General features: G+C 36.7%; 1 protein-coding gene across 2 annotated transcripts; it reads left to right on the top strand.

Annotated features, from left to right (window-relative positions):
• The first annotated feature begins 44957 nt into the window (after window positions 1-44957).
• Window positions 44958-143883, top strand: LOC128862489 (G-box-binding factor). 2 transcript variants are annotated; one of them, XM_054101144.1, is made up of 4 exons: window positions 44958-47407; window positions 140800-140888; window positions 140955-141645; window positions 141732-143883. In XM_054101144.1, exons 1-4 carry the CDS (start codon window positions 47315-47317, stop codon window positions 142725-142727), a joined length of 1869 nt encoding a protein of 622 aa, XP_053957119.1. In that variant the 5' UTR covers window positions 44958-47314; the 3' UTR covers window positions 142728-143883. The 2 variants fall into 2 exon arrangements, with proteins under 2 accessions (XP_053957119.1, XP_053957120.1); XM_054101145.1 differs by lacking the exon at window positions 44958-47407 and adding an exon at window positions 115756-115940.
• The last annotated feature ends 296 nt before the right edge of the window (window positions 143884-144179 follow it).

The following is a 144179-nucleotide window of genomic DNA, read 5'->3' as shown; positions in this document are numbered from 1 at the left end:
AAATGGGAACCTAAACTGATCCAACGAATACGCGACTACCTCGAAATGCGAATTTCTTAAAAGCTTCCCAAAATTCGTTCGCAAATCTGTTACGAATCCACGGGATTTTTAAAAATATTTTAACTTCATAATTTACACAGAAATGTATACACCCCTTTACCACAAACTGTAGCTTTATATATACATAAGTGGGTATATAGGTGTGTGCAATCGTCCACGTTCACGTCTGACCCGCATATCACACGGTCGCGCGAGTTTCGCTGTTTGTCCGCCTGCTGGCTGCATGTCTGCATAGCATGTCGTCTCCGTCCGTCTGTCTGTCTGTTAACGTCGCCGTGCCCGCCGTTGGCCGTTGACTGGCCTTTGCTGTTTATATTGTATTAAACTTTTTGTATTGCAATTTTGCTGCATTCTCTGCTGGATTGCTGGTCACTTATTCCATTTTTTTATACTATTCTTGCTTTCTGTATGATATTATACTTACCCATATATATGTCTGTGTGTGTATATGCTTGTGGGTAACTACATTACAACTTCGCTATTAAAGCATACTAATAAGTTGCCAGCCAGTTTGACACTTGCAAGGGCGTTACAGTTTTATAAAGTATAGTAAATTCAAAGGCACGCACACGCTCACAATTGTTCAGCAGACTGGACCCAGTGAAATTTAGCGACTTTAACAATAATACCAAAAAAACACACAAAAGTTATATTACAATTATTTGTATGTCTGCCAGGCCTGATGTCTCCTCTTCACTTTATCCACGAAAATTATGAAACCATGCCGGAATGTATTTAATCGAATTTAGTTCACTATACACTCATCTTTCAGACGATTGGAATTAAATTCACTACGCATTGGCTTCAACTAATCAACCAAAATGGCATTTCTGAATGACAAAAGTTGATTTTCTCATTTCTTTTTCATTTGTGTTTGTGCACAGATTCCTGCCTGTCTGCTCTATTTGGTTTGCAAAACGTGCCTGATATGAATTATTATTGATTATAATCAGCCTTTTCTATGTTCGTGTTACAGGATATCATCAGCCTTCAACCACTTATCGACTATTTGACACTCTATCATTTCAATGCGTTTATGTTCTTATCAATAATTTATGTATTTTAATAATTCTGAAGTATGAACATTATGGCATATGGCGTAAATACCATACTCAAGATAATTTCTGCTTTTATGTACGGATATTTTATATTATTAATATAAGGTCGTTTATTGGACATACTGCCAGTTAGGCGTAGGCATTTCAGAATCTTAAGAACCAAAACGAAAAGTAAAAACACTAAATGCCCCTCATCACAAGTTATGCGCCTCAGGTGCGTCAAGAGGCTGATTTTTTGAAAAGGATAATTTTATTTATTAAAGAAAACATTTTAGCAAAACTAATACAAATCATAAAGTAAAGTTACTTCTTATATTCTTACCCATTTTACGGCATAGAAAATTTCGGTTAATGCGTAATGGTCACTGCAATAACCCCGAAAAGCAAAAAACAGAAATACGATGTTGTGTTTGCTCTGAAAATTCAGTATGCTCTTGAAAAATGTATTTGCTTTTGCCTAAAAATGTCAATGGATTTGGCTTAAAGCAAGTTTTTACGTTACCTACATATTTACTTTTTCTAAACAATTCACTTCACTTAACCCTTTAAGGAATTAGCTATAACAAATAGACTGCATAGTGCCATATAAATACATAGAGATCAATTATAAAGCCAGTATGGATGTATATATAGCTTTATAGACATCAGACAAAGAGTACAATCCCAGATATTACGTTGGAGAAAAATAAGTTCATTATTTTTTACTATAAATTTGGGCGCAAATGATTTAAAACTTTTTTTGTGGTCGATCTTTAGCGCCTGGGCTATGCTATGACTACTAACATGCCGCTCAACTAATCATGCCAAACTAATATAATATATGCCAATATATACCATATACAGTTTCAAGCCGACTCCGAACGGCAGATATTTTTATGAGGAATTTCTTCATGGCATAAATACAGTCGAAGGCTTTGCTGAGGCAACCGCTATTAGAAAATACTTTTTCTATCATTTTCATTTCTTTCATGTAGGCACTCCCGAATGGTAATCACGCTCCAATCCATTCGGCTGCAGCGACCGCTACTTAGACAAATATCAGCAGCGTCATGGTATCACAAAAACACGATAAATAAAAAAAAGTAAAATCTGAAAGAATCTAAATTTGCATTTGTTATATTTTGAAATAACATCCAGGCTCGTCTGTTTAAATACCTTTTATAACCAGGTATGTAATGTAAAAGAAATATGATTTTTAGAAATATTTCGACTTCAGCACTACCCCCTAATAGATATGTAGTACGTATTTATCATCTGAATATGAGTCAAATCAAATTGGATAGGCGTTTTTCAGAAATATCAGGACTAAAGAGCTGAGAACGATGATTACATGTTTTTTCATATATTCATAAGATGGGGTACATCTTCAGTCTGTTCCCTAAGACAAAGTACCTTCACCTTCTTGCTAAACTACTTTAAATGAATACAACTGTAGTAGGACTAGTTATGGGTTCTTCACCAAGACAGACTCATTCCATTGCTTCTCCAGAGTTTTCTAGCCACATAATAGCATCGCAATGCCGAGTTTTCATCTGCATTGTATAATATAAAAAAAGGCTTGGGATCGTTGAATATAAGAACAGAAAAGGAAGAAGACTTCCATTATTTTTTCGAACAATGGAATATTCACATAGAGCGTTTATTGTTATATTGAGTATATAGTAAAGCTTTCGTACCACTGCCAAGTGCATAAACTTGAGCTCTTCAGATCGAACATCCGTCAATTCAATTCAAAGTTTGTCTTTCGTGCATCACAATAGACTCAATATGGAGCTTCATTCAGCAGGCGACGCCTTGCGGAACGAGGTCAATCAGTGTTCGATGTCATACCACATATGCCATATGCCCTTGCTAACCGAGCAAAAGGCCCTTTTCTTCAGACTAATGTTGCCAGGTTTCATCGTAATTGTTTCCTCTAATCCCGAGTCCCCGCATCCTGTTTGAAAGTGGCGAAGAAGAGAGATATAAGCTTAAATGTGATTCATAACATCATTTATCATCGATATGGCCTATGAAATAAGATAAACCATTTTTACCATGAAATTATCACGAATGCAACCGATAGGCACCAAAGAATGTAATTGCGGCAATTATTTAGAAAGGGAAAATCCTTTGATATGAATTCTTTTCGGGCTATGCTATTTTCGACACTTCGCTTCTTCATTCTTCACACCATTCAGTCTAGCGTCAACAGCTGCTAAGCGGTTGCAGGCATACCGTTGTCAATGCACTGTGGGCCTGAAGGCTCAAGCGAGTGGCAAAAGTCTATACTCTTAGGAAAAGATCACAAACTCGATTAAAATCCCATTTCTAATAGTTTTGTGAGCCCCTGATTAAGAATCTGAACTCAGCATTTAAAACCAAAAAGGCGGACACAAGTTCACAAAAAACAGAATTTTTGCTTTAAATTCAGATTTTAACCACAAAAAACATACGAATATAAAGTCATCTATTAGAAATTAAAAGTGGTGAACATAAAGGGAAAACACTAATGTTGAAAAAGAATCTTTTTTAGATGTTATAAGAAATTTTTTTAATAATTTGTTACTAGGTTAACAAAAGTGATTTCGTCACAAAAATCGATTCTGTGTCGGCAACTTTTTAAACTTTACTGAAGTATAGTTAATGATGCTTTCCATTTCAATTCATTGAACCCAGAATAATTAAAATCGGTTCACTTTTGACTATGTTATGAGCATTTAAAAAAAAATTCTTATATAATGAAAAAAAATCGTATTGGAGCCGAAAAAAAAGTGCCGATAAATCTTGAAAATAATTTTTTTCGGATGAACAAAAAATACGTGTCTCATTATTTTGACCAGAGAGCAACATATTTGAGTTACATCGAAATCGAAGAACATGTCCCGAATAGCCCTGTTGAATTGAAATGGAAAGAATCTAATGCGAAAATGTGGAATTTTATTCTTATGCGAATAAATTTTATAATCATTAAACATTTTTTTAAATATGTCAGTTTTAGTAAAAAAAAAACAAAATAAAACATTTTCTAGAGCCTTTTCTTACATAATTCGAAAATTTTCATATTTAAAAAAAAAAAAAGAAATATTTCTCTGAACTTTGTAAGTATCTTGAAAACATTTAATTGTGATGAAAATTGAAGTATACGCGAAAGGTAGAAAATTTAATTACCTTTAGTTTGATATATTATCGGTATTGATCTATTGACGAGTTCAGCAGATATTACAAATTTTATTGATTCAATGATTAAGAGAAAGATTTCAAAGGTGAGCTCTTTAACAGAATCAGCTAATGGGTTGATGTCACTTGAAAACGGGTTTACAAAAACACTGAAATTGTGTTGGTGAAATACGAAAATTATCAAACAATGACACTTCTTTGCCGCCTGAACAACGACTGATTGGATGAGTGTGATATGTGAAATGATCGTGCAGAATCGGCTGGGAGCCAAAGTTCCCCTCATAATTTTCTTTCTCACCAAAGCTGAATAGCAAGCCTGGTAATCTATTATCCGTACATCTAGCAGTTCATGAACGCTATCAGACAGTCATTCGACTTGTATTTCATCGTCCAATTACTATCCGCCGATAATTTAATCGAAATTTGTGTTATTATTTTAGTATTTCAGATTGCTTTAACTCTACACTGGGGATTTTAAAATTGCTAAAAAAAGGCAAAGGGACTCATATTAAACATTTTTAGTACTCTTTTAAGAACCATTTAATGTTATAATTTAACTCACTTGGAAGGGGAACTCGTGTATAGAATGTGTTCAACCTTAGTCACGTATGAGTGAAAAACAGATTTTCTTTATTACACTAAAAAAACCTGATCCATTTTTACCAAATCTAAGTAATTTATTTACTTTGTAACAGAGAAATCTCGTGTACCTTTGTGTGGAATTTGAGGCAAATGGAAGGTGAGATAGATAAAGACAGAGGATGGTCGTTGATAGGTTTTTCCCATTTTTAATACTAAACCAACTTGGACAAAAAGTAATATTTGTACCAAAATTTCCTCAAGGTGTCGATCGTACTGGCGGACAGCTGGGTATACATGGCTAAATCGGCTGGCCTCCTCATTCTGAGCACTTTGATATGCATATGTCTATATCTATACTGTTTCCTTGATGCTGTTGCATATAACCGTTGTGAGAACAAAACTGTAATACCCTTGTGCACAAGTGCGCGCGTACACCTGTTCTGCGTGTTTAGTCGAGCTTCTCCTCCTATTTTTGGCGTGCGTCTTGATGTTGTTCTACAAATGGAGGGACCTACAGTTTCAAGCCGACTCTGAAGCTTGAGGAGCTTTTTCTGGCAGAAATACACTCGGAGGTTTGCCATTGCCTGCCGAGAGGCGACCGCTATTAGAAAAAAACTTTTTCTTAATTTTGGTGTTTCACCGAGATTTGAACCAACGTTCTCTCTGAATTCCGAATGGTAGACACGTACTAAACCATTCGGCTACGGTGGCCGGCTGATTCATCTTCATAATTTGTAGCAGAAAAATATATTGCAGAAAAAAGGTGATGATAATGTCATGCATTTACTACGAAAATTATTTATGAAATTTCTCATTTCGAGCACTCACTCACGTCTCCTTACCCACGGTGCAATGGCAGAAACTTAAGAGTCAGACATCGAAAACTGAACGCTTAAATACGAGTACTCCCCACTACATTACTACAGTGCTAAGTACGCCTGCTAAAGCAACAGCAATAACAATACAAAGAAACGCATCCTTAAAATATCAGTCTGCCTTGGCAATAACTTTGTTTTACCGCTGCTGCTGCTGCGTCGGCGTATAATTTATTTACATACATACAATAGATGTGTATGTTTTGCATGCACGCCCGCCTTCTATGTCTGCATGTGGTTAATCTACCCCCAACATATGTTTGCTGGCCACATGAAACGCATTGGCATTGAAACGCTACACCAACAAGTATGTATGTATGTATGTATATGTTTGTACGTTTGTATGTATAAAATGTTGAAGGCCTGTGAATTTTACTGCAGCCACCATTTCAGTCGCTTTCATTTCATTAAATGCTCTTGCAACTTTGTTGTTTTTGTATTGACTATGGAACACATACGAGTATGTAGGGGAGTGTGTGCGTCTGTGTATGTATTACTTTAAGCAAAATACCGAAATTCCAGGCATGACCTTGAAAAATATTCCAATCCTTCGTGCAATGATGACGAGACAAGCAACAACATTTGTACAACAGCAATAACAACACAGCACTTAGTTAATAGTGGTTGGTTGGCTTGAGATGTCTGGTTTCTGCGTTGCCCTTGTACATACACTTAGATTGTTGTTTTTGTTGCTTACGCTGACATTGCTTTTATTGCTACTGTCTGCATTTTTGCCACTTTTGGGCTACATCTCGTTTACGTAGTAAATTTTTTGTTTGTTGCCTTATTGGTTTTAGATTTTTAGTTTGATTTTTTTTTGCACCATACAAATACACTCAAAAGAGCAGTTTACACAGATTAATGCGTCCCTGCAGAGAAATAGAGGAGTTCTAATTGCTTAGTGTGTTGTAAATTGGTATCCAATCGTCTGGACTCTATTCAGCAATTTGCGATTTTTAATCAGCAATGGAACATCAGTTGACTTTGAATCTTAAAGGATTATTTTTCAGTAAAATATGTTATTTTCCTTCAACTACATAACCGTAGTGAACAAAAGAGAGGCTAAACAACAAACCGCGGTGAAAGCTGCTAACATCATTGAGTAACTTTACTGCTTTTGAAACTTTACTACTTCCCGTAGGTTGCCTACTAGGCATAAATTTTGTGGTTCGATAAGAAAAACATAATTGTATGGTTTGAAATACACTTTATAATTCAGCATAGTCTCCTTGAACATCAATGCACTTGTTCCAATCAGATTCCAATTTGAGATCTCCATCCCGGAAATGAGAATCTTAAAGGAGAGCAAAATACGCTTCCACAGCTGTTACGACCTCATCATTTGATGAAAAACGTTTTCCACTTCAACAATTCGATTTTAAATTCAAAGATTTTAGCCATTGTCAAAATGCTCTAGAGACACGTTGAATTGTCCTAATGAAAAATAATTTTTTTTCTTATCTTGTTTTGATATATATTAGCATCATGGTCATAGACCCAAGTCTCTTCCATTGTGATGAATCGCTCGCAAAATCCACTTTTTCCTTTCGAAGACACTCTCAATATTGCTGAGAAAGTCGAAAGTCGCATTCGAATTAGTTTTGTTCCGTTGTTAGCGGCACCCGTTCTGCACACAGTTTTCTGAAACTTAATACTTCAAGCAAAATATTGCTTACTCTGCCCATGAGATGTCTAAGGCTTCTACTAAATCTTTTTTAATTACTCGACAATTTTCCAATACGATATCCTGTCGTGTTGCTCAGATTTCTGGTGTTGCTGCTGTTTTTGGACGTCCTCGCCGTGGATCGTCTTCACGACTGGTACGACCACGTTTAATTTCAGCAACCCATTTTTCTAGTGTGCCATTTCTATTTGTGGAACAACATCAAGACACACGCCACAAATAGGAAGAGGAGCTCGGCCAAACACCCAAAAAGGTGTACGCGCCAATTATATGTTATATACAGGGTGGGCCAAATAAAATCTACTAATGGCTAAAGACTGCCTAGCAGTATGCGCAGTTGCTCCATCTTGTTGAAACCACAATTAGGATACTGCTCCGCCATTGGCCGCAAAAAGTTTTCAATCAATTTTCTGTAAGAAGCTCCTGAAATCGATTCAGGCGTTTCATCCTCATTTTGGAAGATATATGGTCCGATAACTCTAGTGGCCATAACACCGCACCAAACAGTACATTTAGATGGGTGCAACTGATGTTGGCGTGTTGGCCTCGGATTTTCAGAGCCCCACAATCTACAGTTTTGTTTGTTGACATAACCATTTAAATGGAAATGCGCCTCATCCGACATCAAAACATTATATAAAAAATCAATTTGTGTGGCTAATTGTGTTAGAATAGAAAAACTCCATAATTTTAACGCGTTGTGTTTTACTGTATAGTTCCATAATAAATTTCCAACAATTCAATTATAACCTACAAAAAGAGAAAAATAAATATGTCAAAAAAAAAGTTATTTGTACTTAACATTAGTAGGTCTTATTTGGCCCACCCTGTATGTACAAATGATAGCAAAAAACCCTTATACACTTTAAACATTCTTAAATAAATTTCATTTGCATTTAAATCTTCCGATACTTGATTTTCTCCATTGTAGAAAATACTGTGACACGTCGGTACAAAATGGTTTGTAAACAAAGAATGAATTGGCAGACTGAAATGAAACTTCACATACGTTCATATGAAGAGTATACCAACTTAATAAAAAAAAATAGGCTGGTAGCAATGCCCTCTCTCATCGAACCTGAAAACTTATGGAAGAACCTAGAACCAAGTATGATATTCCTCAATAAAACCTTCGGGTAACGACCTTTGTTTTCTAGAGCGAGTTAAAACTACTTATGCTTCTCATGCTCCTATATTGGGAGCTTTAAGTGAAGCTAATTAATTCTCAAATACTTTGGCTTTCGATTTTTCAATTTTCAAATTCTGTAGTTCTAAATTCATAATCTGTAAGAAACGCTGTGTATTTTCGGATTATTATTTCATTAAACAATAATAAATAAGTTTGTCTCTTTTATAATATGAGTATATGATACCTACGTTTATGTTATGGAGTTCATTATATAGAGATACTAAACGTAAATAAATGTGGGAAAGCTCCAAGCCTAAATAATAAAGCGCCTTCAAAAGGCGAACCTAGATGTTGTTTCAAAATGAAAAAATTTATTAAAATTACAGCTTATAACGATTTTATATATAATATGTGGAAAATGGCACCATTTAAACAGCCTCCATGAGCACGTCTACAGGATAGTAAAAGTTCTAAAGTACCCGTTCGCACAAAATTGCATTGAGTTCTGCAATCTCCATTCGAATGTTATGTTTGAGCTCTGGGATCGTTTTTGGCTTATTCACATAAACTATACTTTTCAAAAAACCGCATAAAAAGAAGTCTAGAGGAGTTAGATCGCACGAAGTAGGTGGCCAGTTTATGTCACCATTACGTGAAATTAATCGAGCGGGAAACTTAGATGGCAGTAACGGTATGTTTTCCCATGTTGTGTGACTTGTGGTTCCATCCTGTTGAAAATAAAGGGCGTGGCCTTCAAGCTCAGGCCACAAAAAATCTTCCATCAGTTGTCTATAGCCGTGCCCATTGACAGCAACAATTCTTTCATTTTCATCTTCGAAGAAAAACGGGTGAATTATTGCATCAGCGCCTCTTGGTTGTTGTCGGAATCTTCCAGGTAGAACTTGAACCGTATAAAGATTTAGTAGTTATTATTCAATTTTGCGACTTGCGAAAAATACGTGTAGTAAGTCTAGGCATTAGGAAAGCTCGCGTACTTCTTTATTTTACTAGAGCTCAATAGGTTTATGGGGAGGAATCCTCCCCAGAGTCTTAATCACTTGATATACTTATTGATGGCATATTTAGCTTACCTCTGGGTACCTAAACCCTTTGACCTTCGAGAAAGACATAATAAAGACGACGATAAGTTTATCGTTTCTTCAGGCGAATAAATGTATTGTCTGGAACAGCAACCCAGAAAAGTACATACATACATATGAAAGTAAGTATGTACATGCATGCATGTCAGCAGGGTTTCATTGTCTGAAGTGCATCCTGCCAGCAGCTTTTGCATTATATTTATGTTGTGGTAGTCACTTTACGGATTTGCGAAAGCTGCGCTTTGCAACTTGCATCGAAAATCGATGGCAGTAAAGGGTTGTTTCCAGACGATGCCAAGGTGCAGTGCGCCTGTAAGCAGTTACAGACATATTTATGTCTAAATGTGTGTACAAAAAATTGAACCGTCTGAATTTTCAAGTATATGCATATGTGTATGTGTATGTATATATGGTGACATGTAAAGCGTCTGCTTCCTGCTCCGCCTTTTTTGTTTTTTTGTTCTTTTTTTCCTAGCTGTTTGTCTGGCGAACTGTCTGACTGAGTGGTTGTTTCTTTGGTGTTTTAATACTTTATTTTATATTTGTTTTTGCTTTATCATTATTGTAATTTTTTATTTTATTTTATTCACCGACGTAAGTTATTTGGCCTTTGGCTCTGTCGGTGGTTGCTTTGCCTGATTTCAAAAAAGTAAATAAACACAACTACATACACACATACAAAACTTCGTAGAAATGTAAGCATATTTTGTATGTCAGCGGTACTATCGAAACAACCGTTAGAGACCAGACTTTTTTGCCACATCAGCAAGCAGATTATATACAGTTGGTGAGGGTGATGCCGAACCAAAGTACAAATAGATGCAAATCAAACTACAGAGGGCTGTGGAGGAAACAGCCAGACGCTTTTTTGCACTCAAACAACAACAAAATAAGACAAGCAACCACCTTTGTCACCCAAGTAAAGCACAATCAGCCCGGAATCGGTGAGTCTTGGCAAGAATATGGTGACGCCGTCGCCAATAAAAACAACAACCACTAACTCAATCAAACTAGAGCTTCGGAGAATATATACTTCCTAAGTGAAGCCAAGTGCAGCACCGGCAGCGGGGGAAAAAACAACAACGACCGCCTAAACTACGTATGTATGTATGTAAGTACGTACATGCATTGAAGTGCAGACAATAAAAAATCGCAGACGTCAACAACGTCTGGTTGCATTTTTCACAATTCGCATTTCGTTCTATTTTTTTATTTCCTTTTTTTTCTGGAAATTTTTTGTTTGCTTGCTACTTTACACAGTTTTTGTTGTTATTGTTGCTACCGTGCTGATAATCGTTTCTGTTCATATTATTCCTATGGTTTTTGTTGTTATTTTAATGTGCAATCGCAATGTTGACGTGACGAAGGCCGTCTGGAGTTGAGATTTTATTTATTTTATTTTTTGTTTTTGTGGATTTATTTGCACATCCCCCCGCTTTATTTCACAATCGCAGCTTCGCGTGTTTGCCATTACGTCGGGGTGATTGTCGTCGTTGTCGCCGCCGCCGTTTTGTTTGTTGCTATGCATACTTATTTCCTTTATTGCTTTATTACAATATATTTATATACACATATAAGCATGCAAAGGTGCTCACATGTATGTATGTGAATGGGCATATGTGTTTCTGCACGTACTGGCTTCTCATGTACCGGATAGTAGCAATCGAACCGAAGTTCAGATTCATAATTTTTCTCGTTTGAAATAAATCAAACTTTGGACGGATAGCAAATATAGTGGGATACATATAACACATATGTACCTACTTATCATAAATTTGCACTGATTTTTGGGAATACGTACATATGTATGCTAGGTTAGGTTGTAGCGATTGCCCATTATGGGACCCACTTTGGTTCATAACTCTTTGAGATGTCTCATGGGGGGCTCGCCCAAACTAATGTCAACTGTTCAGAAACTTTAGAAGACCCTTGATTTCCACTGAGATCTTCCAGTTCATTCGAAAATTGTCTAACTGAAAAGGTAAACCCGTGTCTCTATAGAGCAGGACAGTTGCATGAAAGGTTTAACACTAAACCTACCATGGACGGGTCAAATGACCCATTTTAAACTTTTTGTCAGAAGTTCTGAGAAATTACATTATTAAATCGTCGTTTGCCTTCACGACTTTTATTAAGAAATACATCGGATGTATTTTTCAAGATTTACTCTTCTCTTGCTAATTGTTTTACCGAGAAATATATGTGATCTTAATAATGTACATATATAATATTTTTAAGACGGGCCATTTGACCCACTTTGGTAGGAATAGGAATACATAAAATATCGGTAGCTTTAGAGTTAAAATCGTCTCTTCCTCTGGGTGTGTTCGCCTATTAGGCAGTTCCGCGTTATAACACTACCTTGGGGATCACTACCCCTACCTACTTACCCTCGAGCTTTGCACTCGACCTGTCTTACAACACCCCGTCCATACTTATCTTTAAAGGTATGAGAATCGTGAACCTTGTGTTGACAGTTGTAGGGGGAAGTACATAGTTTAACGGCCTGGAATGCTTCAAATACCGGTTAGGATCTTACCGTTATCGGTGCGTGTATTGCGCGTATTGCCGCACTGCTAGCGATATATTGTATTTTGCCTGTAGATCTACTGAAAGAAGATCTAGTATCGCTCATAATGTTTCCGATCATTCCACCGGTTATGAGAACAGAGTCCTTGAACCTTCTCAGTCATTTTATTGTTCACATCCCCCACCAAACTGCAGTTTCATTGAAAAGAGTTTGCCTGACTACTGCTTTATACAGTCAATGTATTATTCTGGGTTCCATTCCCCATTTTCCCCCAATTCTTATGCATCCTCTATCTGCAACTGCGAGCTCCAGTATAGCTTCCAATTCGGAAGATAATTCAATCCATGCCAATGAAGCATTTTATGCAATATTCTGTTATAAAATCAATTGGGGGACTTCCATTTTAATTGTCTTTTTTTTCGCCTTTACGAAGGCAACCCGGAAAATGTGTCTGCATTGGTAATTCTAGTGTTTCTTCAATGTTACTTATGCAATTGCTAACCTCTTTCGTGAGATAGCTTTGGTTTTTAGGACTCATTCATACTAATTTCCGAGGTATAGTTCCATTATTTTAATTTAACGTGCTTTCATTCTTTTGACCGAAGTCTCTGTAAGACTATGTTTCAGCTCCACTCATGTCATGATTAAATATGCATTGCAGTCCCAAAAAGTTGGACCTCTTCCCTCCTTTTTAGTTTTGTATACCCTTGCCAAGTTTGTTATATCAGTGTACCACCATGGAGGTTTCGGTTTTCCTTTTTCACTCAATCACTTTCAATGATATTAGTACATGTTTTTCATCAGTAACATTTCAGCTTTATGTGAATAACCTACTCACTGATTAGCAACTTGCATGATTTTTGTTAGCAATTGATGTATCAAGAATCACCTTTCATTGAATATAACCATATACCATAACCATACCATATAAGACGAGGCAACCTATCTTTCAACAAAGCTCCACTGCTATATAGGCTAAATTATATCAATAAGTACACGGTCAGCGCAGTTGAATGGGTTGGGGCATCTACCATTCAGGAGTGCTTGGTTCAAATCTCCAGGCATGAAACGCCAATTGATTCAAACATATAATAATAGCGGTCGCCACTCGCAAATAACAAACCTCCGAGAGTATTTCTGTGATGAAAAAGCTGCTCATAACTAACCATCTGTCGTTCGGAGGCGACGTAAAATGGTGGGCTTCCCATTTGCGGTAAAACACTAGGGCGCATACCACAAATTGGAGGAGGAGCTCGGCCAAAAACCAAATAAAGGGTGTGCTTATGCATAATATACACAACTAGGGCTCCCAAGGCAGTCGGCTCTACGTTACCGGAACGACCCGGATTTATAATTGGTCAAAGAGTGCCACTCCACCAGCAGCCCCTATCTAAATTCCAACACACAGGGTTTCGCTTTAACGGCGACATATACCAGTTTAAATTCCTTGTTGCTCAAGTCACAAATCCGATATTTGATGATCCATGGTTCTTGAGTGATATTCTCTAAGGAGACGCGTGATAGATTACCATGAAAATAAATACCAAGGAATATCGGCGGCATGGTGTTCTCCGCATGTTTAATTTAATGGGCACCAATTCAGACGTTCCACGGATCGGTAGACAGCCAATCTCCATATTGAAACAAATGAAAAATTACTCATCCATTGGAGTATTACTCTTTTTCCGATAAAGTTTTGGAATTTTTAGTATCACTCACATTCATAAAATTGTTCAATTATTCCCTTGGAATTTTCAAATTTTTTAAGAAAAAGTTTAACTTTTTGATAAAATCGCTGCTTGATGTATAATCACTGAGCTCCACATTTTAATAAGTGGCAATAAGCAGGCAAAGCAAAGACGAAAACTGCCTGTTTTTTTTTAATTTCGGGGCCTTGAACTTGACTTTAGTAGAATTGTTCAAGTAGACTTGTTGTCTTATAATTCTATGTGAAATCTGAATCTTTTATGGTCAATGTCGAAAGGAGTATTTACAGGGTACGTACACATATCAAGTGCGCCATATATCAGACAAAGATATCCCTCCAAGATCTACTTTGCGGCTTGCTGTTTCTGTGCATCAACTTTCAACTTTTATTACAAGGTCAAAATAAGACTTAGCTGCACTTTGCACTTCAAATATATTAAAACAAGTTTTTCCAGTGTATTCACTAAACTTCTCAAACCTCAATTTCATTTGGTAGCCTTATGCAAATTCAGCATTCATTGTCTGGCCTCATCTCCTTGCGATATTCTTCGTACCAAACATGATGCCAATTGGGATGCACACTCACCACCAGCGTCTCGTAGCTGTCTGACTTCTGTGACTTCTTGCCACAAAATATAGCACAGCATAGCATGAGGTGACGTAAAGCGTCTGGTAAACAAAAGCGAATGCCAAAAAGCCCGTCTCCATTGTGTGCGTTGTTTCACATTCGTTGGATATTCATATTTGAAATTCTTGTATACCTAATGAACGAATATGTGTATTACATTATCGTAATGTTTACCCGAAGAGGTCAACTTTAATCACTCCACTTTGATCTAGTAAATGGGAATTTTGTAAGAACTTTAGGTACCTTTTCATCTTTAAGCTGAAAAAAGGTCATGTTCGGTATATTTTTCTAAACAATAGTCGGGTGAGTAACAAATAAAATAATTCTACTTCTACCATTAAATACCGCTTACATACAAATGTATGCATAAGTAGATTTAAGAAAAAGAGCTGGTAGAAAGTAACAGCCAAAATGCCTGAACTTTATCCCTGCTTACAAATCATATTCTTTCCCGATCGCTCTTAGCACACTCGGGCTCATCTGCCCATGAGTAGACTCCAATCACCGGGAAACACGAAAAGGGTTGCTGTTCATAGAAACTACCATGATCAGTGTATTAGCCTTGGAAGAGCGGGGATCAGTTGTTTATGATTTCTTTGCTTAGAAAAAGAAAGATTATCTCACGACAAGCTGGGAAAATATTTGTGTTAAAAGATGTTCCTTAAAAAATTAGGCAAGTGAACGTGCTGTTCAATCGTGTAACTTGCCATGATGATTTGGCATAAACAACTGAATAATAAACAAAAGATTTGACAGATGTCACCAAAACAAAATGGCTGCCACAGGGCGCCAAAATCGACCAGCCCCAATTGAAAACCCCTTTAATATACATTAAAGAATTCCCAATACTTTCTGTCTGCTTTCCAAATAAGTATGTATCCCTATGGCGATTCCGCCAGTGAAACTCCAACCGAAATACTTAAGCTTTACCTAAATATTTTTCAAAACTCACTGTCATGCACTTCTACAATTTTATTCTTACTTCTAAATTTCAAATTTTCCCTCTTGACAACAGCAGCTATTACTGGTAAATTAAATTGACTACCTGATGATGATGTACGAACATCCATTTTCACATATATATAAATGCGACTGCCAAAGCACATTGCAACCCTTTATCAACTTTTATATGTGTATTTTTGCCCACATCCCTTCCTCAAGCGATTTCAGCCGATAATGAATTGAACGTCTCGCCACAATAAAATCGAAATTGAATACCAAATGCAAATACAAATATGTAGACTATACGCAAGTATACGCACGTACATGCCTGGGACGTATGGTGGTGGCGAATTCAGATGTCCCACAACCCACCCAAAAGTAACAAAAAGCTACCATTAAACGGTAACAAACCGTCTGCGGTGCAGGCATCGCCAAGTGTTAGCAGTTCTGTATAAAATCTCTGGGAAATGGTCTACATTTTATCGCAAGGCGATAAGGCGGCAACAAAGTCCTGATGTAGTAAAAGTTTTCCAAGCAAAGTACACAATGAAATACATAACTTTGAATCTAAGTACCTAATCTTTTTTAAAGCGTTGAGCCGTCTGACCGCCTTGATCAAAAAGTTTCCGGAGGAACCGCCAGGTGATGCTCTAAGTCTACTGATGTGAGTCCTGTTTTTTTGTAAATTTAATTTTTTTTTCTTTTAATTCATCGCAATTCCTTGACATGTGTGAAAGCTGCGTCGTCTTGGGGGAATCTAACTCTTGCACTGTTTTCAATTTTTTACAGGTTTTAATAATGGATTTGAATTTCCTACAACGAGTTTAGATAAAGTTTTGCATACAAACGTATTCAATGGTACGAAAATCTAAACATGTTGGGAAGCTGTTTCGGTAATGATATTCTAGAGAACGGTGAACGCTTCAGATTATGAACGTAGTGGCAGGTCGTCGACATCGAAATCCGTTGAAAACATTAATAAAGTAAAATTAAAGTTTCTCAATAACTGCAAATTAACCATCAGTGAGCTGATAGCGAACTTAAACATTGCTTATGAATCCGTTCAGGACATTGAAGTTGCACAGTTGGTCTCAAAGGACCTGAATTTATTACAAACAAGGACCACGACGTTGATATCGCCAAGGATATGATTGCCAAAGCTGAATCCGAGTCAAGATTCATCAAACGCATCATTACCCGAGACGAGTAGTGGATACATGGATTTATGAGTACGATACGCTATCCAGACATCAGACGAGTGCGTAGAGAGCACGGAATGAACCATGACCAAACAAACCACGTTCTTTTCAGTAAAAAAAGTGATGCTCGCGGTTTTTATGGATTTCAACGATTTTTCACACCACGATTTTTTGCCAGAAGGTCAGACAGTTAATAAGAGAACAAACAGTTATTTGGGCGTTATGAGACGTTTACGTGAAGCAATTCACCAAGAAAAAAAGGATTTGTGGGAAAACAACTAGTGGATTTTGCACGATGATAACGCACCGTCGCACAGTGGCATCTTTATCCTTATTTATGACCAAGAACGAAACGAATAGCATTCAGCAGCCATAGAATTCACCCTGCGAAATTTTTTCTGGTTGATTGAGTCAAAAAATCAAAAAGGGGAACGCATTTTAACGACTCTCATGGCCATGCCGAAAAAAAAGTTCAGGAAATGTTTCGAGAACTGGATCAAACACAAGCATAAGTGCGTTGCAGTTGATGGCGTGCACTTTGATGGCGATCATATCACTTTTGTGGAATAGACTTGCATTTTGAATTTTCTGAATGCATTCCCGGAACTTTTTGTTCAAGGTAGCAGTTTTTAAAAGTTTATTGTATAAGTCTAAGACCAAAATAAAATAAGTAAGGAAGACTAAATTTGGTTCGCATGAAATTCATATACCCGCCGGGCCTATTTTAGTAAAATTTAATTTGGGCTGGCTGCTATTTCGGAGTCAACCAAACTAATAGACAATTAGAAGTAGTCACAAGATACACGTGAATACCCAAACGAGGGCGCCGAATCAGCCATTTTTATCAATTTGGTTTGCGTAATATTTATTTTTTTTATATCCATTATCAGTACAAAATTTGAATTGATTTGCTGTGCTTGCTTCATTCGACGGGGAATCGGATGGATTGACGTGGCTAAATCGACTCCTCTCATCAGTCAGGGTATTTTGGTATGTATGTACATATATATCTATACGAGGTGTGTTCAAAAATAATCGTGAATTTTGTGTTTTTTTTTTTCAAAAATTATTTGTTTATTCATTAATATCTATTTTGTATCCTTCAACTAATCCCCATGAGATATTATGCACCTGTACCAACGTTTTTTCCAATTTTCGAAGCACTTCAAAAAATCATTTTTTTTTATCTGGTTCAGCTCCTCCTTCGACGCCGTCCTTATCTCGTCAATCGTAGCGTAGCGACGTCCTTTCAATGGCCTCTTCAGTTTCGGGAACAGGAAAAAGTCACAGGGGCACAGATCTAGGGAATACGGTGGCTGTGGCATCATTAGTGTGTTGTTTTTGGCCAAAAAGTCGCGCACAAGCAACGATGTGTGAGCAGGGGCGTTATCGTGAGGCAAGAGCCAATTTTGCTTCTTCCACAAATCCGGACGTTTCGTGCGGATTGCTTCGCGCAAATTACGCGTAACTTACAGATATGCCTTGTATTACCCTGATTGACCGTTTTACCCTGTGGCAAGAACTCATGATGCAGAACGCCCCTGCAATCGAAGAAAACGGTAAGCAAAACTTTTACATTCGACCGAACTTGGCGTGCTTTTTTCGGTCTTGGTTCGTGCGGCAGCTTCCATTCAGATGATTGAGCTTTACTTTCCACGCCATAACCATAAACCCACGATTCGTTACCACGGACAAAGTCCAACATTTCATTAGCAATGTTCATGCGATGCTGCTTTTGGTCGAAATTGAGCAGTTTTGGTACGAATTTTGGTGCGACCCGTGTCATGCCCAAAAGACTGGCACGGGCCAATCGATATGTCTAGGTCCTCAGCAACTTCTCTAATGGTGATTCGACGATTGGCCAATACCATTTTCTTCACTTCATCAATTTTTTCGTCTGAAGTGTCTGAAGACATATTGTACCACCGATAAACGTTGCTTTGTTCCAAAGTAGCTTCTCCGTATGACACAGTCAACATTCGGAATGCATGCGCGCACTTAATTTCGGTTCTTTGATCCATCTTTTTCAATCGGTAAAAATCGAAGACGATCCGAAACACGTGCAAGCAAAGCAGCTGTCAACAATTAACTGAACATTCAAAATGGCCGAACTCATCAACATATCGCCATAAAAAAATTTAAATTCGAATATTCGTAACCTTCGAAAATTCAAAATTTGCGATACTTTTTGAAACACCTCGTATATTTCTCGAGCCATTATACCGTTACATACAACCATTATGTGAGCAAAATTATGCAAGATGGAGCTTATACAGAAGGTAAGGTTAACATCAGATCGTTAACCAGTTCTCAGCAATTTTGAAGGAATCAGCAGATTTGCCGATATAACAGGGGATGTGACACCGGTTTTTTTACAACAGAGGTCGGCAAAAACTCAGATTGTGTTGATCATTGTCGTCTGAATAACGATTGATTGAAAGACTAATGGTTATCAACTAACCTCACTTGACACATATTGTTTTCATTTCATTCGCCTCCCTCCCTGTCAAATCCCATATACCATAACAGCCAAAGTTACTCTCACAATTTTGCTTCAGATTGCCAAACCTTGTAATGTATCATCTTTAAAAATTATAGTACCCTTGTGAAAAAGAACTCGTAGATATAATACTGCTTCTTTAAGGCTTACAAAGTTGTATGCCCACTTTTCGACCAACTGGGTACTCATCGGTCTGGTGCGTTCAGACGATAATAAGTCCAAACAATCATCATTCACTGAGTGAGTCTGCAGTTGACGACAACAGCTTTGGTGTGCTCACCTCAGCTCATATACTTATACGAGTATATAAATGTAAGATGATTTACCGATGCAAAAAGAGCGCATAGTAATGACGTCGCCAAGTAAAGATGATTTTTTGCGCACCCAAGAAAGGGGGTGGTAGTTCGATAGCAAGCGGAAGCAACTCTCTCAATGGGCTACTTCAAAGCCCGACGACTCGGCGTATATTTCTTTGTTACGCACACATAAGTGCGCTTTAGTATATACTACGAGTAAATAAGTGTGGATGTGTGTATTCACTTAGTTATAAAAGTCAGACGGCTGAAAGTAGGTGCTCCTATCGCACTTGTGGAACAAATATTTGCCATACAATGCAAATGACACATATGGGAACTAACGTAGCAGCAGCTGCTCAACAACAACAATATCAATAGCAACGTAAGCAGGCAAAGAGGCGATAAAAAAACCAACCTACTTACGACATCGACAGCAGTTCCAATTGAGTTGGAGTAACCACGTGAATTGAGCGGCGGCAGCCAATATTCGCATAAGAAAATTGCCGGCAACAACACAATTGCTCCCCAGTTTGCAGTTGGCTTACAGTAATTGCTATTGTTCTACTGTTATTGTTATTGTAGTTGGTGTTGTCAGACGACTTGAACTCGACAACAATTAAGGTCTCAGACATAAAGCAACTTGAGCGAGTACCACAACTTTGCCGACAATATATGTATAAAGGAGAGAGTGAATAATGGGGGGGAGGCTGGAGGACACTTTGATTAGAAATGCCTGCAAAAGAGAGCATGGCTATAATTATACACTATTATTTTGATCATAATAGAGCTAGATTTCATTAAACTGGCAAATAAAGTTAACATTTGTATTCAACTTTTTTGAAAGTAAACTTTCTTTTATAAAATATTTCATAAACAGGGGCTAGACGCTCTACTTAGATTTAATGTGCATTTATTATATGTGTTATTATTATTAAAACCCTAAATCTAATCTGAATTAGTGCTACCATCTCAACTTAAGCAATATTTTACACACTGAAGTGCTAAAGCGAAATATTTCAAAATGGGCTTAAAACCAGAAGCATTCAAAAGTTCATTAATTGAAAGACCATTTGAACAGAAAGAGAATTTGAAAGACAATTTCACTCCTAGGGTGAATCAAAAATTAGGTTTCTCATATCTGTAAAAATATATTTTAATACAGTAAAATATAATTCCTCTTTTGACATTGGGCTTCTTTATTTTTTTAGATTTCCTTTCAAAATGGATCTGTTTTCTCTCCGGGCGCCTCCATCACAGAATTGTCCAAAAATCTTTGTCTCTTAGCACCTTTTTTTTAATTCGAAACGGGACATGTCACTGCGAGACATGTCAAAATGGGTAGAACGGGTGGTTGACTTCTGTTCCGAATTTCTTAAGGCCTCCCTCGCAATACGAGCTTTCGGGACGGGTGTATTGCCTTGCAAATTGCGCGTCTCTTCTGTACGATTGTCTCAAGCCAGGGTTGCCTTATACATATTTATTTATAAAACAATAATGAAAATGGCTTTATTGTTTTTAAAACATTCTCCATTAAAATCTATACATTTCTGCATTCGTTTCAATCAATTTTCAAGGACTTTTTCAACTCAGAAGTCGATGCCTCGAAACCGAACTGTTTAAAGGCGTCAACTGCTTCTTCAGGCGTCGCAAAACGTTGACCTCTCATTTTATTTTCGATTTTCGGAAACAGAAAAGAACATGAGGTGCAAAATAAGAGCTGTAAGGCGGATGACCTATTAATTCGATATTTCTAATAAATAAATGGTTTTGCACCACTCAGAATTGACTACTTAAAGTTCCTCTAGTGGTTCAGTTGCGTTATAGCCTAAGTTTTCGGGAAAAAACAGGCGACCATAACCTTTGAGGTGCTTCTCCGGCGAACAGCTTTTGTGGGATTTAGCTCGTCTTGGAACATCCATACTGTCGATTGCTGCTTTATTTCCAGCTCATATGCATAGATTCAAGATTAATAGTCTGTTACGGCTTCTTCTTCTTTACACCAAACGACACAAGTGCTTTTTTTGGCAATTGTCAAATTATGCGATACCCAACGAGAAAAAATCTTCTTGACGACCTAATTATGACGTCGGAACTTGTTGTGCTAGTATTCTAAGTGTTCTTCCACGCCAAAAGTCGAAGTACTATTAGTCCATCAATGCACTCATTCTCGAGTTAATTCCATCTTTTGGGCGAGAGGATTTTTTCAACTCTCTGAAATAATAACAAAAAAACTATGCTAAGAAATACCAAACTTTTCGATAAAAATACCGAGTTAACGCTCATCATACGTAGTGTTGCAAAAGTGGCAAATATAAAAGGCAGTCGACGTGTGTCTGATTGGGAAAATTTGCGTAGCATTCATAGTTTCCCCTTTAATATTTATTTGGGCAGCTTTTTATCCACACTGCATCAACTCTTACTTTGACTGAGGATAATACTGGTGAGTCCAGATTTCATTAAAAGTCAAAATGCGGAGGCAGGATCGAACTCATTCCGACGTAACTATAAAAAATGCTTTTCGAGCAGTGTGAGTATTCACGCACCCGGTAGCACTAATTTGTTTATGTGCAAATGTACCCAATTCATTCTTTGCTAATCTGTAGCTCCTTAGCTATACACCAAATTAAATTCTTCTATCAGCTGACCGATGATCCAATGATGCCCATAATATTCTTCTGACTCACGAAAATGTACTATGTAGTCTACTCATTCTTAGCTGAAACCGACAATACAGTCTGTGTCAGAAAAAAGAAACCGTGATTATTCATGCGGTATAAAAGATATATATTTAAAATCTTTTTACTTGAAAGAAAGCCGTGTAGTTTTCATGGTTGTCGAGTATAGCCTGTCATCTTCTCGGCATGTTTTGATGCTTTTCTGCGTAGCTCGTCGGCAAAGAGGGCCAGATTTTGCGAACTTGATGCACGAGTTGCTTTAAATCATGGACTGGCCTTCCGGCAAGATGCGTTTTCATAGTTCCCCACACATTTTCAATGGGGTTCGCGTCTGAGGAGGCCAGTCCATTACTATGACGCGATTTTCTTGTTTTGTTGTTTCTCAATGTGTTTTTCTGAGAGCAGTGGTTTTAATGATGTGCGACGGTAGGATATGTTCGCCTCCTTCAGTCGACGTTCGATGGTTTTGATACTTACATATATTCCCTTTTTAGCAAGAACTGATCGTGCTTGGCGTAGTCACAAAGAAGGGTCCCGCTTTAAAAGTTGGACGATCACCTTATCCTGCTTTTTTGTCGTTACTCACTTCAAGCCGCGCCAAGGAAAAGTAATCAACATTTTTGTACACCTTATACCGCTGATTCCACAACACAACAATTTTTTTTTATTATTTAATTACTTTTGCAGCCGCGGCGTAAGATAATTTCGGCCCTTTCGGCTTCGCGTATTTCTGACTCATTTTGTGTGGTTGCGTTTACGGAAAAGTTTCGAACGATACTAACCTGAGTTGGCACTGGCGTCGTAGTACCTGAGTGGGAATATTATGCAGCAAAAAGCAGAACGAAATATATCTTGAAGTTACAAGAAAAAATCCGTTGTTTTTCTAGTGACACAGACTGCATATCCATTTCGTAAGAAAGAGTAAAATGGGCCATGAAAAATGTTAGCGGTCTGGATGCCCCGTTACCTATATTACGGAAGCTGGGTGCAATGAGTTCCGTAAAACAAATCAAATTTAAATGCAAGCATAAAACATTAGATACACTCAATAAACAGTCACTTGGCTAAATTTTTCACCGTAAGTGGGTGTAATTTTATGGCAAACACATGTTTGGCTGAGTGATGTTGCATGCAGGGCAAGTGCAATGTCTGTTGGCCACGTGGCAATTGCAATTATGTGGAGAACAATGGCGTTAGTTGGCGCCATTTAATAAAGTTGTTGGTGCTGCGCTATTGCCACCGCTAATGCTGGCAATGCATATAAGCAGTGTTGACAGTGATGCGCATAGACACTGTGCTATTAAACACGACAGCCAGCTGCAAAGCGATAATTTTTATTACACAAAAACGAAATGTGAAAAGTGTTAAATGTGACAAAAAAGAAAAGGAATAAATAGAAAATATCTGTCGGTGATTGACCGAGAGCTCATGCGAGACGTCTGCTTTTCAAGTGTATTTTTTGTTTTTATTTTCATTAGATTTTTATATTTTCTTTGACATGTTAAGTTTCGTTGATCGGGTTCATTACTGTTTGAATAGCTATAATTGAGCAGCTTTCGGCACTTAAACACCGCTGTATGCCAATTATTGCTTGGCGTACGCTGTTGAACTTGCTTTTGAACTTGAACTCGGGTGAACTTAACAGAGGCGTTAAATGCTTCATTTGTTCATAGGTGGCAGTGATTATAAAGGGTGTTTCATTAGTGACGCCGAGATGTCAGTAGTGAATAATTCCTAGACGGTACCTTTTTTTATGTCATCTTTGACATTTATCAAGTGAACAGGTGTACAATTTTACAGACCGAACTACGCGTTAAAATTATTTAACACTCTTATGTAAAGTGTCGATATTTAAGAACAACATAACGCAAAATTCGTGATTTGTGTTTATGGAAATAATCATCCGAATGAGTCGACAATTCAAAGGTTGGTGAACAAATTCCAAGAAACTGATTCTGTCAACAATAGAAAAAGTGATTGGTCTACCAAAAAATGGACGTTATGTTGGGAATATTCTGCTGTAACGGAAAGTGTTGCTGATCAACTTACAACTCGATAACTTGACGTTCTCAACAATTAGACATTGTAATTGTTTGGCGGACATTTTCTGTAGTTGTGCTCATAGTGGCAATTTAAATGATGTCATTTTTCACACATAAATGTTCCGAGCCGTATTTTGAATAAAGATAGTAAAACATACAAAAATATAAATTTTTACATGCCTTATTAAAAAAAATATATTTGGGCGTGCCTTTTGAAAGACCCTTTACAAATAATAGGACTATGAATAAGTTCGTGCGGTTTTACAACAGATGGCGTAACTTGATTATTATTCCATCGATCCACATTTCCAAACATTCATTGGAGAGCTACTGTCGTAAGGCACAAACGTCAGTATAAGTTTTTTATTTGAAGCGTAAACAACAATATTTTTACCACACTTGAAAATGTCGAATTTCGTGCCAAATAATGTGTTTTTGCGGGGAATTCTTCTTCATTATTTTAATATGAAGAAAAAAGCAGCCGAAAGTCATCGTATCTTGGTGGAAGTTTATGGTGAGCATGCTCTATCTGAGCGAACGTGCCAGAAGTGGTTTGCACGCTTTAAAAGTGGTGATTTTGGCTTGGAAGACGAAGAACGCGAGGGTGCGCCGCCAAAGTTCATGGATACCGAATTGGAGGAATTGCTCGATCAAGATCCGGCTCAAACGCAAGAAGAGGTTGCAAAAACTTTGGGAGTTGATCAATCAACCATTTCCAAACGTTTAAAAGCCATGGGAATGATCCGAAAGGTAGGCCATTGGGTGCCGTATGAATTGAAGCCAAGAGACGTTGAACGCCGTTTTATGGCATGCGAACAACTGCTTCAACGGCACAAAAGAAAGGGTTTTTTGCATCGAATTGTGACTGGCGATGAAAAGTGGGTCCATTACGACAATCCAAAACGTCGGGCAACGTATGGATACCCTGGCCATGCTTCAACATCGACGTCGGCGCAGAATATTCATGGCCTGAAGGTTATGCTGTGTATCTGGTGGGACCAGCTGGGTGTTGTGTATTATGAGCTACTGAAACCGAATGAAACGATTACGGGGGATGTCTACCGACGACAATTGATGCGTTTGAGCAGAGCACTGCGAGAAAAACGGCCGCAATACGCCGATAGACACGACAAAGTTATTTTGCAACATGACAATGCTCGGCCACATGTTGCACAAGTGGTCAAAACATACTTAGAAACGCTCAAATGGGATGTCCTACCCCACCCGCCGTATAGTCCAGACCTTGCGCCATCCGATTACTATCTCTTCCGATCGATGCAACATGGCCTGGCTGACCAGCACTTCCGTAATTACGATGAAGTCAAAAAATGGATCGATTCGTGGATTGCGGCAAAACCGACCGAATTTTTCACAAAGGGAATCCGTGAATTGCCAGAAAGATGGGAAAAAGTAGTAGTAAGCGATGGACAATATTTTGAATATTAAATTTGTAACCATTTTACGTCAATAAAGTTTCCAATTTCGAAAAAACCCGCACGAACTTATTCATATTCCATATAGAAACAGTTACTTGCCTAGAATGTCAGCTCTATTAGGCAAGAAGTGGAACATTTTGCTTGACATTGTAGTTGGGTGGGTACTAAAAATCGTGAATGTTAGATCTATACAAAGAAGTGACATTAAAGTTCGCTAAAAATTATGTAAAATAATATATTGTACAATACATTTCTAAGGTATTAAATATAATGTTGGTATGTTTGTTTAAATAATTTTTTTCTGAAGCAAAAAGACGTAACTAAACTACTGCATTAAATAAGACGAATTATTTAAAATTCAATACTGCATTATTCAATACATTTCGAAATCTAATGCGAAGTTGGCCGCCATAACCGAACACCATTTGGAAGTGTATAGGTTCAGAACCACGGGCACGAAAAGCCAATTGCTAGAAAGAGTTTTTTTTGTAATAGCGGGCGCCCCTAGGCTCCTACGGAAGACTCCTAGGGTATTTCTCTCCGACCTCCGAAAAAATCTGAGTATTTTTTTTGTGGTCCCAAGGAGCCAAGATGTTTCTAACACATCAGTGCCAAAGACCTCAAGCCCGATTCGAGCAAAGGCTGAGCAGACGCACAGAAAGTAGTTCGCCGTCTCATGCTCCTCTCCACATGCCGGGCAGAATGCACTGTCTGAGATGTTTACCTTTTCCATATGATTCGCCTATAGAAAGTGACCCGTTTGCTTACTGACACGAGGATCTGCGACATTCAGTCGGACACGACAGGTAACATTAGTTTTGTCCATCTGCAGCCTCTCTTAGCCTGCCTAGCTCGCTTGCGGGTTAACCCGTTTACTAATAATGGCTGCAGAACACAGTGGCAAAACAGGCTGTGGACCAAAAAAGTTGGTCTCAGAGCCAGCCCTAACTAAAGAGTCGGAGGACTCGTGGGTCGTGTCCCGGGTCCCGGGTCCCATGTTGGCATCCAGATATTATGTCTGCCAATGTCAACCTGGATTTACAGGACTAAACTACGCTTGAAATGCAACGCAACGCAACGCAGCTTTGCTGTCAGTGCAGACACATACAAATCTGCCTCTCCATCTGTTTTCCACAACGAAGTTCATTGCTTATTAATGACCATAATTTTAGCTAGCACCCTTCATCCATCATGTGGGTCCAGTGGGAAGGGGATGTTTAAGAATACACGTGAATAGGTGGTTAATGCCATGCGGAGTACCTTCACATACCGGACATATGCTGAGCATATCGGGAACGGTTCTGGATAGGTAGGAGTTTAAACTTATTGTAACTGAACGCAGTTGAAGAAGGATCAACAATATTTCCTACAAATTACCAATTAATTTTTTGTCAGCCCAAATGTGTTAAATAACTTCCTTTTAGTTGGTACAAACTTATTTATGTTATGCATTGAAGCGTTTTCTAGAAACCAACTAGACATTCTTCACACACTGTTTAAGCCTAGGCAGTTAGAGCTCTACATCAGAAAGATAGAGAAGATTACGTAATGCTTTGGAAAATTATCACATTAACAGTTTTTTGCCCAAATATTGAAATTTCTTCAACGTATTTAGTACAAATCTTATTTATGTTAAGCATTCAAGCGCTTTCGTAGACCAACGAGGCACTATTCATTTATAATTCACATAAATACACTAAATGACCCAAATGAAAACTGTTGTCTCATGCGAATATCAGACTCATTGGCAGCCAGCCAAAGGAACGTGCTTCGACTTTTAATTATCAAAGTGCAAGCCTTTAATTTATGGTAGAAAATAAGTAGTTGCTAGTGAAAGAGAAATATTCAAGCTGGTGAAGTCTCGCTCACCCTTTAATGACACGCACATGTCTGAGGCTTGCCGCCATGCTTGACTGAAATTGATTGATGACGATTTCAGGTCGGGAGTAAAAATTACAAATGCATTCAACGGTATCCCACTGGCATTGTCCAGCGGTAAAGTGACATCGAGATCTGCGGAATTGTAAACCCGTACTGAAGATATGCTCATAATTTTGCATTGAGCAAATTGAATTAACACCAACAGTGGAAATTCCAAGAAAGAACTAGTCAAAAGCGCACTACACAACATTACTTACAACACCAAGTATATGCATATTTCCAATAGTAAGAGTGGCATAATGGATGTGGCAACTTAGGTGTACGAGTACGAGTATTGATGCTTGACGGCATTGAATGCAAGAATCGCTGAATGACTGAAATGGCCTAGACGATTGGTAACTAACTATTCATGCGATTAAGCGTCAGATAAGCCTGGCACTAACCAACAATGTGTGTATTTGTATAGGGTATGCATTAACAACAATGTTGCAATGTGCAAAGCGAGGAAATGCGGCAGGCGATAATTTGTTGATGTAAAGCTACTGCATTGCGTGATATTTCTATTTTATGTAGTTGCATTGCAAGCAGCTGGACGTGTCGCAGTCAACAAGTAGCGAGCCATCAATCTTTAGTAAATCCACAAGTACTGCTGTAATACTAAAACATATGTGTCTAGGATTGTGTAAATATAAAATATACAGATGTTTGTTTGTGCGAAAAGAGTGATGCTTCATTGCAGAATAAAAATAAAATAAATTAGGACCTTAGTAGAAACGAAGCTTGAATTGTCATTAAAGGTATTCTTAGTAGTGTTACTGCCACAATTTAGAGAGACAGTAAATCCATTCATTTGTAAGAAATGGCAGGCGCTAAAGTGACAAAAAAGGCCTGATGTAGTAAAAATGGGCTCGCTAAATAGTTTTAATCCAGATGTGCATAAGGTTTCACTAGGAGCGATGTGAAAAATACATTAAAAAAATTCACTTTTGAAAAATTCTCTACCAAAACGCTGGAAACTGCTATTCAAAACTTGCGCTAAATTTAATTTGTTCGACCTTAAGCGGTATTTTCCTTTTTTAGCTGTAATTTGCTTTAACTGCTGTTAAAACTTCTGTATGTCTTTTGGCAGTAAACTACAACATTTTGGCGATGTAAACTAAAAGAATTTCAATTAGCTAGATTGGGTTAACCAAAGAGATTTTACTTAGATGCCCGTTTTGCTAGAAAGGGGGAGGGAGCAATAGAAAAACGGAATAGAGACGATCGAATAACCAAAAATTACTAGTTTAGGCTATGGTAACCGCTTCACTCTGATGACAAAATTCGGCAGCAGTCTAATATCTAAAATTGTTTCATTGCATACGACGGGGCGATCACTATTAGAAAAGCCTTTCCTATCATTTAATGTTTCATGCCCACAGTAAATTCGAGCCTGAGCTCTACCGCACAAGCCCATTCGACTAGGTTAGCCAAGTGATTAAGTGGCTATCCGTTCCAAAGAGGGGTGTTAGGTGAGAGTGGCAGTCTGCTAAAAATTGACTTAGTAGATTTTGAGTCATACACTTCCTAAGAAGCTTTTTGCCTTTCTATATACGGCGTCGTATTATACGTATTTTTAGAAACTTTGGGCTCATCCCTTTGATCGATCATTATACACCCTCACTAAGTCCAAGCGAAGCATTCTCGGCTCACATCCCATCAAGGGAGGACTAGGTAAGGTTCAGCATTTGGAGGCTTGGCCTGGCGATGGAAGGGTTGGCGGAGAAGTATCCTGCAAGCAGTTTCCCATAAAACACATATTCAGGTTAGCGGGCCTTTCAGAGGTAAGCGCAATCAAAGAATTAGCTGATGGACTGCTCACTTATGTAATAATTGACACGAAAGCAAAAATTTACTCCCTCCTGATCTCGATGACGGTGCACTCGAAATTGGCTTCACTTTCGATCGGCTCTGAATTCTTTGGTACAAGGCCCATCTGGGTATCTGGTCAGAGCGATATTGCGGGAAACTGCGACATTGTTGGTTAGACAAGGGATATGTGAGGTAATTTCCCCGCGCGAGGAGAGAATTGGGATCTTCTTGACCTCCTGCAGTGTGCACTTAGAAGGATATTCTTCGCATCAGCTCAGCGAGCCCTGGGCAAGTACTCAAACTTATAAGGTCGCGAAATCTGGATCGGTGGTGTTCCGGGGATCTTCTAAGGTACACAAAAGTCAGCTGTTGAATTCGAAACAGCATCAGCTGTATGGAGGAAGAGGCGGAAACAGCTCAGTACGTTCTCTCTACCCTTTTCTAGTGGGGCTAAGATTTAGGCATCTTGGTTCTCAAGTTTTTGCAACATCTGCTGATATAACAGGCTTTGATACTAACAACCTGATGAATTTCATGAAGTGGTTAATACAATAGTGCTGCCTCGGTAGTCTAACGTAAGTGCACTAGACTGCCATCCCAGAGGTTGTGTGTTCGAATCCCACGTAAAGCACGGTCCTCGCACTTTTCCAAATAAACCTAATTCACCTGTTTCTAAAAAAAATTTCATTTCTCAACCCCAAAAACTTATCTTTTCCCTCTTTACTCCCGAACAATAGTCAGCGCATTATTTGCATTGTGGCTGCTAAAAACCAGAAAAACAAAAAAAAAATACAAAGTTACACATGGCATCAGTGCGTCGTGGGCAGCCGCGGTAATAGCGCAGACAGACGAAATTTAGTGAAGTTCTCAACCATCCATGTGATCCTTCTGGTAGAAAAACGGCAGGTGGCATTCCCACTATTTAGAACTGGTAGAGGTAGGTTAATCACCTACCCTGTCAGAAATCAGAATAGATTAACGAAACCAACACAAGACTGAGTCTTGTCGAGGCCCTATGCTCCCGAGAGGAGTGGAACAAGGGAAAAAAATACAACTGTAACTCAGTCATCGTTTGTAATCCACAAATACCCAACTCACAAACACAGACAACCTCACCTATACATATTTACGCTTTTGTATATAGAAACATCCGCCCACTACGTCTGTTATATTTGGAATGCTTTATGGTTTTTTTTTTTTAGTTTACCGGATTAAAGGTATGCAATATGTGAGTAGGCAAGTGCTGCCAAGTTTATAGGTAAATAGTGTCTTAATCTGTAACTTATAAGTGTTTTAATTTACTTATAGTCACATACGTGTTCATATAAAGTTTCGACAAAACCTACACCCCCCTTCCTTGCATGTTAATGTCTACTATTCACATTTGCAAATCTAATAGAATTAATGCGCGCTGTCACTTATGACCAAATAGTGAAACCCCAAGTTGCTGGTAATGAAATTACTAACACATAACTGTTATTAACGTCATCGAAAATGTGTGAAAATTGACTAATGGCGGCAGAGCGACCGCCGGCTATAATCTCATCTTGGTAAACATCTGCAGCTAGGGTTGCGGTGGTTATTAAATTTTAATCTACTGTCTGCTGCAGTTATGCGCTAGCAATAAGATGTTAATTAATCGTGCCTGATTGAAGTTGGAATTTAGTTATTTAGAAACCCAACACAAATAGAAACATAATCGTGCTGAATACGCACCAGTCAACAGCTGCTGCTGCCAGTCAATAATATCGCCGCTTAGTAAGTCAACCAATTAGATTCGATAATTTAGATGCACGCAAATTCGTTTATTAATTTGCTCACGCGTTTTTGATTTCCACTTAACCGTTGCCTGTCTAGGCGACTTTTTCACATAGTTGTTTTTTTGCACTACTTTAGTGAGCGACTCGATCCGATTGAACTCTCCAACACCAATTACGTGTTTCGTATGAGTTTTATTAGATTACAGTCAATACCTCAGGTTTCACATGGCGTATGAGTAATATTGCAACAGGAAATTGATGACGTTTACATGGCTTATAGTGAGATTTTTTTCGCGTGAAAGTAATCGATACATGCCAGCGCTGACTACGGTGTATGTTTACATAACTTACGATGCTTAATAGCCAAAAATCACGATTTTGTACTTTTATTTATTTTTTGCTGAAAAATTGTGCAGAAAAATGACTATCAACTCAGTCATGCGAGCAGCAATATGAAAGAAATCAATCTTCGCTAGTTGAAGTTGTCCAGATGACTCAACAATGTATAAAATATGAATGGCAGAATATTAGAAATATAATAGAAATTCAGCAAATTAGACTCAATAACGTTAAATGTTGAATGAAAATGGTAGAACAGGGGCAGGAATCAATGGGCCCAAATTCAAAAAATCGATTCCGATGGGATCCTACCCAACAATATTCCAGGCAGAAATACATGCCATTGAAATATGTGTGAGAGAATGCCTTAGAAGGAAAATGAGAGGTACTCACATCTACATACTTTCAGATAGCCAAGCGGCTTTAAAAGCCCTTCTATCAACAACCATCACCTCTAAATTGGTAAACGATTGCCTAAACCTCCTAAACACGTTAGGAAACCTCAACACAGTAACACTATGTTGGATTCCGGGACATGAAGGACATGAGGGAAATGAAATGGCTGACGACCTTGCAAAACAAGGAGCAAATATGCAACTTACTGGTCCTGAGCCTTTCTGTGGACTGACAAAAGGCCACATTAATGAATTCCTTAGGAAATGGGAGGAAAGAAAACTTGCCGCACATTGGCTAAACTGTGCCGGTCAGCGTCAAGCCAAACTATTCCTAAGTCCCAACAAAGGAATATCTGACAAATTTCTCTCACTAAACAGAGTAGATCTGCGTCTTTTAACCGGATACCTTACAGGTCACTGCAGCCTGAGGTACCATCTAAACAATATTGGTCTATCCGAGACCAATGTCTGCCGCTTTTGCGAAATGGACATAGAAAGCTCAGAACATTTGCTTTGTGAATGTCCTGCGTTGGGCAGACAAAGACTTCACCACCTTGGTGGTATCGTAGTATCTCCATGCAATCTTTGGAACAACAAACCCAAAACTGTGCTAAAATTTCTAAAAAGCCTAAAACTCTAGGGTTACAAAATAGGCCTTTCACAATAGATCAGCTCTGGTCGCAGTGCGTAATGGCCTTCTAATAATAATAATAATAATAAATGTTATAAATGAAGGGGATAACTGTCATAGAAATATGTCAATATTTCATTAATTTTCAGTTAAATTTTTTTCGATTTTATGCCCATAACTCATTAATCTAATTTATATTCGCTTTTTGTTGCACTTTTTCCAGTATTGTTTAAGAGGTGAGGAAAAGTGGGCAATTTTTTTTTTTTGTAGTAAGGAGGCACAATGCAGTGGGAGTCATTCTTGCTCATATTTTTATTTCCATTTGCAGGCATCCGGCAACACCATACCGTTATCAATTCCAACGAATCCCCATTCGTGTTTGAAATTGGAAAGTGATAATATAGGTAAATGCATTAGCATTTAATTTCTACTGAAATAATTCGAATACAACTATAGGTAGGTAGGTAGGTTAGATGGCAAGATTACCCCAGGTACACTACAAGTAGCACTTACGTGCCGTTTTGATACCATAATGTGGGCCACTACCTGCGAAAAGAAAAAAAAAATAGAGAAGAGGAAACCGTCTACAGCCATCCAGTGCTGCTGATGTAGGGGAGGAGAGAAAAGGGATCAAGCGCCTAGCCGACAGAGCCGGACATTTGCAGAGAAAGTGTTCAACAGTCTCTTTTTCTTCAAGATCCCCACATCTTTTGCAATAGTAGTTGTAGGGAATTTCAAGCTTCTCCGCATGAGTACCGATCATCCATTAGATTAGAGATAGGAAAGATAAAAAGTGGATGATAAGATAAATTAGTTTATGGAAGAGTGACCTTCCACGAATCTCTTGGATTCATTGATGCATTTTAAGAGATCTGGAAGAGGAAGAGTATGAACTTTATCTATATTCAGTATATCGCAACCCTATATCCTGAGTCTGATTTTGGAAAATGCAGGACAGCTACAGAGAAATTGCTCTGCAGTGTCGTCATTCTCAAGACCCCCATGGTAGCCATATGATGAGCACAGACGTTGTGCCGTGTGATTACACCCACCAGTACTCTCAGGTCCTTTCGTATGAGTTTTAGGCGAAAGGTCGCTGTTTTCCTGTTGCGTTCTTTTCCAAAGCACTTAGCTACTCTGCACGAGTTCAACTCAGACCAACGACCTCTTTGGGTAGACCTCATGACGTCGTCAATCCATAGTTGAATCGATGCGGAATTGACACCTAGAAAGGGTTCAGGGCCTAGTGGCATACTTGCAGAGCTAACTCGTTCCCTGTAGTACCACAATGTCCATGCACCCAAATAAGACTAACTTTGTTGTGTTTTGCAACACTGTTCAGTTTTGTCTTCCATGCACCGATTAAATTCGAAAAGGAGCTTGGGTTAGCAAGGGCTTTCAGTGCAGCTTGACTGTCACTACAAATTCCAATACTGTTACCCCGCCACTTTTTCTCAATTAGCCAGTACGCCACATTCAAGATGGCATAGACTTCCGTAAGGAATACCGTGGCCATCTGTCCTGTGGGATAGGAGTACTTAGTGTCTTCATCTAAGTACCATCCAGATCCGCTTCCATCACTGGGTTTGGATCCATCCGTGTAGAAAGTGTGCTGATATCCCTTAATAGGTTCTCTGGACTTAACCATTGATCTCTATTTGGGATCAAAACATCATACTCCCTACCGAAGCTAACGACAGGCACCCAATTGTCCACCGGCATCGAGAACAGTGTGCACCGCTCCTACAACTGGTGGGATATCTGACAGTGGTCAGTGCTTTCTTCATTTCCCCAGACTCCGTATAACTTGAGTCTGTACGCCGCCTTCATTGCTTCCTTTCGAATTTGAAGATCTAGAGGTTGCAAGCTCAGAATGGCATTAAGGGCATCACCAGATGTCGTACCCATGGCAGCTGTGATACCCAAGCACACACTTCTCTGTAGCCTGTTTAGGGGTTCTACTCTGGACACTTCTGGGCAGTGCTTCAACATTACGTAAAAACAAAACTAATCCTAAAACGAATAAATTTTAAATATGTAAATTAATCAGTACACAACAAATTACAAGCAGTTTTGGAGAATTCATTGTGTTTGAGACAGCTAGATAAGAATTCGGACAGAGCTTTATCATCACTACCATTCAAAATCATGTTTACCAGGACAGGTACCAATGACGAGCTGAATATTTTCTGGGACATCCAAGTTACAAACTGGACAAGCGGCAAAAGTTATTTTTTAAAAGGCCTTGCATTTAGATTATGAAGCCCTCCCCTTGCACAAAAGATCAAACTTATAGCACAAACAGACAAGTCGTCACTGAAGTAGTTGATGTTTGTAAGGATAGACCACAAGTGTGACGTCACACACATAGCATTTCTGTCAAGTTCACTCTGAGCGGAATAGCGGTACGAGATGGGCGCCACATTTATATTCTGCACATCGTGGATCAGAACTATATAGTATGTCAAACCTCGATGGAAGTTCTATGTACCACGGCACATTAAGCAGGTATCAGCAGTTGGGTTGCAATTTTGTTTTTTTTTCGTCTCATTACGCCTTTTACATTTGAATATTTATTTGATTATGCCTTATTTCATTCTATTTAAACTCATTTTTTTTTACTATTTAAACCTCATAGCCTAGACTATAGCCCAGAGTTATGGCTACTAAGGCCTCAATCTGGTATTTATTTTTGTTTTTTAGGTTCATTTTTTATTTATTTTATTCCACCCATTTTTTTGTTTGTTTTTATTTACTTATTTAATTTTTGTTTTTCATATTTATTTTATTTTTGTTTTTCATATTTATTTTATTTTTTCCCTTGCAAAAAACCTAAAAGACAACCACATTTTTTTTATCAACTTTTAACAAGTTCGTTTGCTGTTTTATTTTTTTTAGTCTTTGATGAAGCTGCACTTCATTGTTTGTATATGTAAGTAAAGAATTATACTCATATACAATAATTTTGCTCTTTCCCCTATAAAAGAATTGCATTTCTTTGTTAATCGAAAGCGTTTCGATCTGTTGCTGCAAGGTTTTCCCATTGTTGTCTTAATTGCTGTTGTTATTTTTCATCTTGTTGCTCTTGATAGCAAATCGTGAGATTTGGTCTTTTTGGCTGAGTTAAAAAAAAAACCGAGAATTCTTTGACATTTACTCAAGAAGGAAGCGGAAGAAAAAAAATTGACAGGCTCCATATTCAAAGTTTCCGTTAAAACTTTCAATTTTTTAACCAGTACCTTAACCACCGCCTTGGTGTAGCGTCTCTTTAGCAAGGATACGCGCAAGTCTGTAATTTGGCAAAGAAAAACAGCATAAGACATAATACATATGAGCTCTAAGAGTATGCAAATATTGCGGAAGCAGATTAATTTCCATGTGAATGTTAAATGATTCATGAACACGTGGCGCGTTCGCAGACAAAAATATCGGTTTTTTAATAAAGAAGCGAAAAAGTCTCTCTACTGGATCATATTTTTTTATACCGCAGACCTGAGCACAATGAGACTCAATCGATTGTGAGTACGCATCAAAGGGTACGCATCATATCTATATCTATGTCGATTCCTTTATATTGAACTGGTACATGTAATCGTTACGTGAAAATAAATTCTAATAGATTGGGGTACAAGTGCGAGCTGGTATGCAAATGGATCCGCTCCAGCTCCATCTACAATATATTCTGAAAAACTATATTTGCAGTCCAATTTTATTCCAATTCAGAATATATGTAACAGTTGGCGTAAAATTAATTCAATTTTGTTTTTAAATGATACATCATGATTTAATACTAAATTTGAAATATGGCACTTGGAGCATTTTTTCTACCAATTGATACAGCAAACATTTTATTTATATCAATTGATTTAATTTTTTTGTTTGCCAAAATCACGCCACTGGCCAACCACACATTATCGCAGCAGATGTGCAAAACTCAGCTGACAAGAAAAAGCCAAAAAAAATACCAAAGGAATGTGTAAAGAACGCGAACAGTAGCCAGCGAAGCGTAGCATCTCAGTAGCAGGTTGTACGAGTGCAAATAATTCGCTGCTCAGTATCGCTAAATGGCGGAAATGACCGGTACAACAACCAACAAACATATTTGTTTTTAATATTTTTCCACAATTCAAAAGACGAATTGCTAATATCATATCGTGATTGACTGGAAATTGCATGCTATATTGCCCATACGTCTTGTTGACATCTGTCAAGCCACTGCGTTTTAATAACACAACAAAACCGCAACTGGCATAACTTCCGGATTGATTTGTAGACATTTGGGGAGCATTAGATGGTTATATGAAAAGTTCAAAGAAAATATTCATTGCATGTAAAGAAATGCATTTTTAGCGAGAGAAAAATTGGAGAACTGTAATATTGCTTGAGGAGTCTATAAAGTATACATATATAAAGAGAGAGGATGAAAGGAGCAAATACCTGCAAACAGTCAAAGCAGGCACGAGTGGTCTTCCGCGAGAGAGGCATGCACATAGCAGGCATGAAAATTGCATTTCGCTGTAAATGTATTTGTGTTTACCCTGAAGAGTTGTTTGGTTTACTTTTTAAGTGAGTTCTGCTCTCGAATTGCAACTTTTCCAATTGGCAACGTTTAGTCAAGTTATTGTGACTGTGTAGTATTGGGGCAAATGATAAAGAGTGAGAAATAGCCAAATAGTGTGGGCATACAAATTTATTTCTCTTCTATTATACATTCGAGTTGCATACAGTTTTGGACAAAGAAAATGCAATTTGACTGGATGCAAAAATATTTTTTTTCTGAAACTACAGATTCTCGTGTACCTAAATGCATTACAACAACGACATGGAACAAAAAAGGTGGTGCCCAAAGTCCACAGAAGTCTCCAATATATAGTATAAATAGATTTTATTACATAAGTTTTAATTTCATGTAAACGCTACACGAGATTGTGCAAATAATTGAAAGCTAATTACAAGTGCTGCCGAATGTTCGCAAACTTCACAAACCCAACTTGCCACCAAATTTAGAGAACGGGTCCACCTTACTGGTTGCTGCATAAGTTAAGCGGTGTTGTGGTGCAGTGTTGCTTCAAGCCTAATTTTTTTTTTTTGTTTTTTGTTATATTGCTACACTTGTCATATGAACGTATGTGAAGTTTCATTTCAATCTGACAATTCATTCTTTGTTTATAAGCCATTTTGTGTCGACGTGTTACAGCATTTTCTACAATGTAAGAAATCAAGAATCGTGCAGTGATTGAACTTCTATTCTTCGAAGGTTTCAAAGCAAAGGAAATTTATTAACGAATGTTGAAAGTATATAAGGACTTTTCACCATAAATTAGTGCAGTAGAAAGAGTGGTTGCTGAATTTAAACGTGGTCGTATAAGCCTTGAAGACGATCTACGTCAAGGACGTCTAAAAACAGCAACAACACCAGAAATTGTACAAAAATATAGAACAGCAAAAGATTTAGCAAGCACTACTTTGACTGAAGTATTGGGTTTCAGAAAGCACAAAGTGCCGCATTCGCTAACAACGGAACAAAAACACATTAGAATGCGATTTTCGACTTTCTCAGCAATATTGAGAGCGCCTTCGAAAGGATAAAGTGGATTTTGTGCGTCGATTTATCACAATGGATAAAACTTAAGTCTATCACCATGATCCTAAATCAAAACAGCAGACTAATGAGTGGTATGAACCTGGCTCTTCGGCTCCAAAACGATTTCGTGTCCAGAAATCAGCCACGGGTATGTGAGCATCAGTTTTTTGGGATGCAAGAGAAATTTTGTGTGCGCATTACTTGCAAACTGGTAAAACAAGAAAAAAATCTGAATATAATTGCAACCTTTTAGGCCATCTGAAGGGAAAAACTCGAGAAAAAATACCCAGTTTGCAAAAGGAAAAATTCTTTTTCAATAGGACAATTTACCGGGGACAAGAGTATTTTCACAATGCTAAAATCCATGAATTAAAATTGGAATTGTTGGAACATCTGTTTTCAGATCTAAAAACATTCATGCGTGGTAAGCGTTTTTCATCATAACAACTGTGGAAGCGTATTGTGCAGCCCTTCTCACTTTAGGGATTGAATTCATAAATTGGAATCGTTAGAAAAATATTTTCTTGATCGATTTGGAGGAGCAGACCTTCCCCTTCCTCTGCTACCACCAGCTGATGAGCACCCCAAATAAATGCCCCCAAATTGAAATCTGAAGTTGAAAATGAGACTGAAAAACAATTTAGCACCCAAACTATTCACCGGGTTTCACATAGTGCTGGTTATCATGGGCGTAATGTTAGGAATAAGCCCTTCATGAGTATTGTCAATCGGAGTGAACGGATTTCATTCGCAAAAGATCATGAAAAATGTGACCAAACGTTTTTTAACCAAGTCATATTTTCTGATGAGTGTAAGTTCAGTATCTGTGGATCTGATGGCCGTGAAAAGGTTTAGAGAAAAGTTAACTTGGAATTGGATCCAAACAATATGACCGGCACTGTGAAGCATGGAGGGGGCTCTGTGATGGTTTGGGGATGTATGGCTGCGAACGGGGTTGGAAACTTGGTACTTATCGAAAATATTATGGACCGATATGGTTACTTAAATATTTTGAAAAATATTTTAAAAGAAAGCGCTACGAAATTGGGCCTTGGAGGAGCGTTTATCTTCCAGCAGGATAATGACCCCAAGCACACATCCAACATTGTACGAGAGTGGCTGTTATAGAATGTGCGAAAACAGCTGAAAACACCGCCACAGTCCCCGGATACCAACCCATTCGAACATTAATGGGAACATTTAGAGCGGCAAATAAGTAAACATCCGATTAGAAATAAGGAACAAACGAAAAGCGTCCTTCAAGATGAATGGAGTAAAATACCACCAACTGAAAACTTGGTGAAATCAATGCCATTACGACTTAAAGCGATTGTAAAGTCTAATGGTTATCCTACCAAATACCAGGATTTGATTTTAATTATGTTTTTGATTTCACAAATTAGATAATAATATGATGAACTGTATACTTACATTTCTTATAAAGTTTAATAAATATAAAAAGCTATAATTTTGTTCTTTTTTAAAATTTTGTGATTATTTGGATCAAATATGACTTTTGTATTTCATTCATGTAAATAAAACACAATTTTGTTATAACTTAGGTTGTTTGAAGGAATCGATTGGGGGAAAATTGAAAACGGGTCCGGTGTATACTTACTGCTGTTACTAACTGTAGCTAGCATACAATAGAAAACAGCTGAATTTTCAGCGTTTTGTACGACATTTCAATCCAGCTCGTTTCGCGCAGGCTCTTTCCGGCGGGCCTATCAACTTGGTATGATGAACGGTTACAGGAATTTCCCTGCAGTGAATCAAAATTGAATCCTGCCTAATGCCAATAAATTCTTAAATACCTAACTATACATTACCATTTCCGACTGGGGATCCTTCCGCTCACTCAAACTGGCTCACTCACTGGCAAAAGGTATGCAGCCATCCTCTCTTATTCCGTCACACAGTGTAACTCTTTAAGATACACTCTCGTTTAGTGTGTTAAATATGCGGCGAATTCATCTTCAACGCAATAATATAAAATTTAGCACAGCAAATGAAGAGAGCAAATTTTCGCTCTACATTCACAATTATGAAAAGAGAATATCATAAGTATTTCTTAGATACTTTAAATTAGCCACTTATCGATTGCTGTCATGGTTTTTAATTTAACAAAAATATTGCGCACATTCCTCGGACATTCACCGACTACATACATATGTCACACGTATATCTGTGACCACCATGTCTTGCGATATGCAGTGGCAACACCCTCCATCTTATTTCTGCCATCCGCAAACGACAAACACCTCGTGTAATATCTACCATACCTACTATCGCGTCGCTCATCAGCTGCTCCTACATGCAATTTGCTTCTGATGTTTTCCTTTTTTTCTTGAAATCGATGACGGTGGTGATGATGATGGTGGCGAATTGAAATGTCTGCAACGTCGAACAATGCAACTCAGTTGCTCCATAGAGAGCAAAGCATAAGCTTAATTTTATTCGAACGGTGAGTGCCAGATAACAAATTCCGCACCTTGTACTATTGAAATAAAAAGAAAATAGGCAAGGCGCATACACAAAACAAAAGCAATGTACAATGACGAACATCAATTGAAAGCGCATATTAATAAAATACCTATAAACAAATACATACATACTTATATATCGATGTAACCGTATATATGTGCATAACTTATGCAGCAAAAGTTTGGCTTTAAAGAAATGAACGCGAAGAACTAAGAACTAAAATCAGAAAACAAAAAAAAAAAACAAAAACGAAACAAGAAAAATAAGGCGTTCAACTCAGCGAGTACTAAGCTGTGTATGCCGGTCCGAAAGTTAAACAGAAAAAATTCGCAGACGCGATTATAGTGAAAAAGCGAAACAGAAGCGGAAAAGAAAAACCACACTTAAGCGAGAATATTGCCAAGCTGCAGTATACATTACCTAAGTAATGGTTGTAATGTTACAAAAAAGTGAACATATAATATTTATATGAAGAAGATAAATGTTAGTGGAAAAGTTAACAAAGTGAATAAAAATTCGCAAATTATAGAAAAATTGTGTAAGCTCAAATAAAAAAATAGTAAATAGTAAATACCGAATTGGAATACCACGGAGTGAAATTCGCCTGAATCAATATATTTCTTGAAAGAATGCAAATCTAACCAATGGCGGCAAAAAAATAATTTGTATTTTTTCTATTAAATGAGGGCTATTACTTGTTTATCTCGGGCCATAAAAAGGTTTTTCATAAATGTGTCGCTCCCAGAATTCTTTCTTGTAATGTTGTGTGTTCCCATGGCAAAGAGCAATTCAGGCCCTCTTGATGTTATTGCTGCAACTCGTCTACCCAAGGCTTCTGTTTCCTCTTTATTATAGGTTGTAAATCTGGGAAAATCTCTATACATTTTATGGAAGCTCATAGTATGGTTGCATATACTGAAGCACTCTTGGTCACAGCATTTTTCTCTGATAGTACAAGCGGTTTATGTGAAACCTAGGTATAGCCTGACCTTGACACGACAAATGCGATAGCAAGAAAAATTTTTTGTTTCCTTGTTCACTCCACTCTGGAGCATAGGGCCTCAACAAGACTCAGTCTTGCGTTCGTTTTGTTAATCTATTTTGATTTCTGTCAGGGTAGGTGATTAGCCTGCCGCTACCAGTCCTAAGTAGTGGGAATGCCCACCTGTCGTTGCTTAGGAACAACGCTTTCTTACTGTTTGAAGCGCATCTGTGAGTAAAAGTTTTCTGGCAGAAGGATCACACAGATGGTTGAGGACTTCGCTAAATTTGGTGTGTCTGCGCTATTACCATGATTGCCGCTTCCTCTTGCTGCCGCCACTGATGCAATGTGTAACTGTACCTTTTTCTTTATTTTTTTTACTTGTTTTAGCAGCCACAATACAAGTAATGCGTGACTTTTTGTGCGGGAGTAAGGATAGGAAGGATAAGGTTGTTGGGGTTGAGCAATTAATTTTTTTTTTATAGAAATTGGAAAGTAGGTACGTTTGGAAAAGTGCGAGGACCGTGCTTTACGTGGGATTCGAACCCACAACCTCTGGGATGGCAGGCTAGTGCACTTACGCTAGACTACCTAGGCCGCAGCAACCAAATAAAGCAACTAAATTTAGAGACTTATCAGATTGCGGCATTCTGACTCGAAATGGAGTCTTGTTATTAGAAGGCAAGTGCTTGCGAGTATTTTAGATGTATGTATCATTTGGAAATTTAAATCTAAATCGGTTCATTCCCTCATTCTAGCCAAAATTTGCATAAACTTTTGTGGGCTGTTAATAAGGCCAAGAAAGTTTTGATGTCGAAATGCTAAAATTGCAGACTCTCAGTTCATCCGCACACTAAGTTACAAACGCGAAGTCCAAACATAGCGAAATCTAAGGGTTTTCTAATAACAGGTGTTCTCTATCGCTATCGAGGGATGATTAACGGTTTTTTATGGCCGGAATCTGGACAACGTTTATTTTCAACATGACGGCGCTCATGCTACACAAGCAACGAAACCATTGATCTTTTACGGGAAAAGTTTCCGGACCATATTATCCCTCGAAGAGGAATGTTCGTGAGGCTATCGAGGACATAAGGCAGCCACTTTGCAATTCGGTTATGGAAAATTTCATGAAAAGGATATTGTCCTTTAAGCATGGTCGTGGTGGTCATATGTCTGATGTTATTTTCCACTATTAACGGCATACCTTCCTCTTTATAATGAAATAAATATCCGATCATTTATATTAAAGAATAGCGTGTTTCTTATTGGAACTCCCTTTACTTCACCTTACCTACCTAGTGACCAAATTAAAACCAAGCTAATACAATAACTATCCAAAAATATTTTGGAGTACTTAAAAATGTTGCAATATTAAGTGTTATGAACTGAAATCGTTAATTATTCGCAATGGTTCGGTGCGTTTTTACTTGCACACATACAAATCTCTTCCGAACTTGCCTCTGGATATCTAATTTAGAGCATTTGGATATTACTGGCCCAACTAATATAAAATAAGAAATAATTCGTTCAGTCTAAAAATATATAATTCTTAAGGAAACTGAAAGGTATTTCTAACCCTACGAAAATAGTCTTAGAAAATAAAAGACTTCAAAACAAACTGGCAATTTTTCTTTCAGTCCAAATCCAATAACAGCAGCAACGAAAATTTTCCAAAACCAAACATCAGTTAATTACGTCATGGCGTAAAGTCCACTTCGTCACAATTTGTATGTAAAGTGTGTATGTGTGACGTAACGAACAGTAACACAAAAAATAACAGAAAAAATTGGTTTTAAAAACACGTATTCACCAATGAAAAACTAGAGGAAACGAAAATGCTGTCGACCATCATCAGTGAACAGCCGAAAAGATGTGTATGAAGCAGTACACTAAAAGATACCTACATATGTAAGTATATATGTACATGTATGTATATGTACAATTGTAGGTATATATCTTATATTATCTTAGTGTATATACTGGTATGCAAGTTTAATCAGCTTTTGTGAGAGGCTTGTAATCTTATCCTGTGCTTGGCGTCATGCAATCTTCTAAGAAAATTCTTGCTCTTGATCTTTTCTATGTAGCCTAATAATGGCAGATTATTCTTATGAGAATCGTTTATATGATGACAATGCGCGCGGGAGCTCCTTTCCGTTTAGGGAGGGACTATGTTTGGGATCATCCAAGGTTTATTTGATTCCTTCATTGGTTGTGGTTGTGTGCGGTGGATTCCAAACTTAGGCCTGGAAATCTTAGAGAGAGGTTTTGGGCTAGAGGAATGATTTCAGATATTGTATACGAATTAGTGTAAGCGAGAGGACGGCAATACGAAGGTGGCACATTAGGTTCCAAATTTCAGCAAAGAGTACTAACGGGTGCATACCCAATTAAATGAAAACCTTTGCTATTGAAGTTCAAGCTTCCGAATAATTTTATAGACTTTTTACTTTATACAACTATGAATAGCCATGGTTGTAAATATCTGAAAAATTCTGCTGAATTAAAAGGTTATTAATTGTAGTGTTTTCCCTCTCTTAAAGCTTTTGATGACGATGCTCGACGATTGTCTGCTCCATGTGATGTGGATCAAAACTATGTTTTCTTTTTCCAGAGTCTTTATACCAAACTTTAAATATGCACATTGTAGAACTACTAAGAGTTTGTCGTAATGCCCAGGGAAAAGGCAAATCTCGTGCAAGGACATCTGAATATCTTTAAAAGCCTAAGTTCAATTTTTCTTTTTCTTTAATAAGATCAACAAGGTGCGAGTATGAGACAATGGTAAAATATTAGAAAAAGTAAAGTAAAAGGCCAAGAACCTACAGTTTCCGGCCCGTTCTGCAAAAAAAAAACTCGGCCACGAAATTTCCGCACACAAAAACAAATTCCTTCAAAATTTATTATAATTACTAACAATTGATTTTTCTATAATGAAATTCCCTGCTGAGTTCTGCCAGAACAACGAACCGGAACTGCAGCTCTTTATCTTTATGCGTTCTCTGATCAGGTAAGAATTTCTCCATACAAAAACTAATTAGTTCCAAATAGAATATATTAATTTAGTTCCAAATCGCCTATATGTCGGGTATTTCCTAGTTGAGTTTTGCGGGGGCAAGTAATCACGAACTTACCTTTTTTCTTCTTAAAGTGCTGGTCAATGCACGCTTTCTTTCCATGCTTTGCTTCGACGAGTGTGAAAACAAAATATTAATGTACTGTAATGTGTGAAAGTTGGCCAAATAGCAGTGTTGCTTTACTCAGTTGAAGTTAAAGTTTCGAAAGTTCCATTTGACATCGCTTCTTTGGTCCTTTCGTATTTGAATTTCACTCGTCACTTCGTTTTTTCCTAAATATTCTGAAAGCGTTCAAAGCTACCATTTGGCCATAGAAGTTTCCAAAGCAAAAAGGTAACGCATTGCACCAGCTCCTTTAGACGTATTTTGAGAGCAATACTTCATGATAACAATGATATAAATAATAACAATAATATTTATGGATTTTAAGCCTGGAATTTCGATGAATATAAGACGAAAACGAGTACTCCCATAGGTTTACTAGAGGGTATTTACATGCATAAGCACATATAAATGCATGTATGAGTACATATATATGTTGTACATACATATGTGTCGAATTCGAAACAAAAACCACCCCAGGTCAACTGTAGTGTAGGCGATAACAAAAAAAGTACTGCGAAAGAAGAGTGGGGTGAAAAAAATTGGTAGGAAATGTGTGAAAAAACATAAATAGGCGCAAACGGAAATTGCGAAATTGTGAGGGAAGCGAAAAAAGTGGAAATTACAGAACGCTAGGCAAAGCAGAATAGTGGAAATGTAAAATAAGTTAGAAGAAGTGAAGAGGTGAGTGAGTATTTATTATGAAAATAAAAGTAGAGAAGAGAGTCTGAGAATGAGTACTTAAAGAGCAGCAGGAAACAAAACTTGAACGGAAATAATGAAATGAATGTGTTAAAAATGCCAACAACCATATTCAATAGATGAGGAAATGCGAAACTAAACACAAAAACAAAACACGAACCGCGAATCAACAAAAAGTGCAATAGAAACAAATTACGCTCACGCACGAGAGCTAGTGGGACTCAGATATGAGCTTGAATGCAAAAAACAAAAAAAACAACAAACGGTAACGAAAAAATTGTCAACGAATCAAACGAACGAATAACAGCCGACAGAAGCGACGAAGACAATCAACCACCGACAACCACCACCAATGCACCATTAACAACACCAACAGAAAGAGCATCAATCCCCATAACAATACAGCAAACACCAATCAAACAACAGCAACAACCACATCAAGAGGTAATATCTGCTGTACTCAGCAGCGTATCAACAGAGAAACGGAGCAACGGAGCGGTGGAGCATCAACGAACAGGCTAGCTACTTAGTTCGGTTTTAGTAGCTTGACCGTTTCCCAGAAGTGGTTTGTTGGCTCAGTCGCTGTATGCACATCAGGCGCGTCGGTTGTTAATTTGTTTTTGTGTGCCATTGTGGACGCAATATTTCAACGAAAGACGTGAACAGGAGCAATAGTTATTACTGTTACTTATACAAGCAAAGCGTTCCAAGTGTATGATAAGATTAAGGCAACACAAGCACAAATTGCGATATAAAACAAATAAATGAATAAATTCGTCAAATTTTGTGGCTGCTAGTGTCTCGTCTACGTCTACAAACGTCTGGTGTGCGTACACTTGGGCTATTTTCGTTCGCTTAAAATACTTGCCAACGAACGAGTAGTTTGTGCGATTATTTAAATTTTTTGTGTGAAGAGTATTTTTTTTCTGCGTAGACGACACGAACAGCAACTCAGCAACAAAAAGTTTAGATAAAAATATGAGTGGCATGAAATAAATATAAAAAAATCTTTTGTGAGCTTTTTTTTTTGGGAGTGTGTGTTTTTACATAATAACGACGCGGCCAGACATACAAGGCGGAAAACAACACGATTAAGATGCAGAAAAAAATTAAAAGATAATTACATGTAAAGCCACTAACAATTATGCTAAAAAAAGGAAAATTGTAAAAACTGTAATGAACTAATAAAAATAACTAAAACAAAGTAGTAGAGTTGAAAAATGTAACAAAATTATCCAAAATAAATTTATTTGGATGTATAGTAAAACACTCTGCGTTCCTGTTAATCAATCATTCCTAAGCTACAATAACAACAAAATAAAATAAAACAACAACCAGATACACATACACTCTTGTGTACACATATGCATCCATACGTATATATGTATGTATAAACGCTAACGCGACAAACTAGAAAAGCAACAAGTCTATTTAAAAAAAAAGCTTCTAAAAATAAATGGGGACAAAAAAATAAAAAAAAAATTTACAGCATTTTGGAGACACATAAAATTATTACTAATGAGCAAATGAAATAAATGTTTCTCTAGAAATATTAAGCCAATAAAATATTTATAGTTCGCATAGCAGCCACAACATCATTCAGCGCATACCAAAGCAGGCAGCGTCCCAACAATAACAACAACAATGCAACATGCCCTGTAACATTAAAAAGAATTAGTTTTCAAGGCAAATAGTTAAACAAAAGAATAACTAAAACCAATATTAAAGTCTAAATGCTTACTAGACTAAATAAATATACCTAATTAATATTTATTTAACAAAAAATGGTGAACAATAAAAAATAAAGCTGTTAAGTCTTGGCAGGAAGTGAGCATTGCAGTTGAGCAAGCACGCGTTAAGTGGAAAATTTCAAAAGTATTTTTTTTTGTTACATACATACATATATGTAACAAGTTTAAGTATGTTCGTGTCAAGCATTGCTCTAAAAGTTATTAGAATTATCAGTATAAAATTAAAACAAGCAGTAGCAGCCAGCAAAAATAATCAACAAGCAGTAAGTTATTTATACTAATTATATTATAATTTTAACAGGAATATTTTGTGTTGATATAAAAGAGAATTTTTTATTTTCAAAAGCGGAACTGCAGAAGGGGTTTTGAGGGCTCAACTTCAACGTGCCGGTTTTTTTTTATTTTTCTTAACACTTGTCATTGCATAACAAGTCTAGTGATCATTTTCGTTATAAAAATTTTCAAACGTGAATTGATTACTCAAAACTTTGGATCACAATTTAAGAACTTACAATTTTTTTTTTAATTAATTCGTTACCCTAAAGCAGGGACACGTTGGACTTAATGAAATACGACGAATTTTGAAATACTTATTCGACATAAAAATGTCTGATACTGAAGGGTTTTCCAACAAGAGGTGTTATTCCCGTAAAAGATCAATGGTTTCGTTGCTTGTGTGGCACGTAGCCTCGTCTTGTTGAAAATTAACGTTGTCCAGATCAATACCATCCAGTTCCGGGCGTAAAAAATCGTTAATCATCTCTCAATAGCGCAATTCATTCACCGTAACTGTTACTTCAGCTTCATTTTCGAAAAAGTAAGGACCATTGACTCCTCCGGATCATAAACCGCACCAAACAGTCACACGTTGAGGATAGTGAGGCTTTTCAACAATACCTCTTGGATATTCTGAGCCGCATATCTGACAATTTTGCTTGTTGACGAGACCACCGAGGTGGAAATGGGCGTTGTTGTTGTTGTTTTAACAGCATAGTTAGCCCTGTCAGTGTGGGTATATCATCTGTCGTCTTCGTCTAGCTCATCTAGGGGTAGGCCCAGGAAACATGCTGTTTCGACGGGTTGGGTCCAGAGGGAGAGGGGGGTTAGATGAGTCTGATTAAGGGGGCATGTGAAGAGGTGGTTAGTGTCGTGCGGGGTACCTTCACATGCCGGACATGTGTTTGGTATGTCGGGGTCAATTCTGGATAAGTAGGAGTTTAACCTGCTACAATATCCAGAACGTAATTGTGCCAATGTTACACGAGTCTCACGGGGAAGCTGGAGCTCTTCTTCTGCAATGGGTGGTGGTTGGACTCCGATTACGGCATTCACGGGACGGGAGTTCATGAAGGTGGTAACGGACTCCCGGTGAATGTCGTTTATTGACTGTCTGAATACTGTCCGGTCCAGTAGGTCTCGGTCAGTTTTGTCCTGGAGTTCGTCAGCGTAGTCGAGGAGGTGTCTCCTGACGTGCCTGGGAGGCGGCTCAGGCTCAAGCAGGTGTCTGCAGGGGTGAAACCTGCGGTAACACCCCAGCAGGAACTGCTTGCTGAGCAGTTTGTTGTGCTCCGCGACTGGGAGCATTTGTGCCTCGTTGTGCAGGTGTTGTATGGGTGACATCAGGAGGCACCCGGTCGCTGTCCGAATGGCGGTATTCTGACATGTCTGAAGCTTTATCCACTGCGAATCACTAGTGCCAGGCGACCAGACAGGCGCAGCATAGTTTAGAACCGGCCGGCCAATTGCCTTAAATGTCGAAAGCAACAGTTCTTTGTCCTTGCCCCAAGTGCTGCCGGCCAGCGATTTGAGGACCTTGTTGCGATTTTGGACTTTAGTGGCAATTGCGGTTGTGTGCGCAGAGAAGGAGAGCAAGCTGTCAAAGGTTACACCCAAAATTTTGGGGTTATTCACAGTCGGAATTGGTGTGTCGTCGACTTTTACCTTAAGGGACAGCTTGACCTCCTTTGTCCAGGTGGTGAAAAGGGTCGCCGTGGACTTAGTGGGGGAGAGTTGGAGATTCCTCGCAGTGAAAAAGCGAGAAAGGTCGGTGAGGTAGTTGTTCACTTTGGAACACAGGCCATCGATGTCATTGCCCGACGCCATTATCGTGCAGTCGTCAGCGTATGAGATCAGGGAAACTCCCGCTGGTGGTTGGGGGAGCTTCGAGATGTAGAAGTTAAAAAGCAAGGGTGAAAGGACACCACCCTGCGGTACGCCTTGCTTAATCTTCCTCTGCTTTGACATTTGATCTCGAAAAATCACTGACGAGTGCCGACCGCTCAGGTAGTTCGCGGACCACCTCTTCAGCCCTGGCGGGAGTGTCGACTGATAAATATCATCTAGTAGCGTGGAATGGCTGACTGTATCGAAAGCCTTCTTTAGGTCCAACGCTACTAGGACAGTCCTCTCGCAGGGGCGGTTTTGGTTAAGCCCGCGATTTATCTGGGCGTTTATGGCGGTGAGTGCCGTGGTGGTGCTGTGCACTCGTCGGAATCCGTGCTGATGTGGGGCTGGGGCCAGGTGGGTCGTGAAGAGTGGGAGTAGGAGGGCTTCAAGTGTCTTCACTACTGGGGAAAGGAGAGTTATCGGCCGATAAGACTCCCCTTGGTTGGCGGGTTTCCCAGGTTTCAATAGAGGGACCACTCTCCCTGCTTTCCACTTGTCAGGGATGATGAGAGTGGCCAGAGACAAATTGAAGACCCTTGTGAGGTATCCTACTCCCAGGGGTCCCAGATGCTTCAGCATCAGCGCGTTAAGTCCGTCAGGGCCAATGGCTTTCGAAGATTTCGACTTGTTGATGGCCCCCTGAACCTCATCACCGGAGAAAGTAAGTGGCGCACTGTCGTTCGTCAGTTTGTGCAGCCTTCTGGTAACACGACGTTTGGTTCTGTCGCCCGGAGGATGCAGTGTAAACAGCCGGCTAAAATAGCTCGCGCATCTCTTAGGGTCCGACGAAGTACAACCGTTGAAGGTGATAGCCACCTTGTCGTTGTGTTTCGTCGGGTTCGACAAGGACCTAACGGTGGACCAGAGCTTACTCACTCCGGAGGTGAGGTTACAAGTCTTCAGGTGCTCAACCCATTTAGTCCGCTTGTGTTGATTTACCAGTTGCCGGATCTCCAAATTGAGATCCCTTATGCGGGGATCCCCGGGATCGGCCTGGCGTAGGTGGTCACGCTCGTTTGCTAAACTGGCTGCTTCTGCTGGGAAGTGGGGACGGATGTCCTTATAACATCCAGCTGGGATGAAGCGAGCCGCAGCAGCTGTGAGCACCTTGCGGAATGCGCGTTCGCCGACGCGCACATCAGTGGGGATGGGAAGAGCGGCGAAGGTGTCCTCGGTGAATTCCGTGAAGCCGGCCCAATTAGCTTTTATAAAGATAAAATAGGACCGGTGATTCGCGGAAACGAAATCGGCAGGTCTCTCGATCGAGACGATAATGGGCAAGTGGTCTGATGCAAGCGATAGCATAGGTCGCCACGTTATGCTATTTATCAGACCCGCGCTAGCTATTGTTAGGTCAGGCGAGCTGCTACAATTGCCCACTACCCTGGTGGGGGCGTCGTCGTTCACTGTGCTGAATGTCGAGTCGTCTATCTGCTCTGCCAATTGCTGTCCCCTACGATCATTTGGCAGGCTTGAATGCCAAAGATCGTGATGCGCATTGAAGTCACCTACAACCAATCGGTTTTCACCTTTGATGAGCGCACCTATATCAGGGTGATATCCTGCCGGGCAGCAGGTGACAGGGGGTATGTATATATTAAAAATTTTTCGCTCGGAATCGCCTGACCGGACAGCTATGCCTTGACATTCTAAGGTGCTGTCCCTGGGGTCGATTCCTTCATCGATAAGACGATACTGCACAGTGTGGTGGACTATAAACGCTAGGCCACCACCGTTGTCTCGCTCGCGATCGTGTCTGTGCACGTTATAGCCATCCCTGGTGATCAGAGATGACCTAGCGTGCAACTTTGTTTCTTGGACCGCAGCTATCTTGATACTGTGCCGGTTCATAAAGTCGACTATCTCGTCGACCTTACTCGTAAGTCCGTTGCAGTTAAACTGGAGAAGCTTGAAGCTTCTCGGTGAGGTCAGTGTAATCCGGGGGGTGAGGGACGCGTGGGGTTGTCTACGTTGGACCTGCTGTGCAATCCACTGTGGTTGTTGCGGCCTGATGGTGGTGGGCGGCCGCTCCTCCGGGGGAGGTAGTGGGTGCAGAGCTCTGCAGCAGGGGGCAACGTAGGCAGTTGTCCACTCACGGGTGGTGCGCAGGCCGGAACATCTCCGAAAATGGCACCAGCCATTGCAGGAATTGCACTGGACTGATACCAGATTCCGAGGTATTACGGTCTGACACACGGAACAGACTGTACGGGGGACCAGGAGCTGCTGGTTTGTCCCCGCACTGGGGTTGGAGCAGGAAGGGATAGGAGGGGTTAAAGGGGAGTTGTGTTGCTCCGATAGGCTCCTCACCGTGGAGGTGTGGGTTGTGGTGGCGGTTGGTAGTGCCGGCCTATCAGGGGGTGTAGTAGCCGTGGAGGCATCAGACGCCTGTTGGCGGGAGCAACACGTGGCCACATACCGTGTGGACCACTCCCTGTGCGACTTAAGGCCTGAGCAGGTCTTAAGGTGGCTCCACCCGTTGCACTTATTGCACCTAACCGAGGTGGAGTTCGGGTGGAGCCGTTGGTGGCAGACGCAGCAGTAGAATACCTCTGGCCCAGGGTTGGATTCGACACCAGCCCTGAGGAGAAGTATTTGGAGCAGGTTAGCTGCGGGAGTTTGCTCCTGTGACGTAAGGGGTGGGGTGATATACGATACACTAGACAGGGCTAGTGTACTGGGGCGGCAGCCCTTGGTCGGGAATAAAAACCCGAGTCATTCCGGTAACGTAGAACCGGCTGCCATGGGAATGAAATGGAAATGGGCGTCATCACTCAAGATGATTTTTCGATGGAACTCCGGATCATTTTCATGCATTTCAACGACCCAATCAGCAAAGACACGACGTTGTTGATGATCGGCCGGCTTGAGTTCTGGACTTTATAAGCCTTAAGACCCAAACCTTTATGCAAAATGGAGTGTAATGACGTTTGTGGAATGACTAATTCCAAAGAACGACGAGTAATGGACTATCCTGGGTTTTCTTCAACACTTTCGGCAACAACAGCAATATTTTCGGCTGTTCTTGAGCAACGTGCACGGGTTTTATTCTTCACATCACGAACTTGTCTTAACAGCTCGAATTTTTTCACCAATTTTTGTATTGCGGTCCGACAAGGTACTTCACGATGTCCCAAAAATGTTTGAGTTTTACGAACCGCCTCTGCCTAGTTTTCACCATTTTTATCACCATTTATAGTTTCTACTTGTCAAATATCAAAAAATCGCAGCTTCAAAAGTGACATCTACCGAAATATCGGGCTATTCAAAATAACACATGTTATTGGAAAACCCTTTACAAGTTTCCTCATTGTCAAAATTAACAGTCAGCACAAATTAAATTTTACTAAAATCATAAGAAGTGGATAATATAATAAAATAAAAAAAAAAAAAATATATAATGAAATTTAATTAGAGGAATAGAATAAATTTCAATATTAATTAAAATTAAATTAAATTATATGCAAATCACATAAAATATATTATATTAAAATATTTTCTTCTTTTGGTTATGAGGGGGCTTAAAATACCTCGCGCATCATCAAGGTTGGTGTTACAGTAATGACTTGTTCAGCTTGAATGGACGAGAAACCGTCTTCAAATAGTTAAAAATTAAAATGTGAGAAATAGCAAATTATCCAACGAACTTCCATTTACAAAATGTAAACCTTTTCCTTTGCTCGTACATACATATTTATCGTTGTTGTTCCTCACTACGAAGTTCACATCAAGCAATTATGTATGTATAAGGCAAATAAATCTACAACACATTCCTACTACTACTTCCAACAACACCTAACAGTGAACAGTTCTTTTGTATTACAAGTCAGCAAGCTATATTCCATTGCAGCAAAAACAACCATGAGAACAACTGAGAAAAAAGTGCAATATATTAAAACTAGTAAGGAACTACCAAATTCGGTTCGCCTCGAACTTTATATACGCGCGAAAATTTTTGTTAATTTTGGGATCAAACAAATAATTTTAGAATCATCACAGGAACTCCAACAAGGGGTAGTAGATTGAATCAACATCTTATCATCCTGGGAAAATACTTCAATAGAACTTGCAGGCACTGTAGGGAGGAAGATGAAACCGCCAAACATGTTATGTAATCGTGCCCAGCAGTAATGCATTAGCGGCACAAACACCTGAATAAACATATTTTACCAAAGGAGGAAATCAGGGATGGTTCCATGTGTAGAAGTCCACGCAAGTGGGGAAAGTTACTGATCGCCATTCACTTGGGAGTGGTCAGGACGATTCTTCTACATATGGTTCAAGCAGCTCACAACGTCCGGGATTAGCCCACGTATCCTCTGGTTAGCTTCCGAACACCCGTTCGGGAGTGAGCTAACGTGAGAAGGCGAAGCATCCCAGCATAGCTGGTTGTGCGCTGGGTGTGGGACCCGCCACTTAAAAAGCCCCCCCAATGAAAACAGCAACAAAGCCTCGGATGAGAACTTCCAACACTGATTACGACCCCTGCAAACGAAATAAGGAATACGATTTGAGGGCATGCACCTGGAATGTCCGGTCCCTTAATGGGGAAGGTGCCTCTGCCCGGCTGGTTGATGTCCTCGTGAGAGTAAAGGCTAACATCACTGCCATCCAAGAGATGCGATGGACGGGGCAAGGTAAGAAAAACATAGGACCTTGCGACGTCTACTACAGCTGCCATGTAAAGGAGCGCAAATTCGGTGTCGGATTTGTTGTGGGAGAGAGACTTCGTCGCCAAGTACGGTCGTTCACTCCGGTGCACGAGCGTCTCGCAATAATCCGCATCAAAGCGCGATTTTTTAACATCTCGCTAATTTGCGCCCACGCCCCGACGGAAGAGAAGGACGATGCGACCAAAGATTCTTTCTATGAGCGCTTGGAACGTTGCTATGAGCGCTGCCCTCGCCACGACATAAAAATCGTGCTTGGCGACTTCAACGCCAGGGTGGGCAAGGAGGGAATTTTTGGTCCCACAGTCGGAAAATTCAGCCTGCACAACGAAACATCCGGTAACGGACAGAGGCTGATCGACTTCGCCGGGGCCCGAAACATGGTAGTCTGCAGCACCAGATTCCAGCATAAAAAGATACACCAAGCTACCTGGCTGTCCCCTGATCGAAAAACACGAAACCAGATCGATCATGTTGTGATAGATGGACACGCTTTTAGTGTATTAGATGTACGTACGATCCGAGGAGCCAACATCGACTCGGATCATTACCTTGTTGCAGCCAAATTGCGCACACGCCTCTGTGCAGCAAAAAACGTACATCTACCTACGCAAAGAATGTTCGACATCGAAAAGCTGCAAGCACAACAGACAGCCAGAAGATTCGCCACTCGACTCTCACTCCTGCTCTCGGAGAGCACTGCCCAACACACCGGCATGCGCGAGCAATGGAGCAACATTTCTCGTTCCCTACGTACCGGCGCCGAAGAAGAAATCGGATTCCGGCGAGCCCGAAAAAACAATTGGTACGACGAGGAATGTCATGCTGCCGCCGAAAGAAAAGATGCCGCCTATAGAGCCACGCTGCGATCGGGCGCAACGCGAGCCATGTGGGATCGCTACAGAGAGCTGAAAAAGGAAGAGAGACGTATTATCCGACAGAAGAAACGAGAGGCCGAAATACGTGAGTGCGAGGAGCTTGAGATGCTGGCCAATAGGAACAACGCCCGAAAATTCTACCAGAAAGTTCGGCGGCTTACAGAAGGTTTTAAGACCGGGGCGTTTTCCTGTAAGAACAAAGACGGTGATCTGGTGACTGACGTACAGAACAATCCTAAATTATGGAGGGAACACTTCTCGAACCTGTTAAACAGTGACAGCTGCGCATGTCATAGAGAAAGTGAAGATCCCGATACCCCAATCGTTGACGACGGAATTATCGTTCCGTTACCCGACCATGACGAGGTGAGAATAGCGATAACGCGGCTAAAGAACAACAAAGCCGCGGGCGCCGACGGACTGCCGGCTGAGCTATTCAAACATGGCGGCGAGGAGCTGGTAAGGTGCATGCATCAGCTCCTATGCAAAATATGGTCGGATGAAAGCATGCCTGCCGATTGGAATTTAAGTGTGCTCTGCCCAATCCATAAGAAGGGCGATCCTGCAATTTGTGCCAATTACCGCGGGATTAGTCTTCTAAATATCGCCTATAAGATTCTAGCGAGCGTATTGTGTGAAAGGCTGAAGCCCACCGTCAACCAACTAATTGGACCTTATCAGTGTGGCTTCAAACCTGGAAAGTCTACCATCGACCAAATCTTGGAAAAGACCCATGAAAGGAGAATCGACACACACCATCTTTTCGTCGACTTCAAAGCTTCATTCGACAGTACGGAAAGGAGTTACCTGTATGCCGCTATGTCTGAATTTGGTATCGCCGCAAAACTAATACGGCTATGTAAGATGACGTTGTTCAACACCAGCAGCGCCGTCAGAATTGGGAAGGACCTCTCCGAGCCGTTTGATACCAAACGAGGTTTCAGACAGGGTGACTCGCTGTCGTGTGACTTCTTTAACCTGATGTTGGAGAGCATCGTACGAGCCGCAGAACTTAATCGCTCAGGCACAATATTTTATAAGAGCGTGTTAATTCTGCCTTCTCCAAACTGGATAAAGAGGCAAAGCGAATGGGTTTGGTGGTGAACGAGGACAAAACGAAGTACCTCCTGTCTTCAAACAAACAGTCGGCGCACTCGCGTATCGGCACTCACGTCACTGTAGACAGTTATAATTTCGAGGTTGTAAAAGACTTCGTTTATTTAGGAACCAGCATTAACACCGATAACAATGTCACCCTTGAAATCCAACGTAGAATCTCTCTTGCCAACAAGTGCTACTTTGGACTAAGTAGGCAACTGAGCAGTAAAGTCCTCTCTCGACGAACAAAACTAACACTCTACAAGACTCTCATCATGCCCGTCCTAACGTATGGCGCAGAAGCTTGGACGATGACAACATCCGATGAAGCGACGCTTGGAGTGTTCGAGAGAAAGATTCTGCGTAAGATTTTTGGACCTTTGCACGTTGGCAACGGCGAATATCGCAGGCGATGGAACGATGAGCTGTATGAGCTTTACGGCGACATAGACATAGCGCAGCGAATAAAGATCCAGCGGCTTCGTTGGCTGGGTCATGTCGTCCGAATGGATACAAACGCTCCGGCTTTGAAAGTATTCGATTCGGTACCAGCTGGTGGTAGCAGAGGAAGAGGAAGGCCTCCTCTGCGTTGGAAAGATCAGGTGGAGAGGGACTTGGCTTCACTTGGTGTGTCCAATTGGCGCCGGTTAGCACGAGAAAGAAACGACTGGCGCGCTTTGTTAAGCTCGGCCAAAATCGCGTAAGCGGTTATCGCGCCAATTAAGAAGAAGAAGAAGGAAATCAAAATCAGTAAAATAGGACAAACACCAAAATTTGTTGGAAAATTGGGCTGGTAGAAATTCTGTGAGGCACAATAGATCTTTCAGGTCGTAGAGCTATAATAAATCTTCTCATAATAAGTACAATAATAATAATAACATTAGACGAACGGACGGAGATTAGGTATTCACTTATAAAAAATGGGCATGTGAGTTTTATTAAGTCCGAGATACACGTACCAAAAAGTGGGAGGGGTGCACCTAATTTTTCAAAACTTTACTTGTGCCGCATTTCCTTCTCTGACTAATAGGAAGGCGAGGCTAACTGGACTACTCTAATTACATACATACATAAATATTTATATATCCACATCAATTTCGATTCCTTTATGCTATTGCATACATACATATAACCATTATGAGAACATAATCAAGTGCGCGCGGGTATAAAAATTCCAACAAATAGTTATGAACGTAAATGAATAAAAAGTTGCATGCACTGAATAGGCATGGCCATTACGTCAGTGGCAAGTTTCGAGTATAAGAATTTGCGCACACTTGCAAGCACCTAACAGGCGGAGAGGCAAAATAATTCATGTTCGGCTTTGTTTGTTGCAAGTTGGCAAAGTAAACAATCGTCACTTGCCAAATGTTGTGAATAAAAAATAAGAAGAAAACAGAGAAAAATTTAACATAATTTTTTTTTATCCGGTAATGCTGTTACATACACATAATTAAGTCACTTTATCGTTTTACAATATTTGCACTATTTTTCATGCTAAAATTTTTTCGTAAATTTTTTTTTTTTTGTTTTTCATTCTAAAACTTTTCGTAAATTTTTTTTTTCGTTGCAAATTTCAAAAAAATGTCAACAAAATGTTCAGCATTGTAATCAGAATCTTAGCAAAACTTCTGGGTATGTAATTTCATAGCGCATTAAATTTTAGTAAGATTGAGTTTAAGGCGCTCAAAAACCATGTTGATTTTTGAAAATTTTTTTGGCATACGATGTTCAGAATTTATTTCCATATTAAGCACACGTTCGAGTGTGTGGCTGTGCATATTAAGAATACACTAATTTTAAAAATGTTGACGAATCATGAAACAAAAATTTGTCAACTTTTCAGAATTATTTTTTTAACTCTTTCATGCCGAAGACTTAAAAGTAAGCTCGCTGTTACAATAGTTATCTTAATTTACTGCGCGCCAAGCACTGTTTTGTTGTGCCATGGAAACTTGAACAACAAACGACATAAATAACTGCTGCGCAAGTAGCAAAGAAGTTGGTGAAGAGCTACCAAGAAGAACATAGTGGGAATAGAAAAGCAAACAAAGCGTGTACTCTATTACGCATGAGTTCATTGAACGTAAAAAATTTGCTTATATGCATATATGGCAGGTACAAAACTATGTAAGCTGAAAGCGTAAAAAGTGCAAAAACACCTATAAACAATAGAAGCAAAAAAGAAAATTTCATATATTTTTTAAGAGTAGTAAACGTAGAAAAGGCAATGCCTATAGCATGTGACAGCAAATACATACATATCTAAGTAAAAGGGTATATAAAAAAATATACATATGTACATACATGCATGCATTCCTACGTAGATATGTATATATGAATGGACATGAGTGCGTAACCGAATAGTCAATTGCATGCAGAAATGTAAGTTGAAGTGAATGTATGTATGTACATAAGTACGTAAACCTGGCTCCTCCAATGGATTCTCTTGCATACAAATACAAACATACATATTTTTATGCATATGAATGTGCGTGCCTACATAGTTTACTACGACAAAAGGCTTTTATATACATACATATGCGGCAACTACAGAATAGTTTTTTTTTTCTAAAAACCCTCAAAGCCATTTATGCATGTGGATCTACACATACGCAGTTATATATTAAATGTGTGTAGATGCATGGTACTTTGCATGCTTTTGGCGAACTTTGTACTTATGTTTGTATGTTTGTATGCACATATTCGAACGGATGTGCCTTACAGGACGCAAGTTCTGGACACTTAGATGCTATACAAATATAGAACAGTTTTTTATGAACATATATACATACTTACTACGTACTATATATGTCCATATGGTTTTGTATGTATACGCGATACGTGCTCATGTGAATTATACTTGAAGTTTTTTATTCGTTTAGTTTATTTTTTTTTTATTTTCGCTTTCTTTCTTATGGTCAACCTGCATTTGAGAACCTTTTTTGCATTTCAAATACAAAAACAAATTATTCACATACTCGTGCAATACAAACATACTTGTAGAAAGATTTGCTGGAAATTTTTTTATATGATTTCTGTAATATTCAACTAAAAAATTACATAGTTTATTGTTGCTATGTAAATTAAAAAAAAGAACTATAGCAAGCGATTCATGTGAGTTGCTGCAAAAATTTAATAACAGCAAGCATGGAAGTATTTAACACGGGCCGGTCCGGACTTACCATTCGTATACCCGCACACAATTTAGTAAAATATGATGTAAAATTAGCTGCAAATTTTTAGGATCAAACAAACTCATAGACAATCAGAATTACTGCTTATAACGTCATAGGGACGGAGCGAAATTTAATCTGAATACATATGTAGAAAGTGGGCATGGTTTTGGCCCGATTTCAATGTATAAATGTCGCATTTAAATAAGGGGCAGGGCGCCCATATGTGTGCTAGGCTTGGACGAATTTTATTAATTTGTTATCGAGTTTTGTGCATTTACAGCCACCCATTTGGTAAAACTTCTCTTGCAGTTCTGTTTTTGGATTTAACACTTTTGCACAGTTGGTCATTTTATTTCGATATTTTTGTTTTCAAATTTTATATAAAATTTGTAAAAATTAGGCAAGTTTTCATTAAAAATTTCCATCTTTTTACTCAGCCTATTTAGTAAGTTTTCAAGTATGCTGTTTTATAGATCATTGAATTTTGGTATAAAAAAGTGCAAGTTTCAAGTAGATCGAAAATCCTACTGATTTTTGAGATTTTTTTTCGAATGCAGTTTTGTGCATTTTCTCCATTTAGCGCGCACCATACATTGTTTTATATAAAAGAAAACACCCAACACCGTCAGAGAGCAAAATTTGAAAATCAACGCGATTTTTCAAGAAATTTTCGCTGTATTATACCAATATTCAGTCTTTATTCATCTATAAAACTGAACATTATAAAGCTTTAAATTTTAATGAAAATTTACCGAATTTTTACAAATTTTATACAAAGTGTGAAACTTTGTTTTGTAGCATAAAAATAATAAATAAAAGCATTATTGAAATTACGAAATAAATACATCAATAATAAAACTTATCAATATGTGGCGTACACTTTCTTTTGGCCCTGACGTTATATGCCTTTTTCAATTTGATTCATATCTGCTGCTGAAAAATATTAAAATGTTTATGTCAATTCGCTCAATTGTGGTTCATGAAAGAAATGATGGGTTTTCAAGCTGTATTGCTGTTAATATACATATATTATATATACATATGGTTTTAAAAAATAAACTTAGTAACAGCAGTATGAGAGTACCCAGTCTGCCATCAAAGCCAGAATAGTCATTATTGTTCATATCTTATCTTTTCAGCTTTAAGCAGATGGTTTTCTTTTTTTAATTTTTGCTTCAGTTATGCGCTACAACACTTTCGACAACATGAATCAGACATTGCACTTCTTAGCCATTTATCGCTTGTCACCAATGTTTTCCATAATAAATTGAATAGCCTGCAATGTCCCAAGTCCAACATCTGTCAGAATAAAAAAGCAGAAATAAGGGAATAGTTAGTATAATATAGCAGGCTTTGAATTAAATGTATATCAAGCGAGGTAGAGGGGGTTCCACCATACACAATCTGAAAACCGCACTCTCCGGAGGCTCGTAGTTCTACAGTAATTTTTTGTTAAGGTTGTGTAAAGGCAGTATTGCTAGACACCTGCAAAGAAGGATAGAAAAGAACATCACAGAATAGAATCAAAAAATATGAAAAGATGCAAACCCAAAGAGTACGGTTTATGTGTGAATTTATTTTAATTATTTTAAATGATCCTTGGGCCTTTTAGTAATAGAATTTCGCCACATAAACTCAACGATCATGTCACCAAACTGTTGGCACCATGTTGTTGCTGTAGCAGCATAAACATTCCCCACATATATTTACGGGGAATCGTGCTGAAATACCAAGTCCTTTGCCGAATATAAATCCGAGTCGTTCTGGTAACGTAGAATCAGCTGTCGTGGGAATGACTGTTGGCGCCCTCATGAGCTCTGGCTTCTCACAGTATTTTTGCGTAGAACTCGTTTTCGCGTCTAAGTATCTAGGTTTGTATTATAGAGGCACCCCATTACCATCTTTACTTTTATTTCTTTTCACTTAGAGGCGTCTGGGAACACTATCAGTGTCGACTCCAATAAATTGTTTTTTTTTTCTGTTATAAAATTGGACATAAAAATAAGTCAAAATACTTGTGGTAGTGCATATTTCATGAATTGAAGTGAAGTTTCGAAGCAAATATATGTAGTATTAGGTGCCAAACTACAGTGAGCCTGCTAAAGACATTTCACAAGCGAATAATGGCGAATTGCAAAAATAATGAAGTCATGAAGTAATTCTTTATACTTTGCTTAAAATTTCTCATCCTGCATTACACAAAAGTCTACCAAAAACAAAACAAACAAAAATAAATAAATAAATTTAAAACATTGCTTGTATGTAAACTTATCAGATGCAAAGCGAAAAACAACTCGTGATTCCATCAAGTACAGATATAAAAAGTTGAATAACGAAACAAGCAAAGAAAGCCAAACAACGCTGCGATAAGAGCACTACTGAGCGCCATTTGAAAGCTTTGAGTGCGAAGCAAATGCATTCAGTGTTGTGGCGTATCAAGGCCGGAACAAAGTGCAAAGACCATAAAAAATGGATAATTAGAAAAATTTTACTACTTTAGTGTTCAATATTCAAGTACTTAAGAGAAGCAGGTAATGAGGATATATACCAAAATGCCCAGAATCAGGAGAGTAGTCGACTAAGCCATGTCTGCCGACCATCTGCGCAAAACTTAATATGTCCCAATGAAGTTACTCTTTGTCCTAGTTAGGTTGCTAAGGAAATGGAGCGAAATCAACGACTGCGTTCGTGATAACTTTAACTTTTTTTTTTGTTTTTCTGATGTGCATGGTCACTAAAATAAACTTAATCAGTCATTATTAAAATATTTCATTCAATACTCCTATTCGTGTATGGCGCAACATTTTTTATGAACTTTACTAAAATTAAAATTCACAACATTTATTCTGAACTTTACTAAAATTAAAATTTTTCATTATTTTCTATGTAAAAATGTAATAAAATATCGGTGATTTATTTGCGTAAAGATCTAAGGAAGATTTAATAATTATTAGTTCTTTAAAATTAGGAAATGTATAATTTCCGTAACACCATTTCTACTATTTTGTGTGCAAGTGCATGTGTAAGTAGGGTGCGCATACGCACCGTCGCACCACAACTCCTCACACCTTCATACAAAAGATAGCGTGTTGACACATGCAAATAAATTACTTCCTATCTTATTAAAAAATAGCCGAAAAGTATCTATGCATATCTTTGAACTTATACATACTATAACAATCAGATTGCCCAAAACAAATTAACAAATAATATGCTGTGTTAATTCAAAGCAGACGGAAGGACTTAAACGTGAATTACATGCATTATGGAACTAATGAATGTGGGCGTATCACCACTCAGGTTCATTTGCGGTGATACATAGGTACGTATATATTGGATGGGATTACTTTTATGGGCGTGTGTCGAATGGTAAATGGCAAAAATTAATGGCGCCTACCTGTTAAATGTCTAGACATCCAAATTAGTAGTATTGATTAAAATATCATTAATTGACAATCACACCTTCATGTGAATGAAAATAAATGATGTATTGAACAAAATCAGCAAAGCGAAGTATTTTTTAGTTGACGTAAATATTGTACGCTATTATTGTTGGATGCAAATTGCATACACACACAGTAAATGGCGCTAAAAGACGAAATGTTGACTTTTTTAAATGTTGTTTTTTTAATATTCTGTTATAAATTTATTTACAGAGCTTATATTCTCAAAAAAAGCAGTGCAAATAACAGTCTCAGAGTTAAGAAAACAAACACCAAAAATAAATACAAATTTCCAACTCTCCAATCGTTTCCATAAATAAGCCTTTTTTAACTTTTATTATTACTAATAGTTCAGTGGCCATACAAATTTTTACTTAGACCTTTCTCCACACTTCTCCACGTAATGCAGTTATGTACGAAGCTGTCAGCAGAAAATTTACGGCAGCACATTCAAAGTTGCCGCATAAAAATGAATAATTGACGCATACACTGCTATTAAGTGTTTGGCCGAGCTCCTCCTTTTATGTGTGGCGTTCGACTTGATGTGACTCCGAACGACAAATGATTTTTATGAAGAGTTTAGCCGCATATTGCACTAAAATGCACTGTTAAATGAGAACTAAACGGATAACCAAATAAATATCAAAAATTTGTTTACAAAGTTCAAAATGTGCCTAATTCTAATTTAAAAATATATTCAAACGGTTTGAGATTTAATAAATATTTTTATATTTTTTAAGGTTTAAAGAGAGATTTTTTAAGAGCTATAGGAAACTTTTTCAAAAAAACACAGGTAAAATTCAGAAAAATGCATGAACTTTTTATTTAAATCGATAGAACAGTCCATATAATTTAATGTTTGATTATTATTTCATGCAAATGTTGGCCGCGACTGCGCTTCAAAGAGTCCATCCGCTTAGTCCAATTTTGGCATACTCTTTCCAATGTTCCGGCCGGTATCTCTCAAATAAATGCTTTAATGTTGTCTTCCAATGCGTTAATTGAAGCAGGCTTGTCTGAATAGACAGGAGCTTTAACATGGCCCCACAAAAAATAATCTAAAGGCCAATTGACAGGTGGCCAATTGACAGGCGGCCAATTGACAGGTCCCGAAAGTGAAATAAAATGTTCACCGAACTCGCCTCTCAACAAGTCCATTGTTACGCGTGCTGTGTGGCATGTGGCACCGTCTTGCTGAAACCACATGTCATGCAAGTCAAGCTCTTGCATTTTGGGCAAAAAAAAAAGTTGGATATCATTTCACGGTAGCGCTCACCATTCACAGTTACGTTACGATTCGCAGCATCTTTGAAGAAGTATGGTCGAATGATACCTCCAGCGCATATACCGTACCAAACTGTGACCTTTTCTGGATACATTGGTAGCTCTTGCAATTCTTCTGGCTGATCTTCACTCCAAAATCGACAATTCTGCTTATTTACGTACTCATTGATTCAAAAATGAGCTTCGTCGCTGAACACAATTTTTCGACTTTAAACTTTGTTAACAGAACACGCATTTTTATAAAAAAAATTCAAGGATTTGCAAGCGTTGTTCGTTTGTAAGACGACGAGCGTCAGCTGTTTAAACCAACTGTTTAAAAAGACAATAGCTAAAAAAGCACCCTTTAGTTATTTTTAAATTCCTATGCATTTTAAAAATAAATTGCAATGCAGTCCAAACAAATTTGAATCGTTCATTTATTAAACAAATGGAAACTAGCCCAGTTTAAAGAATTTGTTGATCAATATTACAGTGGAAAATAACGGTTTGTAGTCGAATTTAATTTCAATGAAGTTCCACCATATAGTAAGGACTCAATAAAACAGCATTCGAATTCCTAAATCCGCTTAAAGGATCAAAATCTAAATCAGCAGTGGAGCCACGAAATCCAAGTCTTGGAGCAAAGTTAACATTAGAACTTGGAGATAAGGTTGCAGCACCAAAACTTATACGCCTAGTTTCTTACGTAAAAATTTAATCATACGTTAGAAGCTTCTGTTCTGAACTGTTAACATAATTCAAAATTACTTCCGTAGACACTTTCACTATCTCAATTTGATGATGCCGTAAGTTCCCAGTCCAATCATGTAATCAAAACCACTCAGTAACCCAAATAGGACATACATTATTGGACTCTTCTCTAAGGGTTCCACAGTTATCTTGCTCACGTTGCGTATGATTCACGCGCTGAATCTAACTGCCTACCCAGAAACATCACTATAAAGCATATTACCGATTTCTTGTCGTTGAGGCTACCGGCACGAAATGTGTGCTGCGCTCAGGTTCTATAACTACAACTACTTCCCCACTTGCGATACAGGATGGGTTTCAGCGTAGAATTTATGTGATGGAGTATGCTTGCATGTGTTTGCAATTAAAAAAGTGGCGCTCAGGTGTAACACCAACCCCCTAAAACCACTTGCCATCAACCAAAAATACGAAGCGACGTACTCGAAATGCGATAATTCTGATAAGACTATGCCGTTGATATCAGTGAGTTGAAGGTTACGCGTAGTCTACCATAGCAAAACGCAAATGGGCACGCAAATAATTAGTAGTTTGGCGTGCGCGCAGCTGCCGTGAAGTGATAATCAAATAACAAACGATAATTTCGCGAATGCGAAATTTATTAAAAAATGTAGATGAGTTGCTCCTTCTTTCGGTGACGACAACCAATAAGAATCATAAAAAACGGGATTTTTTTTAGTCGCCTCTCTATATAAAACATATAGAAATATTGTGGCCTGCCCAAAAAATCTCTCAAAGATCAAATCCACTTAATTTGGATGTAACGTTGATTAGATAGACATTTTAGTAGCAGCAAAGGCTTATTATGAGCGAGATTGTGAAAAAGTTGCCTATCCTGTTTACACGTGGCGTAGTTAAACAGGAGTTTGGCATTTAGTAAGAAAAATGTAGTAAAAACGCGTAATAATAACATTTGGTATAACGCTCGTAGATGTCCAATAATCTCTTTAAACATTATATTAATGCTACGAAGCTACTTACTATAATTTCAATTTCAAAATGAAGCAATTTGTTGAAAAAGATGAATGAAAAATCGCCTCGTGTAAGCTACCTTTTACAGGCATGCCATTGACACGCCACCGCTGCGAGACTTTAAGCTGTCAGAGAGAGCTAAGCATGAACGCAATAGCCATTCGGTGTGGACAAATGAACGCAAAGACAAATACGAGCAGCAGAAGAGCAGAGAGGTCGACGACGACCAAAACAACTGATCTGCCGACTCGTGCATTGAATTTGTTTCGACACGGTATACCGTCATTTCCATTGCAAACAAAGAACGCTGAGGCGAAACAGACATACAGAAAAATCAAAAGAAGCAAAAACGAGTAAATTGAACAAATTATACTTGATAATGAACGCTTGGTCACGGAGTCCGTGTTCTCGAAGTGAACTGATATAGACGGCAAATAAATGACGCGAAATTGATGAAAAACAAAATTGTGAAAATGCTATGGATTCATTTTAAAAAGTGTGATTCAGGTGGAAACCTTATAGTTTTTTTTCTTTCCAACTTTATAACAAAATATGATATATAATTTTCTACATTGTATTTATTTTGTGATCTAGAATCTATAATCAATTTATTTGCGAATATTTCATATAAGTCAATGGTAATGAACTATAAAGAAAACTTACTTAACAATAACTTTAGGACTAAATTAAATAGTTAGTTAATTTGATAAATAACCAGACTCAATATGAATACCTTAAACATAGACGTTGGCATCGCAAATCAAGATCAATACTTCTAGATTGCCGATTTAAATCTTCAAGTCCTCATATCAGAGGTACAAAATTGAGGTAATTAAATCTGAAAATTTCAGTATAAAATGGACTATAAGAGATAAAAATTAAGAATGCATAAGTTCATTGCATGATCCAGAATATATAAGTGGTTTTTTTGATAAAATCGTATGTGATGTTTTTTTTTTGTGGTTTGGTTTTGATGGCTGATCAGCATACCATATTGCCATAAAAGTATGTTTAGTTCTACTATTCCTCAATTTTCATTACTCAAATATACTTATCATCTTTGTTTACAAAAGCTCACTATTTGGAAACTTTCCAAAATTATTCTCAAAATTTCACCTATCTTTGTATAATCCTCTCATACGGGAGATAATAGAGTATAGTATCAAATAATTTTCTATCTAAATGAAAGAGACAAAAACTTGGGCTCACTGCTAATCTCACTGAGCACTTAAATCGCGACGATTCCTAAATACTCTATATTTGATTAGAAGTGAGCTAACGCAGAACTGATTGAATTTCTATCAGGGTTTTAGTCAGTCAAAAAAATTTGTTAAGCACAAAAGTATTTAGCATTACAATAGTGGAACGACCTCCTGCCTCAAAATTGCACCAAATGCTGCTCTACTGACATTACTTGTGCTCAAGTCTAGTATATACGAATGATGAGAGTGTCCTTCAGTCCGTCTGTCCGTGCGCACCCCACCTCATTTAGATCCGATATAAATATTAGTGAGATAGGATAAACCACATCTAATCTTTACATGTCAAAACTAAAATTCCGTCCGTCCGCCTATGCACGTATCGCTGAACATTTCACAACAGCACTCAAGTCGACGTAGCACTAAATGGCTGAGTTCTGATATAATATTTATAACATTAATGGCTGTTAGCCTTAGCGTAGAAATCTATCTTAGTAAAATTTTCGTAAAAATCTTAAATTTTTCTGGGAAGATAATGATCCATTAATCGAAAGGAAAAACCTCTTGAACACAGCTAAGCTGTTTTGTCGAAATACCGCACAAATGATCTATCACTCAAAGACAAAACAAATGCAAAATACTATGCCTAACCTCGAACACCTTTAACAGATATACTCCAGTTGCCGTTTTCACTGTAAAAATTTACTGAAGCTGATAAAGAACTGCAAACTAAGCGGGAAACGGTTATAGGTATTATGCCTACTTTGTTTTATAGATGGCATGACTGTTGTGCACAAACGTGTATACGACTGAATAGGAAATATATACGACTGTAAGGGAATATTAAATATGTATAGGGTTGACCCATGGCAAAGCCCTAAAGATGATGCAATATCATTTGACAATTTCAAACGTTTTCAGCTTTGTGTTTTTTAGTTCAAATACAAAAAGCTTCCACTCCATTGTAAATACACGCGAATATTCCAAGACAAATCAAACTAGAATCGTTTGAGGTTTTAAGAGTCTCGGCAAGTTGATAAATAAAAGACTACTAGTCCTATTCTATTGCGTTACGTGTAGTGATGATTAATACCAAACTTCCAAGATGTTACTTTTTGTGCTTCAGCTACTTATCTGGATGTATGGTAGTTGCACTAATCAGCTGACAAACATGAAAACTGAACGCTTACGGTTATGTAAATATTATATGAAGTAATGCGTGTGTTTGCAGATTCACCACTGTAGGGGGAAAATAAAGTAAATTCAAATTACTAAAATGTTAATCTATAGAAAGATACTAGATATAGATAGATAAAAGATACTGAACGTGGGAGGATCTATCGTCAGTCTGATTGAAAAACCTTCGGCTTAATACCCAAAAATGAGAGGAATGGAAACTAGACCCACTATAAAATTGTCGAAAAAAGCTCGACTTCAATACTGGCTGAACAACAACACCATGCATGGCGTAATGTAAATACATATATGTATTTTATATGTGTATATGTAAATATCCATGAATTTTCTGCATGTTGTGTTTCTGATGCCAATTTTTAACAATTTGATAAGCGACTGTCTAATGACTTAACAAATAAACAGGTGCAAAAGCAATTCTTTGTTTGCGGAGAATCGGGCAAATGAACAGCCGATAGACACCGTCCGCAGAAATTGCTTGAGCTCGACGATTTTCAAAAACATATGGTCCAATTATTCCACTGCTTGACAATACACACCAAACCGTCGGCTTGCGATTGTAAAGTAGCTGTTGAGGTACTAAGGGTAGGTTCTGACTTTAAGGTATCCGATAACTCCAATTTTATTTATTTACACTTCCATTTAAATTAAAATGGGCTTCATGACTTCAAAATATAGTGTTTAGCGTACGAAATCTTTCCCATCTTGTCTCGCAGATATTTTTACGCAAATTGTAGTAGTTAGGCTTAAGCGCTTGCACGATTTAAATTTCGAAAGGGCGCGGTCTAAGATCATTTCACAATATTTTAAGCACGATAGTTTTTGAAAGTCCCGGACGCGGATTATCCTGCCAGCTTGTAACGGACTTGTTGCCCGGAACTTTCACAGCCATGCACGAGTGAAATCTTGTCTTAGGACATCACGTAACCGTTCGAATATTGTAAAGAAAACAAAATCTGTGTGAAAATTTTACATTTAGGACTTAATTCTGTCCCTAGGCACACTGTAGATCAAGTAAAGTCTCAGATTTTTTTTTTTATAAAATATATAGTGTTAATATAAAGTGTTACACCCGTTTCCCACCTTAGAGAGTCAAATAAAGTCAAAAATACTAAAACAAAGTGCAAAACTCATTTGTGTCAGGCAATATAAGATATGAAAAACCCAAAAAGAAACGAACTAATTTTTTATTTCTTATTTCTCTCATTTCGCGCCTCACATTTGGGGGCGTCCATAAATTACGTGAGGTGTTTTTTCAAGAGACTATTGGGACCAACATGTCCATATGATTTTCAGTAAAATCATCTGCTCCTTCAACTCTATTCTAATCTAGCCACTCTAAGCCGTTGACGCTTGCGCACAGTAACTCATTAGCTCGTCTTTCGACAATCCGTGAGGGTCGCACTTTGCGGAACATACGCGCTTGCTTAGCTGGGGCAATGTGAGCTGCTCTCCTGTGCTCTGCAGCTCTTGTGATAGATGCGAAGTAAATACCGCATGTACTGCAGCATATTTTCTCTAAATCATTACGTATACTTGGGCAATAGAGATCAATAGGCGTGCTGATGAAGGCATTCAGCGGTTGAATAGGTACGCGTATTAGAAATGGAGCAAATGATTTTCCGTCATGTTCTTTAAAGTCCGGAATTGTCAAACGTCAACCTGAGTGATAGGGCGTTCGGCTCATAGTGGCGCGAAAACAACCGACGGGCTACACTGTACCGCAAATTCAGATTAAATTGAGCTATTTTTGAATTGAATTATTTTCTTTCGAACGAATTAGTGAATGATCTTAATCATACTACGATTACGCTTGAGATTAAATCTTAAGCATTTACAATTTTTTTGTTTCAATCAGAAAAAAAATTGCGTGATATTTGCCGAGACCCCCCCTCTCTCCAACATAAGATTAGATGAGATTTGACTCGACCCCCTCCCCCCCTTAAACATCTCACGTAATTTATGGACGCCCCCTTTGAGATAGTGGTAGTGCTGTCATAATTGAAAGGCACCAAAGCGGTCAGCAATAAATGTTGTGTTTGAGTAGCGTTTTGCAAACTTTTAAGTCGAAACACACTTACGGGAGATTTTTTTCTTGTCTTTCTTTTGTTGCTAAGTCTTCGCGCTTTGCGACGTTAAAAGTTTATTTCCGTTCGGGATACTTCATATTAAATTGGTAAAATAAATTAAGTCAATAAACAGTTTACTCCAACTTCAATAAATAAATTACACTTATGTATTTTTAATTTTTGGTTGCTTCTTCGCTTTTGCATTATTAACTCTGGGTTTGAGTAGTTTGTTGGTAAGTAATTTGCATGAAACGGTACATGACGCACGTGCGACGCATTTCAACTGCCTATTAACGAAATGAAAGTAGTAGTTGGCTGTAATACCTAAAATAATAGATAGAATGAGCTTTACGACGACATAGACATAGCGCAGCGAATAAACCGGTTGCGTTGGCTGGGTCATGTCGTCTGAAAAGATGAATGGCTCTGAAAGAAATCGATGCGGTACCAGCTGGCGGTAGCAGAGGAAGAGAAAGTCCTCCTCTGCGTTGGAAAGATCTGGTGGAGAAAGACTTGGCTTCACTTGGTGCGTCCAACTGGCGCCGGATAGCACGATAAAGACTGGCGCCCTTTGTTAAACTCGGCCAAAATCGCGTAAGCGTTATCGCACCAATTAAGAAGATGTTTAATTTTCTATATTTATCGAACTTATGTCATATTTATGTACATACCTTTTGGAATTGTTTATTTCTTCCAATGCCGCCATAGTTAAGAGCTACGAAAAGTCTAAAGTATGCTTCTTGGATGTAAAATGTACTAGTATCAGTATCTGGCATGCAGCAGTAGCCTCTTGAAGATAATCAAATAATGCTTGAAAAGGATCATGGAAAAGTTTCACAATGTTTATTCCATTAGACTCAGGCTATAGTGTGATGCTCTTATACACTGTCTAAAGCAGATCTGGATTTGTTGAAAATAATACTACTACAATTCCGATATAAATTCTGGAAGTATGGTATACATATCTAAGAGACAATAACTTTTATGAACCGCTTCGAATGTTGACTGAAAAATACAACTACTGTTTTATGTTCGACTCCGATGTATGTAGTATTAGATCTCAATACCATTTCACACCCTTCGTCTTATGGAAATTGCGGAATTTCATCTCTCACGTAAAATGTGTGCTACATTTGAATTGGAAATTGAAGTCAAAAGGTTTTTGTTCTTTTTTTTTGTTTTTGTTTTTTCTTCCTCATACGTATACACATACATACATACATACATGCATATGTACGTAAGCATATTCACAGCAAAGAAAGAAACATCTAGTCGATACTCAAATGTTGTCTCTCATCATATGTTTGGCTCGCCCTTCTGTATGTACTCATTCTACGTCTTTAGTAATTGGTTTATTGGGCTACATTTCCTTTGTGTGTTTCTTATAAACGCATAAGCTACCTTTGCTTGATTATTCCACCGCCTGTCTACTTGTCTTGTCGACCTATCCCAAAAGACTGTCGCTTGCCATTAGGCAAACTCTCTTTGACTCTGTTTAGTCTCTCTCACGTATTGCTGCTTCCCGCTTATTTCGCCTTAAGATTCATGTATGGTTGCGTTGATTTTTTCTTTTTTTACATTCGCGTCCCCAATTCCATGTTTTTTATGTGATTTATATGCGTATCACGTGTGCCGCATCATAGCTGTGGCATCTGTTTTAAAATTACACTGCTCTTTACCGGGAATCCTCGTAATGCAGTACACACAAATACATATCCTTAAAATATAACATATCAGACGCATACATTTTCAGTTTTTCATTGACTTTTTTTGACACACAGGTTGTTCGTGTCTGATTCAATTTTTTTTCTTTCTTTATGCTTTGTTATTAGCCTCTTTTCTGCAAAAATTTCTTATTCGGAATCTACTGTGCATACCATTTTTTAGTTTCTTATTTCACTACAATTATTTTGTTCCTTTTTATACATTTTTGCTATCGATCCCGTCTGTCTTAATGTGTCCTTGAGTGCCAGCCATCGTTGCGGCGCCGTCGAATGTAGGTCAATAATTAATTGTTCAAATGTTTCGCCAACTCCAACGCCAACGAATTCCAGGAAGGCTGCTACTCCATCAAGCAATCAGACAGTTGCGTGTCTGGCAAGCAGCTATAGTTGGGTGTGTATGCCCTAATTTACGCTTTTAAGCAACTACTGATTTCTTTTAGACTCATTTTTTGAACTAAACGAGCACTCAACTCACGTCAAAAGTAATTTTCAAGAAGTAATATTTTAATTTTTTATTGTCCAAAATAATGTTTTCGCTTTATACTGATCTTCTTATGAATATTTCTTAAAACATTGTATATTAAATCAAAGGTATGATGAGCATGTACATATGTATATCTACACTAATATTATAAAGAGGAAAACTTTGTTTATTTGTTTGTTTGTTTGTAACGAATAGGCTCAAAAACTACTGGACCGATTTTAAAAATTCTTTCACCATTCGAAAACTACATTATCCAAGAGTAACATGGATTACATTTTATTTTGGAAAAAAATAGGGATCTTACGGATTTGGATTTTTCGGACACAAACTGAAAAAAATCTTATATATAAAATAAAGTCTACTTTTTGTGTGTGTTCGCTAACCGGCCGTGTCTGCACCGAATTAAACCAAACTTACACACATTGTTAAGAAGGTATTGAAGACGGTTTCCGTATAGTTTGGATACCTATTGGTGGATAGGGCTCGAGATATAGGTCAAAACGTGGACCCGGGTAACCTTCGGATGTGTATGTACAATATGGGTATCAAATGGAAGCTGTTGGTGAATGCTTTAGTTCAGAGTATTTTTCATGCCGCTCCGTGACTAGGATCTTGAGATAGAGACCAAAACGTGGGCCCTAGAATGTGTTTGTACAATATGGATATCAAATTGAAGCGGTTGGTGAATGCTTTAGTACAGAGTATTTTTCATGCCGCTCCGTGACTGGGGTCTCGAGATATAGGTCAAAACGTGGTCCCGGGTAACCTTTGGTTGTGTATGTACAATATGGGTATCAAATGAAAGCTGTTGATAAGTGCTTTAATACGGGGTAATTTTCATACCTATTGATGACTAGGGTCTGGAAATATATGCCAAAATGTGGACCCGCCGTGTCTTTGCACCGAATTAAACCAAGCTTACACACATTGTTAAGGAGGTATTGAAGATGGTTTCCGTATAGTTTGGATACCTATTGGTAGATAGGGTCTCGAGATATAGGTCAAAACGTGGACCCGGGTAACCTTCGGATGTGTATGTACAATATGGGTATCAAAGGGAAGCTGTTGGTGAATGCTTTAGTTCAGAGTATTTCCATCCGCTCCGTGACTAGGGTCTCGAGATATAGGTCAAAACGTGGACCCGGGTAACCTTTGGTTGTGTATGTACAATATGGGTATCAAATGAAAGCTGTTGATAAGTGCTTTAATACGGGGTAATTTTCATACCTATTTATGACTAGGGTCTCGAAATATATGCCAAAACGTGGACCCGCCGTGTCTTTGAACCGAATTAAACCAAACTTACACACATTGTTAAGTAGCAATTGAAGGTGATTTCCGTATAGTTTGAATACCTATTGGTAGATAGGGTCTCGAGATATAGGTCAAAACGTGGACCCGGGTAACCTCTGGTTGTGTATGTACAATATGGGTATCAAATGAAAGCTGTTGATAAGTGCTTTAATACGGGGTAATTTTCATACCTATTGATGACTGGGGGGTCTCGAAATATATGCCAAAACGTGGACCCGCCGTGTCTTTGCACCGAATTAAGCCAAACTTATGCACATTGTTAAGTAAGTAATGAAAATGGGTTTCGTAAAGTTTGGTTGTAATTCGGAACACTGGCAACGGGTTCAGCGTTCTTTTTTTTTTTTGAAAAATATAAATGGATAATGGTTAAAATAGCTCCAATACTTAATAAAACATATAAATTGAAACGAAAAATTCATGGATGATCAGGAAAAAAGACGATTGTTCATTCAAATGCGTTGATTTGAAATTTGAAAACAATCTTCTTTTTTCCTGATTTTCAATTTATACAATATTTTATATTTACTCAAAAACAAATAGAAAAACAAAAAATATTGTTTATGCCAAAGCGCTTGAATAAAGAATAAAGAAATAAATAATATGAAAACCATATATTTTCTGTTCTAAACCATATCTATTCTATTTTAGTGTGCCCAGCGAAGGGGACCCGGTTTGCTAGTGTATTATAAATATGTATATGGATCGAACCCTAAATTCTCTCAAGCTCCTGAAACTTCGGTGCCAACAAAATTTTCAATTAACTTTTTGGGCTTTGAAACCAACAAAAATAGGTTATAATATAGTTAACGCCATCAATGTTGATAGTTAGAAATGACGTTAACATAATGTTATTTCACAATAAGGAATTAGTCCAATTTTGCCAAGTCAGTCGACGTTAACATAATAATATTTCAAGCCCATATTTCCATAATGGTATATTTAACCCAGTCGATTCAACAAAATAAAGTAAAATAAAAGCAAAGCGGCCGCCGTAGCCGAATGGGTTGGTGCGTGACTACCCCCAATTCACAGAGAGGTCGTTGGTTCGAATCTCGGTGGAAGCAAATGTAATAAAAACATTTTTCTAATAGCGGTCGCCCCTCGGCAGGCAATGGCAAACCTCCGAGTGTATTTCTGCCATGAAAAAGCTCCTCATAAAAATATCTGCCGTTCGGAGTCAGCTTAAAACTGTAGGTCCCTCCATTTGTGGAACAACATCAAGACGCACACCACAAATAGGAGGAGGAGCTCGGCCAAACACCCAAAAAGAGTGTACGCGCCAATTATACATATGTATATATAAAAGCATCTTGAGGCGCATAAGTGGGCCGTTCCCAGAATCCACTATTGTATTCACTGATGACAAATAAATGATGCTGGCACATGTCAGTACTGTACGAGTAACACGTTGATATAGTACATTTAGTTTTTAGACAAAGCTCAAATAATAAAAGTCACTCCTGACGGCCAAAACATATCTTTCGGCATTTAAATAAAGAAGCCGATAATTTACATATTTAAGTGCGCAAGTGGGTATGTACGTCATTCCTGACGACACTGGCAACAACTTAGCTAGCAGGAAAAACATAAATACAGATACAAACTTGCTTACATTCACTGGAATTTAGCTTAGCCAGCGTAAAAACAATACAACACAACATGTAGAAATCAGCTTTGAACATTAGCGCAACCGTAGTCATAAACACATACGTACATACATGCATACATACCTACATATGCATTGTACGAGTATATGGGAAATATTTGCACACCATCGTCTACAATTTACATGTCGCGACAATGTGTCTGTCTATTTTTAACGAAAAAATCGTAGCACACAAAATAAACAAGTTGCACCATTGCGAGCGAATGAAACAGCCGGCATAATCTATAGACATACTCACATTGTTGCATTTATATTTTTATGCATGGCTCTGTATGTGTGTGTCGTAGCTTGATGTGGCATGGCGTTTTCTGAATGCATGTATTAAAAAGTTTGGTTGCCACATGCCGTTGTTGTTTTTGTTTAAGACATGCAGTGGCATGCGGAAAATTTTGTTTTGATTTCGCGATTTAAAATATGGGCCATGCACGAATTCATCGCTAGCCATCGCTTTTATATACTTACATACATACATACATACTCAATGCACTCACATAAATCTGAACATGTTTGGTGTTTTGTTCTCGTTCTCATTATGTATTTTGTTACACAATATACATTTCCATATTTCCGCTATATGTTCATTTGTTTATTCATACTTACATGCATATGTATGTACATATACGTAAGAAATTCAGGGAATGATAAGCTTGCGTCAAATATCCAATAATAAGACCGGAAGTAAAGGTGCCATTTTCAGGACGTCATGGTTAGCTTAGACTTGGATAGAGTTATTTATAGTAAAAATATGCTTAATCATGTTTAGACCATAAAGGTATTTAAGTCTTAAGTAACCGATTTCAGTAATTACAACGAATGATTATAATTTTTGTGTACGAACTTTGTGTCATCTATTAATGTCCACAAATATTAAATACGCGTCGCAAAAATGTATTGTGGTTAACTTTTCAATCGGAAATATAATATGGATTAATTAAACAAGGTATGAGCCAATCGCAAAAAATATTGGTATACCTATATATTAGGGCGGGTCGATTTAAAAATCGCTCATTGCTCTGTGAAAATCGTATTTTAGGGATCAAAATTAGAAACTTTGCCGAAGGAACCATACCTCTAAAACGAATTCTGATGTCCCCCAATTTGGCTCGAACGAAAAATCCCACTTTGACCCATTTAGAGTGCTCCAATCGAGTCCAAATGTATGACCGACCCCCACTAACTTTGGACGGCCGATCCACCCATGCCAGTGGCACACCCCCTGGAACTCTCCTGGGGGGTTCCCCATACAATCATTTCAAAATATCACCATTTTTGGCCTTTACATGAGAAAAGAAACTAAAAAGTTCGACCGAAATTGGGGACATCAGAATTCGTTCTAGAGGTATGGTTCCTTCAGCAAAGTTTCTTATAGAATATGATTTTCACAGAACAATGGGCGATTTTTTTGCCTCCCCACAAATCGACCCGGCCTACTATATATACAAGGTAGAACATAAATTTTATTTTTGAACATCCGTTTAAGAGCGAGCTGAAGTAGGCTGAAGGCAAAGCAGCCTAGGACATCTGGTTGTGCGCTGGTTTGGGACACGCCACGTAAAAAACCTTTCCCAATGAAAAACGGCCAAAATCGCTTAAGGGGTTATATACAGTTAGAAGGCCGGAAAAAACCGTATTTTCCAGAATTTTTTCTGAGAAAACTTTTGAATTTATTGTTCTAAACCAATATTATGTTGTCTTGTCTGTTAACATAGAGTTAATTTTAAGGTTTAGCATTAGTAAAAATATTTATTTGGGAAGGAGCTGCAGCTGATCTTCAGGCGCTCCTCTCAAAAAAGACGTTTTGCGGTGACCACTATATCTCTGAACTGGATCCTCTGAAATTAAAAAACCAAACTGATTTCGTTAAAGTAATGTTAAATCTAGTAATTAATCGAAAAAATTAGCAAAATCATTTTTTTTGACAAAATGGTGGTTTCTAAAAAAAATCGATTTTTTACCTAAATTTCGGCCTTAAATTGTTTTTACAAAAAAAATTTATCAGTATCATATAATTACTAAAAAATGTTAAAATTTGAGACTAATCGGTTTAGTCATTTTTGAGTAACACCATTTTGAGAAAAACGCGTTTAAAGCTTGAAAAATAACGCATTTTCAAATTTGCGTGTAACTTCAAAAATATTCACCGGATCAATATTAAATTTTCTGCCTGAATTCTTAAATATACATACATATGTACACTAAAAAAAATTATTTTTTGAAAATTCTAACTGTATATAACCCCTTAAGCGGATATCACGCCAATCAAGAATAAGAAATAAAAAATATGATTTTGAGTGTTGGAAAACTTTATTTTCCCTTTTGCACCCTCCATTATTTGCCTATTTGTATAGTGCAGTTGTCTAGTTCACGAGTGTTAAATACGATTGACGTACGACGCCACTTGTCAAACTTATAAATCTTCCGATGGGGTTATTCATTTTTCGTCACCTTGTACTTTCCTTCCTGTTTATTAATATTTCGCACACGTGATTTAAAACTGACTAATGCTTGTACAAACCTGACTGTCTGACATTTAGAGCATAGACTATACAAATCTTTTGCTGGCATTGTGAAATTAGACATTAATAGACAGGAGCGATAACAAAACAAATTTTTTAGTTAGCAATTGTGAAATGGAGATTTTAATCAGTATATTTGTATTTTAGAAATAATAATTTATTAAAAGTTTTACTAATGTTTGTGTGTAGTACGGCAAATGCATTGCATATGAAATGTATATGTAGGTATAAAAATATGGATGTACATATATTGCGGATGGGCAATGCAGGTGCGGGGATAATAGCTTTAATGAGATATTCTTCGACATTAATTCGACACACAATTCTTAGATCTAAACGTTGTCTTGCCCCTGATTCTTTTGATAAATATACGTGGACTATTCAAAAATTACATTGACTTTTAGTTTTCATCAACAAATTATTAATTCGTCAAAAATATCTACATATGTATTCCGTCCCCTTCAACACTTTATCTAACCCTTAAAGCACTTTTTGTCTTTCCGTTGAGCTCTTCCAGCTATACAATTTCCGTCCTTTCTGTTTTGGAAACGGAAAAAGTAATTCAACAGCTCCAGAACGCTGCTCATACGAGTGCTCTTCTGGTCAAAACTAAACATCCTCGGAAGTACACTCGTCTGATGCCCGAAACTCCCGAAGAATCACAGCGCTAGCCTACCAACGTGCCTACATCCTCAGCAATTTTTCTAATATTGATTCATCGTTTTCATATCTTCTTGTCGTGTTGCGGTTCGTCATTAAAACGTGCTCGGCCATGTTGGAAAAGCTTATACCATGTTTGCCACTATTAACATTATTTTTAAGTATTTTGGAGCCCTTTGCATGGAGCGTTTAGGAAAAACATATGTATATAATATATAAACAATCGGCAGGGCCACAAGCTGTAGGGTAAGCCGTCCTAAATTTGAGCACGCACTTTCAGACATGATGAAAACAACGACTGATTGGACGAGTGTGTGAATGCATCGGAAGTTATCGTGCAGAATTCGGCAGCAGTAACCCTCACAATTTTCTTGTTCTCCATAGCTTGATAGCTTGTTTCTCATACAAGGACGAAAGGCAAAAATACGATAAAGATGCCAATAAGAAGTCATCTTTCTCTCTATACTCACTCCTTGTTTCTGGTGAGAGCATCTTTATATTTTCATTTAATTATTTTCCATCTTCATCTCCCAAGCGATGGTGGTAAGATCTTATAAGGTCATGAATAGAAGCAAAGTAACAATATATGCTGACATCTGGGCGATACTGTCAGCGATATCTAATTCAAGCGATGTAGTAAATAAAAGCAAAATGGAATCTTGCCTGTGTAGATTAATTGGTTAGGACAAAAAGTGCTCGAAAGAGTGCGGCCATTAACAGATTTATCGGCTTACACTATAGGTCTACCTAGTAAATTAGAGAATCAAAACGGTTTGACCGATTAGACTACAGTGGAATAGGGTTATTATCTACAACGAGCATGCCTGCAAGCACTTATAAACTCCTGAGCAGACACTTGGCAAGTACTGCAACTAACTAACCCCTCCATCCAGGGTGCGAAAACAGTGGTAGCGGTAAACACCAAAAACCATAATTACTCATACTTGCATATGCATCTACCTAGTAATATCTGCTGCTTTGAACTGCATTTCTAGTAATTGTATAATTGTATGTATATGTATAGCTATATATGTATATGTATGTATATACATATGTACAGGGTCTTCGAGGTAAATCCGGAAAATATAACATACAAATACACTAATTTATATGCGCTGAAAATGAGTATATTCATCCTCCGTTAGAGACAATAAGCTACTCCAGCCGAGATCTATAGTGTTTGCATGCATGAGCCAGCTCTTCTTTGTCCATTGCGACCAAATCTGTCGATCAGTGTCAAAGGAAGTTGCCGTGGCGCCTAGCCTGTGTCTTTCTGTGTTTGCCCCATGAGCATGTGCGGAATCCTGCTGAAACACGTATTATATTTCAACGAGTGCAAGGTGCATACCAAACCACTCAATTATCTCCTACCACCACAATCCACTGTCAATCAAAAAACAAATATACTAAAAACATGTCACTCAATCAGCCGTTTCTGGTTTTACACCATTTCTGCAGGCCTCCCTAGGTGATTTCTGGATTTACCACTGCGACCCTGTACATTTATGCTTACGTGCACACTTGCCACCCCACCGAGAGGCACTTAGCCGTTTGCGGCGTTAATTTTATGCTTTGTGTAATTCAAAACTGCCGAGATTCTCTTTGTGAACAATTATTTGCACATATAGTAGAACACGTTTACCTTTGCACGCATACATATATATACATATGTTTTACCTTGTGCGAACGGCAAAGGTGTGAAAAAGCTTGACAACAAGCTGCCGATATTCGAGTACAATAAAGCGACCAAATGTAAATCAACTGCATAACATTTAATTTCCCTGTTGCAGAAGCCACAATTGCATTGGCAGTTGCGGTTGCAGTTGCAGCTGCTCCATACTGTAGCTGCACTGCAAGTTTGTGCGGCAACTTTGATGATTCGATTGTAGCTTTACTATTCTGTACGGCTTTTCTTTCATCGCCAGCTTATTTGAATGTTCGTGGCCTTATTCTGCGGTAATGTTAGTAAATCAAGCCCTCTCGACTGCCTATGCAATTAACAAGGCGATTTTCAGTGAGTCAAATAATTGTGAACTGCATTCTTGGTAACGTGGCAAGCTGACTAACTATAATGGAATGTCATCATTTTTATTAATTTTTGTTTTTTTGTTAGATAACTTTCTAATAAAATTTAAAGCCAGACACGTTTTACTTCAACCACATACAAAATGTTTGAAAACGTGCCACTTTACATTCACTTCTCCTTTTTTATAAGCACTGTTTTGTTAGTAAACCCGTGGCCACACTATTGACAAGTATAAAAATTTAATTGTTCGCTTTTAAAAGTTAAAATAGCGTTGCATTATTTAGTTATATTAAATCAACCTGTTTGTAAAAATAATTATTTTTTAATTAAGTAAAACAAATATTTATATAATTATGTAATTGGCGCTTACACACTCTGTGGGGGCATAGCTCCTCCTCCTATTTGTAGTGTGCGTCTAGAGGTTTTTTTGTGATGGGCTTTTTCATGGTAGAACTACGCTCGGAGGTTTGCTATCGCCTGGCGATAGAAACTTTTTCTATCATTTGGATTTTATACCTTGGCTTATGATTTTATTTTTATAAGTTTATTACAGTCGAGTATACTTTTTGCAGCAGCCATATTCACAAATTTGTAAAATTAAACTTCTTAAATTTTTTCACTTTATTAGGTATATATGTATGTATGATATTTTATGCACTAATACTCACAAATCAGGGGTAACCTTGCTGCCGCATAGCAAATCCTCTCAAAAAACAAAGAGAGATCTTTATTTATTTATTTATATCAATAATACAGAGTAAGACTAAGGTCTTTTAATAGTATTATACTTCAACATTAGTATATTCACGTACAACTAGAATGATTTTAACATGAAAGTTTCTTAATCTAAATTTTTACACCAGTTCATTAACAAATCAATCAATCCAATATATTTAACTTAACTATAATAATCCTATATTTAAAACAAAATTAACAATTTTTTACAGGAACCCCGAAGAGTCTTCAAAATTTAAGAAAATGTCAATATTCCAAAAAAACAGAGATATCCTTTTTTAATTTTTGGTATCAATTTATAAATAATAATATCAATTTATAAGCATTTTATAAAAAATTTACGGCAAAGTGCATTTTCCCCATAGAAATCAAATGATAATTTTTTGGAAGCGTTGGCAGCAGCTTTAAATATAATATAAAATAGCTTTCTCATTTTCCATGCCATAGAAAAAATTTAGGGGATAGCGCTTAGAACAAAAAACTTGTTTTGAGCCATCCTAATATACAAGTATATACGTAAGTGATATGGCAAGCACGCTTTCGAACTGCTGGCCCGCAACCCGTGTCCCATGTGCGATTATTTTAAGGCGACTGCATGACTACTTATAAGCATATCGGTGTCTGGTAAATCTTGCAATTTTTTTTTTATAATACAATATAATAAACTACGTATTGCTTATCGCTGCCCTTTTCTAGCTAAAAAAAACGTTGAAAAGAAAAATGCTGATTGCTTGTATTTCAGTTTCTTTAGTTGTCTTATCTACACACGAATACGCAATATCATATAAGCATACATACATTTTTTGTTCGATTTCCATCATTACTACTACAGGCTTTAAATATGAAAGAAATATGGAGCTGCACTGCGGACTTCGCATTCACTTGCCCTGGCATGTCGAAAGACATTTAAAATTTCTTTCAGTTCTTTACGCTTGCATATGCCCAGATCGACTTATGCATCCCCTCTTTTTGCTTACGAGCATTTTCTAACCCTCGCGTAGTTTATTCGCCTAGAAAAAACTGCACACCACAATGACATAAGTACTACATAAAGGTAACCCTTCCGTTTAGCTGTTCTCACACTTACATACATACTTTTAGACCCTTTTACGAGTATGCAGATATATATATGTATATAGTGCATGCATGTACGTATGTATATACTTACAAATGTTCATGTGTTCAACATGCGGTCAATGACTCATTGACCCGAATTTCATTTGCCCCGCTTAATTTGTAGCGTTTCTTTTCTTCGCTTTATGGCCCACTTGGGGGGCATATATGTGCATATATATGTACCCCATGTATTACATAGTTAGTTGTATTAGTACTAAAAGTAATAGTGCATAAATGCTATAACAGTATGCTGTTGGCGATAGTGTGGTGCATACTTAGTACGACGAGTGTCATGAAAGCTACGCATGCTTGCCACTGGCGTTAGTGGGTGTCATGCAGCAAATTCTTGCTACCCTGAGCTAAATAGTCGATCAGCTTTAAATACCAAGTACATATTCGTACATATATGCGTATGCATATGAGTATGTATATATGTATATTGTTATGTATACGTGACTTGTTATCTACGTAGATATGAGTTGGGTTGCTTCTTAGGCCAAATGCCAGCACCGTTGAGGTGCCTCAAAATGATCAAACAACTTGTAACCTTTGGTGTTGGTGTAGTTACTAAGAAATATAATCGATATAAAATGTTCTGTTTTTGTTCGACAACATCAACTACCCTGTAGGGAAATAAGCTTCCAATTAATTTATCAACTATTTAGCTATTCTTGATTCACTCGAGCTATGTGAGATGGTGCCTGTTGAAAGGTCCATGGTATGCCACCGTTTGTCTGCCCACGACATCAAAGGAACCTCCGGAATACTTTCCCGATAATATTTCGCATTTACCTTGACGACAGGTTCGATGAAATCGACTGGAGAGCGCCCATCAGCGGTTGCTGCCTCCTGGTGGTCAATCGATGACTCAAATTCTCGTATGGAGTGGTAGTGAAATAAACCCTCTCGTTATGGGAGTTTACGAATTACTCATTTTTAAAAATTTTCTCATCAAAAAACAGAATGTTCGGAAATTAGCCGCTTTCGGTCAAGCCAAGCAACTCCTTCGCTCTCTCAAGTTTGACATGTTGCTGCTTTGGTGTGAGATCATACGTCTTTTGGATCTTGTAAAATTTGACTTTGAGATCATTTTTTAGTATGCGGTGGATGATACGGTCAAATATTTTCAGTCCGTTCGCCATTTGATTGCCTTGATTGGTCATCGGGGATTTCGCTCAAGTCGCTTCTTCACTTTTTGTACCATTTCACGTGACGTTGTAGTCTTTTGATAACTACCTACATGACGTTTCGCGATGCTACCAGTATCATTGGAATAATAAAACGAAATTAAAACTTCATTTACTTTAAGGTGTTCGAGCTCACGAACAATCGTTGGCTGTGATTTCCCAGCCGAATATAATGCAATCACACTATTACGTTTGAAATTCATTATTGATTTTCTTCTTTCGCGTTAATCTCGACGAAATGCTTCCGCGCGCTTATAGACAATATTCTAGACTGTCATTTAGTCAACTAACAGACAGCTGATGCAGGTGAAGTTAGTTACATTTCTAGTGCTGGACCCTTAGCTAGCACAGATCTTTGTCAAAAATTACTAAAAAATGAGACTGAATTGAGCTTAAAAGCTATACTCGAACACTTCAACATTATTTCTTGTACATTCTAAATTTTTATTAAAGGAGCTCTGATCCCTAAAATTAAATATGACATATAGCATATAATATATATGGAGCATATACCACATAAATATAGAAGCATTTGAACATTTCAGTTGATTTGCTAGAAAAGTTATGCCTACTGTCGTAAATGAACCAGCCTCTGTTTTTGACCATTGGTTGTAGTGGCAGCCACTTTAACCTAGCTTGACCTGTACCAATTACCCCAAAAACATTATTTTCGATGACTCTGTATTGCGTTGCAATAAGATTTGTTCATACTTAAAACATCTACACTTACACATTTATAGAATATCACAAAACTTTGCATTCATTTGAATGTGCAAATTCTTTACATCCTATAATTTCGTGTCGCGGTAAAATGGTTTGCCATCTATTCTGCTATTTACTATTTTTTATAACCATTCCACTCCATTTGATATGGCATGAAAAACTTACTAAGCCTCCGTCACAGGCAACTCTCAAAATTCACAAGCCTGTGCTGCAGTCATACATTCAAACAATCATGCATATATACATATCATTCCATAAAAATACGAGTACATATTCATGACTATGGAAGGATAAAAACATGTCAGCATATTCGTGCTAGCAGCTACTTCTACTGCTTCCTGTCTGCATTTCTTGGCACTATTCTCGACTTCAGGCGCCCTGTTATCCCAGCCCATTGCAGTGTCGCCAAATGTCTGGCCTCTTATGCCTTTGTCGGCATAAAAGCACACAAAACAGTTACTTTTTAGCTCTTTTTTCGATGTCTGCTGCATTATTTGTCAAACACATATTTCATTGGTTTTATATATGGATAAGTTTGTATGTAGGTGCACGCATATGAATTTTGATTCAACTTTGTCACTTGTTATCCGCGTCTGAAACTTTCTGCAGTTAACCCCAATTTTTTTATTTCCTTTTTTTGTATACTCATCACTCAAAAAAAAAAACTGAGCCAAATTGTAGCGTTATTTGTATGCCATGTTGGCGCTCGGCTGCATGTGTCGCCATTGTAATGCAAATTAAATATCACTCATACGTCACGTAGTGCACACAGCATCACCAACATGCATACACAGAGTACTATATTTGTATATAACTGACTCTTCACAAAAGAAAAAAAATTTGTGTAAATTATAATTTTCTTTTCAATATTTCTTTTTTTTTTTTTTCTTCAGCCGGATTAAGGCGAAGCATAATTTTTGTTATTACAGCATTCCAAATAGACGATGGAAGACCTATCAACCGATGCAATGTCCAGAAAGTCTTCAAATACCAAACAACTGCTTGGGTATGGTCGACCTGACATTTCAAGACTAACTTCGGTTCCCACAGAGCTCTGGAAAGTAGGGGATTCCTGTTAAGCATACCGCACAATACCAAATATCACTTCACTTTTCACAATCTTTACAATTACTCGGGCTGTCAAGAGCAAGATTACGAGCTTTCGGCAAATTCCACGTTTGGAATTCTCTTCTTTTCTTTTTAGACACAACGAAGTGACTATAGGAAATAGCATTTTTAAAAAATCCGTCACCAAGTTTTGGAAAAAGAACACGTAATCCTATAAATATACTAAGAAAATAACACAAAAATTGTACAGCCCTGGCGCTAGGCAGACTAAATGTAACATTATTACCAGAAAAAAAATGATTTGTGGTATATATTCACTTTTGGCATTTCTGTTTAATTTCGTCTTCCAAGTATTAATAGTTTTTTTAATGGAATTGATGGTAATCAAGAAGAACGTGATGCACCTGATACAATGTAATTCAATATCCAAAGTTGAAATCCCCCAAAAAGCAGTTGACAACATCCGTGGTAAGCTCTTAACTAGATGGCTTAAACATTTCCATACCGTTGGCCTTCGGGTGCCTAGCCAACACCATGATTACATAAAATGGAAAGAGCGCTTGGGTGAAGATAATGCCGGAAGTGATGAAGCACATAAAGCCTTACAAATCTACAAGCCGGTTATTTCTGAAAAATTTATCAAAGTTCTTTTGCTACTGCTCATCTGCAAATTATCAGGCGATTGCGATCGATACCAGAGTACGTCTAAACAGAAAAGATGCAAATTGATGCAACACTAAAATTCCCCCATTTTTTTTAAGAATGCTGCTAAAGGGGCTATCTTTGACTGGATTTAAATTCGGGTCGTTCCGGTAACGTAGAACGAACTGTCGGGGGAACGTTTATACGTAATCGTCAATGCAAAGTAAAATTTTACATAGGGTTCGCCATTATGGGTGATTCCCTAATGACTATCTTATGTGCATCTGTCAAGGCCAACTGTTTCGGCCCACTTCTGAATGCCATATGGTTTTTCTGAAAAGTAATTCCACAACAAAAATGCTCTCGGACACTTGCCATTGCCTGACCACCGCTGTTACTTTTTCTATTTTCATAGCTTCATGTCCACAGTGGGCAAAGTACGTGGGACCAACCGAATGTTAGTCAAATGCCTTAAATATATTTCTACAATTATTCATATGTACTTACCTAATAATTTTAAATCCTTTTAAAGTCAACTGTGTCTGTTGAGGTATTTCGTTCGAAGCAGGTGCACACAGAGGTAGCAAGAATATTAAATAAAACTCAGACATAGAATTTACCAATATATCAAATAATACTTTTGGAAAAGAAATAACTGAAGGCTCCCAAAAACACCTCTCATACATGGGAAACATACGTCATGGAAAAGTGCCTACCATGAAGCGAAAATCGGTTGAAAGCAAACGTAGGGCATATACCGCTAACTTTTATATTAGTAAGAAGATATATACGAGTACATACAGTTGCTTGAATGTACAAACAAAAACATAGCGCATATATACTCAACGCCTACTCGTATAATACATATGTACATGCATATACATATTTTGTGTTGTAGTAGTTGTTGTGCAGTTGTGCATTTACTTCCACTTATTCGTTCATATATGTGCACGCATACATACACATATGTAGTACTTGTACGAGTGTACTTGTGCTCAACCAAAATCACAACACAGCTTTCTTAGTTAAAGAACCTACCAGACTGCCTATCTGCTTATCCACTGACTAAGGTTTACCATTATTTCTGTCGTCTCTCACTTATCTCTTCGCATATCTTGAATTTTGCCAAAGGATAGCAACTGGGTGACAGCATGGGCGACAATAGTCAGACAAAGCCAATGGCGTTGGTGTTAGCGTTGGCATTAGGGCCACTGTAACTGACATCTTAGTTTGGTTAGCTTTGTTAGCTTTTGCCAGAATTGTTTTTTTTTTTTTTTTTGTCCTTTTTTCCTCCCTTATTTTGCAACTTTCTTTCATTTCAAACGTCAGCTGCAATTTTGATGGCTGTTCGTGTGTTCCTAGTCACTTGAGTGCGTTGATATGCAAATTCCCATGCATGGCAGATACTGTATGCAGATGTTTCTATTGTTGGAGCACAGATATGTGCATAAGCGTAGTTATGCAAATATGCTGGTCGCTTGCTTGCTTGTGACACAAATGGCACCTTTTATATGCGAAAAATCGATAATATAATAAGAGTGACGAAATTTTGTCTGAGACGATATTCGGATAGAGAAAATATGACACACAGTTTTGGAAAAAAAAATAAAAACAAATAACAATAAATCGGCCGAATGGATTTTTGCATGGTTACCATTCCTTTGGTCACATATTCGATGTTTACTGCGATTGTGATTAATCATGTAATAGAAAAAGGTTTTTCTGCTATGAAAATGGTTCTCATAAAAATTATCTGGTACTGTGAGTTGGTGTAAAACCATCTATAGCAACGCCAAGACGCGCACAACAATTACTTATTAACTTGTATCGGGTGTTTCTTAAGAGCTTGAAAATTTAAAATGACAAAACGAAACAAAAATATTGTTTTAATGAATTTTTTTAATTATAATCTGGCGGACAATTTCATTGCATTTATTTTTGAATATGATATCCGACGTATGTCCGTCGCGGTAACGAGTTACGAGTACGAGTCTAGTCGATCACTCCAATTTTTGACAATTTTTTCCAATAAATCTGAATAATAAATGAGCGAAATCAGCAAAAATACAACGCAAACGTTGGCCACTTAGCTTCAATTTGTGCGCAATAATAATTGATATCGATAGTTTCATGCAACTAAAAATACCCGATATATATACATATGTACATATTTACTATAGTCCATTGCAAAGTTTTAAGGCCACAACCTATCGAGTTGATAAGTTTTTACTATTTCTTTAATTCTTTTTTAATTTAAATATAATTTTTGTAAAAATATGGTTCGTTCTATAACAAATACTCATACGAGATACACAAAAATATAAAATTATCAAATAACATGAAATTTAAGGGATTGCATAGGACCAGCAGCGCCAAAAATGTGGTAAAAGAAAAACTGTTTTTAGAAGGGATAACAATCGAAATAAATATAAAAAAATTGTATACATTGCTTATTAGTACTTAAACTTCATAAAAGAGTTTTTTTTTAATTTTTCTTCTCAAAAATTATTATATTGTATAAAAAATCACGTGACCCAAAGTACAATGGAAAAAAGTTGCTCCACGGTCTGCATCATTTCTCCTTGAAATGTTGATGGATCTGTAAAAAGGAAAGAAAATCTTGTAAAATAAAGTTGTAGTTACAGTCTATCCGGGAATTTCGAAATATTTTGAAATTATCGGCATTTAAAAAAAGTACGTATTTACGTCATAAATGTCACACTTTAATTATGTTTATAAAATTTTTTGATAAAAATATCAAAAATCTAATCTATAGAGAAAACACTTTCGAATATTAAAAAAAAACCGCATAAAAAACTATTAAAAACTGTATGAGTTATCATGCAGAGCGTGACGGAAAAAGTAGTTTCGAGAAAAATTAGTCTAAAGTTTGAAGTACAGGAGCGCGCGGACCGCTCTCTACCTCTCTCTACCTAGTTAATGGACTGTAGAAGCTATAATATTGGGAATTTCTGCATGAAAATTTCACAGTACATTCTTAAGATACTATACTCTCGAAATATCGAGAAAAATCATTTTTTTGAAAATTCTGGACGTATGTAACCCTTTAAACATGGTTCACCCTAATCATCACTGAAATAGGATTTTTAATTCTTGGAAGAGCACATTTATATAGCCATTTAGTAAACCATTTCCCCTTTTCTCCTCTATACGTATAAAAATTCGAGTCTCCGTCACAGCTTCCAAGCGATGTTATGTGCTAAACTCATTATTTTTTTACAAGGGTCCATAAAATTATTGTCTCCTATCTTTCCTTATTCAATACGTAGAGTACTAATCTTTATATAGTAAAACGTCTTTGTAGTATAAGATTCATGTATGTTTCTACTGTGTGGCACTTATTAGCCATTGAAATTTAAAGATAAATTATTTATAAGATTTAATGTAGGCTTTTAAGTAGGTAGAAATCGTGTAAATCGAATAAACTGATAAATTTTTTAATCCATTCATATTATATTGCATGTTAATATTCTTCAGAATAAGGATACTATTCTCGCATCTCAATAAAGTGCTCATATCTGAAACAGCTCCCTGAGAGCAACAGTAAAAGCTAAATACATACTCAATGCGTCTGCCACATGTTGCGATTTCAGGCTTTCAGTATCGAGCCTTCGTTAAATGAGCGCTTTTTTTACTAATACATATAACTATCCAAATCAATTTGCTGTACCCTCGGATAGTTAGTATGTAGGCATTCATAAAGCATGCACTCACTCAATCACAACAAATAAATTGATATATAATGTTTTTGTAGGTACTGAAATCGGAAAACGGAAAAAAATGTATTTTTCTTGTGTTCTAATATTTTTATTTTAGCGTATTCGCATTTTTATTTAATAGAGCCTGAGAAGGCAACTAACCAATTAACGCCATGTCAACTTTTAGATTTAGTTAACTCACTAATTACAAATTCAAGCCCGCCAATAGCGCTCTCAAAGCCAATACATCGAACTTGAGCATTTAGCACAAAAACGTATTTAACCGTCTTTCGGCTAGACATTACGTCATTCATTTCATGACTTTTTATCTCCATTTTCTTGTTTTCATTTGTGTTTTATCAGCGATTAATTCATTTTTGTGCGCGTCAAAGAGCAACGCCTTTTGCAAAGCAGCCACTTTTGCAGCTACGAAATATTTAAGCAAATGAATATTATACATGTACACATACATATATATATATATACATATATAAGGTTGTCAAAAAAGTCTTGCGGTATTTTTATTGAATTTTCAATTGTTCATAAAATTGGTTATAATAATGCGATTTAAGTCAAATATGCGCCGTTTTGTTCGATGACGAGTTCCCAACGAGATGCCAACTTCATAATGCCCCTCTTATAGAAGCTCGCTTCCCTATTGTCAAAAAACTCGGAGACCCAATTTTCACAGTACTCTCTTGTGGACAACTTCCGACATGGACAGAAATAGGTGGTAATCACTTGGTGCGAGATCCGGACTATACAGTGGAGACAAAAGAACCTCCCATCCGAGCTCCCGGAGCTTCTGGCGCGTCACCAAAGATGTGTGTGGCCTGGCGTTGTCCTGATGGAAGACAATTCGGCCTCTGTTGATCAAAGATGGCCTCTTCTGCATGAGTGCTGCATTCAAGCGGTCCAGTTGTTGGCAGTACAGGTTCGAATTGAGCGTTTGGCCACAGGGGAGCAGCTCATAGTGGATGATTCCCTGCCAATCCAAACCAAACACACAGAAGAACCTTCCTGGCCGTCAATCCAGGCTTGGCCACCGTCTGGGCAGCTTCACCGCTTTTCGACCACGACCGTTTGCGCTTCACGTTGTCGTAAGTGACCCACTTTTCATCGCCAGTCACCATCCGCTTCAGAAACGGGTCGATTTTGTTGGGATTCAGAAGCGATTCGCATGCATCCATACGGGCAAAAATGTTTTTTTTGCGTCAAGTCGTGTGGCACCCATACATCGAGCTTCTTTTTGAATCCAAGCTTCTTCAAATGGTTTATAACGGTTAGATGACTCATGCCCAGCTCTTGGCCGATGCTACGGCTGCTACTATGCCGGTCTCTTTCGATCAATTCAGCGATTTTATCGCAGTTTTTGACGACAGGCCTTCCGGACCGTGGAGCATCTTCGATCACCTCTGCACCAGAACGAAAGCGTTGAAACCATCGTTGTGCGGTGGAAATGAAAACTGTATCGGGTCCATAAACTGCACAAATTTTATTGGCAGCATGAGATGCATTTTTGCCTTTATCGTAGTAGTACTGTAAAATATGCCGTATTTTCTCTTTATTTTGCTCCATGTTTGCGACGCTATAACTCAAGAACGAGTAAAAGCAAACAACAATTAATCAAACACGTGTTAGCACGTGAAAAGGGCTTTCCAAAAAGCTCTAGCGTGAACCGATGCGACGAATACAACTAGAACTACGCGCTTGCAAAGACAAGCTTGCGGAAATACCGCAAGACTTTTTTGACAACCTTATATATAAGTACATATACGTGCATACACATGCCATTTTTGATTTCAATAACTTTAAAATGTTAGTTTAAAAAATTAAACTGACTGGTTGTTTTCATAATACAAATATGGCATTCCATACGGCTAATAAAGTCAGCAAGTGAAAATGTTAAAATTAGTAAGAACATAACGGCATATGCACGAGGCACATGCAAATAAAAACAAATATGTGAAATAACGTAATTATCTTTAAAAACAAAAAAGGCTATAACTTATATTATCTTTATCATTTCTTCTTTGTATTGTACAACTTGCGTCAGACCTAAACACATAAATATAAGAAAAGACAAAAATCCAATAACTTAATTTTGGAAGCATTTGTAGTGTTAAATAAATATATTTCATTTCGAACTAATGAAATTTCAAGACTATACAAATATTACGTATCTAATGTGGTACTTGAGTGGTAGCAATCGTGGCTGTAGTTGTCTGAATAATACCTACTCGTAAGTTCGTCACATATTTAAAAAGACAAAGCAGTTCAATTGGAAAATAATAAACCACGAGTCAGTATTGGATGTATATTACTTTTCATATCAATTGAAACACATTTTTTATTTTAAATCTCATAAAATGTAATCACAAACATTATTTTGCATATCTTAATCCATTTATAAAGGAAGATCAAATTATAGACTTCGCATTTTAAATTGAAAAAAAAAACAATGAAGATTCAAATTGATTGGGCAATCTTTATAATTTTTTGTAAAACCATTCATAACATTTATTTTTTAAAGATAATCCCTTTCAAATGTTGGCCACAACTGTGTAGTAATTCGGTCATCTGAAAACACCAATTTTGAATGACTCGCTGGAGGGCTTCGGTCGATATCTCATGAATACCTTCACTAATGTTGGCTCTCAATACCTCAATCGAAGCTGGTTTATCCACGAAGCATTTAGACTTTACACATAATAAAAGTCCAAAGTCCAATATCACACGATCTTTGTGGCAAATCTACTGGTCCGAGACGATAAATTGCTCACCAAAGCGACGACGCAGTAAATCCATTGCTTCAAGGAATGAATAGCAAGTAGCGCCGTCTTGTTGGAACCAAATGTAGTGGAGATCATGGGATTCAATTTATATATACATATATAAGGGTTTTTCAATTGGCGCGGGTCGATTTTAGCGCCCTGTGGCAGCCATTTTGTTTTGGTGACATCTGTAAAATCTTTTGTTTATTATTCAGTTGTTTATGCCAAATCATCATGGCAAGTTACACGATTGAACAGCACATTCAAATGATAAAACGTTATTATCAAAATGAGTGTTCATTAACGCAAACGTTGCGCGCATTGCGCTCATTTTTCGGTAGACGTGGTGGCCCTTCCAATTTCTTATGGCCCATATTGAACCATATGGACCTAGACGACATGTGGTTCCAGCAAGACGGCGCTACGTGCCACACAGCAAACGCCATTTTATTCCATTTCAACATCTACCCGCCCTAATTCAAAACCCCTTTATAATTGGCGCGTACACCCTTTTTTGGGTATTTGGGTATTATGTTTTTCCACAAATGGTGGGACCTACAGTTTCATGCCGACTCCGAACGGCAAATATTTTTATGAGGAGCTTTTTCATGGCAGAAATACACTCGGAGGTTTGCCACTGCCTGCCGAGGGGCGACCGCTATTAGAAAAATGTTTTTCTTAATTTTGGTGTTTCACCGAGATTCGAATCTACGTTCTCTCTGTGACTTCCGAATGGTAGTCACACACCAACCCATTCGGCTACGGCGGCTTCGATAGCATTCGCCATTCACTATTTAGTTTGACAGTAATCACGTGTGATCTGTCAAAAACCCCTTTTGGAAAAAGTATCGCCGATTTGATTACCCTTTAGTAGCGTATGTAATTTATTTAATTTTATTTTAATGTTCTTCGATAGTATGAGAAGTTGAAGGACATTCTCAGCCGGAACTATGTACTGTCCTATCAAGGAGGTTAGAGGCGTATTATCCTTAAAATTGGATAAGATCTGTACAATGAAATCATCCAGTTTTGTTTTTGAATAATTTTTTTACAATCTTTATTTTTACCTTTATGTGCTTTTTGCTTGTCTGCTTGTATACTGCTGTTGTTTAGATCACAAGTATCAAATATGATTGACGTACGACCACTTACACTTTAATTTGCAAAGACTTATTAACACACCTTCGTATGCCCTGACATACCCTCGTACTGCCATTGACTTATTTTTTTATAGCGCTTATGTTTGCTTTAATGTTTAACTGCAATGAGTATTCTATGCCTGTACGGTTCCAAACGAGTTGTTTAGTCTTCGGACATACCATTGCTGCGACGGCAGCTTTGATGATGCATTAGACTCCCTCATCCGCAAAAAAAATCCCCATCGCCTATAAAGCCTTATTTTGGAAATCGAGAAACCAATAATAAAATAAAATAGTAAAAAAAAATGTATATATATAAAAAAATGTATATATAGCGTTTTTCAATAGGAGCGCTTCAACTTTTTTCCGATAGGGGGGCGAACGACGCAATATTTTTTATTTTTCGCTTGTCATTCGTAAACTTCATTAGTATACATTTCATCATGGAACGCTACACACTTGAGCAACGCTTGCAAATCATTCAATTTTATTATAAAAATGCGTGTTCTGTTAAGAAAGTTTAAAGTCGAAAAATCATCTTCAGTGATGAAGCTCACTTTTGGCTCAATGGCTTTGTCAACAAGCAAAATATGCGTTACTGGGCAGAAAGCAATCCACACGTGATTCATGAGGCTCCGTTGCATCCCGAAAAAATCACTGTTTGGTGCGGTTTACATGCCGGCGGCGGCGTAATTGGCCCATATTTTTTCGTTGACGAGAACGATCGCCACGTTACTGTGAATGGAAATCGATACCACGACATGATAAACGCTTATTTTTGGCCGCAATTGAATGGTATGGACTTAGACGGCATGTGGTTTCAACAGGACGGGGCCAAAAGCCACACAGCACACGCTACAATTGATTTGTTGAAGAGTAAGTTCGATGAGCGCATTATTTCCAGAAATGGGCCGGTCGAATGGCCGGCGCGCTCGTGTGATTTGACGCCTCTAGACTATTTTCTTTGGGGTTATGTGAAGTCATTGGTCTACAGTAACAAGCCGGCGAAGATTTGTGAGCTCAGAGCCAATATTGAACGCGAAATTGCTGGAATTTCGGCCGATTTATGCAAAAGAGTGGTCGAAAATTGGGTTCAACGATTGGACTTCGTAAAACGTGCACGCGGTGGTCATGCAAAAGAAATCGAATTTCATACTTAAATACTTAGTTAAAAAGTCAAACCGTTTGTGTTTTATTAAAAAAAAAAGTTGAAGCGCTCTTACTGAAAAACGCTTTATAAGAGTTTATTAGTATTGCCAAGTCAAATTTTATAACTAGCCCTTGTTTGGGGCTTCTAGATAGTATATCGTTTTCAAATATGCAAAACAGGTTCTTGGTCTTATTTTACTTAATCAGACAAAATGCACATCAATCACACGCCCTGCTGGTCATTTTTGAACTCAATCACTTGCCAACCCAAATAACTTAGTTACACATTTTTCATCTCCGATAAATGTATTTTCAGTTACTTAATACTATTTTTCATGAATTGAAATCTAAATCCGATAAATAGTCTGTAAGAAACTTGTGTTCATAGAATAAATAAATAAATAACTCAACAATGTTGCTATTGTTTTAGATTAAATTTGTGTTAAATCATAAATCAGCATGCAAATATTAATATATGCATGCTTGTATATACATATGTACACATATGTTTATGTATAGCTATTTGCTTATTTAACAAGTTTCAACAAAAGCTGGATCACAAATCTAATTTACGTACTCAACGCCACCAAGGCATTTTCAAAGCCACTTTTTAATGGCATACATCGCACGTAAATTGCTGCTGCAGAAGCTGTGACTCTTTATGTTATTTGAATTTTGATGTTGATACAGCTACCCTGGTGGAAAATCTTTTCCAAATGGATCCGTGATTCTAGCATGGTTCCCTAGTTTTCTTTCCCTAACTTTCGTATATAAGCAACACAGTTCCTTAGAATGTATAATTCATTTCCTGTTGCATTACTTTTTCCTTAGTTGGGATCGGGAACTATATATAAGGTTGTCAAAAAAGTCTTGCGGTATTTCCGCAAGCTTGTCTTTGCAAGCGCGTAGTTCTGGTTGTATTCGTCGCATCGGTTCAGGCTAGAGCTTTTTGGAAAGCTCTTTTCACGTGCTAACACGTGTTTGATTAATTGTTGTTTGCTTTTAGTCGTTCGTGAGTTATAGCGTCGCAAACATGGAGCAAAAGAGCATCAAACACCCAGAAAGGGTGTACATAAATATAATTGGCGCGTACACCCTTTCTGGGTGTTTGATCGGGCTCCTCCTCCTATTTGTGGTGTGCGTCTTGATGTTGTTCCACAAATTGAGGGACCTACAGTTTCAAGCCGACTCCGAACGGCAGATATTTTTTATGAGGAGCTTTTTCATGGTAGACATACACTCGGAGGTTTGCCATTGCTTGTGCTAATTTGAACAAAAAAATTTACCTCTGCATTCCTTTTCTGATAGATAATTCTGAACCAATTTTGCATTTGAGAAATTATATCCTCGCCCCAATGTTAACAGGGGTATTATTTATAGAAACGATCAGGATTTATATCATTAAATTATAAATTGTTAGAGAGTGCTTTTTACAGCTACAACAATAATACCGGAAAGTGTCTCTGGCCAACAAGTACCAACTTCAACTGAGTAGGCATTTGAGAAGTAAAGTGCTGTACCACCTAAAAAAGGCACTCTTTAAGAGTGTGCCGTAAAGATGGATAATAAGGCGGATCTGCAAGTGTTCGAGAGAATTTCCTGTTTACGGCAGTTAGTGCGAGTGCGAGTGAAACAGGTGCGAGTGAGATTGGTGCGCTTTGATAAACTCAGCCAAAATCGCTTAAGCAGTTACAGCGGCTATCAAGAAGATGAAGAAGAATCATCCCATGAGGGCGCGACTTTAACCTACAAAAAAGATGATTGTTTGCCTTTACTTCTCAATTTTGGTGATATACTACTACTATGGTGACAGATCGTGCCAGTTCTGAAGAACAAATTTATTTCACTAATTCATGTTGACTCTCTCGACGTTGATAGTTCAAACTTAATTTATTTCAAGTTCAATGCCGTTCGCATAATCCAAAGTGTTATATAGGTACATCTGCCTATGCACATATGCTTGTGCACATGAGCAAATATAGTCACTAAATGGGAACGAGTGCCTTAACTTGTCCCCACACAACACGTGCATACATATACATACATATATCATTATTAATATTTATGTGCGTACATACATATGTGCATGCCAGGCAATTACCTTCAAATGTACATTGACAACCTTGACATTAATTGAAATGTCACTGATCCCCCAAACGGCAATCGCTGACAATGCACTTAAGAGCATTTCAGCGCTCATTCACTCCCTGCTACATCAACAAAAGCGCACTGGGCGACTAGCTGACTTTGCTGCTCATGCAGCTACTGCCATCATCGCCGTTATTAGCAAACATTAAATTAATATTATCATTTTTTAAGTTTAATGCTTCTGATGTGGCTGATTCCAGAGTAGATTTCCTAAAATTTACTGTCACCCCCAACGAAATATATGTATGGCGTGAAATTGAATTGTCCATAAAAAGTAAAGAAACAACAAATATATGTGCATGCATATGTATAAAATATTATTAATTTTTTGCACAACAATTGCATTTGAAAATTTTTCTTTCTTCGTCACTTAGTAGAGATTTTTTATTATTGCGCTTTTAGAAATTTGAATTGCTAAATTTTCGTATGTGGATAAAAAAAAACTGTAATCCAAGTAATTTCGATAAAGCACATTTGATACTGAATTGTTGACAATGAAATACCTGACTATACTGCAATAACAACAATCTTAGAATAAATATGATATATTTCAGCTGGATTTTGTGCACAAATTCTACAACTGGAACGGTCAAAGAACTTGACTATTTAAATGACTATCAGTTAATTTGTATTGGAAAAATACAATATACAATGCATATACGTATTTATAAATATATCTTTTTTTATGTTAATAGTATAAAATCTTAAAATAAATATTTACGTAATATAAATGATTTCGATCGATTACTTAGAAATAAGTGAAATACAAATTTATGTTTTTTGCATTTGTATGTAAATAATAATAAAGCATATTCTAAAGTATAAGTTAAATAGTAAGAGTAATTATTGCCAAAGGTTTTTGACTAAAGCTGCGAGTTAATTATAAATATCAAAGCCTCAATCACCTACCGACAGAGAGTGCGAATATGCTTTTGTGGCCAGCTCACTTACATAAAAGTAATTATTTACAAAAATTTTACACTTTAGCCATCCTCCGCAAGAGTACATCGATGGCAGCAGTTTCGCAGCCTCGAGATAAAATCTGTGAAGAAAAATATACATACATATCTATACAGAAGGCTTGAACCCCTTTTTTTCTTGAAAAATGTTTACTTCCCTCTATATACATACATCCATACACAGCCTGCAACAAAATATAGCACATCAATGTTTTGATAAGTTTTTATCCTTTTTTTGATTTTTGAGTGTTCATAATTTTTTTTTTATAAAAGTCTAGTCATTGTCTAATGAACCCCACATAAAGTCAAGTTTCAAAGTTTACACAAAAATTAAAACTATTCCAAAAACGTTTCATTTGCATTCCACCATTTTTAATTGGAGTTTTCAATAAAATTTCTGGCATGTGACTCATAGCTAACTAAACTTTAAAATCTCGTTGAATTTTAAAATTTTTCCCTTACCGATGTTGCGCATCTCGCGCATTTTAATATTCAGTTTACTGTGGTAAATTACTATGCAAAGTCATAATAATGTATGCCCGTACAATGTTTCAAATTCGTGAAACTTTCAAAATCATCATGTAGCAAACATACAAATGTTCAGTAACAGGGTTTCTTGCTGGTTTAGCAGTTATTCGAATAATCAAATTAGAATACGCGCCGAATAAATAACTCGTTTGTAATTTTCGTACGCACAAGTCAACATTGAACCATAGTTTTTCAAACCCGAAGATGGAGCTAACGTTGTTATCAAACACGAGTGCTACAACAAAATTATTCGAGATTTTTTGGTTATCCACATCAATGCCATACAGCGAATAAAAGCATCTCTAAGGGTGAATTTAAGGGACGAAATTATCTGAAACGTTCATTTAGCCCGTATAACTCCTGCAGACTGATAAACAAGCTGGGATTATTGACTAAGAAGCCCACATTGTTATGGAGAAAAGGCTGAGAAAGTAGTACAAATTGTACCGACTTCATAGTATTTATAACAAAAAGTCCAGATAAGCGCGAAATTACTTATAAGCCATAAAATATTGATCATTTCTTGAAAGATTTTATGTTTAAGGGGCTCAACCAGTGTGACTGACAAAAAAACAGGTGGTTTTTGAAAATTTATTTTTAAAAAAGTTTTACATTGATTGTTTTAAAACTTTGTAAGTATATTAATATATAATTAAACTTCAAGTACAAATTTTTTCAAAGGAAAATCTGGACTTTTCTTCTAATAATAGGGCATCTCTCGAAGGTGCCTTTATTACGGTCTTCAGAGTGCCTGAAATAAAAAAAAACAAAAAAGTCATTAAAGATGATGGTATCACGCGTAGATTAACGTAGGATTGTGGTGAAAAAACGAGATCCAAAAAAATCCCGCAGTTTTGAAAAAAGTATAAAAATTTAGCTTGAAAATGTGATAGTATTTCACATCGCAAATTTACAATTTTTATTAGATTGAAATATCGGAGGGTCATTCAATGTAAAAATGAATACTTAAAATGAGGAAACAAGATTCAAGTCGATCGTAAAATTAGTTTTTAAGTTACAGTGGCAGCAAATTAAGAAAACGCTATTTTGAGAAAAACGTTTTTAAAGAAAAAAATACTGATCTCACATTTATAAAACGATAAATATCATACCTAATCCTAATCTGCTATCCCAGGCCCATATAATTCACCTTCTTCAAAAAGTTGCTGCTTGCTTGCTGAAAAATATGAAAAAAAATTTTTTGAATTTTTCAAAGTTTCACACTGGTTGAGCCCCTTAAATTGAAAATCAAAAAATTATATTAACTTTTTAGATAAAATTCGTATTTCATTCATTCTATTAACTAGCTATAGGTTTTCTTATATTATGAACGAAAAGTTCTTATTTTTTAATAAAAATTCAGTTAAGCGCACTGTGCTTATTTCATTGCTGAATTCTTCAAAATAGAGAGATGGGCATTGCAGCCGTCGAATCACAATAATCTTTTTCGCCCTAGTTCTATCAATGTTTAAGCTTTTCTTTAACCTTTCTGATGTTAGCGCTTACTTATTTTAATTTTAGTCTAACTCAATGTTAATAAAATTGTGAAAAAATCTACTCATATATGGGCATAGGAGAATATTCTATGTATAGATGTGTGCGTGTAGAGTACAAAAGATGGTAACTAAACGACAAATATAAATAGTCTCAAATATGTGCATAGCTTAAGGAATTTCTTAAAACTGAATTGCTTACTTAATGAACGTTTGTATGTGGCTCGCTGTCATTTTAATTTTTAACCAAAGTTTCTCAGCGTCGAATTATCGAACTTTGGGTTGAATTTTCTGTGATCAAAATTTACGGTCATTTATCAACATTTCACCTTAGATTGCCTGTAGGATTAAATTTTCGAGTTCGAATTAAAATTAAATGTCCGAAAAAAGTGAACTTTAAATTTAATTTACATGTTCCCTATTGTTGTTTACTTTGAACGCTAAGAATTAAATATTCAAATTATTGCAACTAGAAACGGCTCGTGTCGCAAATTTATGCAAATTACTTACTGTAAAACAAACAAAAAATACTAAATTATCTATAGCTCAGGTAGCTGACCAAATGGTTATACATAGTAAATACTTGAAAAAATTATACATGTCTAGGAAATAGAAAATCTAACGAAGCACCGCTATAATTCGATGGATTTGAGCTTTGTGAAATGAATTTACGGTCAACCGCAGACGCAGTTATTTATATTAGAAATGTTTATTTAAACAATTTAAAAGAAATTACGAACAGACAAATAAAGCCGATTGAATAAAAATACTAAAAATAAAAGGCACCGAAGGGTAGAAGAGTAGAAAAGAATTCAAATCACACAAGGCAAACGGTCGAACAACCAGCGGTCATTAATTAGACATTAAGGTGCATGTGCATACATACATACATACATCCTACTACATACACATTTAGACAGTAGTGGGAATGTTGTGTGCGTTTAATTTGCAAACAAAAAATCCCAGACAAACCCACGATAAAATAAATGCGCCTAACTGGTATGCAGACAATTAAAACAATAATAACAACAGCAACTGCGGTAAAAAAATAGCTTTCATTGCGGAAAAGTAATGCATAAACTATGTGCATACATATGTATGTATTAAAGTGTGTGTATGTATGCATTGGCATGTGGCAATAAAGCGGCATTTAAGCATTCAAATAGATGCATACACATATGTACTCGTATTGTATATACAAGGTGAAGTCCAAAATAAACAAGACTGAGCTAAAATAGAAACGACAGGAGCCTTATTCTGATAACTTCGAGTTTATTTATTCAAAATAGTATACTTTGGCCTCGCTACAATGTTTTACGCAATCTAAAAGCTTTTCGAAAGAGTGTTTCAGGTCATTGACCGGAATGCCCTTCAGGATATCGGTACAAATCTTTTGATGGCCGCAAAACGTTTTCCTTTCATGGCCAAATGCAATTTTTCGAATAGGTAGAAGTCACAGGGAGGCGAATGTGGTGACTGATTGATAGTTAAAATGCGATTTCTAGTCAAAAAATCACTCACAAGGGAGGACCGATGAGATGGTGCATTATCATGCAATAAGCGCCATCTTCCTCCTTCTAAAATTGCAATAAATCGATGTTTTGGAGAAATTCAACTCCAATTGAATGAATTTCAACGATGATTTTGGTTCATTTTCGATACATTTACCAACAATTTCGATGGAGTTTTCGGTTATTACTGATTTTGGGCGACCCGTATGTTTATTCTCATTTATGTCCTCACAGCCATCTCTGAAATGTGTGAACCACTCATGAACTCTGGCACGAGATAGATAATCATCGCCATACACTTTTTTCATCAATTGAAATGGTTCGGTAAACATTTTACCGATTTTAAGACAAAAATTTGATATTAGCTCTTTGTTCGAAACTCGTGTTTGTACCGATGACACAAACATACTGACACTTTAGACGCATTAACTTCGCTTCCCCCTGAACCGAATGTCACGAAACTTTCACTGGAGGTTAGCTAGGGATGTATCTTCCCAGTCACTAACTCATTAAAAAAATGGCGCCATCAAAAACATTTTTATGACACCAGTCTTGTTTATTTTGGACTTCACCTTGTATGTAGAATGCATTTTGCAAATTTAAGTTTAAAAATTTCGTTTACATATACAGGAGTGTCCCTGCCGTAAAAACTTGTTGTAACAACATGTAAAACATTTATAATTCATAACTACTGTTATTTCAGCAAGTGGGTACCAGTAAGATAGTACATATATGGACTCATGGACTCATGGATTCGCCAACTAAAAGTAAATGGAAATGACTGAATTGGACCCTAAATAGACAAATATATGGTATACAGACTGTATATTTATCCCGATTAATTAATTCACATCGGCAATCATACTAAAGGTTTCGGGGTTTCAGTACATTATACACAGTTGCATGTTTCATTAGTCCAAGGTCTTGGGGAACTTTCTAAATTGAGACCAACTTGGAAATGTCTCCATTGGGTTTCCGTTGAACATCGGCAGTCCATTTCCTCTTTCGCTACCGAATTTCTAGGTAGACTTGTGTTTGTTTTCTCATAGCCAAGAGATTGTTGTTAATCTCCCACATATTTTCATTTTTCTAAATATGTTCTTTGAGCTAACAAGAAGAAGCATATCATCTGCTCAAAATAAGATTTCATGGACTTTTAGAAGATCGTACAATACATATTCTGTCAATGCACGTATGTATGTATATTTAATTATCGTTTCCAACATGATATTGAGGAATCCGCACTCTTTCTTGTACTTACAACTAAAATCCCAGCTCATCCCATTCTCAGCTTATATCACAGTTGAATGCAACCACAATTTTTTGAATATGAAGATCTATATTTGAAATATTAAGATAATTAGAAACGAAGAAAGGCATAAAAAAAATATAAGAAAGCAAAGGAATTTTTTTAAGTGCAGCTATTATTTTGTAGATTTTGTATATTTTTGTAGATGTGACCTCGTAGGGTTATAGGTATTGGGTGTAAAAGTTGAAACCTTCAATGAATAATGCTTTGAAGATAGAACTTCTCTTGCCTTACAAAAAATCTGTGCTGTGAAGTAACAGCAAAGATTACACTTTTTGCCATTACAAATGGAATTTAGTACTGATGATTTACTGTTTATGAATACTGACTATGAATAAGTTCGTGCGGTTTTACAACAGATGGCGTAACTTGATTATTATTCCATCGATCCACATTTCCAAACATTCATTGGAGAGCTACTGTCGTAAGGCACAAACGTCAGTATAAGTTTTTTATTTGAAGCGTAAACAACAATATTTTTACCACACTTGAAAATGTCGAATTTCGTGCCAAATAATGTGTTTTTGCGGGGAATTCTTCTTCATTATTTTAATATGAAGAAAAAAGCAGCCGAAAGTCATCGTATCTTGGTGGAAGTTTATGGTGAGCATGCTCTATCTGAGCGAACGTGCCAGAAGTGGTTTGCACGCTTTAAAAGTGGTGATTTTGGCTTGGAAGACGAAGAACGCGAGGGTGCGCCGCCAAAGTTCATGGATACCGAATTGGAGGAATTGCTCGATCAAGATCCGGCTCAAACGCAAGAAGAGGTTGCAAAAACTTTGGGAGTTGATCAATCAACCATTTCCAAACGTTTAAAAGCCATGGGAATGATCCGAAAGGTAGGCCATTGGGTGCCGTATGAATTGAAGCCAAGAGACGTTGAACGCCGTTTTATGGCATGCGAACAACTGCTTCAACGGCACAAAAGAAAGGGTTTTTTGCATCGAATTGTGACTGGCGATGAAAAGTGGGTCCATTACGACAATCCAAAACGTCGGGCAACGTATGGATACCCTGGCCATGCTTCAACATCGACGTCGGCGCAGAATATTCATGGCCTGAAGGTTATGCTGTGTATCTGGTGGGACCAGCTGGGTGTTGTGTATTATGAGCTACTGAAACCGAATGAAACGATTACGGGGGATGTCTACCGACGACAATTGATGCGTTTGAGCCGAGCACTGCGAGAAAAACGGCCGCAATACGCCGATAGACACGACAAAGTTATTTTGCAACATGACAATGCTCGGCCACATGTTGCACAAGTGGTCAAAACATACTTAGAAACGCTCAAATGGGATGTCCTACCCCACCCGCCGTATAGTCCAGACCTTGCGCCATCCGATTACTATCTCTTCCGATCGATGCAACATGGCCTGGCTGACCAGCACTTCCGTAATTACGATGAAGTCAAAAAATGGATCGATTCGTGGATTGCGGCAAAACCGACCGAATTTTTCACAAAGGGAATCCGTGAATTGCCAGAAAGATGGGAAAAAGTAGTAGTAAGCGATGGACAATATTTTGAATATTAAATTTGTAACCATTTTACGTCAATAAAGTTTCAAATTTCGAAAAAAACCGCACGAACTTATTCATAGTCCTATTACGTTTCATAAATATTTTATGTATGGACTATTTAGTCAAAAAGGGGAGCAAGATAATAAATTAATTCAAATTAACTATACTAAATAAGATATTTTATGCTCATTGGCGTCTTATTGTTTTAGTTGATAACAGTACTTCGTAAAATTCTATAATGATCAAAATACATATAAGGTGAATTAAACAGTTTTCTACTTGTTTTCGCTTTATTTTGACGATAAAGTAGCATAGTTATATTTATTCTTATACAAATGATTCCTAACATTATTCTGACAAATATTCGATTAGTGGGCAATGCAATAAATATCCGCATGCTGGAAAGCTTGCAAGGTTTGAAAAATTTCGAAAGATTTTACAATTAATGAGCCAAATATGTAAAATATATTTTTAGATCCAATACCGACATGCATACATACATATCTATTTGAAGGAAGATCAAACGTCATGATCCCAAATCCGCTACTTGGCTCCGCACTTAGCGAAAATTCTTCCCTACAGGGGCGTAATGGCTCGATCATTAGTGCATAAGTGAAGAATTGTCTATCTAGAGAAATAAACAATATTTATATACATACATGCGTATGTGCTATATTCTTTTATTAATTTATTTTTTTGTTCTCGATTTGTTTCTGTTTTATTTTTATTTTTTGACTCTTTTGCCATTAAAAATTTTGGGTTGTCTGAAAACAATTGTTGCCGAGTCAGTAGCAGTGATTGCAAAAACTAAATTATAAAATTAAAATACCAGCAAAAAACAAGCAGCTAGAAACCTAAACAAATAAAAGGAGACAGCGTTTTTGTGCACACATACATAAGTACATTCATATGTATATAATAATAACAAAACAATGTCAGCACATATAGACGTCTAGACGTGGTAGCAGACAACGGAATTGGCTGAGGAATGGCAAATGAGCTGTGATCGTACAGACATACATACACACATATGCCCATACAAGCCTGCAAGCATATACGCACATAGACATGGCAAGTGCTAAAGTAAAAAGCAACACAGTTTTACGCAAAATAGTTTATTTAAATAAAATACGAGACTTTGTAGATGTCATACACACATATGAACATATATGTATGTATATACACACTAATATATGTTTGTTAGCATAATATTGGTGCTCTAATAACATTTATTGAAACAAATGCGTCAATTCATGTATACAAACTAGATGCTACTTTTAAATTTTTTTATCATTTTTCTCCAATATCGTAGCTTTACTATCAATAGCTTTACTATTAGCTAAGCTTGTTGGAAAGTCATTAGCACACGTACTTGCGCAGCTAGACTTGTGTAAAACCCTCTTGGAAAATGCCGAATGCTTCAACTTGGAAGTAAAATGGGTAGATTCCTTATAATTTATCGAGGAGTTTTAAAATTTCCTATTCCCTTTTCGCTTTTTTCAAAAAGCATGAGTAAAGCTCTCGCCTCGCACTTTTCCAAATTTACCTACTTTCCCTTTCTAAACAAAAAAAACAAAATCCTCCAATTCCATTCCTCGACCTCAAAAACTTATCCTTTTCATTCTTACTCCCGCACAATAGTCTGCATTGCATTATTTGCATTGTGACTACCAAAAGAAGCAAAAAACAAAGAAAAACACACAGTTATACATTGCATCAGTGGCGCAAGCTAGAGGAAGCGGGCGACTGCGGTAATAGCGCAGGCACATGAAATTTAGTGCAGTTCTTAACCATCTGTGCGATCCTTCTGCCAGAAAAATGTGAAACACAGATGGCGCTCCAAGCAGTAAGAAGGCGTTGTTCCTAAGCGACAGGTGGGCATTCCCACTGGTAGCGGCAGGCTACCCTGTTAGAAATCAAAAACAGATTAACGAAACCAACGCAAGACTGAGTCTTGTCAAGGCCCTATGCTCCCGAGGGGTGTGAATAGGGGGAAAAATATGTGCATATAAATAATAAAGTTAAGTTCCAACTATCATTTCACATTCAAACCATATTACATGTGTATGTATGTTTTATCTCATACAAAACGGAGACAACAGACTCCTCCTCCGTTTTTAAACTTTTTTGCAGCTTTAAGTATTATTAAATGTGTATATATATAAGAGTGTATGTGTGTCGACGCTTCTAGTTATCATAATAGATAGATTTTTCTTTGCCTTTTCTTTTCTGCCGTTCAAGAAGCGTCACCAAGCGTTTCTCGATATCCCTCTCCTTCAACTGATGTGGCACCCAGTTATCTGCTTTCTGGACCATTCCCATCGCTTGCAAACGTTTATCGACGGTTGCTCTGTCAACATCCAACTCTTTAGGCATACCATCAAGGGTTCGACATACATACGTCTTTATCCAAAAATTGTTATAGTTGAGTATCTTCGAATTTGTTACGATGCCAATCACGTCGCAATTACCACTTTGGAAGCGTTGAAACCACTCTTTAAAAGTTGTATCTGATGGAGCGTAATTACCGTAAACATTGATCAATATCCAACACGTTTCAGCTGCATGACCTCCCGCAAATGCTGTTCTTTTGGGATGAACGTAGACATTTTTGACGTCAGATAAAAAATGATATTGACGGTTCAAACGAATGTCAACTACTGCGATGGAGACCTCACATATGTATGCACCTTCAAATCACCAGTATATTACTAGAGCAAACACAAAAATAGTATCAGCAGCAACACTTCTTTTACGAGGGCGGAAACTTGTATAGTCAGCAGAAATTTTTTGAATTAATTTTTATTTTATTAAAAACTGGTTGGAGCGAAACAAAAATTTAAATTAAGCTCTTTGGACTCTCCAAAACTTTTGTATTCCATAGAAATTAAGCAGTCGGTGAGAGAGAATACTCTCTGTCAGTGACAGGGTGTGTTAAAAGGAAATGGACTTCCCCGCGAAGAGAAATATCTTCGCCGTACCTACATTGCGGAGGGCTCACATTTCCTAATGGGAAGTGAGTGTAAAGTTTAATATTAGATATACGCTTGGTTGATTGCTTGCCTGATCCACCAGACGTTTTATTGCTCGTTTAATTATACATGCAAATTTGTTATGGTGAACATACCTTTATACATACATACATATGCTTCTAAAACAACTCCAGCCTATCAACTATTGTAATTGCTTAGGCTGAGACACAAGTTCAAACTACCTGATCTATGGACGTTCACGATGTAATGCAGGAAATACTCGACAAGAAACTGGCACGCTGACGCAAATACTGACGTCGCCAGACACTCATACGTATGCACATGTATGTATGTATGTAGACATACACAGGCATGCATAAATATCAAAAGTGAGTAGTCAAACTCGAATGAGGTGAATGAATGAAACAAGTTTTTAATAAATTATAGCGCGAACACAATTCCGGCGAATGGCGCAAATTCGCTTGCTTAAGCACAATTATAACGCAAATATGTCAACAACAAACTTGTATTTGATTTTAGATGACGTTACAGTTAATAAAGGGAAAATAGAAAATTTGTATTAAATAAGAGGAACACAAAAAAATACATCGTTCAACAAGAACAGAAAAAAGCTTTCGATAGGGTTAAATTTTTACAAATAACAGAAATAATGGCTTTTACCAAAATGTTATATGTATTTTTGAATTTCGTGTATGGCGGATTTCGTCGTGTGTGAGCATATCGCTCAATCGCATATACTAAAGCGAATTCATAAAAGTTAACTTCGCTTGAGCAACAGCATCATTTGCATGTACTTTGTTTTCGCAATTCGGTAGTTTAATTGTTAGTGAGAATGTAAACAATATGAAAACAAAAATGGCAGTAACAAAAAAGCTAGGCACTTTGACAGTAAATTAGCTGCTATAGCGACGTCACCTTATTGAACTCGTATTTTATTTTTGTACAGCGAATATTGGCAACAAAAATTCGATATTCACGACTAATGTAAACATTAGCATACAGTGAGTCATAAAACTGTGTGTTACAGTATTTATTTTAATTTGTAATTTTTTATATGTGTAATGTGTATTATTTATGAGTAATGTGTATTATTCTGTCCCAATTACCACTCAATTTTAATATCGACTTGAGAGGTTTTTATCGTGTGTTCCCCCTCAAATCCAAAGCTCATAAAATAGGCAGGATTTCTCAGACAATTTTTTTTTTTATTTATTCTAAATAATATTATTCCTATTCGAGTATGCATACATGTTCTTATAATATTTCGGCAAATATTTCTAACAAAAATAACCTAACCTCAAAACTAAGTCATTCCTTCATTTCATATGCACAAAGTACATTTTCCTAAAAAAGATGATGCATTCCAGCATTTTCCAAAACCTTATACATTCAAATAAATATATATGTATATATAATGGGCTCGTACACCCTTTTTGGGTGTTTATCCGAGCTCCTCATCCTATTTGTGACGTGCATCTTGATGTTGTTCTAAATGGATAGCCAAATGGAACGTAGGTTCGAATCTCGGAGAAAGACCAAAATAAAGAAAAAGTGGTTTCTAATAGCGGTCGCCTCTCGGCAGGCAATGCAAAGCCCCCGAGTGTATTTCTGCCATGAAAAAGCTCCTCATAAAAATATATATTCAAATACTCCATGTAAAAAACCCATAAAACTGCACAAAAAAATCCAGTGAGGTAGTATACCATCCCTTTTTCCATATAAAAGCAAGCAAAATGATTTTTATTTAAGTTGTAATTAAATAAACAAAATTGTATCCATATTTTACCCAAAACCAAAAAACGCAGTGAAAACCTCTGCAAAACCTTTGGAAAACCTCTTAAAAAGACCCAAACGTACTATATAAATAAATGTGCGTTGTTTACATAAATTGTTTTCATAAAAAAACCTAGATATAAACAAGGGTAAGATTATTACTTATTATTTCAAAGCACCGAAATCGTTGGAAATACGTTCAAAATCAGAGAAAAAGGGTTCCATACGTGTTTACCACGTGGCTCGAATCTTCTCATAGTAATCCTGCTCACCATCTATTGCAGGTTCAGACTCAATGCTGTCATGAACATTATGCCAAAATAATTATAAGTACAGATATGTGTATATGTATGTGTGTATTTCAACCTCAGTTTTTTCTTCTTCTCGGGAATTAGTCACGTGGGCAGCTTATGCGATTCCACTTGCAAAAGAATTACGATATAAACTCAATAATATTATATTTATATGGCTATAAAGCATTGAACGATATAAACTCAATAATATTATATTTATATGGCTATAAAGCATTGAACAGCGCCCGACTAAAACGATCCACCAAATTATATGTAATATAATAAAAATAATTACTAAGAAATTTCCACTTTGAAGTAAGTACAATATATGTTGTGTTTGCTTTTCTTGTTTGAACAATTAATCAAACGTTGGCGCACACGCACTCATTCATATTTAGTTAATACGCTTAGAGTTTGTGTGCCATTAACAAATAGCATATATATACATAGGTGGCCGAACGTGAGTAACGCCACTGAAATTAATCGCCGCCATTCACACCGTGACTGCCCGCTCTCGCCTGTCTGCGCTCTGTCACTGCAACTTGAACGATCACCGAACGCAGACAGGTGAGCGCAGTGCGGCATAGCGGGAGTGTTATAGACTAGCCAAACAGGTAGAAAAGCAGACAGACAGACAAACAGGCAGTCAGGCAGGTAAACAGGTGACTTTTATGGTGACTCAAGTGCAGTGCGATCATTAATCCGACCATACACACGACTATGCACATAAAAAGTCACACGATCCACGATCACACGGTGGTTCAGTTGCTGACTAATTGAGTGCGTTTAAAATATATGTAAACGCATCGAAAATAGCGTACATATGTATTTCGAGTATTGGTTCACTTTATCATTCGCGCTCTTTCGTGTGCGCATACGCTCGTATACATAAAAAAATAGACTCGTTCACTCTTTCGATGACCCTCTCGCACACGAGCACACACTCATTACCGTGGCCTTATCGCTGGCGCATCGCACTTTGGACTGCACACATTCTGGTAATACTGATTTACAAGCATTTTTTAGGTTAGCGTTACAGAAATTCATTTAATCCGTTCATCAGACACAACAATAATAGCAAGCTTGTGAAACTATTTTCCAACATGATTAGTGTTTTTTTTATTTCTTCGTTTGCTTAACAGGCTTTTTGTTTACAGTTTCTTCTTTCATGGCCCTGCTACACGGCGTATACGTGCCCATAAGCTGCAAAGCTTACCCACGTGTGTGTGTACACACATATACACACGTACGTACCACCGGCTGTTGTCTGGCTGGCGCTTTGTCGATTTGACGCCTTACCCGTCTGCAGCCAATCAATTGTTTGCTTGTGTGTCGCAGCTGTTATCTCTGTTGCATGGCTCGTGTAAGTCATGTCCGCATTTACACACACACATACATATGTGTATGTGTGCCTGTCTACTTGTCTAGCCTTAAGACAAGCGCTTACCGCACCCAGCAGACAACCCACTCCTTTCTCCTATAAACTCAGTTAGCTATTTTGTAATTTTCTGGCAATAAATTCAAGTGAGTATCCACTTGCAGAATTCCATGAGTTGCAAAAAAAACGAAAAAACCCCTACATATAAATGGGGAAAACCATATAAAAGAACAAAAATGCCCGTAGAAAGGCAACAGTCGGCAAACCAAAGCGTGGAGTGCAATTTCTTTTGAATCGAGTATTTGTGGTTTTTAAATTTAGAAGCACAATTTTTATTTTTTCAAGGAGAGACGAAAGCTCAACGAAAACAAAAATATTTAGCCTGCGCCATTTGGTAATTAACGGAAATGATATAATCAATATCGATGAGTGAATTAATCGGGCACTTATACTTATACGTAGGTATATGTGAGTGTCTGTTCTTCTTTCGAAATCGACAGTGAAACCACACCATTTGTTTGTATAACCGCATAGAGCTGCGTAGTGTCTGGCTGTGGAATTAGTGTCAATATGTCATTAATTAAGAAACTCTTTGGTTGAAGAAACTTGCAATACTTGTGATAAATTGCCGATATGGAAAATTGCGTAATATGTATTACTAGCAATGATTTTGAGTTTGAAATGAGTGGTTCAAAGTATCAGTAATGCAAAAGTGAGTGCTGGAATTAGTGCCATAATTGCGTGGGATTATTTGGAATTGTGTTCCTCCGTTATTATTGCAAGCAAATAATGCATAAAGTGTATAATACAAATTACCACACAACACAAGACTGTGGAATAGATTACTTCTCAATAATTTTCAGCTGCGAACTCGTGTGAAATAGCCGTCGGCTTTCGAAAGCGTTTCTAGCTGTTTTCTAGTACGCTTGTAGATGATTTATGACGGCCTTAGTCGCCGTGAAAACACTACATATCGAACTGTAAAAAAGTCGTTTCTAATTAAAGCGGTAACCACTTATCAAGCAATAACAAACTTCCGAGTGTATTTCTGTCCTGAAAGAGTTGCTCATAAAAATCAATTGCCTTTCAACAACACCTTTTCGGCGGTGTTGCAATGGACGAATTAAATTTTCCTAACCAATAATAAATAACCCTCAGCGAAAGCTTTTGAGTTCTTCAAGAATATTAAAAAGCAAAAACCAGTTAATTTTCATATAAATATAATATTGGCGCACTCTTTAATAAAAAAGAAGAACATTCACATATCATCTTAGTATGTTAAAGAAATTATTAGCGTTATTAGGCGTCACGTATATTAAATTCGTAAGTCACAATTTTTTCATAAGTATCAAGGTCACGAAACAGCAATTACAAGGGCGCATCAAGAGTAGCTTCTGAAACAATCAACTTTGGTCTAAGTGAGTTTATTGTTGATCAGCCATTCACCTAACAAAACAACTCAACCCGAGTTAGCACTTTTTTCCTGTTAATCCCTAAATTCCTAGATTCTCATGTAAAACTTAAAATAATAATCATTCAAGATCATAGCTGAACCCATTGGCGGCCAATGCATCACTGCTGATCAGAGAAAAAATCGTGGTCCATATGCCAGTGTATCACTGGCGATCAAATCGGAAATCTGTCCCCAGGTGCCAGCCGTGTTTCTGAGTTTTGAATTAATTACTTTGAGGTGGACCAATTGCTTTGTTTTCTCTGAAATAAAATATATTTTCGTTTAATATTTATTTGTAAGTTCCCTTATACTCTTCCCACTGTAGAAGGAGAACCGAAAGTATAAGGATCAGAAATTTACCACCGGTGGTGCATTGGCAATCATCAGTGATATGCCTGCTATGGAGAGCGAATTTCGATGCACCGGGAGCCAAAGCCTTAAGAATCCATCTCAATAAAGTTGAATGCAAACATTCGGTTTTCTCTGAAATACCAGGCAAAATCCGTTCAAGTGAAATAAGTGCAGATTTATATCAGCTCAATTTTCAGTTTATGATTTACATATATAGAATATGTAAATTATTGTTGACTTAATTTTATTTTACTGTTGAGCTCTAATATCAGTTGCCCACTAAAAATATTCAAGTATGTAAATTAATATCTAAAAATAATTTTCTGCACATAATCTAAATTATAAATCAAATTCACTCCATTAATTTCAAAATGTCAAACAACTGGAATGACAATCCACACAAAAGCCAATAATTGTATAGAATAGCAACAACAAACCTGCTTACCATATTTACATACCATATCCATACCATACGTATGTATATGTATAAGTATATAAACAGCTTTTATAGTTACAATCGTTGCCAACACTGTTGCGGCTGCTGTTGATGCATGAGGTGTCAATTGCGGGTGTCAAATGTTGCTGTCAACACGCCAGCAGCTTTATGTAGCAAACACCAGCCACTAAGCGTGGCAACGTCGTTCGCTATGCCATGCCACTAGTATTTGTACCATTGCAGCTGTATTCTGTATTGTTGAAAATCATAACTGATTACAAGCCATTTGCTGTGGTGAAGGCAAAAAAATGGTTAAATAAATATCGGCCATATTTTTTTCTATTTTCATTTTATTTATTGTATTATGCTTAGGTGACTGTGAAAATCACGCAAATGTGAGGAAATGTATGAATATAAGTGTGTACAGAGTATGCGCATGCATGGTTGAGTTGGGAAATAATACATTGTACCGCGCAAAAATAATGAAAATTGTATTTAATATGTCTAATGAATGCTGCAGCTCGATAAAGAAAGACAAGTGTGGTAGCAAGTATAAGCAACTATTTTATTTTTATCATTATCTTCTCTACAGGGTGATCAAAAAATAATCTAAAATATTTAAGAATGTGAGAGTATAAGTATACACCGAAAAAAGCAAATAAATCCAAATGAACATGGGTCTGAGAGCTAAATATTTTAAAAATATGACAAGTTATTCTTTTCTGAAAATTTCATTTCCAATCACCTGTTTATTTAGCATGTACAAGTAAGCAAAGAACAAGAAAAAAAGTTGTATAAAAGTGGCCGCCTTCTATTCCCAAGCAGGCACATCTTTGCCTTTAAAAATCTCCTGGGTGGATTCTTTGGTATTTTAAATTAATTCCTAGCTAAAGCTCGTCAAGGCTGTTTATAGGCTTACCATCGACTAATAATTTCAAATATACCCAAGAAATAAACCTAGAGCATTTAAATCAGGCAACCTTTCAGGCTAGTACATGCCCTGCCCACGTACGTGGAAAAGTTTGATGAAAATGCTCTCTAACGGCAATCGGAAAATGAGCTGGAACACCATCATATTCGCACCACATAAATGGGAACCATTGTGTAACCAATAACATGCATGTAACAAAAGAGCGAAAAAACAGGATAGATATGCATTCCTCCAAAATGGTACCCATATTTATTAAGGCTTTGGACGTCTTCGATTCGCCTTGTGCTAGCAGCAACTGACATATCATACATAAACTTATGTTGGCAGCGCCAAAAAACTACATTTATTTGGAAGCGCTTAGTGAGTATTAGCAATGAAACTTACTAATACCACAGAAGAGAGTTGATAGCATTGAATATAGGGAGTCATACCAGTTTTGCTGTTGTTGCAGTGTTTGCTTTCATATGCACGTTTTTCGTTGAGCGAGCAGACCCCACACATAACGAAGAGAGAAGTGGCGAATCGAAGACGAAGGCGTAAATATTTTGCATACTTTTTTTAACACCCTTTATAACTAATACATGCTCGCATTTCTTTTTCTTGCTTTGCAACTATGCATGTTTTGGTTGGTAGTTGTTTTTATTTTTGTTGCCTCGCTAGCTGGTTTGCCGGGCTGTCTAGCCCTTATGTCTGGCGTTGCGCACGCTACGCTTGAGCAAGGCGTCTCAAGGTCTTTACATTCACTCGCCCACAAAGTTGCAAACAAATAGTCGAATGCTCTGCGATGTTGGCTTGGTAACAAACACGCAATACATTAGTGGGTAAAACTATTCATAGCAAAATAAGTAACAATGTTGTTTACAAGAAATTCATTAAAAGGTTACAATTTTTAAATTTAGATTTTATACAATTTTTCGAATCATTGCGAGTTGACGTACTAAAAAAAATCCGTTTTGTTTCCTATAGAGTGTTTTGGTAATTTTTACAGTTTTTGCTCGCTAAAAGCGAAAACACGAGCCTCGTGGCTGAAAACGGTAACAGTTTTCATGGTACTAATGCTTTAAAAGCTAATCATGCGCAATTTTCATGGATTTCGTTCGATCAATTTTAATACTAGCGAACTAAATATTGAAACCGCTATAATAAAACTGGATACAAAAAGAAGCGCTGTATGCACATATGAATGTATATGGGGGTATCATAGGAGCTTGAACTACGTGAGATAGCATCAAGTACAAATGGTCGTGATCAAAACGAGATGAGCTGACGCAAACGGTAGCCAAATCAGAATTTACGGTCAAGAAGTTTTGCATTTTTTGTATATTTAGTAGGATTGGCAGAGGATTGTACTACTTCCTTACAGTCATACTCTGAATTTAAACCTGAAATGTACACAATTGGATCATCAGGGAGAAGCAATTGCCCAAAAGGTGCAATGATACTTTCCTTACCTGATTAGCAACAACATAATAATTTAATAAAGAACCTGCATTATATATATATTTCCCCCCCGGAGTTCCTAGGGGGAACAAAGGGCCTCAATAAAATGTTAAAATTAGATTTATTTAAAGCTACGAATTTGTTTTGTCGCCAAATGCGACCTTCTTGTAGTGCTTCCGCTTCCACTAGTCGCCTCCACGTGTTAGATGGCCTACCATATCTCCGACTGCCTTGCTGGTTCCAGTTTAGGGCTGCTTTTGTACTATCTCCACATGATTTTCGCGGTGTGTGGCGGATACATTTCCACTTTCGCCGTCGGATGTCAAGATGAACGGGTATTTACTTCGGTAATGCCCAAAGGTCGGTGTTAGTGATAAATAGTGATTTATAAATACCTGTATGATGCATTCTATGGTATATCACGCAACTTGCATTATTTACTTATTATTGCATAACTATTTCAGAGTAATTCCCTAGTATTTAGTTGTGCAAAATTACCCATATTTTGTAATATCTCTTACACAGTTTATTTGGCTTTGTACCTTTGCAGGTCGTATATTATTGATTGCAGTTGGCATTTCATTGAGCGTCGCATGCATCAGCGTTTTGATTGTTGCCATAAATTGTTATCGTGTCACGGCGCTGAAACGTCGTGCCACTGTCGCTCTGACATTACCAATTCCACTGTTGCCCGAAGATCAGACACTTCTGCACACTGAGCCGGACAATCCTGTACCCGTAAGTAAACCACAAAAAAACATAATAATATTAAAATCAAAGCTTTCTAAATTTTTTCTTGAATTCTTTAAAGTTAACAATATTTTCATAATAGATAATATAAGTCATTTTGAAATAATGAGCTTTCAAATTAATTCTAACAATACAAATTTCTCCAGAAACAACTTCACAATTTCCATCTTAACAGTTTCAAAGTTATATTAGGGTACTGTTTTACCAAGAATTCACACAGATGTTTTTTTTTTTGGGATCAGGGAATATTTCTTCCGCCCTATCTTGATTCATGCCTGATACGATTAACCGTTCCAACGAGACTATTCGCCAATGCTCTGATCCTCAAGAGGTTGTATCCTAGTAAACTGAACCTCATTCTTCGAAATGGTTTGCATTCGCACAGTAAGAACTGAATCAATCCTTCTTCTTACTCTACAGCTCCTTCAAAAATCGTTATATGAGGATCCGTCCTGCCTGAAAAGGCGTATTATTTGTTTTTCGAGAGGCTGAAATGTCACTTTCTTCGTTCTTAGATAGTTGACCAATTGATAATGTGTTTCCTTGCATATTAGTCCACCGGCTGTTAGTAGTCCACCCACTTAGAGCTCGTTCTCTTTAACTTATACAAATCAGAAATAGCTGTAAATGTTTGAATTCGATTCCCCAAGCTGTGAGAGATGTGAGAGTTTGTCGGAGCAATGCAATGCAAAAATACCTGAGACACATATAGGTGATGGATAATAATGACAGAGACACATATAGGTGATGGATAATAATGACAGCCGAGAAGTCATCTTCCTTATATCACATTTTTTAATGGAGATCTGTCTAGATTTTTTTGCTACTGTTTTTTAAAAAATTTAGCACTGTTAGATGAGTACAACCTATCCTTCTTGCAGTCTCTCGTTTGCACACTCTTTATTCCTCCAAAGCGACTTAACGTGAATTTAGCATTAGGCCAGAAAGGGATACAAATCCAGCCAGACGTGGATTACTCTTATGATTTGTTGTATCATATATTATATGTATATATATAATTGGCGCATACACCCTTTTTGCGTGTTTGGCCGAGCTCATCCTCGTATTTGTAGTGTTCGTCTTGATGTTTTTCCACAAATGGAGAGACCTACAGTTTTCTTTTTTTCCGCCTACGAATGGAGCTTTTTCATGGCAGAAATACACTTGGAGATTTGCCATTGTCTGTCGAAGAGCGACCACTACTAGAAAACACATTTTCCTATGCTCTTGTGATTATCGAATTCATTTTACATGCTACCTCCCCAGATATCTTACGTTCTGTAATACAATTATCAAGTGCGAGGTTATCTATGGTATGACGCAGGTACAGGTAAACACAGGTAAACTCAAAATTATTATCCAAAAGCTATTTTACAATAAAGTTAAGCAAATGCTTTATCAATACCAGAATGTGTATATACAAACGAGTGTGTATACAAATGCATGTATATGACTACATACATATTTCTGTATGCATGTTAGTGCGTGAATTGCGAAATATTATTCACCAGCTACTGTCACTGCAATAACAATTGAAATTATACCAAAGTGCAATTCTTACCCGAATTTGGCATACAATAAAATTTTAATGCTTCAATTTCCTCTTTTGTTCAAAGCTAATGGCTTTATTCGTAGACAAAACAAAAACGGAGAAAAAGTAAAAGCAAAGCAAAAAGGGAATACTTTGTGCGTCAGCAATTTTTAGCTAAGTGAATGTAGTATTAGGTGAAAAAGGGATACATATCCAGCCAGACATGGCTTACGTTTATGACTGCAAGTATGTATATATGTAATTATTTACGTATGCCAAAACCTCGGGAAATAAATACAGGCATAGCTAATGGTGGTACATATACATACTTACATATATACACGTTAACTTAAAAGCGATCCAGTGAATTGGAAAAATTGTTGTCTGAAGTTTCGCAAATCGAAATTCACACACACTTACTTATATGCGTCTTGATTACAACGTTTATATGTAAGTACATATATAGAATATTGTTGTTTAAGGCCTTCTGTCTGGCTTTATCCGTAGTTACATACAGGGGCATACAAATATGTGGATGCCTAATACATATTTATACATATTTACCAGTATTGTAGTTACCAAATATTATCATTTAGTATGTATGTGTGTACTCAAACATGCATACATCCTTTAATTGTTTACTTTGGTGTGCTTGTTATGCCGACTACTAGCAAATACCTTTATTTGCTGTCTACAGGTAAATTACAAACGCATATTAGTCTCCAATTTCCACAAAAAAGCGTTTTTAAAAGCCTTTTTATTAATCAATTTACGCGTCTGGCCTTGCTTTTGACATAGATAACGTGCCGTACCGCATGCGCCTTTTAACTTAAACGCTAACGCACACACTGCACATACATACAGACTTACATATATGGAGGTGATTCGATTTTAAAAATACATACATATATATATATAATACGAAGCTGATATGCATGTACATATGTACGTGTTCTTTACTTGTGCATAGCTATATAGACATAAATGCATACTCATGAGTTTTATAATTGGATTGCTATGCAGTTTTCGACATTAGCTGCTTTTAAAAAAAGCTCAAATATATGTCGAAATAAGGAAAATAAATCTAAGCAGCAAAAAATAGATGAATACAGAGATTTATAGACCAATATGCTTAATTGCACCAACACATTATTGTAAGTTTAAGATAATTTGGTTAAATTTTCCAATAATTTATTTACTTAAGAGATGTTCGCACCTTCAGCTGAATTGCCTTATTTCCGTTAATCAAATTCTTGACCTACTTAAAATATATGAAATTAGCGCTCACTTAAAAATGTTTGGCTGATCTTTTCTCTCTACCATTGTACTGTGCGCCTTGCTATTGTTCTACAAATGTATGCATCTACCCGTACCTTAGTCATGTGCTAAGCCACTGTCCCGCAGTGCGTATGAGTAACATTAAGAGAAAAAGCAATTTATCAAAATCAACGCCCATCAAGGCATTTGAAGTTTAACTGCATGCTCACCACATACCTATGTACATATCTGTTTGTACTTTAATAAAATAAATGTATTCTTAAATTTTTCGAGCTTGAATAATGTATCCGATTGGCAGCAGAATTTTTCTCGTTGCCAGGCACAGACCTATAATTTTAACTAATGCCACAGATCTACAAAAATCACTTTTTTTTGTATATAAGACTGGTTTCCAATAAATTTTTGTGCACTTAACACGATTCTGGGGTACAAACGGGTCCATCACGTCGAAACAGCCATGTAAACCTGTGGAAATAATCTAATATATATTAGGAATGAATGCATAAATTATATATTTTTTGAAGTAGTATACGTACACACACATATACATATACATATATACATGCCTGAGCATATGATTTGCTTAACAAAAGTTCACCTAAACAACATCCGTCTAAGCAGTGATTCGTCGCTTTCGTTAACTTTTTTGTAACCAAAATTTCTAAGCATACCCAAAATATACAAAAGGAATGCGTCTACATAACTTAAGTCACGCGGAAATAAGAGACGCAGACTATTAGACTGCAGACGTCCTTGAAGAAAACTGTAAGAGCTTTTAAGCAAAAGCAAAGCAAACAAAATGAAAGAAATCAAATAAACAAAGCAAAGAGACTTGAACGAAGGAAAGTAGATGTAAAATATAATAAAGTTTTAAATAAGGAAAATTATGAAAGGAGAGGATTTTCAAAAGGAAGGGGGGGAATAAATATAAATGGTTTTCGTGGAGAATAGGTTTATGAAATTGAGAAATGTTTTGTTGAATTTAAATTTGAATTTTGAATTTGATTCTCCTGATAAAATTCCTACTGCTAGAAGAAAGTGAAAATAGTTAAATTACAATTTTCCTGCGGCTATGACTACTTCATACTTTAGTACTTTTCAAACGAAATTATTTTCTTGAAACAGATTGATAGAGGTTTTTCAATATTCAAAAAACTCCCAGCAATTTTTGACCATGAGATAATCATTCCGTTTTGTTCGTAATGGGTACCATTCAAGTGGATACCTCTCAGCCAATGTGTGCTTTCGTGAGATATAATTTGCTTAAGCGATTATGCAAGCCCAAGAAAAAGACAGCCGCAAACTTCGAAAAATCAAAGAAGAAAACAACAAACCGAAAACAATAACAACAACAAATTACTGTAGTGGTATGCCTTCGTTGTATAATAACAGACACAAACACATATGCGAAGTGACGAGAGCAGGTCTATATTCCTGCGTGAGTAAAGGATATGTATATAACATACAAATGGAGAAAAAGTGTAAGCGAGAAAACGAGAAGTCGAGTAAGAAGTAGGAGAAATAATTGTACAAAACTCAGTTAAGTGAATTTCAGGCTCAACTGGCGCTATACGTCGTACAAATATATCTAAAGTGGAAGCAATTTGAGGCGTCTACCGAATACTTCAAGGACTTTTGCTTCCTTCTGGGCAACGAAGTGACGCAAACAGGAGAAATAGTGGGCAAAAAATATATAACATGGCAAAAAATAAATACGTAGACAAAAATTGTTGTCACGTAACTAAATACAAACATATTTAGCCTAAATAATCTGGTATGAAAACGCATAAAACGTCTGAAACCCCTAACCAATTTACGCTGCCGCTGAATAAACTTTGAAAGTCGATTAAATGGCTGTGTAAAAGAAAGCGCATGAAGCAAAACTGCTAAGATGTAACCATGCAATTTTGTGTGCTGAAATTGGCAACAAGAACAACAACAAAAATGCTGAGTGTGCAGTTCGCAAGAGAAAACGTGCTGGGACAATTGTGCGTATGTATGTACATAGTGAGTATTTTAATGAAGGTGCGGCGGAGATGACTCTTTAGCAAACACTCCATTTAGCTTAGCCATATAATTTGCAAAGGTGTCTGGCACGTGCAAGCCATTGCCAATTAATTTAATATGCGTGCGTGTGTTTGAATAGCTATTTTATTATTAGTGGCCTTTTATTGCTAAGCCTGTTTTTGAGTATAAGTTCAAAAATAAAAAATAAATAAATCTTCCTCAAATATGAGCACAGCCTAATGCAGTATTTTTTCTAATAACAATATCGACATGCTAGTTATATATGATGGAGTTAGTAAAATAATGAAATAATTCGTTTTTATTATTTATTTCACGGAAAGGAAAAATATTCATGTTTGTAAAAAAAAGTTTTGGACGCAAACGGGTTAACTTTCGAAGATATAAAGATATTGAAAAAATATTCTGCAATGTTATTTTCTAAGCTGAATTAGTCATTTTTATTTAGATATAAACATTTTTATATATGATAAATAATAATAAATAGGTCAAGATGTGGGTGAGTTAAACATATCCTAAAATCAACATCAATAGTCCCATTACTCTGATGCCGTTGACAAAATTTGTGGAAATTTTTATTTATATCTTTTAAGCTTGAACCCTAAGAGCGTAGCCGATTTTTTGAAACAAATATTTTCAAAAGCTAATGTTATATATAAAAACACTCGATTTTGAAGTAGATGCTTTCCATTTCAATTCAGCCGGGCTATTCGGAACATGTTCTTCGATTTCGATGTAACTCAAATATGTTGCTCTCTGGTCAATATAATGAGACACATACATATTTTTTTGTTCACCCGAAAAACATTTTTCTCAAGATTTATCGGCAATTTTGTTTTTCGGCTCAAAATCGATTTTTTTTATTTATGTAAAAAATTTTTTTTTAATTGCTCATATAGGTATATATATATAATTGGCGTGTACACTCTTTCTGGGTGTTTGGTCGAGCTCCTTCTCCTTATTGTGGCGTGCGTCTTGATGCTGTTCCACAAATGGTAGGTCCCTCAAATTCAAGCCGACTCCGAATGGCAGATATTTTTTTATGAGGAGCTTTTTCATGGAAGAAATACACTCGGAGGTTCGCCATTGCCTGCCGTGGGGCGACCGCTATTAGAAAAATGTTTTTATTAGTTTTGCTTTCACCGAGATTCGAACCAACGTTCTCTCTGTGAATTCCGAATGGTAATCACGCACCAACCCATTCGGCTACGGCGGCCGCCAATTGCTCATAACTTAGTCAAAAATGAACCGATTTTAATGAATCTGGGTTCAAACTGATAGCCACTAGTTGCATAACTCATAATTAATTAAATTGATAAAATATTACCCTGCGATTCACCAGCCTATTCAAATTGAAAAAAAATAAACGAAGTTTTACACAGCTATTAATATATGAAATTTACGATTTTAAAGAAATAAATATAAATAAAAATTTTAAATAAAATAATAGTGATTTTTATTATAATAATAGTTTGAATAATAACTTAGAAGGCCATGAAAACGTCTTGAGATCAATCGAACGAAAAATAAATGCAAGTTATGTGTCGGCATGTGTGTACAAAATTTGGGATGTACAAATGAAAAAGTTTTTTTTTTTTTAATTAATGTTGTCGTAGACGCCAACGCAGACGTAGCTGCGCATTTAAAGACCTGTTAACCAAATAGTTTCAACCAGGGCTCCAAAAAAACAAAGTTAGAGCCATGAAGCTAAAATTAAAGTCAAATGCGGCGAAACTGAATCAGCGAGAAAACGTCAAAAAATTCAAGCTGCTGACGTTAATGCCAAGAGTGCTGATATGCATACATATTCATGAAAGCTGCAAGGCGTAGACAAAACAAGCAAACGAATAAAAAGAAACAATAATTAAAATATGTAAAAAGTTAAGAGAGATTCATGAAACAAGACGCAACTTGATTAAAAACAAGCAGACACTGCATACAAAATCAACCTTGTTTACATGAATTAAAGAAATAAATACAAAACAACGTTAGACACCATCAAACAAGCAACAAAATAGAAAGCAAAATCTCCGTTAAAAATCAAACCTCGGGAATGAAGATAAAATTTATGCCTCAAATGCTTAGACAGCATTCCTATAACGAAACTTTTGTCGGCATAACAAACGGCAACTCCGTAATTTGCAATTATTTCTGTTTTGCTGCCTAACACGCTTAAAAAAAGGTAAAACATCTAGAAAACGCAATTTATATAAATTAGGGTGCCTCACATAATATTTGTTACATTTAAAGACTTCCAAAAAAATATTTTGGAGAAATATTAAAATTTCCGATTGCTGGGACGATTTGAAAATTGCATCCAAAATTCAAATTTTTGAAAATAAATCAATTTAAAAAAATGTCCCAAAAAACAACCTCATTTTAAAGAAAAGTTAAAAAGTTTGCATAAAAAACGGAAATCTCCCTTTTTCTCGTCGCTCTCTCGACAACAAATTAGCGCAACAAGAGTTGCCCTATATTAACGCGGTATAAATGCAGTAGTTCAAATACATGCATATTCATACAACCAACGGACGATAATCAGCAAAGGCCGCTGAAAACAAAATACCAAAGAAATTATTTTGATATGCGAAGAAAACAACACACAATAAAAAAGTTAAAAGAACAGTACTTCGAAGGACAACATAGTAATTAAATTTCACGGTCAGAAATACGTACATTCATATGTATGTAAATATTTACAGGTGTTTATACCATACATATGTATTTTAGAGGTTTTGTAGTTTGTTAGTGCGAATAAGAATATTTAATAAGCAAATTGAAGAAATTAAATTAAATTTAGTATGTATGCATACATATTTATGTGTGTACATATAAGTACAGATGTATCTACATATAGTTGGAAATATTTTATACTTGTATTAACCCTTAAAGCACAAATGTTCCTTTTCCCTCGAAATAAATACATTTGATGTTTTATTCTAAATCAAATTTGTTCCACGACTTTTTTGGTAGTTGAGGTTAAACTATCTAAACAGATAGGCTGCCTATAGAACCGAAGTGTGTTTAAGAGACTCAGAAATGTTTAATATTGAAATATGTAGCTTTTATTAAGAAATGGGATTATTTACTGATATGTAAAAATATCATAAAAGTAAAGACTATTCTGAAGATCTCTATTAAAGCACGCAATTTAATAAACTTAAACCTCAACATTTTATTTGTGGCGAGATTTAAGCATACAATTAAAAAAAAAAGCCCCACTACAACATGAATAACGGTCATATATGTATGTCATGGTCTACTAAGAATAATTCAAAGATACAGTAATTTCAAGCTTATACAACATCCAAACAATTGGATACAATTTTTTGGACTCAAAATTATTACTCTGAACCACCATATTTAATCAATCGATTAAAGTTTTCTTGGAATTAAATGAAACCAACAAAAAATGAAGAAAATGTCGTTTTGCTTTTAAAACCGCATCAGAATTCAGATTATACCTACATAAATATGTACATATGATACATAGTTCCTACACCCAGTTACTGATAAATTTTTTGCAACTAAATTTTAAACTTATGTTTATATATTTTCAATAGTAAACACCAATCGGGTCTGCATATACGTTCCGCCTTTTTTATGTTTGTCACATATTTTGTATGTATGTATGTATGCACACACTTGATATTTGTCCGCCGCCAGTCCTTTTCTGAAGCCAAATTTTGAGAGTAACTTCGGCTATCACGTCAGAGGGGTTTCGGCAGCAGAATTGTATCCGCTTAGTTCACACGCATTCTTACACTCGTTCAGTCAGTCGTTGTTTAGACGGCAACTAAATAATATTTTTTTGGAGGCTACGTTGAATTTTTTCGTATATCACTAGCACATTCTCAGCTTTGTTGAAAACAAACCGCTGCCACATCCCCTGTTACGTGAGCAAATCAGCTGATTCTTTCGAAATCACTTAGAGCCAGTTAATAGTCCAATTTTTTTGGTCACACCTTCAGAATTCTCTCTACCGTGGATTTCATCTGCTAATTGTACGAGTACTTCCTATTTTTGTGGAGAGTAAGCTACCGGCTAACTTCTCTTAAAAAGTGCAGTATGTATTAGAGGCAGGTTTTGCTAGATTAACTCTTAACAGAGTCATTCATGTGAAAGAAAAAAATTAAGGGTTTTCCAATAAGAGGTGTTATTTTGATATTCAAAGAAAAATGCTATTTTTTCATATAAATTATCGGATGTTTATTTCATTATAAAGAGGAAGGTATGTCGGTAATAGTGGAAATTTCATCAGGCAAATGACCAGCACGACCATGCTTACAGAACAATATCCTTTTTATGAAATTTTCCATAACCGAATTGCAAAGTGACTATGCCCTCGATAGCCTCACGAATTCCATCTTTGAGGTCTTGAATCGACCCTGGGATGTTGACCGTCTCTTTCACATGGCCCCAAAGAAAAAAAGTCACAAGTCATATGGTATTTTTAATACCATAAAAAACTACCGTGCGGCCTAAACCATTGAAGGTTGGATGCTCCACACCAACTATTATTTTATTAAATTTTTTTGCTTAACTCCTGCCAGTCATCAATGCGGCCGACTAGCAAGCGACTCAACTATTTTGCCATTGATACTTTATTCATTCTTGCATACGTATGTATGTATGTATGCACGAATTATAATACGTACGGGAATTTTTAGTTTTTCCGTGAACAAAGGTTTCATATTACAATAACAATTTTTTATATGTATGAATTTACTCCCGCTGTGCATACACATCGACTTATACGTACGTATGTACACACATGCAACCATATTGATATGTACATACATACATATGTGCAGGTTGCACTACTTTTTGTTATTCGGCATTTATTGCAGCCGACGAAATTCAATACAAAACATCCTGTTTGGACCAGACGCAGTGCAAAATGCTGCAAGCCGCTTGTGTATAACGACTGTCAACAGAAGGAGATCAAACAAACTAATTTTAGACTGTTGGAAGACATGCATATACATATATGTCTATATGTATAAGTATTCATGTATATATATATGTATATACCCAAATAAACCAGTAGCCAGAAATTATGTACTCTACTCTATTTGCTTTTGTAAAAGCAAACCTCTTAATAGATACATACGAACGTATACTGGTATAATATTTAATCGAATTCTTCGCATGCCACCTCTCTGTACCTAAAAGCACAATTCAATTTCCTCTTCAATGTTCTTAAATAATTTATAAACAAATTTCAATGCCAGTAATACGTGGCCGCATTGCTGGGAAAGTATGTATCTACTATACATATAGCATATATGTACGTACATATACTCATATGAATGCAAGCATATGTGATGAAACTATATGAAACTCCATCTCATCAACAAATTCCTACATTCCGTCCTGTATACGAGTATGTATGTATGTAAATATGCCAGACATACAGCTTCAAGCACTTTAGCATTTCGCATTTTCAACTTTTCAACAAGCGAAGAAGAGAAGTACATATATGTACATGTGTATATGTAAATACTTTCGAAAAAAAATTGCAAATTACTGCTTTCTACATATATTATATATACATACCGGCAAACAAGTACAGGGTATGTTAGGTAGCTGAAGGTAGCTGGTAACAGTTGCCATGTCTTAAATGCATTTTAAACTTATTCAATTTAAACTCAAAAACGAAACAACTGGCAAAAAGCTGGTAGAAAAAGTAAGATAAATATTGTATAATGTTAAATCATAAGGTTGTCATATTTGCGCAAAGCTACCAATTTTTAAACCCATCCGGTTTTTCTTCTATTTTTCATCTGTGAAGCTTGATTTCGAGTTAAACACTGCCATTGGACAATACCATTTTTCGGCAATGCATTTATGTATATTATTTCAAGCTTCACTCAGTGATTCGAAGAACCGCAGATTTGAAAGCATTTTTTTTTTTCTTTTTAAATTTGCAATCTACCCATCCAGCGATATTTAACAAACATAGGCTGCAGTAGAGTAATAGACAGAGTAGTAACAGAATTACGTTATAAATATGCTGTATGCTCTACTCTGTTCATTACATGCTATAATTATGTTCATTACGTATGTTAAGCAACACTGCAACAAAATATCAATTTAAAATATAACAGCAGGGAAATTATACGAGAAACGGACTCAACCACTTTTTTCTGCGTGTAGACTGGAACATTGCATTGCAGTTATGGCAGCAATTTCTTTACTTAGTTTCAAACCTGATTTCAAACCTTTCTCAGAAATTCGATGAACCCCAATTTAAAAGACTTCCTTTTTTCTAGGTATGTAATATAAGTAAATAAATACGTCTATTAGCAGAAACATTGTGCACTGTCAGCAGAAACTGGCAGAATTCTGATAGAATTTAAATTTTCATTTTAATATGTTAAACGACACTTATCTAAGACTTTAATTTAAACAAATATAAAATGTAAAATTAAAAACAATTTAAATTATTCCCACAATTTTCATAGTTTTCGAAGTTTTCACGACCATAAAAGTATGTATATATTGTATTGTATATGACTTGAAGCAGCGAAGCTGTGGCTTGTTCTTTGTTCTTTCACATAATGCTATTATGCCCTTCAAATCATTTCCGACAAAAAATGATTAACCCATTGGACGCTTTTTTTTTAAGACTTCGGTTCGGCACCCGGGCTTGGCCTTATTTCGTCCTTTTCGAGAATCCTTTTTAAATGATTATATCCATAAATCGATAGTTAATTAAATTTTTGGGAGCTTCCTGGAAACTGAAGTCGTTAGCTATAACAGAAATATTTTCACGTCTAAAGTCTAAAAAGTCTGGCCAGATCCGGGTGCCCAACGACGCGTTAAAAAGTTAAAATATTGCAATAATATCGAGGGTTCAAATAAAAATAAATCAAAGTTTATTTTAACAAACATACGAAAAAGGCTTTCTAAATCACTCTAAAGATGGCGCAAATATATATTGTATAAGTTAATGCAACATTTATTCCTATTTCAATATTTAGTTATTTCATATCAGTTATCCTATTTCAATATTTAGTTATTTCATATCAGTTATCCTATTTCAATATTTAGTCAGCATATTTCATGACTGCTTACATTGCAGCTAAATGCTTATAACTCATTTATGCTTACTTTACTGTGCCAAATAATAAGAAATGCTAATCAATAAATAAACATGTAAACCAGCATAAGAAATGCTGATCAATAAATAAATATGTAAACCAGCATAAGAAATGCTGGTCAACAAATAAATATGTAAACCAGCATAAGAAATGCTGATCAACAAATAAACATGTAAACCAGCATAAGAAATGCTGATCAACAAATAAATATGTAAACCAGCATAAGAAATGCTGATCAACAAATAAACATGTAAACCAGCATAAGAAATGCTGATCAACAAATAAATATGTAAACCAGCTTAAGACTATTTATAAGAGGCATCGTAATTTTAAGAGTTGAGTGTAAAAGGAGAATTGAACGAATAAAGAGCTCAGTTCTTAAATATTTTTCAATGAACTAAAATAAATTTATAATTTATTAACTGGCGCCCGAGCAGGGACCGGTCTCAAAGTTCGTGAAGTGAAGTGTTTCGTACAAAAAAAGAGTACGATTACAAGGACGCGAACAATGAGCCGGTGCAGCGTTAGAATCCAGTAGGAAAAAAACGCTCGCTTCTAATAGTGCGAATTGGAGGTGCCCCAGTAGCAGAGACTAGCAAAAAGGAACCACACCCCACCGCCGGGAAGTACTAGTGTAAGGATATTAATATTAAGCAATATTAAGAATTATAAAGAAATTATTGAAAAAAAGGATATTAATATTAAGCAATATTAAGAATTATACAGAAATTATTGAAAAAAAGGATATTAATATTAAGCAATATTAAGAATTATAAAGAAATTATTGAAAAAAATATAAGTTGAATATTACTATTAATTTGGAATTACAAAAAATTTTTATTGAGAAAAACAAATTTGTGAAAAATACAGAATTAAATATTACTATACAAATTAATTGAATTATTTAAAAAACCAAAAAAATATAAAGAAAGTTATAAAAAAAAAAAATTTATTATAATAAAATCTGGCTTGTACAGCCAATAATATAATATAATTTAAAGCTGCGATTCACCACCTAACGGGGGACCCTCCAGCTTATAATAACAAACATTCTCTGCGATTCACCACCCAAGGGACCCTCCAGAGAACTGTTAAACAAAAACAAAAAAAAAAAAAAAAAACAAAAAAAAAATAAAATAAATTAATTAAAATAATGTCTAACTCTGCCTCAATATCATCCTTACTTAGGGATGAAATGTCTATTAACGTTTACACCACACCACCTTACAGTAGCACAAGTAACGGACAAGTAGAAAGATTCCATAGCACACTCTCCGAGATCATGAGATGCCTCAAAAGCAATCAAACGACAATAACATTCGAAGAACTTCTATTTAAATCAGTACAGGAATACAATTCATCAATGCACTCAACGACAAAAGATAAACCCATAGACACATTTTTTGGAAATAGAGTTTACAGTGACCCACAACAATTAGAAAAGCAAAGACGAGAAAACATTACCTTACTTAAGAAAAAACAAGAGCAAGACCTCTCATATCACAATAAAAATAGACCAGAAAATAAGGATTTCTCACCAGGAGAAATAATCTATATCAAGATAAACAAGAGACTAGGTTCTAAACTAACTCCAAGGTATAAAAAGGAGAAAGTTTTAGAAAACCACAGGACAACGATTAAAACAGTAACAGGAAGAACAATTCATAAATCCCTAATAAAAACTTAATTAAATTTGCAGGTAAAATGGACCATTACAAACTTTTTATCCTTCTCATCACGATCACTACTTCTTCATCAGACGTTCAAATTTTAGACTATAGTCAATCTCAACTTGTGACAATAGACGACGGACAAGCGAAAATACAAGACGGAACATTTAGACTTATTCACCTCATCGACTTAGGAAAATACGAACAATTTTTGACAGAAACATACGAAGAAATAAATCACCAAATCCCTAACAACCACTTCCTATATCCTCTCCTCAAACACGAAACCATTCAAACCTTTGAAATCCTAAATGCACTAAAACATTCTAACACAAATTACAAAACGAAGAGATCAATTGATATACTGGGAACGGCATGGAAATACATAGCCGGATCTCCAGATCACGAGGATTTGAAAATAATTACAAATAATCTAAATAACTTAAATGAAAATAATAATGACCAAGTAGTAATTAATAAACTATTTGAAATACGAATAAATAATATAACCAGTATAGTTGATAGAATGGTAAATACCATTAGAAAGGAAGACAATGTAATAACAGAAATTATAATCAATTCGCAGAATAGGATTAGGTTAATTAAGGAAGAATTAATAAATATAAAATATGCCATCCAATGGGCGAAAGAAAATATATTGAATTCAGTAATATTAAGTAAAAAAGAAATAGAATTGTCAATTAATAAAAATGAAAAAGGAAAAAATACCATTCAAAAGTGCCGAAGAAGCATTAGAAATATCGAAAATAAACGTATTAAGTAAGGATATGGAAATTTTATATATGGTAAAAATACCTCTAACATTAAATGAAATTTTTAAAAGAATTATAATACGACCAGAAAAAAAAAGCAAACAATATTATAATCAAAACTGAGTATAAAGAAATACTTAAAGGAAAAGATTCACTGTTCGGAATAAAAAATGAATGCGAAAGATATAATGATCTAACGATTTGTAAAGAAACTAATTTAATAGATTTAAGTAAAGATTTATGTATAACTAGGATTATTTATAGCTTGAATTCGACTTGTTCAACAACAAATGGCCATCACGTCCCTACATTAGAAGAAGTAAAACAAGGAGTTATATTGCTAAATCAATTTGACGGCGAACTAGTAGCTGACGAAATACCCCAAAAAAATCAATGGTACTCATGTCATCATATTTCACAATTCAACAATAAAAATAAACAGTCAATTATTCGAAAATTTGGAAACAAGACCGATCGAAGCCATACCCACAATACTACAGCCAACTCCATTAGAAAAAGAGCACATAGTAATACTTTCCTTAGAAGCTTTGAAAGACCTGCACATAAAAAACACGCATCAAATTAACTCTATCAACACGTAACGCTCGAGGACGATCGCTTTTAAGAGGGGAAGAGTTAATGCAACATTTATTCCTATTTCAATATTTAGTTATTTCATATCAGTTATCCTATTTCAATATTTAGTTATTTCATATCAGTTATCCTATTTCAATATTTAGTCAGCATATTTCATGACTGCTTACATTGCAGCTAAATGCTTATAACTCATTTATGCTTACTTTACTGTGCCAAATAATAAGAAATGCTAATCAATAAATAAACATGTAAACCAGCATAAGAAATGCTGATCAATAAATAAATATGTAAACCAGCATAAGAAATGCTGATCAACAAATAAATATGTAAACCAGCATAAGAAATGCTGATCAACAAATAAACATGTAAACCAGCATAAGAAATGCTGATCAACAAATAAATATGTAAACCAGCATAAGAAATGCTGATCAACAAATAAACATGTAAACCAGCATAAGAAATGCTGATCAACAAATAAATATGTAAACCAGCTTAAGACTATTTATAAGAGGCATCGTAATTTTAAGAGTTGAGTGTAAAAGGAGAATTGAACGAATAAAGAGCTCAGTTCTTAAATATTTTTCAATGAACTAAAATAAATTTATAATTTATTAACTTATATAGTATAGCATATATAGGTATGTACATACAAGCATTACACATGCAGTACACTAATATATTTAAAAAAATTGGTATGAATAACCGATATCAAAATAATGTTATCAACCTCAAAAATACTGGTTTGCCAACAAGAAATCATACACTTGCACTTGCGCATACGTAAATATATACAACTGCGCATACATATATGGTTCATACGTATGTATTTACAAGATTTACACATCTATTTAACTCCCCTATGGAAATGACTGCTTCGGTTTTTACTTTTATTGGTGCTACTCCTTTCTTGCTCCAGCTATACTGTACGTCCATATGGTTCATCATCTCACAATGCGTCGCTGCATGCGGTACAGCTGCACTGGCTCTTAGTCTGTGATTGTTTGGGTTCCCATCGTCTGGTGCTGATGATTATTGTGATGGCGTGATTATTTGTCCGTGTGTCTGTCTGTCCGCTGGTTCGACCATTCGTCTGCTTGCCAGTATTTCTGGCTTCCCACTCTCCTCCCTGTTTTCTCGTGTCATGTAGATTACGAATTGCAACTGCAAACAACGTGAACAGCAATAAAAACAACAGAGCGTCGACCCGCCAAATGCTCGCAACGTTGACACAAAATGCAATGCCACTGAACTTTAATTGGCACATTTTGATAATGAACCGTCAACGACGGCGACTGAAACAAAAGCAAGCAGTAACAAACAACAATAATAACAACAATAACGCAGGCAAACAACAAGAGTAATTGCTCGTATATTCACAGTGAAAAACAACAACCAATGCATGCAGTTGGCGCGGCAATAATAATAATAATAACAACTACAGAAATAACAGTCAGGGCAAAAAAAGCAACAAAAAATTACCACTAACGATGCGAAAGCGAGTACTGACACTGCAATGATGCCGTCAACCGTCGCCGCCGGTCGTTCGCTCTCTCACAAATGCAAACAAACTCACTTCAAGCTAAATCAACGCAATGACAGTGGCATTCACCGCAATAAATGGAATATGTAAATAAAAAATATGTACTTTGTAGAGTTTGAGAAAAAAAATTATTAATTATAAATTTGTGTTATGTGTCAGTTTATTTAAAAAAATTGCATTTAAATCGGTGAAAACTTCGCTTCATTTGGCCTTTAAATTTTCAACAGCAGACAAGCTTGGTATACATTTGTACAAGTTTAAAGCTTTGATAGGGGCGGGAGGAAATGCATATAAATACGTTTCAAATATAATTTGAATAGCTTGCCGCATAATTCTTTGAGAGGCTTAGACCGTGCTCCTCATCGAATTTGTTTTGTGCGGCGATGGACTCATTGCATAGACAATTAAATCACGCATACGCAGTGTTGACCAAAAACTCTTATTAGGCCACTTTAATTTTGTAATATCGTACTATGCTGGTATACAATTCATGCGTGAAATTATTAAGAGGTTATTATATTTGCTTGGAAAAAAATAATATTTGTTTATTTAATAATTTTTTGTAACTCTTTACTTTACAAGCGCACAAATTTTTCTTATCCACAAGTGATGTTTGCAACCAAAAATAAGTAAAAGGAAAAAAGTAAAAAAAAAATGAAAGGCCAAAATGCCAGTAGATTATTCGCTTCGAGAAGTTGGTTCACGTTTTTCTTTGGTTATTCAGTTCAGTATCTCGATCTATTACCACCTGAACGATCCGAACCACTTTTATTGGAATTTTCAGCACTTCTGTTTTGGTAGTGCGAAGAAACTTAAATTATTTGGTACATTCCTTCACAGGAATCGTTGTCGAAAATACATGCGGGAACAAAATACTCTAAAAACGACAAGAACAAAATATTTTGTTTTTACACCGTTACAACAGAGCTATTACTGACATGTAGTGCAGGCATCAAACCAACGTTTGTCAGATATTTTCGAGAGGAGAATAAAACATTTTGCTATTTCTTACTAGAATATGAATAGCTAATTTGAAGAAAACATATATGTATAGTTTCATGAACATAGCTAAGTTAGAAATTTATATTATAATAAATTATGTAAAATTAAAATCATAAAAGCCTTGGCCATAACAATCTTTCAAATAGAATGTTAAATACTTTGTCAGATTTTTACTCAATGATATTGTTTGGCTTAAATTAAATATTTTCGTTTTTCGATTTAAAAATTTTCCAGGAAATCATTTTCGGAATCCCGAGAAAACATTTAAAAATTCCGAAAATTCGGTATTGGCTTATTTTGCCAAGGTACAAAATGATGTGATAGGAGTAGTGAATGTTCAGCAATTCTTTACTTTAGAACTTTAGTAAAATTTTGCATTGTAAAATAATTCGGACAAATTAGTTAATGTGGTAACCATGGCATTTATTTTTTGATTGCGTTTTAATAAGCGTTATATGTTGCGATTGCTGGTCGCAAGCTTAGTAGGCCAAGGGAAAGCTGGAGGTGAACAGTCGAAAGGGAAACTAGAAGTATCAGGAAGAGCTGGCGCGAATTGAAATGCATTGCCAAAAACTGCACTAAGTGGCGCGCAGGCGTGTCTGATACCCTATGTCCCACAAGAAATTGAGGAATGGAAGAAAAAGAAGGAGATGTATTGCTACTTTCTTAATATAAATTATTACAAATTTTGTATTGAAGTATTTCAAATTACTCTCTGGCTTATTTTGTCGTTGAGTGTTTTCATACGCTAGTTTTTTTATGGCAAAGATCTCAAAATGTTGTATATTTTAGAATATTAATTTGTAAAATAAAATAATTCCTGTTAAGGGGGCAGATACCTGTAAACGGTATATTTTTCCTGATTTTCATTAAAATTATTTAAAATGAAGAAGTCAATATATTTTTTTTCAAAATTGGAATACAGTTTATTTATACATTAAAATAATATATTTTTTTTTTTTTGAATCATTTAAAATAGCGGATGTACACTCAATTCTTCCAGGAAGGTCGCAGCGGAGTTCCTCAATACAAAAAACCTCCTTAATACAAAAAACCAAAACTTTTTTTGTTGATTAATGTCATAATTTCTATATGAATTAAAACAAACGGGAAAAAATAAAATTCGCGGAAAAATCTGACTCAAAAAAAATTAATTTTGGGGCGAACTTTCCTACAATTTTTTCGAAAAATTTTCAAAAACTTGTAAATTTACATAGAAAGTAATATCATAAAAAAGATGTGTGCGAAATTTCAGGGTGATCGGTCTATAACTTTTCGAGTTATCGTGTACGCCAATTCGAAAAATACAATTTTGAGAAAAACGCGCATAAAGTTTGAATACATGAAAATTCCTCTCCCAGCGCTCGAACGCAAAGAATAGAGTCGTCACGGTTGACGATCTATAATATAAGAAATACTTAAATTTACGTTCTAAAATTTTTTTGACATACTCTTAAAGGGTTATATTAACATTTTATAAAAAAAAAATTTTTTTCGGAACTCTTCAGGTATCTGTCCCCTTAAGTTGTGTGATTTGCATTAAAAATCCTGCGTCGAAAAGTATTAGAAGTATTTACATAAATTCTGCGCACACAAAATGTTTAAAATTTATATAAACGATTTGCTACATTTAATTATACATCTACAGGTGGCTCTTATTTTATTTTTATTTTTCGAACTTTACTAAAGCTAATTAAGGAACGACTTGACTTAAATAAAAATTTGTATAAAAAAACCTTCTCGCAAATAGTAACAGTAACTAAATTATGTTTACACACCAAAACGGTACGAGGAAACTCAAAGAAGTAAATGTAACAAAAAAAAAAAACAAAAAAAATTGAAACAAATAAAAATTAAAACGGCGAAGAATGCAGACAGGCGAAAAGAAAAAAAAAGAAACGTAAATAATAATAAATAATAAATGCCCAGTCAACATCAAGCGAACCACTACCACCGCTCCCGCCACACAGTGTGAATAACCAAAGTAGCAATCGTTGCAAATATTTCAAAGCACAATGCTTAAAGCACAGCATTTTAAAGGGGTTAAGTCATTCTGTTATATCTGCCAGCAGCTATGCTCCGCTGACTCTATGAAGCAACGGCAGCCAGACATACTGTCCGACTGCCGGTCTAAGAGCTGGTCTGGCAGTTCTGTTGGTTGGCCATCGACTGGCTCACTTGTAGACCAAAACGCAAAAAAACAAAAAAAGTCAACAAATTTCAAACAAGCGCGCCTTCCGCGGGTGGCCGTGGTGCAACCGAAAGTTGGTTGCGTCAGTGAGGTAGGAAAGCAACACCTACGTCTCACACATATCACACACACACACATATATATATATATATAATACATTTGCACAAGTAATAATAAATAAAAGAAAATTACTCACACACACATACATTTGTACTCGATGCCCTATGGAATTTCAACGCAACAAAAACATTTTTGTAAAGATTTCTGGAAAGAAATAATTTCATTTTGTTTGATTTGGCCATTTATTTTTAGCCATTTTTATTTATTTTTAATTTGGTATTAATGTTATTTCACTTCGTTTCCAAAAAAGTTTTTCATTCATGAAATTTTGCTACTCGCCTTTGGTGCGCAGTGATGGGTGCAATTTGAATTATTTATTTGCCGTTTTTCTTTTGTGTTATTCCTACTATGCGCAACATTCGGACAGATTTGGTTTTATTTTGCTTTCGACTACAAATATGTACATATATACATATGTACTGATGCATATCTACAGAAATTATGTACATAATGTACAAATTTTTTTCATCTTTGTTAAAATTCATTCAGTCTTACTATAAATTCTTGCAATCACAAATGTAGTTATCAAACGTCCTTAGTTAATATACATATTTGTATACAAAGTCTGAGGGAATTTTTTTTTATTAAAACTACTTGATGAAATTTCTTTTGTTTTTGGAAAAACTTTATAGAAGTATAAGCGAAAATATATATCCAACCATGCCACGAATCAGTGGACGGAATGACCTTAGAAGTCTAAGTAAATTGAGATTCCGCATATGCAGATCTGATGATATTAATAATCTACAATGTTACGTGAAGATTCATTGTTAAATATTACGAATGCTACTTCTTATTGACTTATTGACGGCAAGCTCGGGCACGAAACAAGAAATGAAACGAAAAGGTGTTTCTAATAGGCACCTCCATTTTTAGAAAAACATAAAAACGCGCACCACAAATAAAAGGAGTGGGCTCTGCCAAACACCCCACAAGGGCTGTAAGCGTCAATTACATATAAGTAAATATATATTTCTTATTGACTAGAATTAGAGTTGCATAAATTATAATTAAGGTATTTCTTATGGTATGCCAAAGCCCCAAACCACGACTACTCATTCTTATTATTTTCATTTAAGAGACAATGTTAAAACTATTGTAGTAATGATGCGCGTGTATGTATTTCGTTTGACATCTGAAGTATTATAAAAGGATTAAACACAATCAACGATTTTTCTCCCCCATTTCTTTTTAGTCCCTAAAATATTCGATGTATATATGTATTTTGTTTTGATGACCGTCTCTACTGTGACCTATCCAAAGCTTTCAGTTCCTTACATATCAATTTAAAGATCTCTGTTAACCATGTGTAAATAGTGAATATTCTTAACTTTCAGCTAACTGTTATACGATCAATAAAAAATATATTTTTTTGAAAACTGCTAGAGAAGAGAAATTATTACGCTGGAGGAATAAAACGAATCGATCTCACATAGGATAGCCTTGCGTCAGGCTTGCCAATATTTTACTACTATCCAAAAGTTATCTAAATTAACTAGCATTTTGCAAGCAGTTAAAAGCAACTACAGCCTTCTGCCTACACCAAAGTATCGTTCTTAGATAACCATTTGCAGATGTTCTTGCTAGAGAGATTCAAAAATTTGTGTGGCTTCTTGATGAGAGCTGTCGCTTTTGAAATGGTTACTTTCACTTGATTTCCGCTGAGCCCAGACATATCAGACATTGAAGGGTGTTAAAATTGCTCGCAATGGTTACGGAACAAATTTTTCGACTTTTTCACAATTGTAGGCGTATGTCGCCTCAACCGGTTGGCCTGGACGCTGCTTAAATTCACTTAACGCTTGAATAGACTTTTAAATAATATAATAATATGTATACATACAAAATATTTAAGTTCCGACCAAATTCGAAACCATCACAAACAGCAGCAGACTAGCGCGTCAACCAAATACCAATACACATTAGTAAGCACATATGTGTGTATGTACATACGTACTTATATGTCTGATGATAAGAATGCGCTTTTGCGTCAAAACCGAAACCATACCCACACACGTGCATGTACATATATACATATTTACGTGCAATGTAGGTGTCTGTATTGCTTGCTTATATACAGTTTCCTCCTTCAAAATTTTCACCATTTTCTAATGTTTGTATTTGTTTTTGTATTTATTTGCTAGCTCTTTACTATTTCTTGGTTTGGTTTTTTATTTTTATTCTTGGAATTTCGCCAACTGAGGCAACTGCAACGTCAACATGCTGCCTGCTGTTCTTAGTTGCCGGCAGCAAAAATCAAAAAAGGAAATACACGCACAGCAACCGACGGGCAGATAAAGTGACTACTAGAAATGCCTCGCAAGCACATGCATACATACTTGAATACATATGTGTGCATATACTTAAGTACGTACATATTTTCCCGTTGAAATACAGTTACCAGACAAATAAATAAAAAACTAAAAATCCGCAAGAAGTAACAAAAGAGATACGAAGACGCAATCAGTGCAGTCTGGCACAGTCAGTCAGACAGACAAACAGGAATAGTAATAACCGACAAACAACGTTAATGTCGTCGTCTTCTCAGACACTCAGTCTGCAGCAAAGAAAAATGAAATAAAAAATTATAAAAACAGAAGAAAAAATAATCTGACAAACGTGTTGTTCTCATTTGCTGCATTTTGTGTTTCTGAATATGTGTATGTATGTGGGTATGTACTTGCATTATTGTCGAGGTGTAAGTTTGGTGTTGCAAACGCCTGTAATCGCCAACTGTGTCTTACTAAATATTTATTGTATGCTTTCAAAGGGTTACTATTTGTTCCGAAAGGCAGAAGTGTTTGTTTTGTTACGGAGTGGAAAATTAAGTGCGGTTGGAAAATTGTTACAGGTTAAAAAGGGCATTTTAAACTCTAGCTCAATTTTGAATTCTTTTACGTCAGTCAAGTCTATTTAACGCTTTATTATACCAAACACAACATAATAAATAATTGAATTGAAAAATTTGCAATTTTTTTCGTAATAAAAAAATTTACAATGAAATTAATAATAATATAATAAAAAAATAATAATAATAATGTAATAAGAATTAATTTAAATTACTTCTTTTTTGGAATGCAATAAATGAAAACAATAATGAAATAAAATAACATTTCGTCTTTACGACGTGCCGCGCAAAGCACCCTCGTTTAAGTTCGGCGACGCCTGAGTAGTATTAATTTACTTCAATTATTTTTTAATTACTTATAATATAAATATAAATATAAATAAAAAATATACAGCCAGGTTCTGGAATCCGAGTGAAGGTGAATATGAAAGTAAACCTAAATTCGAGTGGTGTTCTGAAAAACGAATTACTCCAGCCGGTTTTGAAATTTACTTCGGAGTGAATACCATTGAAATTTTCTGGCAATTGCATTAAAATTCGCTCGGTGTGGAGATCCATAGCCTGTCCGATTTGTTGTTGATTCAACCTAAAAATTACGCTTAATAATAATTTTTTTAATAAGAAACGAAAAAATGAGTGTGTTAACTAAGTTTACGGTTATTTTAATAAAAAAATAGACCTGCATAATATGTATTTAACAAACGGTTCTACGTTACCATCCCTTAGATGTGCCTGAATTAGGGAACGACCGAACATCGATTTTTTAGGCCGAAACGAACTTCAGCCAATTTCAGCTCCTGATTTCCTCCTCTTTTCCAACTGAGTAGTTCATCTCCGCCTGTGTCGATTCTCAGTCATTGGTTTGTGTCGAAGGGTTGCCAGCAGTAAATGACATTTTAAGAAAAAAATAATATATCGAAATGTTCGGCCGGAACCAAACTGAAATTTTGTGGCTGAAACCAAAGCAATTATGATTCTGTTCGATTATTGTTGTTGACTGTGCATAATTGTGTTCGTCGGTTGCTGTCCACCTACTACTCCAACAAATGTGCACATTATGAAATGTTTTTGTTTCTCATTTAAAGAAACTCAGGTTTTTGAAGGAATTTGCGCGGTGGCGCAAAATTAATCATCCAATTTTGTTCTTGAATAATTTTTTGCAAAATAAAAAAAATTTTTATAACAAAAATCTTTAATTTTGCCTTATAGTACCGCAACTGTGAAGTTCACAATTGTCAAATATGATTGACGTACGACGCTGTTTTCAAAAATTATAAATCTTCTGATAGGGTGATTAATTTTGAGCCACATTTTACAAAAATATAATATATTGCCTTTCGATGAAGGTTGGCGAAGCATGACGAAATATTCTACGCGCACATTACAATCGCGACTTCGTGAATTACCTAGCAGTACTCTCTCAAGATTTGTAATGTTCCTATCGACGGCAACAGCATCAACTTGATGAATATTTTGTATATACATATATACTCTTTTTTAGAAATGGTACGTAACTTTCGAAATAAGTATACAGATGCGAAGCATATTAAATCTCATTTGTCTGTTTCGAGACAGTAATAATTTGTTCAGTGTATTCAGAGCCAGAATCACTGCTGGTATTCACTCTACGCCTGCTCAGCTAACCCAATAACCAACTATTGAATTTACTAGATTATGTCAGGTTAAATTATTTAGATGTGGCTGCTGACAAATTTGACAGCATACATAGAACTGCATTTGCCCTTTATGATGTCACATGGTTTCAGAACTTCTACTCACCTTTAAACTAGAACAGCTCTCGCATGTTATTGTTGTAAAAGCATAATCATTACCCATACTTATACGGGGAATGCTGCTAAAGTCACAGTCCTTGGCCGTACATAAATCCGGGTCGTTCCGGTTACGTAGAACCGACTGACGTGGGAAAAACAGCTCTCGTATCTTCCACTTTGCTGCTACACTCAGCTGTGCTTAAAAGTATGTATATTCCCTCACATAATGCAGGGCGATCATGCAGTCGTTCTACGTCTTCTCCCGTTAAAAATATGGCCCATAAATGCTTAGATTGAATATTACAAATCCTCTTTATTCGTCCATTTTATTGGTAGTAAATCCAAATTCTTTCAAACTATCTAATTAATGTATTTCTTCTACTTTTCATTGCAGATGCTATCGGTACAGACTGCCGGCTACGCGGGAATGGAGCGGCTCGGCGTTCCGACCCGCACAACACTTAACTCACCACCTGACGATAGGTAATATGACGTAATTTTACATTTTATATAAAAACGTGCTAACTCTCTGCTCCCTTCTCTCCCCAGAGGGCAATACAGCTGTAGAATGCGCGTGGAAACGCTGCCGGCGCGAGAGATTTTAGTACGTAGCGAAACTGTGATCCGTAGCAACAACACTAGCAGTAGCTGTACGAGCAGTTGTATGGCCACTGCCAACGGTAGCGGCAGCAACACTCATCAACTGCAACAACAACAACAACAACTACATCAAGAACATCACAATCAACATTCCCACCACCAACAGCAACAGCATCATCACCATTACCAGCAGCAGCAACAACAACGTCACCACCATAACCAGCAACAACAACATTACCAGCGCATGCCAGCGCAACAACAAGAACAGCAGCAGCAGAAGTTAGTAGGCGGCAGTGGGAATAATGCACCCAGTAGCAACATGCCAGCACGTAGCAATACAAGTATTAGCAATAGCAATAGCAGCAGCAATTTCATGCGCGGTGGCATTGAGGCGGCCACGCTCAAATACGGCAGCAAGGGCAGCGGGAGTGGTAGCATTGGCGGCTATGACAGCAGCAAAACGGGCAGTTCCTGCGGCAGCAATAGCTCCTGCAACAGTCACAGCATCGATCACCATCAGCATTATCAGCAAGCGAAGCAGCTGAACCAGCAAGTGACGCCGCGATGCCCACATCATGTACCGTTACCGGACAGCGAATGGGGTCAGGATCGCAGTTTGCAAATACGTGCAAGCTATCAGGTTAGCAAAGATTTTTTAATTATTTTGCTTACGATAACTCTGTGCTAACATACATTTCAATATTCTTCCTACTTTTCGTGTCTTAGCAATCGGAATTAACGCGTTCCTATATCAAGCCACCACCGAATAAAACGATAAAGGACGTTCCGGAACAATCATCGTATAATTTTAATGCGCTTTCGGCGCTCAGCGGATCCAATATGACCCTGTATGCGGTGGCAGGTAGTTCCACTGCCGCGTCGCAGCCACTACAACAGCAGCCACAAAAATCAAAGCCAAACGTGATCACAAAGCTTTTCTCGCGCAAAAGCTCACCCAAATCGCCTACAGCACTATCATCGTCATCCTCTTCCACGTCAGCTTGCTCTTCGCTGGCCTCGTCCGCGTCGATATCGTCCATGCCCGCATCAGCATCGTCCTCAGCGTCGTCGATAGCATCTGCAACTGGTGGCACTAACGCCACATCCGCTGCAGCTACAGCCATATCGCCTTCCGCATCCATATCCTCATCAGCTTCGTCACTGTCATCGGCCCCCATACCATCCATACCAATATCGACAGCAGCAACGCTGAAAACGACCGCTTGCAGTTATGGCGCCAGTTCATCACAATCGTCCACGCCACCGTCAATAACTGCAGGTCTGGCACCCAGTACGCAACTACTGACTACTATCGGCGTTTCGCCAACAGCTACACCCGCAACAATTGAGCGTATACCAACACCACCACTCTCGGTGACGGTGCCCATTGGTGGCTACCACCACCATCACTATCATCATCACCACCAGCATCAGCAGCGTTTATACCAGCAACAACAGCAACAAATGCTATTAGACAGCATTGTTGCCGAAAGTACCATGCCTACCACATCATTGCAATCGCTCAAGAGTAGCAGCTGTAATTTGGCGACTACTGGCGCTGCCGAGCGAAATAGTAGCCGTAATAGCTTGGTGGCAATGGATTGCTATCCACCGACTGCAGCGGCAACGCGTTCGCGTACGCCAAATACGCCCATTGATAGCAATAGTTGCAATTGTAACAGCAAAGACTGCAAATCTTGCACGCCAACTACAACAACATAGCGGCAGCGATTAGCAAGCTTGACAGACGAAGGCATCGAAATTGCGGAGATTGCATAGGCGAAAGAAAAGTCGCAGAAGAGTTGGAAGAATGAAGACGACGAAAAAAGACAAGGGTACAGCGCAGCGTGAATAAGTTGTGCATAAACTAGCAACAAATTCCTGTATGCGTAAGGGCGATGGAGGAAAATTGGAAGAATAAGTAAATATATCTATGTGTGTATACACATACATATGCATATGATGCAATATGTTGCACAACAGTTTTGATTATTTATGTTGACTATCGAACTACTTTGTACGCTGGTTTCATAGAACTATGTATTCACATCATTTCCAAACGCAACAGTAGAGGCAAAGAGCATAAAAAGTAAAACGAAATTAAAACACACAAATTTTAAGTTGACTGTATGTAAGTAGTTCGTATGTGTATCATAACGCGCAGTGGTTGCCGCCGAGTGTGCTCTGCCAGCCGAGGTTTTAAAAATAAATTATTTTCTATGATTGCATTAAGCTTAGATTATTCATATTTATGCACGGCCTAAACAATTTTAATACAAATTTTATACTTTGTAAATTAATTTACTATTACATTTTTTTTTTTTGTTTATTGTATTTGTAACTATTCCAAATTTATTTTAGTCAATTATCAGCAAATTTTGTTCGAAGCCAAAAAGCAAAACCTGAAGGAAACTGAGTGTATTGTGTTCATGCTTTTATCTAATATGCCTCTATTAGCAAATTATATTAAAATAATTATCGAACTCAACACGCTGGCAAAATTAAGGCACACAAGTATTCGCACTGCGCGCCTATTCTCATTGTGTTGCTGGGTGCTGCTGTTGCGTTTTTAAACGAGTTTAATTTGTAAAGGTTATTATCGGATAAAATATTTTTATATTTAAGTAAAACAAATACATGTAAATAAACATAAATGTTAGCATAGTTAATGTTAGCGTTATTGATACTGTATGTATGTATTGTAAGTGAAAAGCAAAGATTATTTAAAGAAATGGATTTTAATTAGTATAAAATAGAGCGAAAGTAGAAGTAAATGGATAATTAAATCAAACACATATGCATATATGCTGTATGCTATTATAATTTTTATTTCATCAAGCAGATAGCAAAAATAAATTCTCAAAAAGTTAAAACATTACATTGCTTTTTATTTATTTTTATTTTTGGTTTGTAAGAAGTGAATTAACTAAACATCAAAGAGAATAAATTCCCGATTCCAACAAATTTCCAGATTATTCGTTGAAAAATGTTTTATAAAAGAAAAACACATATAATTTTTTTTTAATATTTCCAAATTCTATAACTTAAGACTTTATATGCCCCATTTGTGTGTGTATTAATAATCAAAATGCTGTATACATCTGTGAAGTTTTCATTATCAAAAAGCTTTAATCACTGTAACAGTTTTTGCTTAACGTCTCTTTTATGTGTCAT

The sequence above is a fragment of the Anastrepha ludens genome, chromosome 4, assembly GCF_028408465.1.
Source record: "Anastrepha ludens isolate Willacy chromosome 4, idAnaLude1.1, whole genome shotgun sequence".
Lineage (NCBI taxonomy): Eukaryota > Metazoa > Arthropoda > Insecta > Diptera > Tephritidae > Anastrepha > Anastrepha ludens.
Note: the sequence above shows the minus strand (reverse complement) of the source record. Positions and strands in the feature narration are given on the sequence as shown.

Bases quoted from the DNA above. Each gene is read 5' to 3' on its own strand.
- LOC128862489 (XM_054101144.1), top strand. From the start codon at position 47,315: ATGTTCGTGTCAAGCATTGCTCTAAAAGTTATTAGAATTATCAGTATA. The intron at 140,889-140,954 runs GTAATATGACGT...TTCTCTCCCCAG, and splicing joins AACTCACCACCTGACGATAG to AGGGCAATACAGCTGTAGAA. The intron at 141,646-141,731 runs GTTAGCAAAGAT...TTCGTGTCTTAG, and splicing joins AAATACGTGCAAGCTATCAG to CAATCGGAATTAACGCGTTC.